This window comes from Budorcas taxicolor, chromosome 25, assembly GCF_023091745.1.
Source record: "Budorcas taxicolor isolate Tak-1 chromosome 25, Takin1.1, whole genome shotgun sequence".
NCBI classification, from domain to species: domain Eukaryota; kingdom Metazoa; phylum Chordata; class Mammalia; order Artiodactyla; family Bovidae; genus Budorcas; species Budorcas taxicolor.
Genome location: NC_068934.1, coordinates 32,869,971 through 32,996,102, shown reverse-complemented (window position 1 = coordinate 32,996,102; position 126,132 = coordinate 32,869,971). Strand labels below are relative to the sequence as shown.

Sequence of the window (126,132 nt, the reverse complement as noted above, 5' to 3'; positions counted from 1 at the left end):
GGAGCTGGGGCTATAACCCGTCTCAGGCTAAGTTTGGGGTGCGTGGTGGGAGGGAAAGAGAAAGGGACTGAGCCGAGTGAAACCAACAGGGGGTGCGGCTGCACATGCACTGATGACCGCCCGCCAGAAGGCCAAGGACAGCTGGCTGATGGACGGCATTCTACACGCCAGTGCCCGGGAGCAGATGGTGCCCAGAGGCCAACCCGTGTGCGCCATGGATGAGCAGGTGAAATTTGGGAAGCTGAGTCAGCTGTGGAAGAATCTTCGCCCTCATTCCTAGACACACACACACACACACACACACATTACGGGGCCTCTTCAGTTCTGGAAGTCTGCTCCTCTTTTGTCAGTTCCTATCAGGTCCTCCTGTTTGCTTAGTCAATAGAATATGCTGGCACTTGACTTGGTTGTACATTTTTGATGCCGTGTACATATGGTGGCCGCTCCTGGGTTCCTCATGTCTATCACTGCACACAATGGTGTCTTGCTCGCCAGTGTGTGAAAGAGGCTGTGGCTCAGTGATATAGGAAGTTCAAGTTAGGACTTAGAGGGTGAAGTAAGAGGCCAGAGTAACTAGGGTTGATAGGAGTGTGCAGCTGTGCTCTAATGGTTGAGGAAGTAACAGAGAACTTCAGGGGGAAAGAAATGGGAGTTTGGGAGGCCTGTGTCAGAACTGAGCACACCTCAGTTGGAGGTGGCTGGTTCTGAATGTGAACGGCTCACGGGTGTCATCCACGGCATCAGAAAGGTTTGTCGAGACCTTGGGAAGTATGCAACTGTCTTCTACTCTGTCTCTGATTCCTATTGACTTATGTCACTTCCCATCATCTATTTCCATTGGCCCCAAAAGCTTGCCAAGGGCACCCTGCTAATTAATTCCCCATTGCCTGTGAGCTCAGGTGTGCTTTGGTGATGATTTCTAGGTTTGGGGAAAAACCAGTTTCGGGCTCTTATGGTATCCCTGCTGGTCGTGATTTCTGCCTCAGACTTCTCTGTGGCATCAGATGACTGTGCCATTATTTCATTTAGCACTTATTGGAGACCTACTTGAGAGCAGGAAATGACTTTGTTGTTGGTTAGTCACTAAGTCGTGTCTGACTCTTTGCAACCCCATGAACTGTAGCCCTCCAGGCTCCTCTGTCCATGGGATTCTCCAGGCAAGAACACTGGCATGGGTTGCCATTTCTTTCTCCAGGAGATCTTCTGGACCCAGGGATGGAACCAGTGTCTCCTGCACTGGCAGGCGGATTCTTTACCATTGAGCCACTCAGCCATCCCCACTTCCTAATAATGATACAAATCAAGGAGCGTGCCAACCAAGCACACAGGGCTTGTGATTGACTGTGGCAACCCAAGTCTAGCTTCCCTCTGAGCCTCACAGTGTTCTAAGGCAGAGAAGCTCACAGCTAGATTTTCATTCTGAACCTCCTCCCACAGCTGGTTTTGACTGGGATGCAGTGCTGATCAATGATAACCGAGGGGCTTCAAGACTGGAACTTTCTCAGAGCTGCCTCATCGTGGGGCCCTGAGAAAGGAGCTGGACCTCTTCGTTAGCAGACCTCGTCATTAGGCCCTGGGGAGCCCAGCAAGCACCCACATGACATTGAACATCTTTTCATGTATTTATGGGCTATTCTCTTTCCTTGCTTCAAAGGTTTTAAAATTAATGAAGAGCTGCAGGCAACTCAGGGTGGTTGACTGGTCACAACTGACTTGAGCTATGGGCATTCAAACACAATGAGCAGTGCCCACCACCCCTCTGGTCAGTTATGGAAGGTGTGGTATGATATGGTGTGGTATGGTGTGTACTGTAGCATGATGGGGTGTGGTATGGTGTGGTGTGTGTGATATGATATGATGTGGTGTGGTATGATATGGATAGTGTGTGGTATGGTGTCAGATGCCTTCCTGCTGTGCTCCCCTAATGCTCGGGAGGCAGTGTCATTTCTCTGGGACTGCCCCCCCTTTTTCTGACAAAGCCCGTTTCAGATGGGCTGACTGCTGCTGTCAGGATCTCCCAGGATGCCGCATTTTGTCACTTGTTTGTCTTTGTCAGGTTTCCAGGATCTGTGTGGCTCTATGTGTTATCTGTCTTAGACTGGAGGAAATAGGCAGATTCCTTTGGAAACAGTTCAGTGATTAGCTGGTCTCAGAATGAACTACTTCCTAAATTAGAACATTTCTGCCTACTGTGCTGGGATGACCAGCTGCCCTGGGGCTGCAGGGAACTGTGCTGGATATACCATACCGCACTACACCCCATCATACCACACCACACCACAGCATATCATACCACACCACACCACACTACACCCCACCATACCACACCACACCACACCATACCACACCACACCACGCCACACTATCCATATCATACCACACCACACCACACTACACCCCACCATACCACACCACACCACGCCATACCACACCACACCACGCCACACTATCCATATCATACCACACCACACCACACTACACCCCACCATACCACACTACACCACACCATATCATACCACACCACACCACACTACATCCAACCATACCACACCACACCACACTATTCATATCATACCACACCACACCACACCATATCATACCACACCACACGACACTACACCCCACCATACCACACCACACCACACCATACCACACCACACCACACCACACTATCCATATCATACCACACCACACCACACCATATCATACCACACCACACCACACTACACCCCACCATACCACACCACACCACAGCATATCACACCACACCACACCACACTATACCCCACCATACCACACCACACCACACCCCATCATACCAAACCACACCACACCACACCACACTATCCATATCATACCATACCACACCACACTACACCCCATCATACCACACCATACCACACCATAGCATACCACACCACACCACACACTATTTATATCATACCTCACTACACCACACCATACCACACCACACCACACCACACTATACTCCATCATAACACACCATACCACACCGTATCATACCATACCACATCACACTACACCCCATCATACCACAGCATATCATACACACCACACCACATTACACCCCATCATACCACACCATACCACACCATAGCATACCACACCACACCACACACTATTTATATCATACCTCACTACACCACACCATACCATACCACACCATACCACACCGTATCATACCACACCACACCACACTATCCATATCATACCACACCATAGCATACCACACCATACCACACACTATCCATATCATACCACACCACATCATATCATATCACACACACCACACCATACCACACCCCATCATGCTACAGTACACACCATACCACACCATATCATACCACACCTTCCATAACTGACCAGAGGGGTGGTGGGCACTGCTCATTGTGTTTGAATGCCCATAGCTCAAGTCAGTTGTGACCAGTCAACCACCCTGAGTTGCCTGCAGCTCTTCATTAATTTTAAAACCTTTGAAGCAAGGAAAGAGAATAGCCCATAAATACATGAAAAGATGTTCAATGTCATTAACCAACAAGAAAATGTAGATCAAAACCACAATGAAACACCACTTCACACCCACCAGGACGCCTAAATTAGATGATAACAAATGTTAGTTAAGATGTGGAAAAAAAAAAAAAAAGATGTGGAGAAACTGGAATTTATATGTTGTTGAGAATGTAAATGGTGAGTGTAAAATAATGCAGCCAGTTTGGAAAACAATCTGGTAGTTCCTCAACATGTTAAATATAGGATTACTATATGACCCTGCATTTTCACCCTGTGTATATAATGCAAAGAAATGAAAACATAATCCCCACAAAAACATGTACACAAATACCCACAGCAATGTTATTGATAATAACAAAAAGGTAGGAAAAAAAAAAACCCTGATATCCAAATGGAATAATAACATGTTCTATATCCATGCAATGGAATATTATTCATCAGTAAAAAGAAATGAAGCATGGAAAAACATCCTATCTTCATAGATTGGAAGACTTAATACTGTTAAGATGGCAGTAATTCCCTAAGTAATCTGTAAATCCAACACATGAAAGTGTTAGTCACTTAGTTATTCATTTCTGACTCTTTAAGACCCCATGGACTATAGCCCACCAGGCTCCTCTGTCCATGGCATTCTCCAGGCAAGAGTACTGGAGTGGGTTGCCATTTCCTCCTCCAGGAGATCTTCCCAACCGAGGGATATTAACCATGTTAATATCTTAATATGCTTATTAATAAGCATATTAACCATGTTGCAACCCACCAGTATTTTTGGATGATTTTTCATGGACTAACAATCACAAAGGACATTCAGGCTAAATCATGTGTGATTCTTCGTCTTGAAGCACACACAGTTTACAGGGAAAACACATTTCCAGGCACAAATGACTAAAGAGTCAGAAAATAGAAAAATGGTTCAGGCAAACGTATTTGCAAAGCAGAAATAGAGACACAGACACAGAGAACAAACAGAGATACCAAGGAGGAGGGTGGGATGAATTGGGAGATTGGGACTGACATATATAGATTGATTGATACTGTACTGTGTATAAAATAGATAACTAATGAGAACCTACCATGTAGCACAGGGAACTCTACTCAGTCCTCTGGGATTACCTAGATGGGAAAGGAAATGTATAAAAGAAATGTATACATATAGCTAATTCACTTTGCTGTCTAGCAGAAAATAACACTATAAAGCAACTATACTCCAATAATTAAAAAAAAGAAAAAGAAAATTCAGAAATGGCTAGCTTCCCTTGAATCGTTTGGTTCAAATAAGTTCCTTTGTTCTTTGCACCCCAGAAGTCCTTACCTGCCCTGTCTTAACACTCCACTTGCCATTTGTTGTTTAATCTGTCTTTCTGCTAGGGCAGGAGCTGGGTCTTCCCTCATGCCCTGTCTCCAGCACCGACTGCAGTTCTGATCAGGTGCTCGCTCAATCCTGCACACATTGAACAGATGGACTGAATCTCAAGTGTGAAGTGCAACCTCTGCTAGACCCTGTGCCAGAGGTGTATAGTTAGAGAATTCAGAGAAGGAAGGGTTGCCCAGAGATGCTGAGATGTCAGAGGGTCTTGTACGATTGGCGATGGAATTGAGAAAGGTGAGGGGTCTTCCCTGGTGGCTCAGAAGGTAAAGAATCTGCCTGCAATGCAGGAGATGCACGTTTGATCCCTGGGTCAGGAAGTCCCCCTGGAGGAGGGCATGGCAACCCACTCCAGTATTCTTGCCTGGAGAATTCTGTGTTCAGAGGAAAATGGCGGGCCACAGTCCATAGGGTCACAAAGAGTCAGACATGTCTTAGTGACTGTAGTTCCACCTCCTCCTGGGGAATGGGGGAGGAAGACATACAGAAGCCAGTGTGATTCTCTCTGTGCTGAAACAGCCATTGCCCAGCACAGGGCTTTGGGCTTAACCTGTGCTTTCTGAGCTCAGCTTGGAAGCATTTCCTTGATGTCATTAAGAGGAGTAGGAAGGAGAAGCATAGAAACAGCAGATGGGGGAACGTGCTCCGTTCAGTCCACTCTCTATCATATCTGACTCCCCCACCCTGCGGCCCCATGCTGGGAGTCCAGCTCCATAGGTAGCTCTTGCCAACAGGGCTTTAACCTGTGACTGGTCTGGAGCAGCAGGGGAAGCTGCAGGAGCCCGTCTGGCAGGCTTGGCATCTTCATCTGCTGGCAAAGAGAGGATTGATACAGCAATTAGTCTCATTCCAGGAAAACCCATGGCAAGAAAGTGGGAAAACCATCAGCTCAGCTAGTGGGGAGTCAGGTCCCACAGAGGAAGCTCCCATTTCTTCAGACTTCCTCCATCTGTGACTTGGCACCTCTGCCTTCCACTGAGAAGCCTGCTCACCTGTGCTTTGTCCATGATAGCCTTGGCTGCCTTGCTCCATGTGAAGCAGCCAACTGAATGCAGCATCACTCCTTGGCTCCACTGCTGGCCAGGTATGTGAACTTGGGCAGATTACAGCCTTTAGTCCTGTGCCTGGAAAAGAGTAAGCATTCAGTAAATGTGGCTGTGAAAGTTATCGATACTGTCTTTTTATTGTGGCCACACCACGAGGCATGCGGGATCTTAAGCTCCCTGACCAGGGATCAAACCCTTCCCCCCTGCAGTGCATGTGCAGAGTCTTAACCACTGGACCACCAGGGTAGTCCCAACAATATGAAAACATTGCTATTGTTGCAGACAACTCTAGAAAAACAGACAATAGGGGTTTAGGGCAGACAAGTTTTGTGAAATTTTTGTATCTGTGTTTATTTATCTACCCTGACCCAAGCTCTCTGGGTGAGAAAAAGGACTTTTTATTTACTTAGAGCATCTCTGAGACAAAATTATGGCCAACTAGAGCACTTTTCCTTCTAGAGTGAAAATGGTGCTAGCAAAACAGCAGAATAGGGTAGTTTGTTTGAGCTGAAAGGCACCTAAGGGTTTGTTTCTTGAGTGTCTACTCCACTAGGACTGGGAAACAGATACTCTCTTCCAGAGGTTCAGTCTACTGAGGAAGATGGACATTAAAACAAGGGCCCCCAGTGAAGGTTGGCAGGATAGCTTCTTATTTCCCCTGGGCCTCCCTTACTCCTAAGAAAGCTCCTATTGCTGATCCAAAGCAGATCCTCTCCATTTCCTGTCTATTGTTTTCCAGAAGTCCGAGAAACTTGTTTCTTGCCATTTGCAGAGTCATGCCCTCAGTACTGATGGGCAGTAGCATCTCCCCCTCAGGGATAATCACAGCCCCTCTGCCCACCCAGTGTTCCACCTTCCACACCAACGTTTAGCTCCAATGCCAGACACAGACACTGCTGCCGTGTCTCCTCTCTCCTTAGACATTTGCAGATAAGAAGACTGCTCCTAGTGCCTTTTTCCTATCACTCTGAGGTTTAAGACTCTTTTCTGGGGGTTCCTGAGTTCCTTAATCCCCACTCCTGTTCTCCTTCCCGCTTGGCTGGGGAAGCCATGGAAAGGTAACCCATCTATCGCAGCCAATCCTTCATTTCCACTTTATTCTCATCTTCTCCTTTATAACATGCTGTTCTAGAAAAGCACAGTTTTGGGGGTCAGACTAGACTTTGAATCCTAACTTTACACTTTACCTGGGAAACTTACCCAATGTTCCTGAGTTCACTTCCTGGATGATGAAATGAAGACAGCACATCCTTGTTACAGGGAATGAATGCTATATAGTCTGTCTGAAGCCCCAAGCCAGAATCAGGTGATTTCCTTCCCTTGCATGTATGGTAAGTCACTACAGTCGTGTCTGACTCTTTGAACCCTAAGGACTGTACCCTGCCACGCTCCTCTGTCCATGGGATTCTCCAGGCAAGAATACTGGAGTAGGTAGCCATTTCCTTCTCCAGGGGATCTTCCTGACCTGGAGCTTAAACCCAGGTCTCCTGTGTCTCCCGCATTGGTAGGTGGATTCTTCACCACTGAGCCACATGGAAAGCCCTACATGTGCTAAAACCCTGTTCATTTTGCCAGTACCCCCTTTCTCCTCCACTTCCTCCTGTGCTTCTTCCTTCCTTCCTTCTGCCCCATTTAGAGTTGGCAGGAAGCACTCTGAGGTTCTAGCCTCATTTCTCTGGGCACCTGGTAGCAGACCCCCTGCTGTCACTGGCCTGTAATGTCTTCATCTCTAAAAGAAGGTGCCGTGGTTCATGACCTCTGAGGTCCCGATCCTCTGAAACCTGCTGAGACAGAAAGTCATTCTGAAATCCCATTTCCTCCACAGAGACTTTCTGACTGTTGAAAATAGTGGCAAGTCTTTCTCCTTTACCTGCATTCCACTGACTTGTTGGAACATGTCCCTTCTGTTTTATTTTTGCTCTTTACACTAAAAATGTTTATCCATAAGGATTTATGTCAGAGTGGCTAGGGGCATGGTGGTGAAATGATTTCTGCATGTTGATTGGGAGAGTCTTGGCGCTGCAGGAACAAAAATGTTGCCCTCAAGGGGGAAAGCTGTCCTTCACAGAGGTTGTGTCCTCTGTTCTCACCCTCACAGGAGCCCGAAGACAATAATTGGCTGAGTTCAAGACACAGGGAGCCATGATCACCCTCCTTCCCTCCTCTCTTCTTTCGCTCCCTCCTCCCTCCTTTCTCTCCTTCCTTCCTTCTTCAGTGTAGACTCACATGAAATATACAAAAGTATTTTTACCAAAATTCATTTGAATCTATCAGTTCAATTCAAACTATCTATATGTTCATGCATTCTTTCTTTAAGACATTGTAATTGAACACGTATTCTGTGTGAGACACTGTCCTAAACTTTCAGGTTGTCGGCATAAGACATAGTTCTGCCTCCCAAATAAGGGCTTCCCAGGTGACTCAGTTGGTAAAGAATCTGCCTGCAATGCAGGAGACCTGGGTTTGAGTCCCTGGGTCGGGAAAATCCCCTAGAGGAGGAAATGGCAATCCACTCCAGTGGTCTTGCCTGGAGAATTCCATGGACAGAGGAGCCTTGTGGGCTACAGTGCATGGTGTCTCAAAGAGTCGGGCTTGACTGAGCACAACATTCCATTCTGCTTGCTTTGCAGGAACTCACTGTCTACTTAATTTACTCATTTAACAAATATCTTAGTATAACATGCTATGCTGAGTTCTCCAGAAACAGTCAGTGAGACCGACTTTGGAGTGTGAGTTGTTTATTAGGGATCAAAATCTGTGAAAGGAGGAAGGAAGAAAGCAGATTGGGCAAAAGAAGAAGCTGCACATGATTCAGGCCTGACAGAACCTCGGGGACCCAGCAGTGAGTTCTGGAGCATGAACCGGTCATCAGCGGCCCAAATGCAGTCCTTTATGCCCATGTGTTGGTTTCTTAGGGATGCATAACCAATGGCAATATCAGAAATGCCTTTCCTTCCAGTTCTGCAGGCCGGAAGTCCAGCATGAGGTGTCAGCAAGGCCGGCGTGCTCCCTCTTAAGGCTCATGGGGAGTAACCTTCTTTGCCTCTTCCAACTTTTAGTGGCTCCAGGTGTCCCTGATCAGCATCCCTCCAGTCTCTGCCTCTTCTTTTGGCTATGCTGGGTCTTCTTGCTGCAAGGGCTTTTCTCTAATTGCAGCAAGCACGGGCTGCTCTCTAGTTGTGGTGTGTGGGCTTCCCATTGCTGTGACTTCTCCTGTTGCAGAGCACAGGCTCTAGAGCCCAGGCTCAGTAGTTGTGGCATCTGGGCTTAGTTGCTCCTTGGCATGTGGGATCTTCCTGGATCAGGGATCGAACCCATGTCTCCTGCGCAGGCAGGCAGATTCTTTTTCACTGAGCCACCAGGGAAGCCCTGCCTTTTTCTTATAAGGACGTCTGTCACTTGATTTAGGTTCCACTCTAAACCCCAAATGCTTTTAATTTTAATTAGATCCCAGTTGTTTATTTTTGCTTTTATTTCCAGAATTCTGGGGGGTGGATCACAGAGGATCCTGCTGTGACTTATGTCGGAGAGTGTTTTGCCTATGTTCTCCTCTAGGAGTTTTATAGTTTCTGGTCTTACATTTAGCTCTTTAATCCATTTTGAGTTTATTTTTGTGTGTGGTGTTAGAAAGTGATCTAGTTTCATTCTTTTACAAGTGGTTGACCGGTTTTCCCAGCACCACTTGTTAAAGAGATTGTCTTTACTCCATTGTATATTCTTGCCTCCTTTGTCAAAGATAAAGTGTCCATATGTGTGTGGATTTATCTCTGGGCTTTCTATTTTGTTCCATTGATCTATATTTCTGTCTTTGTGCCAGTACCATACTGTCTTGATGACTGTGGCTTTGTAGTAGAACCTGAAGTCAGGCAAGTTGATTCTTCCAGTTCCATTCTTCTTTCTCAAGATTGCTTTGGCTATTCGAGGTTTTTTGTATTTCCATACAAATCTTGAAATTATTTGTTCTAGTTCTGTGAAAAATATCGCTGGTAGCTTGATAGGGATTGCATTGAATTTGTAGATTGCTTTGGGTAGTATACTCATTTTCACTATATTGATTCTTCCAATCCAGAACATGGAAAATATAAGCAAGGTGAAAAGACAGCCTTCGGAATGGGAGAAAATAATAGCAAATGAAGCAACTGACAAACAACTAATCTCAAAAATATACAAGCAACTTATGCAGCTCAATTCCAGAAAAATAAACGACCCAATCAAAAAATGGGCCAAAGAACTAAATAGACATTTCTCCAAAGAAGACATACGGATGGCTAACAAACACATGAAAAGATGCTCAACATCACTCATTATTAGAGAAACACAAATCAAAGCCACAATGAGGTACCACTTCACACCAGGCAGAATGTCTGCAATCCAAAAGTCTGCAAGCAATAAATGCTAGAGAGGGTGTGGAGAAAAGGGAACCCTCTTACACTGTTGGTGGGAATGCAATCTAGTACAGCCACTATGGAGAACAGTGTGGAGATTCCTTTAAAATTTGCAAATAGAACTGCCTTATGACCCAGCAATCCCACTTCTGGGCATACATACCGAGGAAATCAGAATTGAAAGAGACACATGTACCCCAATGTTCATCGCAGCACTGTTTATAATAGCCAGGACATGGAAACAACCTAGATGTCCATCAGCAGATGAATGGATAAGAAAGCTGTGGTACATATACACAATGGAGTATCACTCAGCCATTAAAAAGAATACATTTGAATCAGTTCTAATGAGATGGATGAAACTGGAGCCGATTATACAGAGTGAAGTAAGCCAGAAAGAAAAACACCAATACAGTATACTAACACATATATATGGAATTTAGAAAGATGGTAATGATGACCTGTATGCAAGACAGCAAGAGAGACACATATGGGTAGAGCAGACCTTTGGACTCAGAGGGAGAGGGAGAGGGTGGGATGATCTGGGAGAATGGCATTGAAACATGTATACTATCATGTAAGAAACAAATCACCAGTCTATGTCCGATGCAGGATACAGCATGCTTGGGGCTGGTGCACGGGGATGACCCAGAGAGATGTTATGGGGAGGGAGGTGGGAGGGGGGTTCATGTTTGGGAATGCATGTACACCCGTGGTGGATTCATGTCAATGTATGGCAAAACCAATACAGTATTGTAAAGTAAAATAAAGTAAAAATAAAAAAAATTTTTAAATGAAAATAAAGTAATTATGGAGACACTGATTTTGAAAAAATTAAAATTTATTAAATATTTTTACTGTTCCCCCCAAAAAATAAAAATAAAAAAATAAACCCCAAATGACCTCATTTTGAGAACCTTAACTTAAATCCATCTGCAAAGACCCTTTCTCCAAATAAGGCATCATTTACAAGGTGTCTGGGGGTTAGAACACGGATGTATCTTTTGGGGGTCACCATTCAATCCACTATCCCCTGCTCCACTCAGTCACCACTGTGGAGTGCCCACCACCTGGGAGATATGACCTTCAGAGATGCTGTTCTGCAGCTGAACCAGACCCTAAAGATGCTGACAGCAGGAGGCTCTGTGCTGACTGTGTTCCCCACAGGTGGGCAGCAAGTTCTTCCCTGAAGTGGATCTGGGTGGCACCCTGGGTGGCACATCTTAACTATAGCAGAGTGCCAAACTCCATACCAGGCAGCAAAGAAAAGGCCAAGGGTGTTTCTGCCCTGACCACACTTGCAGTCCAGCAAGGGAGGCAGGTGTTACTCAAGTAGCCCCATGACTCCAGGTAGAGTCACCTCAGCGGTAGGTGCTGCCAAGAAGAGGTGCACACCACTGACAGAATACGTAGACCTGAGGATGCTTGACTCAAGAAAAGAGGACAACTGCTAGAATTTCACGGTGTCTTTTATTTTCTTCCTCCTTCATATGGGTTCTCACTCCTGGAAAAATTGAAGAGCTCCAGAGGAAGCAACACACTCTCTTACTGAGAGCCGACAATTTCTCTCCCGCTTTTGGATGCCAGTTTGATTTGGACAGCCCCAGACGTGAGGATTTTGGCTATTCCTCACACTTGTGAAAGTGAAAGTGGCTCAGTCATGTCCAACTCTTTTTGACCTCATGGACTATACAGTCCATGGAATTCCCCAGGCCAGAATACTGGAGTGGATAGCCTTTCTCTTCTCCAGGGGATCTTCCCGGGCCAGGAATTGAACCCAGGTCTCCCCCATTGCAGGCAGATTCTTTACCCGCTGAACCACCAGGGAAGCCCAAGAATACTGGAGTGGGTAGCCTCTCCTTTCTCCAGTGGATCTTCCCCACCCAGGAATCAAAGCAGGGTCTCCCGCATTGCAGGTGGATTCTTTACCAACTGAGCTATTAGGGAAGCCCATTCCTCACACTTGGGCCCTTTTATATTTTTTTGAAATGCACTGGGGGAGGGGAGGAAGGTGTTAGTGGAAATCAGAGATGGGCATTTGATGGTAGTGAACTAGCCCCTAGACCTACATCCTAACACCTTATCTTCTGGCCCTTCTCTTCCCCAAAGTGCTACATTCTCCAGCACCCATGTGGGCTCTTCTTGGACCAGCACACAACTAACTGTAAAAAGATTCAAGTTCTAGTTCAAGTTCTGTCATTGACAAGTTGTGGGATCTTAGGCAATTCACTTAACATTCTTTTTTTTTGTCCCTAATAAGAAAAAATGAGGGGCTTCCCAGGTGGCTCAGCAGTGAAGAATCCACCTGCCAATGTAGGAGATGTAGGTTCAATCCCTGGGTTGGGAAGATCCCCTGGAGAAGGAAATGGCAACCCAGTCTAGTATTCTTGCCTGGCAGATCCCATGGACAGAGGAACTTGGTGGGCTACAGTCCATGGGGTCACAAAGAGTCAGACATGACTTAGCTACTAAACAACAACAAGAGAAATGAGAGGGACTTCCCTGGTAATCCAGTAGTTAAGAATCTGCCTTGCAAGGCAGGGGACGCTGGTTCAATCCTTGTTCAGGAAACTGAGATCCCATATGCCACAGGGCAACAAAGCCTGTGAGCCACAGGTACTGAGTCTCCTGCATGCCACTAGAGTCCATGAGCCACAGCGATGGATCCTGTAAGTCATAACTAAGACCCGACATGCTTTTTTATAGTTTTTTAAAGAAAAATGAGAAATGTGAGTTCCGCTATAAAGTATTCCCTAAGAGAAATAGCTTATGACTTCTATGACTGTAAAATGTCTTGCCTGAAGGACCGTCCACACTCTCCCTCTGTCAGCAGCACATCAGCATCCTTTCTTTCTCCAGTTTGTTTTCCTACCTTCTGACCCTCGTGGTGTTGATCACCTGGCTCCTTCTCATCCCCACCTTCACCACTGGCTTAGCCCCAATTGTAACAGGTAAACTACTCGAGGGTGGAGTAATACGTGTATAGAGTCTGCAGATTAGTAAATGATTATCATTATTAAAGTAATAATGACACCTTTGTTTTTACCCTGATTCTTTGAGCTCAGATTAATCCTGCCCTACCCTCCCAAGATGACAAGTAAATAATTGCTTAGACTCTCCTAACTGAGGGATTTGTATTTTCCAAACGCCTCACATGCCCTGTGACATCTCACTAGTGTCCTCCCTAGTTTGCCAAGGAGATGACAGACACAGATGAGAGAGAGGGCTTTCTCAGAGCCTTGTAGGGTTTCAGTCCCTCTCCCCACTTCCTCTCTGATGGTGACAGGAAGCCATGAATGGCATGGAAGGAGTATTTGACTCGGTTTTTGTGCTTCTGGGATTAGTTTTGCTGGAATATCTTGGTATCCTTGGGCAAAGGCAAGTCACTACATTTTCCAAAGCTTCATTGTCTTCATCTGTTATAAGAAGGGATTAGACCAGATAATTGGTGAGCTTGGACCTTAGAGTCACAGGCATTGCCATACTTTGTTGTTGCTCAGTCACTAGGTCATGTCTAACTCTTTGTGACCCCATGGAGTGCAGCAAGCCAGGCTTCCCTGTCCTTTACCATCTCCCAGAGTTTGCTCAAATTCATGTCCTCGGCGTCGCCATCCAACCATCTTGTACTCTGTCGTCCCCTTCTCCTCCTGCCTTTACTCTTCCCCAGAATCAGGGTCTTTTCTAATGAATTGGCTCTTCGTATCAGGTAACCAAAGTATTGCCATACTTAGGAGTTTGGAAATTATTCTGAAAGCAGTAGGGAGCCATTAGACCAGGAAAGAAATATGATCGAGTTGTGTAGTCGAACGAAATTCTGGTTGTGATTTGCAAGTTAGATTGAAGGACAATAATATATTAGATCAAGAGATCATTAAGACCATTCCAATAACCCAGACAAGAGGTCACAATGGCTTGAATCCCTCACTATGAATGCAGAGGGGGTGGGGGAAGAGACCAGTGATGCTCACCCAAGTGTCTGACCTGAACAATCAAGGGAATGGTGGGCCATTTACTTAGGTTAAGCATGAGAGTAGCTTCCCGGGTTTTCTGATTGGTTCCAAATTACTTTTTGTATTTCCTTTCCAGTCATCCCTTTTCTTCTTCCTTCTGCCCACTTCCAAATGGTGGAGGCCAGGATGGTAAATGCTTTCCTATATTGATTATGTTGGAGCCTAGAGACAAAGACCTTAAAAAGAACCTTTTTAATCCCTAACAAGGTTCCTGGATGGAAGCAGAGAAAAAGTGGAGTGTAATGGGCTACAGAGAAAAACCTGTTGATGGAATAAAGATTTATTTGGAAAGCACTTGAGAAACGATCATAGTCCCTCTTTTCCCCTCAGTAACTCAAGTCCTGACATGCAGTTTTCCTGCAGCTGCCAATCTGTCCAAGTCAAAACTTTCCCGGTGATGGCCATCCATGGAAAGAGAAGGGCCATCCAAGGGCCATCCAAGCTGAGAAGGCCCATTTCACTCCACAGGAGCTTGCCACACAAAGACCCATTGACAAAAGTAAATCTAACAGGTGAGAACCTTAAACATGATGGATTCTTCCTGACCTTCCCTTTTTGTTATGGACCAAGGGGCAGGCATACATCCCACTTCTTAGGATTAAGGGATTACCTTCAGAAAGGGAAAGAAAAATAGTGTTAATTAATTTTTATTTGCAGCCTCCACCCTTTTCCTGTTCTCTATTCCTCCTTTGTCTAGTCCCAGGGAAGGCCTGTGGGAGAGGCCTGGCCTGTCAGCCAGCGGAGTTGGCTTCGCTGTGGCCGGGGACTGACTGCAGCCACCATAAGCCACCCTGCGCCGACCACTCCTCTTTCCCTTGCAGCTCTTACACAACAGTCAGGCAGGCAGATGGAGAGTCCAGATCGTGCTTTTCTTTCTGGGCTCCCAGGATTCTCAAAGGATCCCTTTGTTAGTGAATGCCAACCTCTCCCCAAAGGCCTGAAGTGGGAGCCAAGGAGGCCGAGACCAGATGAAGTGGAGGATGGGGACTTGCCAGTGGCCTCTGCGGTAACCTTGGCATCTGTGTGTTTTCCAGGGTGACTGTGGTCTAGCACATTCAAAGTCCTTGGTAAGACTCACCTCCTAAAGGAAGCCCTCCCAGATTACTCCTATGCTTGCCTGTTAAGTTGCTTCAGTCACGTCTGACTCTTTGCAACCCTCTGGACTATAGCTTCTCTGCCCATGAATTTCCCACGGTGAGAATACTGGAGTGGCTTGGCGTTTCTGTCTCCAAGATTACTCTTACTTCTGCTCTGATTGTGTCTGCACTGGGCCTCCTCTTGGGCTGCTGTGCATGTAATGCCTCTCGACACACTTGGAACCATTGAAAGGGAAACTTGAGACCATTGAAAGGGAGGGGGAAAGACACATGCTTGGGGCAGAAACAAATTCAAAGCCAAGATTCAACTAAACCCTATACTCTTTCTGCCACACCCAGCTCTCTGGTCCACACAATACTCTGGGATCAATTACCTCAGTTTCAGATGCCCCAGGGAGAGCTCAAGCCCAAGTGCAGTGTTCACTCAGAATTCTGTCTTTCTGGAAGCCTGGGGTATTTTGGAATATTTGAATGGAGGCCTTCAGAGTTCTAAGGCTTCCCTGGTAGCTCAGATGGTCAAGAATCTACCTGCAATGCAGGAATCCTCGGTTCGATCCCTGAGTCAGGAAGATCCCCTGGAAAAAGAAATGGCAACCCACTCCAGTATTCTTTCCTGGAGAATTCCATGGACAGAGGAGCCTGGTGGGCTACAGCCCATGGGGTCACAAAAGGTTGGACACAACTGAGCGGCTAACACTGCTTTCCTCATTGCTCTAGGCCATGGCACACTCTGCTTTTCCCAGCAGGCACTGTTGAGGACCTCTGACATAGTAACATTCGGGTTAGGGCACAAAACAGCCAGCCCCAGGAAAGGCATTAAGACAGGACACTTACGTCACCGCATGTGCTCCCCATCACTCAAAGCTCTCACTGTCAGAAGTGACAGAGGGGCAGCTGGGAGAGAGGAGCTGCTCAGAGGGGCGTGTTAGAGCATGAACTGAAATCAGGGGCCATACACAGGGCTACCTTTTCTCCAAATCCTCACCAACACTTTTCTCTTGTCTTTGTGATGACAGCCATTCTAACATGTATGAGGTGATATCTCACTGTGGTTTTGATTTGCACTTCCCTGATGATTACTGATGCTGAGCACCTTTTCATGAACCTGTTGGCCATTTTTATGTGTTCTTTGGGGGAAAATGTCTATTCAGATTCTCTGCCCACTTTTTAACAGGTTGTTCTTTTTTTTCTTTTTTTGCTATTGGGTTGTTTGAATTCTTTCTGCATTTTGGGTATTAACCCCTTATCAGATATATGATTTGAAAATATTTTCATTCCATAGGTTGTCTTCATTTTGTTGGGCAGAAAGTGTTTGGTTTGATATAGTCCTACTTGTTCATGCTTGCTTTCTGATAGTGTTGTCTTTGCTTTTGGTGTCAAATTAAAAAAATCTTTTTTAAAACTGATGTTTAGGAATTTTACTCATTATGTTTTCTTCTAGGAAGAAACATGGCTTTCTTATGGTTTCAGGTTTTACATTAAGGGTTTTAATCTATTTTGAGTTTATTTTTGTGGATAGTGTAAAACAGGAGTCCAGTTTTATTCTTTTGCGTGTGTTTGTCCAGTTTTCCCAACACCATTTATTGAAGAGACTATTCTTTGAACTGTGGTGTTGGAGAAGATTCTTGAGAGTCCCTCGGACTGCAAGGAGATCCATCCAGTCCATTCTGAAGGAGATCAACCTTGGGATTTCTTTGGAAGGAATGATGCTAAAGCTGAAGCTCCAGTACTTTGGCCACCTCATGCAAAGAGTTGACTCATTGGAAAAGACTCTGATGCTGGGAGGGATTGGGGGCAGGAGGAGAGGGGGACGACAGAGGATAAGATGGCTGGATGGCATCACCGACTCGATAGACGTGAGTCTGAGTGAACTCCAGGAGATGGTGATGGACAGGGAGGCCTGGCGTACTGCCATTCATGGGGTTGCAAAGAGTCAGACACAACTGACCGACTGAACTGAACTGAACTGAACGGATTCTTTGCCATTGTATACTTTAGACTGTGTTACTGGCTCAGTCATGTCTGAATCTTTGCGACCCTGTGGACAGAGCTATCTTGTCATAAACTGTTATTCTTCAGTTGCTAAGCCGTGTCTGACTCTGAGACCCCACTGACTGCAAAATGCCAGGCTACTCTGTCCTCTGATATCTCCCAGAGTTTGCTCAAATTCATATCCATTGAGTTGGTGCTATGTAACTATCTCATCCTCAGCTGCCCTTTCTCCGTTTGCCTTCAGTCTTTCCCAGCATGAGAGTCTTTGCCAGTGAGTCGGCCCTTTGCATCAGGCAGCCAAATTGTTGGAGCTTCAGCTTCAGCATCAGTCATTCCAGTGAATATTCAGGCTTGAATTCCTTTAGGATTGACTGGTTGTATCTCCTTGCAGTCCAAGGGACTCTCAAGAGTCTTCTCCAGCACCACAATTCTATAGCATCAGTTCTTCAGCACTCAGCCTTCTTTATGGTCCAACTTTCACATCCGTACATGACTACTGGAAAAACCATAGCTTTGACTATATTACCTTTGTCAGCAAAATGATATCTCTGCTTTTTAATACACTGTCTAGGTTTATCATAGCTTTCCTTCCAAAGAGCAAGATCTTTAATTTCATGGTTGCAGTCACTGTCAGCAGTGATTTTGTCACCCAAGAAAATAAAATCTGTCACTGCTTCTGCTTTTTTCCCTTCTATTTGCTGTGAAGTGATAGGACTGGATGCCATGGTCTTAGTTTTATGAATGTTGCATTTCAAGCCAACTTTTCACTCTCCTCTTTCACCTTCATCAAGAGATTCTTTAGTTCCTCTTCACTTTCTGCCATTACAGTGTATCATCTGTATATCTCAGGTTGTTGGTGTTTCTCCCAGCAAAGAATGTTAGGGAGCTCAGCAAATTTCCAAGAAAGCTGGAAAGACAGAATCTGAACTGGGCAGCAGCCACACTCAACAGCTTCTCTAGCAAAACCATCATGACCAGATGCTCCTTGGCTCCTGTAATCCCGGACACCAAATGCTGGAAAGGTTACAACTGCCCATGTGAAGAATCCCCTGCTTTCACCAAGCTTGCAGTTCAGATGAGCATCCCCTTACATGTAGCTGCCTCCTCATGGGATTCACTTCTGAATTCAAGTCCCAGCAGTGTGCAGCTGGTTGGTAGAATCTGGATTACACTCCTCCAGGCACCTTAGTTGGCTTCTTCCTTAGAAGAGTAGGTCTTAAAATAAAGGAGAGTAGCAAAATAGTGAAAGGATATTTTTCAGTGCTGGCTGCTAAAACAATCTCTCGTCTACACAAACCAAAGTGAAGTCGCTGAAGCCACTCAGTCGTGTCCAATTCTCTGTGAACCCACGGACTGTAGCCTACCAGGCTCCTCTGTCCATGGGATTTTCCAGGCAATAGTACTGGAGTGGATTGCCATTTCCTTCCCCAGGGGATCTTCCCGACCCAGAGATCGAACCTGGGTCTCCCACATTGTAGACAGACGCTTACCCGTCTGAGCAACCAGGGAAGAAGAGCTGAGTTAAATGGGAACATAGGAATCATTGCACCTGCATTTTTAGTCTTTAGAGAGACACAAATTTCTGTGATTTCCTTGGAGCTGAAGAATTGCTTGTGTTTCAAACTTTGAGAACAAGGAATTTGTTAAGGTCCCATAAAACTTTATGGTAATTGCTAAAGACACACCTCTTTTCATCAGACCTAGGATTTGTTTTCTCTTCAGTAGTTCAAATAGAACATGAATGAACTGACTATTTCAGTTGTTGAGACCCTATGGCCAATTAGTCTCTGCTAATGATCATTCTAGTTACTCCTTTAGCCCTGTGTCGACGTAAAAAATATTCACAACCTAAAAGCTGAGTTATGTTTTATTTGGTACAAATTTTTAGGACTTTATGCCCAGGAGACAGCATCTCAAGTAACTCTGAGAGAATGGCTCCAAGGATGTGAGGGGAGGAACCAGGTTATACAGAAGTTTTGCAACAAAGGGGAGGTGTCCGAATGTCAGAAGATTATTGTTAATTAAAGAAAACCAGATATCCCAAGTTAAGGAATTTAGCACTTTTCCATGTATGGGATGCCCAGGTGGCTCAGCGGTAAAAAATCTGCCTGCCACTGCAGGCATCACAGGAGACGCGGGTTTGATCCCTGGGTTGGGAAGATCTCTTGGAGAATGGAACTGTGACCCACTTCAGTATTCTTACCTGAAACATTGCATGGACAGAGGAGCCTGACTGGCTGAAGTCCAGGGGGGTCACAAAGAGTCGGATGTGACTGAGCAACTGAACATGCATGCATTACTTTCCTCCAGAAAAATGGAAATACAGGTGATATAAAGAGGTGAAATAAGACCACAATGCAGTCTTGCCTGAGACAGGAAGTCTAGATGTGAGGCCAAAAATGTCCCTCCTCCAGGAAATTCCATTGCTTTGTCACCATGCCACATGCCTCAGTGGCTCTTCCTCACCGCAGGCTTGCATACTGGTTCTTCTGTTTACAATGCAGAATTTCTGGGTGGAAGAGCCTTGGGGAATATCACTGCCTCTGTGCCAAGCTAGGGTTAAGGTTCTCTATAGCTCCATCACACCAATTGCTCCTAGAGAGACAGAGGCATGCTGTGGCTTAAATGACAGTGTCCAGCCCCACCCGAACAGCCCATTGTGCCCACTTCTGGAACAGCTAATGTTCCCTGCCCCTTCTGAGGATCAGGTGGCTGGAGATGGCAGCCAGGGCTCATCTGTATGGTGATGTGGACTCCAGGGTTTGCAGCAGAAGCAATATCGCCTGGGATTAAAGGATTGCTGCTTCTTTAAATCTGATCTCTTTGAGTTATTAGTTGACTGCTCTCTGGTCCATTTTCTCCTACCCTCATTCACCCAGGACTATACTTTGATCCTGAGAAATACATTTCTGGGTTCAGGAGGGTCTTTTCAAGCCAGAAGCATTATGTGGAATGATCATTGTTAGCAAGATAAATCAAATTACTTATTACTAGTTGGTCTGCCAGAGCTCTGCACACAGAGAAGCATAAGGCACATCTCCTGCCTCAAGGACAAATAGCTTTGTGCAGACATGGAGGTTTGGGCAGGTCTGTAAAGGACAGACATGTGATGAAGAAGAATAGGGAGGAACTTCCCTGCTGGTCCAGTGGAGAAGAGTTCTGCCAGTGCTGGGGGTGTAGGTTCAGTCCCTGGTTGGGGAGATGAGTCCACATGCGCCATGGCCAAAAGGAAACCTTAAAAAAAAAGAAGCAATACTGTAACAAATTAAATAAAAACTAAAAAAAAAAAAAAAAATCCACATCAAAAAAATCTTAAAAAAAAAAAAAGACGAGAGAAGCTGACTCCTAGCCAGGCCACAAGATATGATGCTGTCCTCAAACCCACTGCTGTTCACCTCCTGCGGGTCCTCATTACTTCATTCTGGAGCTGTTTGAGTGGCCTTCTTCCTGGTGTCTCCATCTTCAGTAGTTCCCTTCCTCAGTTCACCCTGAGCCTCCATTAGTCTTCTGCTCAAACTCCCAGGATTGCTTTTTCATATTGTTAGTTGTTTCTGTTGTGCCAAAGCTTTTAAGTTTGATGTCCCATTTGTTGTTTTTCACTTTTCTTGTTTATGCTTTTGGTCTCATCGCCAAAAAATCCTTGCTAAGACCAATGGCAAGGAGTTTCTTCCCTATGTTTCCTTCTAGGAGTTTTAAGTTATTAAGTCTTAGGTTTAAGTCTTTGATCTATTTTAAGTTACTCTTTGTGAGTGGGATAAGATAGGGGTCCAAGTTCAATGCTCTACATGTGGTTATCCAGTTTTCCTAACACGATTTGTTGAAGAGACAATACTTTCCCTACTGGGTATTGGTTCTCTTGGTGAATATTAGCTGACTGTATATATAGAAGTTTAATTTGAGGGCTCTTTCTGTTCCATTGGTCTCTGTCTGTTTTTATGTCAGTACTTACTGTTTTTATTACTATAGCTTTGGTGTATAGTTTGATATCAAGAGATAGGATTCCTCAAGTTTTGTTCTTTTTTCTCAGGGTTTGTTTGGTTATCAAGGAGGTATCTGTACCCTCCATCTTATTTATATTAAATTAATAGCTATATTATTTATAATAGCTAAAACATGGAAACAACCTAAATGTCCTATAAGCATCTTCATTGAGTCCCTTGATTGTGTATTGTATATTGGGGTACATATAACAGAATACTACTCAGTCTGAGAAAGAAAGACATCCTGCCACTTGCAACAACATGAATGGACCTTGAGCACATTATGCTAACTGAGATTAGTTAGAGAAAAACAAAAACTGTATGATATCATTACATGTAGAATCTAAAAAAGCCAAACTTGTAAAGCAGAGAGTAAGATTATGGTTACCAATAGATTGGAGGTGAAGGGATATGATAGAGGTTAAGAGTACAAATCTGCAACAAGTTAGGACGTAAGTCCTAGAGATCAAATGCACAGTATAGTTAACACAGATAATAATAATGTACTATAATCATCAAACTTGCTAAGAGAATAGAACTTAATTATTCCAGCCACCAAAAGAAAGGATAATTATGTAAATTGATAGAGGTGTTAATTATTGCTACAATGGCAATCACATTACAGTGTAAAAATGTATCAAGCTAACATGTTGCACATATTTATATGGAAAACATATTTCAATAGAAAAATTAATAAAAGAATGATGCCACCCAAACAATGGAGAAGGAAATGGCAACCCACTCCAGTATTCTTTCCTGGAAATCCCATGGACAGAGGACCCTGGCGGGCTACAGTCCATGGGGTCACAAAAGAGTCAAACACAACTTACTGACTGAACAACAACCACTACCCAAACAAACAGGGGGTCCCCCTGAGGCAACAAGCCCCTCTCAATCTTTTGGTTAAAATAACTCATAGCATCTCACATCATGAAAATTGTACTCTAAGATCTGCTAAAAAGAACCAAACACTACCTAGAATTCAGGAAAGCTTTTCTATATATTAATATTATGTTGTGTTAATCCAAACAATATCCATTTAAAATGGATAAATCCATAAAAAATAAAATAAAATAATACATGGGACATTATCTGTTCTGCCCAAAGACAATGATTGTTGCATATAAGGAATTCCGTATTTTTTCTTTCTTCTGCCTTGGAGGAGGTTCTAGTATTCTTGGTAAAGGTTCAGTTTGTCACAATTGAACCACCACTTACCTTTTGGCCACCACCTACCTTTTGGATAGCACCTCATCTGCTCCCTTGTACAGGCCATCTATCTGGTCCATATGGTCCACTGGCAACTCCAAAACTTGAGTCTCCTCTTTTCCACCTTTGCTCACACATTCACTCTGGAGGCCTCTTCCTGCCAGTACCCACCTCCAACACCCCATGTCCAAACTCTCCCCAGTGTTTGAGGCCTAATTTAAATACCACCCACATCAGAATAATCTGCTTGTCTTTTTTAAAAACAGCTTTGCTGGGCTCTCATTTTCCAGTTCCTTGGGCCTGGGACAAGGTCCAGGAATCTATTTTTTATTGTCCTAAATGATTCATAAATCCCACAGACTTAGGGTCCATCCACTAGAGCTAAGACTTTTGGATCCAAGACTTATGGATTTCACAGATCAACAAGGTTTACATAGGTACACATGTATATTTTGCTCAATAAAGATATTATAAAACATCAGGAGAAAAGGACACTGTCATTTCTTTCTCTTGGATGAAGCTATCGCACCATCCATCAGTGTTATTTAGTGGAGCCCTGAGTGTGGGCTCAGCCCTAGCCCAGGTCCTAGGGGTGATGGGCACTGCAGGATGATCCCTGTTGAAGAGGCTAATAGCCTGGGAAAGAAGGGGGGCACGGGGTAAGAGTCATTGACTAAAGAACAGCTCATATCTGCTTCACTGACAGAGAAGGTCAGAGCAGGAAGAGGCTCTGCCAGGCCAGGACCACAGAGCAGGACTTCACAGCTGAGGCCCCTGAATGGGAACCCCAGAGCTGAGAGGAGAGGGTGATATAAGGGTGAGGAAGCAGCCTGGACAAGCATCACCAGCCCCAAAAGCCTGTCTCCTCAAGAGTGAACTTAATTAGCTATTTTCCCAAAGAACCAACTCAGTAAGGAGGGAACTAAAGACAGGTATAAGCTGAATTCCAAAGCTGGGCTCTACTTCTGCTGTGTATCTATAATTTCAGTTCAGTTCAGTCACTCAGGCATGTCCGACTCTTTGCGACCCCATGGACCACAAAATGCCAGGCCTCCCTGTCTGTCACCAACCTCCAGACTTTACTCAAACTCATGTCCACTGAGTCAGTGATACCATCCAACTATCTCATCCTCTGTCATCCCCTTCTCCTCCTGGCTTCAGTCTTTACCAGCATCAAGGTCTTTTCCAGTGTGTCAGTTCTTCACATCAGGTGGCCAAAGTATTGGAGTTTCATCCTCAGCATTAGTCCTTCCAATGAAATATTCAGGACTGATTTCCTTTAGGGTGGACTGGTTGGATCTCCTTGCTGTCCAAGAGAGTCTCAAGAGTCTTCTCTAACACCACAGTTCAAAAGCATCAATTCTTCAGTGCTCAGCTTTCCTTATACTCCAACTCTCACATCCATACATGACTACTGGAAAAACCATAGCCTTGACTAGAACAGACCTTTGTTGGCAAAGTAATGTCTCTGCTTTTTAACATGGGTCTAGGTTGGTCATAATTTTTCTTCCAAGGAGCAAGCATCTTTTAATTTAATGGCTGCAGTCACCATCTGCAGTGATTTTGGAGCCCCAAAAAATAAAGTCTCTCACTATTTCTGTTGTTTCCCCATCTATTTGCCATGAAGTGATGGGACCAGATGCCATGATCTTAGTTTTCTGAATATTGAGTTTTAAGCCAACTTTTTCACTCCCCTCTTTCACTTTCATTAAGAGCCTCTTTAGTTCTTCACTTTCTGCCATAAGAGTTGTATCATCTGCATATCTGAGGTTATTGATATTTCTCCTGGCAATTGTAATTCCAGCTTGTGCTTCATCCAGCCCATCAGTTTCTCATGATGTACTCTGCATATAAGTTAAATAAGCAGGGTGACAATATATAGCCTTGATGTACTCCTCTCCCTGTTTGGAACTAGTCTGTTGTTCCACGTCCAGTTCTAACTGTTGCTTCCTGACCTGCATACAGATTTCTCAAGAGGCAGTTCAGGTGGTCTGGCATTCCCATCTCTTTAAGAATTTTCCATAGTTTGTGGTGATCCACAAAGTGCTGCACTCAATATGCCAGCAAATTTGGAAAACTCAGCAGTTGCCACAGGACTGGAAAAGGTCAGTTTTCATTCCAGTCCCAAAGAAAGGCAATGCCAAAGAATGCTCAAACTACCGCACAATTGCACTCATCTCACACACTAGTAAAGTAATGCTCAAAATTCTCCAAGCCAGGCTTCAGCAGTACGTGAACCGTTAACTTCCTGATCTTCAAGCTGGTTTTAGAAAAGGCAGAGGAACCAGAGATCTACTTGCCAACATCCACTGGATCATGGAAAAAGCAAGAGAGTTCCAGAAAAACATCTATTTCTGCTTTATTGACTATGCCAAAGCCTTTGACTGTGTGGATCACAATAAACTGTGGAAAATTCTGAAAGAGATGGGAATACCAGACCACCTGACCTGCCTCTTGAGAAACCTATATGCAGGTCAGGAAGAAACAGTTAGAACTGGACATGGAACAACAGACTGGTTCCAAATAGAAAAAGGAGTACATCAAGGCTGTATATTGTCACCCTGATTATTTAACTTATAGGCAGAGTACATCATGAGAAACACTAGGCTGGAAGAAGCACAAGCTGGGATCAAGATTGCCTGGAGAAATATCAATAACCTCAGATATGCAGATGACACCACCCTTATGGCAGAAAGTGAAGAGGAGCTAAAAAGCCTCTTGTTGAAAGTGAAACAGGAGAGTGAAAAGGTTGGCTTAAAGCTCAACATTCAGAAAATGAAGATCATGGCATCTGGTCCCATCACTTCATGGGAAGTAGATGGGGAAATAGTGGAAGCAGTGTCAGACTTTATTTTTCTGGGCTCCAAAATCACTGCAGATGGTGACTGCAGCCATGAAATTAAAAGACGCTTACTCCGTGGAAGGAAAGTTATGACCAACCTAGATAGCATATTCAAAAGCAGAGACATTACTTTGCCAACAAAGGACCATCTAGTCAAGGCTATGGTTTTTCCAGTGGTCATGTATGGATGTGAGAGTTGGACTGTGAAGAAAGCTGAGCACTGAAGAATTGATGCTTTTGAGCTGTGGTGTTGGAGAAGACTCTTGAGAGTCCCTTGGACTGCAAGGAGATCCAACCAGTCCATTCTAAAGGAGATCAGCCCTGGGTGTTCTTTGGAAGGAAAGATGCTAAAGCTGAAACTCCAGTACTTTGGCCACCTCATGCAAAGAGTTGACTCACTGGAAAAGACCCTGATGCTGGGAGGGATTGGAGGCAGGAGGAGAAGGGGACAACAGAGGATGAGATGGCTCGATGGTATCACCGGCTCGATGGACGTTAGTCTGAGTGAACTCTGGGAGTTGGTGATGGACAGGAAGGCCTGGCGTGCTGCAATTCATGGGGTCGCAAAGAGTCGGACACGACTGAGCGACTGAACTGAACTGAACATATATATGTGTATACATGTATGTATAAAATAGTGAAAGATAGTCTAAACATTAATAAGATAAATAGACAAATAAGAAGTTAGAAATAATGCAGAGGACTAAACATACACACATAGGCATATAGAGGGGAAGAAAGAAGAAAGCATAATGAAAGAGCAAAACTCGATAAAAAAAGGTTTAACTACAGTAAGTAATAGCAGGAATTTTAAAAGTGAAACAAATACAAATAAAATTAGTTTCTTTTTAAATTTAGGAAAATTTTATGGAAACAATAGGCCAACCAGTTTTTTAAAAGGCATAGTCATTCTTGTCATTGGTGAAGACTTTTTGGATCTGACATCAAAACTAAAGACAACAAAAAGAAAGCCTAAACAAATGAAACTACATCAAGCTAAAAGGCAAAGGAAACCACCAATGAAATGAAAAGGCAACCTACTGAATGGGAGACTATGTTTGCAAATCATCTATCTGACAAGGAGTTAATATACAAAATATATAAAGGACAATACAACTCAATAGCAAAAAAAAGGAATCCAAATAAAATATGGACAGAGTATCTAAACAGACATTTTTTTTCCAGAGAAGACATACAGGTGACCTGCAGGTACTCAAAAATATGCTCAGCATCACTAATCATCAGGGAAATGCCAATCAAAGTCTCAATGAAATATCACCTCATACCTGTTACTATCAAAAAGACAAGAAATAACAAGAACTGTTGAGGATGTGGAGAAAAGAGAACCCTTGTGCAGTATTGATGAGAATGTCAATTGGCTCAGCTACTATGGAAAACAGTATGGAGGGTCCTCAAAAAATTAAAAATAGAGCTAACATGTGAACCAGAAGTTCCATTTTTGGATATTTATTGAAAGAAAATGAAAACACTAACTCCAAAAGACATATGCTTTTTAAAGTAAAAAAATAAAGGTAGATTACAGTAGATTACTATGGTAAGGGGAAAAAAAGATATATGTGTCACCCTGCTCATTGCAGCATTCTTTACAATAACCAAGATATGAAAACAACTTAGGTGCCTGTTGATGGATGAACAGATAAATAAGGTGTGGTTTATATATATGCAATGAAATATTGTCCAGCCATCAAACAGAATGAAGTCTTGTCATATGACTTGAGGGCATCAGGCTAAAGTGGAATAAGTCAGACAAAGACAAATGCCGTATGATCTCATAAGTAATAGCCAACAAAACAAAACCACACAACAAACAACCTTATAAATATTGACAGATATGGGAGACAGATGGCTGATTCCCTGTGGGGAGGTGGGGTGAGGGGCAAAATGGGTGAAAATAGTCAAAATGTACAAACTCCCATTTATAAAATAAATAAGTCCTGGGAACATAATGCATAACATGGTGACTATAGTTAACAATACTATATTGCACATTTGAAAGCTGTTAAAAAGTTGATCTTAAAAGTTCTCATCATAAGAAAAAAATCTATTAACTACGTATAGTGATGAATGTTGTTAACAAGACTTATGGGGTGATCATTTGGAAGTGTATACACATATCTAATCATTATGTTGTACACCTGAAAACAATATAATGTATGTCAATTATACCTTAATAAACAAATGAAATAATTTTAAAAGGTTGGCCAAATGGGCAATTTTCCAGGAAAATAATTTTTGAACTAATTCAAGAAAAAAGAGAACATGAATCAACCTAGAGTCATTAAAATTGATTGAGTAGGAAGAAAGGAGATTGAAAAGTATAAAACAAAATTGCTATTATTCTCAGAGGATATAATTATTTAGAATACTTGAGAATGTCTATAATCCTAATATTAGAATTTTAACAATGTTCTACATAAAATCAGTATATAAAATCATCAGTGTTCTTACAGACCAACAGTTATCAAATGGAAAATATAAATTTTGAAAAATGATATCATTTGCAACGGGGCTTCCCTAGTGGCTCAGATAATAAGAAATCTGTCTGCAATTTGGGAGACCTGGGTTTGAACCCTGGGTCAAGAAGATCCCCTGGAGAAGGGAATGGCTACCCACTCCAGTATTCTTGCCTGGAGAATTCCGTGGACAGAGGAGCCTGACAGGCTACAGTCCATGGAATCACAAAGAGTTGGACACGACTGAGTGACTAACACAGACACACCATTTGCAATACCAACAAAAACTATAACGTAACTAGGAATAATTCTAACAATGATGCATAAGACTTTTGTGGAGAAAATTATTTTTTAATTATGAAAAGAAACTTAAAGAACTTAAAAACAACTTCAAATAGACAGTATGTCTTCCAAATTAAAGTACAAATTCAGTGCAAAATATAAAATTACTGGTAGAGTTTTTCCCACCTAATTGATCATCTAATTCTAAATTTAACATTTAAAAATAGGCTAAACAATTGTGAAGAGTCTATGGAGATGAATTAAACTTGCAGTAAGACTCACTGGAAATTAAAGTAACTCACTAGAAAATAAAACAAAGTGAGCATGGTATTATAACATGGATAGACAAAAGGCAAATTGAGAGAGCAGACACCCCCTAGACACAGATCTAAAAATATATCAATATATCCATAAGTTTGGTGTCATTACAAGTCAGTGGAAGATGGCTATTTAAGACATGATACCTGTCCATATGGGAGGAAAAATGTGTCCCTACCCTACAGTGACTCAGCAGTAAAAGAATCTGCCTACAATGCAGAAGACTTGAGTTTAATCCCTGGTCAGGAAGATCTCTTGGAGAAGGAAATGGCAGCCCACTCCAGCATTCTTGTCTGGAGAATCCCATGGACAGAGAAGCCTGGCAGACTACAGTCCCTGGCATCACAAAGAGTCAGACACGACTTAACGACTAAACAAAAATAACAACACCCTACATGATATATAAAAAAGATATAGCCCAAAGATGTTAATTTTTTGAAAAGAAACATTCCAAATTTCTAGAAGAAAACATTAAAAACACAAAGTGAAAAGTACGAAATGGGAAAAGATTTTTGTAACACTTTATAACTGAAAAAGAATTAATATCTATAATACATAAACAACTACTCAAATTAGTAAGAAAAATGAATGAAGGATATTTATACACAATAAACAGAGGAATAGATCTGAACAATAAATATGTGAAAATAAGCCACACCTCTCTAATAAACAGAAAATGCAAATTAAAATAATTAAATACCATTTCACCCTAATTAGATTGCAAAACATTAAGTCTGATCACACTGTCATTCACTGCTTTCAGTTGGGACATGTAGGAGAGTGATTTGGCAACATCTATTATGCTGGCCATGTGCACCCTCGCAGACGCTAGAAGAGTTAGGTGTCCATTCTAGAGATGCTTGCAAACATGCCCCAGGAGATGTATATAAGCATTTTTCTCATATTCCTCATGTTCCAAATTTTCATGACAGTTGCCTTGATGTGGGTCTTTTCTCATTCACACTAAGCATAAAGTAGACTTTCTTCACCTAGAAATGAACACACTCAAATTCTTGGAATTTGAGTATTATCACATTTATTTCTTTGATAAATGCCTTCACTACAAACAACTTACAAACATAGATACCCCCTGCCCCACAAAGAGACCAGGTCCAAGCCTGAAAACCCTATGGTAAATAAAGCCCACCAATTGATAATTCTACCTGCAGTCTCCATCAACTACCTCATGCATCGTTTATATAGTTGGGCAAGGATCATGGATAAGAAAAGCTGCCAATATGAAAGACAGACAAATCAAAGAAAAGAAGGCAGAGGGAAGAGACAGCACAGGGCAGGAAAGAAAGCTCTTCCTCTGCAGCCTCTGAATTAGGAGCTGTACTTGGGACTTGGGGTGGGAGTTACTCAAGGCTCTTCAAAGAAACAGAGCCAGTAGAAGATACAGATCATCTATGGATAGACATGATACAGAAAAAGATAGATATGTATTGGCTTATGCAATTGTGGGACTGGCAAGTCCTAAATCTGTGAGGCACACTGGTGGGCTGAAAATTCCAGCAGGAGTTGATTGCAGTTTTGAGTCTGAAGAAAGCATAGAGGCAGAATTTCTTCCTTTTGGCAGCCTCAATGTTTTTACTTGCAGCTTTCAACTGATTGAAAGAAGCCTACCCATATTATGGAATATTATCTGCCTCACTCAAAGTCTGCTGCTGATTGCAAGAATTTCTTTAGTTTGACAGTTTTTCCAATTTTTTTTCAGATAGAACTGACATGGTGCACAGTATAACGATCTGATATTTGTGTATATTGCAAAATGATAACTATCGAAAGTTTCCTTAACATCTGTCACCATATATATAGTTGCAAACTTTTTTTTTTTGTAATGAGAACCTTTTAGATCAACTCTTTCTCAGTTCAGTTCAGTCGCGCAGTCGCGTCCGACTCTTTGCGACCCCATGAACCGCAGCACCCCAGGCCTCCCTGTCCATCACCAACTCCCAGAGTCCACCCAAACCCATGTCCATTGTGTCAGTGATGCCATCCAACCATCTCATCCTCTGTTGTCCCCTTCTCCTCCTGCCTTCAATCCTTCCCAACATCAAGGTCTTTTCAAATGAGTCAGCTCTTTGCATCAGGTGGCCAAAGTACTGAAGTTTCAGCTTCAACATCAATCCTTCCAATGAACACCCAGGACTGATCTGCTTTAGGATGGACTGGTTGGATCTCCTTGAAGTCCAAGGGACTCTCAAGAGTCTTCTCCAACACCACAGCTCAAAAGCATCAATTCTTTGGCACTCAGCTTTCTTCACAGTCCAACTCTCACATCCATACATGACCACTGGAAAAACCATAACCTTGACTAGATAGACCTTTGTTCACAAAGTAATGTCTCTGCTTTTTAATATGCTGTCTAGGTTGGTCATAACTTTCCTTCCAAGGAGTAAGCGTCTTTTAATTTTATGGCTGCAGTCACCATCTGCAGTGATTTTGGAGCCCAGATAAATAAAGTTAGCCACTGTTTCCACTGTTTCCCCATCTACTTTCCATGAAGTGATAGGACCAGATGCCATGATCTTAGTCTTCTGAATGTTGAGCTTTAAGCCAACTTTTTCACTCTCTTCTTTCACTTTCATCAAGAGGCTCTTTAGTTCTTCTTCACTTTCTGCCATAAGTGTGGTGTCATCTGCATAGCTGAGGTGATTGATATTTTTCTTGGCAATCTTGATTCCAGCTTGTGTTTCCTCCAGCCCAGCGTTTCTCATGATGTACTCTGCATAGAGCAATTTTGAAATATGCAACACAGAATTGTTAACTGTAGTCACCATGCTGCACACTACACCCCCAGGACTTATTTGTCTTATAATTGGATGTTTATACCTTTTGGTCACCTGCACCCACTTTGCTCACTCCTGCCTCTGGAAACCACCAATTTGTTCTTTGTATCCATGAGCTCAGTTTGTTCTTTTTTTTTTTGAGGGGGGTGTATGTGTGGTTTTTTTTTTTTTTAGATTTCATACATAAGTGAGGTTATACGATACTTGATTTTCGTCTGATTTATTTCACTTAATGCAATGCTCTCAAGGTTCATCCATGTTGTCACAAATTGCAATATCTCATTCTTTTTTATAGTTGAATAATATTTTGTTATATATATTATACATGTATATATACATACCATATTTTCTTTATTCATCCATCTATCAGTATTCACTTGGGTTGCTTTCATATCTTGGTTAGCATGTATAATGCTGCAATGAATATGGGGGTGTAGCTATCATTTTTGTTGTTTTGGTTTCTTCAGATAAATACCAGAAGTGGAGTTTCTTGATCCTATGGTAGTTCAATTTTTTTTTTTTTTTTGAGGAAACTTCATACAATTTTCCAGTAATTATAAATGGCAATCATATCTATCTGTGCAGCAGCATTTAAACTGATGTTTGACCAAACAACATAGCCATAGCTTAGCTAATTTTGACACATATGGTTAATCATTACAGGGTCTCACTGTTGTCCACGTCCCACATATCAAACATTATTTAGCACTTTCTTTTTTAGAGGGCGGGTTGGAGGTGTTTGGGGGCTTTAAAAATATATATTGAGAATAATTGATTTACAATGTTGTAATAATTTCTGCTGTACAGCAGTGACTTAGTTATTGAGACTCCTAAATGTGATTGGTTTGAAGAACATCTGAGGTATTTAATGTTATGGTAGATGCCATAGCTAAAAACCTGGAAAATGCGATTTCTCATACAAAATCAAAGAGAGATGCAAGTATAATAATATGGCTTAGGAAATGTGGATACCTAAAACCCCACTTTGGAAATGAAAAGATTTTACCTTGATCTAGAATAAAAGAACAGAATGTAGAATGGAGACTCAGTTTTCACTTTGGTTAAATCTATACAGATGTCAAGTAACTAGATAGTATGAAAACTTCCAGGTTCCTATCTATGTGCACAGTGGAGGGAACCTCCAGGTTCTACCTTGAAGCATCTTTGTATTTTTTCAGCAGCACTGATTTAATGCTGACTTACTCTGGATAAAGGTTTCCATTGATATGCCTTCACTGTTCTCTTGGGAATTAAATTGTTTCCTCCAGGGTTTTGCACTTGACTTGCTGAAAGTAAATGGTGTGTGCCAGAGTAGTTATAGATTGGAAACTACCCCAAATGGAAGATAATCACTAAATCTTGCTTATAAGCCAAAAAGGTTGAAAACTGGGCATTTCCCTTCACATATTCCCATTCACCAAAAGAGTCAGATTCTTTTGCCTGACAGAATATGACCCCAAATAAATTTATTTAAGAATTTTTTGACTATTTTTAAAGACTCTATTGAATTTTTTACAATATTGCTTCTGTTTTATGTCTTTTGGCCCTGAGGCTTGTGGGAGCTTAGCTCCCTGACCAGGAATCAAACCCACACCCCTCGCCCTGAAAGTGAGGTCTTTATCACTGGACCACCAGGGAAATCCCAAATAACTTTAAATTAGTGCCTTTTTTTTCAGTATATGTAAAAATTTAAAACATCCAGTGAGCATTTTTTGTAAATCTTGAGAGAAATTAAAAAAAAAAAACAACACTGAAGTAAATTGAACGTTGGAAACTTACCTGAATTGAGCTCATAAAAATTCTTTTATGCTATTTTTATAAATACTTTTTCCACCTGTATGAATAAGGCTAGTATTGAAGCACACCCTGTCAGCCAGTGTTTTAAATGGTTAGAACCTGATGCCCGGTCTAAAAACAGCTTGATTCTGGAAAGTACGTCTTATACAACTGTCTGTGTGTGCAGACGCCTGTGTTTAGAAATATGCACTTGCCGGGAGCCAGCGTGAGGAATTCCACCCGTGACAAGGTCATGTGGCAGAGCTCTGATGGCAAGGCTAATCAGACCTCAGGTTTTCCCCCTGGAATTTCCTGAGCATCCACCCCCCAAAAATAAGAATCTGCCTGCTTTTCCACTCTTCTGACATTCTCTGGAAAAAGTCAATTCAGGGCTTTAGTCTTCTGCATTTGAAAGAGTGTTTCAATCCAAAAACCCCTCTGATGGCTTTCTAGCCTGCCTGCAGGACTCGTGCAGCTGCGCATGTGATTATTTGAGGCCTCCTGACCGCAGGAGGCACAGGAAGCTTAAAACATCCTAGGAATTTAGGGGCTTCCGGGGAGTCAAAATCATTAGAATTGGACTGATTAAAAGTTTCATTTGTTGAGCCAATACTTGCTGCCAAATTTTCATATCCTTTATTTTTAGATATAGTTGGTATATAGAAAAACAAGTAGTAGACCTGGTATTAGCAACATTAGATCTTTGAGTTAAGCACCTTCTTTGTTATAACCCACTGCACCTTTGTTCTATAGAGATGTAACTTTAATGCTTTAAGGAGATGCAGATTAAAGAAAAACACTTCAGGGAAAACGAAATTCACATTCATTAAGGAAAAGAGCCAAAAGGTGTTAACAAGCCTCTTAGCCAGAAGATCATGTAAATCACCTGAGACTTTTTGTATACAAAAAGATATACAAAAAGAGTCTGGGCTACGAACGCTACATAATTTTGTATTATCCATTGATCTCTATGTATAATCAAAAGTATAAAAGGCCTTGAAGGACAATAGAAGGAGAGCCAGTCGCTGGACTGGTTTCCCCCGTGTCTCCTCTTTACTCTAATTTCAGGCTGAATTCCCATCTGGGACGTCGAGGCTCACCATGTCTACTTACTTGTCCCGGCTTTTAAGATCTGTAAGAGAGAGAGCCCAAGGCAGGGCACTCTCCGATATTCAAACGGGCGCCGTTGGCCTAACGTAGATGGTGCAAGCTCCTTGTCTGGAACTTTATTGGTTTTCCACATAACCCAAGTTAATCAGCCTCTTCTCTCCACTTAATCTTCCTACTACACTATTTCTTCCTAATCTAATCTTATATTAATAAATAAATATGCTTTCCTCGCCGACTCCGTCCACCCTTCGAATTCCCTGGATCCACTGGGGCTGGACCCCGGCATGCACTCATTGAATTCTTTGATTACCACGACGATACTCTGGTGTTCCAGGGTCCAGACAGGCGTATAGCCCTGATAACAAAAGCAAATATTTGCCATTCTTAGAAAACAGTACGAAACAAGCATCTCCAACACATCTCAAGCTTTTGTTTGCCTCATGAATACTCCTTGTTGCTTTCTATTCGTGTGTGGAACATCTGCTTAGACCATCCTTATATCTGTGTAACAATGCTTGGATTCACAGTGACTTTCTCATATTAGGGAATTTGCATTGAACACATACTCAAATAAAGAGAAATAAATGGCTGAGGGAGAAATCAAGAGGAGGAGGACAGGGTGGAGCAGGAAAAGGAACACTAGCTTTGGGACCTCTGGGTCCAGAAGGCAAGCTCCAAGGCTGGCCTAGACCTCAGAGGGCACCAGAGACTGCCAAGAAGGCACAGCATCCACGTCTGAAACCAGAATAGAAGTCTCAGGACTCCACACAGATCCTATTGGGGGTCTTCCAGCTTCTCTGTGCCCCCCCACCACTTTGGGGTGGAAGCTAGTGTCCCCTGGCAAGGTCTGTCACTTGGTAGCGAGGATCTACACTGTCTTTGTGCTTCAGACATTAACCCTCCCATCTAGCTTCCTCCAGATGCCAGCACCCCTTTCCAAGGTCACTGCCAAGGACAATACACCCCCAAACTCTGACTCTTTCCAAGCCTCTGAAAACATAATAGAAGTGGGAGGGGGATCCGGGTGTTCTCCATCACAGGTGGGTAGTTGGAGGACTTGATCATTCACACCCGAGGGGAAGACTGCGCTCTGTTCTCTGTACCCCGTGCTGTAAGCGCATGCCAAGACAGGGACCCCAGTGACAGCTGCGTGGGAGGTGGGTGAGGGCACCTGCAGGATGCTACTGACCTCAGATCAGACTTGGTCACCTCAGCCTTCTTAGAAGTAAGCCCAGGCATGGCTTGTGGGGGAGACAGACCCATAGCTGTGTTGGGGAGACCTCACCATGTTCGGCTTCACTTCCCCATCTCTGAGCTGAGATGCTAATTATGCCGCCAGCGCAGGGCTGCTGAGGTGTTAGGTGTGATGATGTAAGTGGTCCTCGTTGCAGGGCCTGGGTATAGAGAGACACGGACCAGGGTCAGCTACCCTCTATGTGTTTAAGCAGTGGGTGCTTGGGAAGAGATGCCACCTGGATGGAGGAGGGGAGCCCTGGCAGAACCGGCCCATCAACCGAGGACGCCCAAGGGGCACCGACTCACCCAGCAGGCCTTGAGGTTCTCAGAACCACTCAGAGCAGGCGCACGCAGCCGAGACAAAGGAGTGAACTCTAGACCTCGCAGTCCCACAGGCGCAATGACACCTGTCTTGACGGACAGGGTGAGTGTGAGGTGGCTCCAGGCGCTGGCTGCATTCTTGAGCTGAGAGGCTGCGCTCCGGTTTCGGTCCCTCCTGGCCTCCTCATTGACCTGGGGCACTACTTCCTGGTCCTCTCCTCTCCCCCATTCCTCCCCACCCTCTTGGTAAAAAAATGTTTCAAAGGTTTTGTCAGTGAATAATCTTATTCATAAAGCAGGGGCGCTGACAGTTTGCAGAGCTAAATGGGCACTTAACTGCGTATCTAATAAATCGGCACCCAGAGTAAACAGAGGGAAGAGGGTTTGGGAAGGATAGAAGGTCAGTATGAAAGGGGCCTGTCACGGTGACTTACCAGCCCTCAGCAACCACAGCGTCTGCCCGCACCCTCCCAGCCACCACTGACCTGGAGCAGCCAGGGGCCAACAGTGCGCATGGCTAGGTGAGCACACACACCTGGACGGGCACACACACCTGCAGGGGCACACACAGCTGGATGGGGGAGGAGGCGGGGAGGACCACGCATCCCCTGTCCACAGAAGGGGCAAGGGCAAAAGGAGGCAGGGAGGCCGAAGCAGGCTGGTGCAGAGCTCCGTTCTTTTCAGCATCTGCACCTGGATTAGAGGCGGTGTTACCAGGACCTTTCTGCCTCCCAAACCACCCTCCGCCCAGGATTGGGGCAACAATCTGGGATTAGAGGCAGGTTCAGGTGACTTATCGCACACCTGTTGTTCCAGTGTTAATCACCCTCCCAGGTGCACAAGGGTCCAACCTAAGGACTCAGTGCTACCTTAGCGGCCTAGCCTGGTAAGGACATGGTGGGGATGTGCCCTCCATGAATCACCTTCCTTGTCTGCAAAGAACACCAGCTCCTGGGTAGGGGCAGGGTAGAAACACAGAGATCTAGCTGGAATCCCCACCTTTGCTCCAACACTCACTCAGGTGTGTCTCCGGCAAGCTTACTGAGGACAGAGACATGTTCCTTGGCCCCCTCGCGGCTCCCCTGCCCTTGGCACCAGCCCTGGGCAGGCACGGGAAGTGCCTGCTGACTCCAATGGGGCTGACACTGCTGCTGGGCCCAGAGGCCAGGACACCCTGCTTTCTGAGGGCAGAGGTCGCTGATGGCTTCCTGCCTGAGTGTCAGGCCTCTCTCTGCTGTCTCCCTCAGCCCTCCCTCCCCACATCCTGCAAGTGCTGCCAGCCCCTAGGCTTTAGGCTTGAGCCCTAGGTGCAGCTGCCACCTCTCCCTTCCCTGTCCCCCCAGTCCTCCAGGACTGATGCCTTCCCTTCAGCCACCTTCCACATCACCTCAGGAGCCAGATCAGACCGCCTCACCTACCCGCCACCAGCTACAAATAAGATTTGCATCTAAATAGGAGATTTTAAAAATTATTTATTTTTGGCTGTGCTGGGTCTTCTACGCTGCATGGGCTTTTCTCGAGTTGCGGTGAATGCGGGCTACCCTCTAGTTGCAGTGCTTCAGCTTCTCATTGCAGTGGCTTCTCATTGTGGAGGACAGGCTCTAGGGCGTGCGGGCTTCAGTAGTTGGCAGCACGTGGGCTCCATATTTGTGGCGCACGGACTTAGTTGCTTCTCAGCCTGTGTGATCTTCCCCAGCTAGGGATCAAATCTGTGTCTCCAGGACTGGCAGACAGATTCTTTACCACTGAGCCGCCAGGGAAGCCCTGAGTAGGATTTTAATTCTGTTTTAGACAAACACCTCTGTATGCATCTTTTTCCCAGGCTGTCGGCTGCATCCCAGCCTGTGATCTGGAGAATGTTCCAAGGGTTTCTTCTTCAAAGCCGCTTCAATGCCTTTCCCCTCAAAGGGTTAGCCAGATGGAGGTCAGCTGACCCTCGGCCCTGCAGGCCAGCAAGTGGGGGCTCCCCATCACCCTCCCCAGTGCCTCTGTCCCTGGGGAAGCAGCCTGGCACAGCGCCCTTAGCTGATGGGACTCTCTGCAGACAACAGATGTTTTGCTCAGCCTTCTCTCTCGTCTCTGAAAAGTGCTGGCAGCCCCCTGCCCTGCCGCCAGCAAGTGAGGTGCTAACACGGGTCAGTGTTGGGAGAGGCGGTGCATGGCTCAAAGCCAGACCAACCCTCCTGCTGAGAACACAGAACCCCTGGGCCAGGAGCGGTGTCAGCAGGTCCTGATCTTCCAGTGCCTGTGTGTGGTTCTTGGGAACCTCTGTGCAGAAACTCGGAACATATCAACTGGAAAACAGCCTGAAGGAATTCATGCTCTAACAGGGAAACCAAACAAATCCGTGTGCTCTTTGGAAGAATGGCAGGATCACAATGATGATGACAAAAGATGCATTAAGAGGAAGCAGGGAGAAAGGAAGGAACAGGTTAGACTGGCATAGAGGTGAGCCAGAAAGAAGGGGAAGACGTGGCTTCAAATGCATGCTGGAGAAGGGGAAGGGAGAGAGAGCCATTGGGGAGGAGGTCATTGTCTCCTGGGTAGGGAGGGGTGCAGCGTCGTGGAGTAGGACTGGAGGGTCCAAAGAGGAGGAAGAAGCCTCTGGAGAAGCATGGAAGATTCAGCTCCTCCCTCCATGAGGATAGCAGAGAGGGGACCGCCAGGGAGTCTGTGTGGACACAAAGCAGCAGCCCCCGACAAACTTTAGACAAATAGGCATTCAGTGTATAGAAATCCTGAGAAACAGGTGTGGGGTATGTGTGTGTGTGTGTGTGTGTGTGTGTGTGTGTGTATGTGTGTGTAAAGCACATTTCAGCTGTCTAACCCCAGTACTTCCTGGTCTTCAAATAATGGATGGGGTAAGATTTCTGTTGCACCTACAGAAAATTGCCAGGAGCTCAGGCAATTATCCAGCAGGTGACCCAGGTAAGAGTTGTGTTGGGTGAGTCCCCAGGACAGCCTTTAACCCGGTCCTGTTAAGTCGCTGGTCATTTTCTGCTGAGTGGACAACATGCAATCAGGCTGACAGAGCACAGCTTCTTGAGGAAAGAGCTTCCTTCCCTGCTGTCCAGTTCCAGCCCTGGCCCTTCTCAGGCTATGGGGCAAGGCAGGGTGATGAAGTTGAAAGGTGGTGAGAAGTGCAGGGAACTCTATACACAGCTCAAAGGGCAGATCACTGAGGTCCGCAGGCCTCTAAGATGGCTCTAGAACTGATCAATCTCTGAGACTGACTGGAAACCAGCCCAGTTAAGGTTGGTTTCTGATAGATCTGCCTGGGCTAGTGTGAGGGCTCGAAGCTCACAGCGTGACCCATTGGGAGACTGTGAGTCAAGCTGGGTGAGACCTTTGTAGACCGTGGAGAAGTCATTCGGGGGTGCCAAGCCCCAGAACATGAATGCAGAGCTTGGCAAGCAGGCCTGGGCACCCTGGGAGTCTGGGACCTGCCCTGGGAGTCCAAGTGGTGGGAGTGGAGGCAGGGAGGCCACCTCCCAATCCTGATGAAGCTGTGTGCAGGGAGCAGACTGCTGCTGGAAGCAATTTCCCCACCACCACCCCAAGAAGGCGCAGGCGGTTTCCAAGTGGGGAGAGAGGGCAGGCCAATCATGGAGACCTTCTGCAAGGACGAAGGCCACCAGGCTTAGCTCTTGGCGTGGCTCCCCACCAGCTGCATGACCAGGGTTAGATGATCAACCTCACTCCAATGAATAAGCTTCCTATAAAACTGGGGAAAACAGTCCACATTGCAGCCCAAGGGGCAGCATCTGCTATAGTGCTTGTAAGAGACTCCTCCATCCTCACAGGGATGCAGGAATCTCATGTGGTCACCTTCCCTCTGTGGTCAGTTTGCCTCAGCCCTCTTCCGTCCTTTGAAAAACAAGAGGCAGCAGGTGAGCAGATCCCGAAATAAGACCCTGAACCCTCAGGGATCACCACCCTGGATGCTGGAGGAGAGAATGCTTTTGTTCAGCAGGGTCCTCAAAGGTAGACATCTAGTGGCTGCTGATAAAGAGAGGAGATGGTCCCCCTTAGGGACTTGTGGAGCTGGTTTCTGGGTGTTGGTCATGAGGCTTGAGACCTGGAAGGAAAAGGGAAGGATGGAGGTGGAGAAGGAGCTTGACTTGCCCCCTGAATCTGCACCCACCGGCTTTGGAAAGCCCTAGCCCAGACCCACCTCTGAGCCACAGGGCTGAACTCCACAGAGCTGAGTCTGGAGGACAAGCTCAAGGCTGGTCAGTGGAGGTGACATTGAGCTCAGGGCTTCAAAAACAGGAGGCAAGATACCCCAAGCTCTTAAGACTCTCCACTCACCCCTCCAACCAAGTGCTGTGCTAAGTGGCTTCAGTTGTGTCCGACTCTGTGATCCCATGGACTGTAGCCTACCAGGCTGCTCTGTCTATGGGATTCTCCAGGCAAGAATACTGGAGCGGGTTGCCACTTCCTCCTCCAGGGGAACTTCCCAATACAGAGACCATTGTATTGATGATCCTGTCTCTTACATAGGGCCAAGAAACAATACCAAAGACGATGGGCCAAGAACCCAGGGCTGGAAGTCAGAAACAGTGCCCAGAGCCCGGCTGGCGGAAACCCAGATGTGTGCACACACCTCTCCCTGAGGCGTGGTGGCCACTGTCGGACACCTCGGAGAAGGACACCATGAGAGCCCAGACCAGAGGCCGAAAACCAGCCTAAGAAAGCTGCGTCCTAATGAGGGCCTTCCTGGGGCAGGAGAACAGGACAGAAGGGAGACCCAGCTGGCAGGACTCACCTGCTTATTTTGGCCATGGTGACACTGCCCGGCGGGCAGATCCTAAAGCCCTGGGTGGGGTGGGCTCAGCTGAGAGAGGTAGTGGCCAACAGCTGGGTGTGGGCTGCATGAACTGGTTCGCAGAGGCCAAGTCCTTACCTCCGTGTTAAGAGAGAGACTGCTTTCTCTTTGTTGATCTCAACGGCCAAGGGAAGGCACGGCCTTAGCAAAGTTGAAGTGGCAGTCACGATACTTAGTTCTGTCGAAGGAGCTGTATACTACAAGCTCACAGGCTTACGAGCTTTGGTTTTTTTTTTTTCTTAATTTTATCTTTGGCTGTGCTGAGTCTCTGTTGCTGTGTGTGGGCTTTCTCTAGTTGTGGTGCACGGGCTTCTCACTCCAGTGGCTTCTCTTGTTATGGAGCACAGGCTCTAGGGAGCTCAGGCTCAGCACACGGGCACACAGGCTTAGTGGTCCCATGGCATGTGGGATCTTCCCAGACCTGGGGTCGAACCCGAGTCTCTTGTGTCTCCTGCATTGGCAGGCGGTTTCCTTACCACTAGCACCACTCTCTTTCCATAGGATGTATTCAAGAAGATCTAAATATAGTCCGCAGAAGAAACAACACATCCCATCCTTTTCGGAAGATTTATTTTTAATTAAAAAATAAAAGTTATCTTAACATATCTGCATTGCAGCTTCAGGGATGGCAACTGAATCAAGCGAGAAAAACAAGGTTTATCAGTTCCTGGGTCACCTGACTACCTTATAATGGGTACAAAGGCACACGTGTCTTCAAACAAACTTTATTCTATTAACTCAAAACTCCCTTCCCCCAACTCTTACTTGCCCGCCCTCACCGACCACCCCTTCCCCCTCAAAAAAACAACAATCAAAAACATTAAATTCTCTTTTAAAACTACAGAAATAAGTGCTGAGTCAGCAAGGAACCTGGGCATGCTGCCCACTCCTCCATCTCTCTCTGCTTTGATGGCTAGCTGCTCCGAGGCTGGTCGGAGTGTCCCCCATCATGCCAGGGGGAGCTTGGACCCAGACAGCTCCACGGCGTCACCCCAACTGGGGCCGGCAGTTCCAAGGCACTGTGTCCCTTAGTCAAGGGCTTGTGTGGCTTAGGTAGCTTTTCAGGAAGAGCAGGCCAAGGCTAGCAAGTCTTCCTCAAAAGCTGGAGCTGAGAGCCGTGGGCAGGAGGGAGGGAGCCGGCTGTGGTCTTCTCCCCCAGGTCACGGGCTCTCGGCAGCTTTCTTCTCTCTGGTCTCCCTGCCCTCTCTCTTTCCCTTCTTCCCAGTCTCCCCCTTCCCCCCACCAAGAGTTTTATTTTAGCTTGATGGTGGGGGTTCTGGAGGGGTTACTGGCAACTCCTGGGCCTGGCCTGGGGACTCGGCCACCTCCACAGGGACAACGCGTGCCTTTGGTTCCTGCGTATCACAGAGCCCCTCCAGGCCCTGGGAGGGCTCCCGGAGCTCCTGGCTCTGAACCTGACTGTTCAGCTTCTCTTCAGCTTCGATCTCTTCTGATGAGGGGATGGAGTTCTTCTTGGGACGACCTTTGGGTTTGGTGGGTGCTTCCTGTCCACCTTTAAGAACCTACGTGGGAGACAAATGAGATCAAATCTAAGAAATAACTTCTTCCCTCCACTTTCCCATTCCCTCACCTCTGAACCAGCGATCCCCAACATTTTGGCACCAGGGATTGGTTTCATGGAAGACGGTTTTTCCACAGACTGGGGAGGGGATGGTTTCAGGATGATAAAGGCACATTACATCTTATTGTGCACTTTATTCTTATTTTTTTCATTGCATCAGCTCCACTTCAGATCATCAGGCATTATATCACAGAGGTTGGGAACCCCTGCTCTAAACCATTCCTTCCTGGCAGTGAAGTTGCAAAGTTTGGCAAAAAATATTCTCCATGAGTCACCTGCAGTCTACAAAGACAGCTTCATTCATGAAAGGTTCGATGCACTTTTAGTCAATATGATTTCTATTAAATACAATGATCATAAATACATTAAAAATCCAACTTCAAAAACTGGGAAATAAATGAAAATTAAAATATGAGTGTGACAGCAAGTTGATAAGTTAAAAGAAAAAAAACAGTGTTTGTCACAAACAGGAAAATAAACACTCATATGTCTGTGTAAAAGTGTAATTGGTACAGCTTTTTCAAAAGACAACCTGAGGATGCAAATCAAAAGTCTTAAAAAAAATGTGCATAATGTTTGACACAGAAATTCTACTTCTAACAATTTAGCCTAAGGAAGTCATCAAAGATTGGGATAATGATTGATATGCAAAAATGTTCATCACGAAACTGGCAACAACAGCAAAAAAAATACTCTAAAGTTTTCACCATATAATTGAGTTCATAATTATAGTATATGGCAAACAGAGAAAACTGAACAATCATTACAATCATTATATAGAACATATAATAACATGAGAAATATTCATATATTTTTGTGAAAATCGGTTCTAAACCAGCATAATTTAATTTGGTGGCTAGACCACTACACACTACCCTGCTTGTAATCTCAAGATCAAGGATAATTTTAATTCTTTTTCTTTTTTTATGTATTTTTAAATTTTTCAACAATGATCATATATAAGTATTTCTGTAATCAGAAAAGGAAATATGAAACTTATGGTTTTATGTTGTTTGAAGAAGCAGGGATGCATAGGAGAGAGGGTGTTCTTGTTTTGAGAGTAGAATAACTAGATTAAACACCAACTGTGCCCCTTGTCTACGTTGCTTTTGGGAGAGTCCTTTGAAGACTCTGGGCCTCAGTTTCCTATTCTGTAAAACAGCGATGCGTGCATGTGTGGTAAGTCACTTGAGTTGTGTCCAACTCTTTGCAACCCTATGGACTGTAGCCCAGCAGCTCCTCTGTACTTGGGATTCTCCAGGCAAGAATACTGGAGTGGGTTGCCATTACTTTTTCCAGGGGATCTTCCCGACCCAGGGATAGAACCTGGGTCTCCCACATTGCTGGCAGATTCTTTAGCGTCTGAGCCACAGGGGAAGTCCAAGACGGAGGAATTTCCAGACTGTTCTCTTAAAGCAGAAGCTTTGTTATATTCCAATCAGCAGTATGTGAGGGCCCCAGTGCTTCACATCCACTGCAAAACTCATTTTTTTTAAGGGCTGTTTTGATGGGGACCATTTTTAGAGCCTTTATTGAATTTGTTACAATGTTGCTTCTGTTTTATGTTTTGTTTTGTTTTGGCCTCAAAGCATGTAGGATCTTAGTTCCCCAGCCAGGGATCAAACCTGTACTCCTTTGATTGGAAGGTTAAATCTTGACCACTGGACCAGAGGGAAGTCCCAATACTTGTTATTACCTGTCTTTTTCATTCCAGCCACCCTAGCTGTTGTGAAGTTGTTTTTCATTGTGGTTTTGAGTTGTACATTCCTGATAATTATTGAAGTTGAGCATCTTTTCATGTGCTTATGGGCCAGTTGTATATCTACCTTGCAGAAGTGTCTATTCAAATCCTTTGCCCATTTAAAAATGAGGTTGTCCTTTTTAATTACTGAGTTATGAGTTCTCTATTAATACTAATACATTGGATGAAAGCCCCTTATCAGATAGAAGATTGAAAAATATATTCTGTTCTGTGTTGCCTTTTCACATCCTTTCTAAAACTGTTTATTTATTTATTGGCTTCCTTGCTCCTTGGCATGTGGGATATTAGTTCCCTGATCAAGGATTGAACCCATATCCCCTACATTGCATGGCAGATTCTTAACCCCTGGCAAATTAAGAAGGGAAATCCCACCTTTTCACTTTGTTGATGATGTCCTTCAACAGAACAAAGGTTTTTAATTTTCATGAAGTCCAATTTTGTTGCTACTGCTTGTGCTTTTGGTGTCTTATCTAAAAAGGTTTTGCCTAACCTAGGGTCACAAACATTTACTCTAAAAGAAAATGTTTTCTTCTAAGGATTTCATAGTTCTTTTTTCCTTTTTTAATATTTAAATTTAATTGGAGGAAAATTGCTTTAAAATATTGTGTTGTTTCTGCCATATATCAGCATAAATCAGCAACAGGTATATGTATGTCCCCTCCCTCTGAGTTTCATAACTTTTATTTTATTTTTTATTGAAGGATAATTGCTTTATAGAATTTTGTTGTTTTCTGTCAAACCTCATCACGAATCACCCATAGGAGTTTCATAGTTTTAATGTTTACAGTTAGGTTTATAATTCCTTTTGAGTTAACTTTTGCTTGTCGTATAAGGAAAACCATATATTTGCACTAAACACCTCCATTTAGCTGGGCATCTACTCAGCCACTGTACTTTCAACCCAAACAGCTAACACAGAGATATGCAGGGGACTTCTAACAAGATAGAGATGCTGACAGAATCAACCTCTGGGGAAAAGCAGTCTCTATATTCCTTTTCATATGTCAGTATCTGATTTTGGTTTCAATGTGAGCACAGGCTGTTGAAAGCACCCAAATGTGCCAAGATGAAATTGACATGTTGAAAGCAGCTCCACTCAGTATGAAAGAGGTTATACAAAATCGAGTTGCCCCATGTAGTAATCAAGTTATAAAAGAGCAGGTCTAAGGAAGCCACCTAATTGGCAAAAGAAAGTCCAGCCCAGCAATTAGGGAACACCACCCACACAGCTTGGCTAGACCCCACCTGGCTGTTTTCCTACAGCATGAAAAAAAAAAAAAAATCAAAACAATCAGACCATTTTCTAAATGGAATAAAACATTCCAGCACAAGCAATAATTAGGACATAACTACACTCTTGGCTGCTTTCTGCACCTGACCTCTGGCCCCTGCCTCCCAGCACACCTGAGACATGCAATTATCTCGCAACCACCCCACGCTAGGACTACACACTCGCATGCACTCTGCGGCCCTTCTCTCAGGACCCCTCCTCCCTAGGCATCTCTGGACCCAATTTACTTTCCTTCGTCCAGAGAGGCCAGGCAACCCATTGCACGTGAGGTCACATGCCTCTGGGAAAAACACCCAGCACACCATCTACTTTTATTAACCTGGCCTGCTGGCAGCCTTCCTCCAAACTCTAAAACTAGATTCTCCTGTGCCCTCCTGCTGGGGATGTCAGGACCTTCCTTCTTGACCTGCATAGGTGGGCGGGGGATGGGCACATTGATGGGAGGGCCCGGCTGTCAGCACAGAGAGAAACTTTCTACCTCCCTCACTTTTCAGGCCGAAGTGGTTTGTCATGGTGGAAAAGCAACCAAAGGCAGAGCTGGGATTTGAATACAAAACCTCAATTGCCTGAACCAAACACTCTTATTGGTATTTCATTGCACGTAATGTACAAGGGAAGGATTCAACTGATATTTCTACCACATTTATCTTACCGACCTCCTAATCTCCCAGCAGATCCTAGGCCACGGACTCATTATCCCACGGTCTTTTTGTTCCCTTCTCTACCTGCTGCTCTATGGGAATGATGAGAGCCATGTTGTTGTCTAGCTGCTTCAGTCATGTCTGATTCTTTGCAACCCCATGGATTGTAGCCCACCAGGCTCCTCTGTCCATGGGATTTCCCAGGCAAGAATACTGGTGTGGGTTGCCATTTCCTTCTCCAGGGGATCTTCCTGAACCAGGGATTGAACCTGCATCTCCTGCATTGGCAGGTAAATTCTTCACCATGGAGCCACCAGGGACGTCTGGAGAGCCATGTAACTGATGCTATTTCTCTGAAGCTGAGACGTTCACCATCTCCAGCACAGATGTTTCCCCAGCTCACTGTTTAGCAGATTTTCTGGCCGAAGATGGGATGTTCCACTCAACTCAAGCCTGAATGTTAAAGCACTAACTAACTGGGGAAGGCCTGCAGGTGGGGAGGATGCAGAAAAACACCTGACTGTCTTAACCAGCATCCCGGAAACTTGCAGAATTCATTTTCAGGTTATCTCTCCTGGCCTCCAAAAGTTTAGATTTTCTGGAGACATGAATTTTGTGGATGGGTAAAGAATTAAACAAAAAAACAAACCAAAAAAAAAAAAAAACCACACACTGAGACACACAGCAGCTAACACTTCCTGATTGTATCCTATGGGGCAGACGCTGTTCTGAGTCCTACAGGGATTGGCTCAGATTACCTCACTGACCTCATCTGTATCCCTGTAAGGTGGACATCAAGCATTTACTGATGAGGAAACAGGTGCTTGCCCACGATTACATAGGTAGAAACCGGTAGCAGTTTCACAGAATTGCTGACCAGCTGGAGACTTTTGGTGCATAAGATGACCGCTGTGGGTGCTATGTGGCCCACCCAGTTCTGTGACTGGGAGAGGAAGGTACCACCCATCTGGACCCTCTCACAGGACAGAACCCTACTTTGGAGATGAAAAGTACCCCTGAATGATGAGGTACTTCTGGCCCGCTACGAAGCCTGCTGGGCCCTACTGGAACCCAAGCCAAGCAGACACGAAGGGAGGGTGCACATCCCACCAAATGTGGGAGACCACATTTACCCAACCCGCCACAGGTTCTACATGCTGACCGGTAAAAACTAGTCAGAGATGCTATCTCGGTTCTGGCAGCATGCGAGTAAATCTGAAGAGCGAATGCTAATCTTTTTCCAGTTCCAATGAGATTACTTGCCTTGAGACATCTTTATTACTCAATTATTCTTTTCTTCCCCAGTCCCTGAAGAGACAGCCTTGAAAGTTTTACCAGGGGAAACTATGAAGCAATCAGGATCTCAACAATGCCTTGCTGTTTTGAGAGAGTTAGAACGTGACCCACACCTGAGCCACCTTGCTCTCCTCTTCACTCCAGCTGTTCTGAGGTCTTTGCAGCGTCCCGCATACTTCTGTTCCTTCCTTCAGCCTGTGGCACCCTTTCAACTTCATCTTGCAGGTGTCTATTCATCCACTAAACCCAACTTAGATGGCACCTCTTCCAGGAAGCCCTCCCTTTTCCTACTGATGCTGAACCTTTTATTTCCTCCCACTGTTGCCCTGATCACTCTGACTTACAGGTCAGCTACCCCCACTGACTGAGTACCTTTTTTGAATTTTCTTTAATGATGGCCTGGTATCTTACTCATTGGAAAAGACCTTGATGCTGGGAACGATTGAGGGTAGGAGGAGAAGGCGGCAACAGAGGATGATATGGTTGAATGGTATCACCAACATAATGGGCATGAATTTGAGCAAACTATGGGAGATTGTGAAGGACAGGGAAGCCTGGTATGCTGCAGTCCACAGGGTCGCAAATAGTAGGACACAACTTAGCAACTGAACAACAACAACAAGTGGCGTCTTATAGCCACATCTCTACTGCCTGGTGAAAAGTAACTGCTCATAAGGTGAAATGAAGTGGACTCTAATTTCTGGAAGGGGCCTGCGTTCGGTTGGCTTGTGGACTGCTCGGAGATTTAAATCTGTGCAGTTACTTCCATTTTGTTTTCTACGACGTTGATAACCATTGACACGCGGCCTGCGGCTGTGCCAGCAGTGCGGAGGCCAGTAGAAAACAGCTGACGTCAGTGGCAGGGGCACACGTGTTCCCCATGGGCACTGGGCGGTGCTGGCAGAGCCGGCGGGCTGTCAGTGCCTCCATCGTCTGACTCACGAAAAGATCACTGATAACCAATTCAAACAATGCCTCTGCCACTCAGGAGACATCAATTTTGATGACGACGATGGGACAGGGAAGGAGGTGGGTGGTGGAACTTGTACAGAAAGCAGTGAAGAGACTTGCCCAAAGCCAACCAGGGAGAGGCACGCCTGGAAACACAGCCCAGTGTTTCCAGGTCCCAGATCTGGTTCCCCAGTCCCCTAAAAGGCTCCATGAGTGTCTGAGCATTCTAGAAGCTGGGGAGCAACAACATGTTTAATTGAATCTTATTTATCTTTCCATTTCAACTTCTCCCTGCAAGCTGTCCCAATATTTCACTTCTCCTCTGGACTCTTGCTTGTGTGTGCTCAGTTGTGTCTGACTCTTTGCAACCCCATGGACCGTAGCCCACCAGGCTCCTCTGTCCATGGAATTTTCCAGGCAAGAATACTGGACTTGGTTGCCATTTCTTCCTCCAGGGAATCTTCCTGACCCTGGGATCAAACCTACATCTCTTATGTCTCCTGCACTGGCAGGCTGGTTCTTAACCACTAGCGTCATTTGGAAGCCTGTTAGCAGGCAATAGCAAGAACCAAAGTTTTCAGAGAAAAAAAATACATATATTGGATAAAAACACAAAATGGAGAAAACTCAAAATCTGTTACCCATTATCAAAAAGTGCCTATTAACTTTTTTTGTTTCTGAAAACTAGGTGGTTGGTGCAGGGAAGGGGGTCTTAGTTATTTGGTCATTGTAGAAAATTCATACTCCAGCCCTTGAGACACCAAGCCTTGTGACCAGATGGCTTAGCAATTAGGACATTATGCAGGCAGGCCTGAGATGCTCAGTCCACAGGACAGGAGAGGGGCCCAGAGACCCAGCGAGAACATGGAGAGGCCTGCGTCAGAGGTTTCTTCCCACTGTCTTACCAACTCTCCTGTTTGCTCTGGGCTTTGACTTTGACCCTTGGAGTTTTCAAAACTGGAAGTGAGACAACTGCTTTGGAAATCTGGATTTAACTGTTGCTTTTTTTTGAATAAGAAAAAGAAGGAAAGAGAGAGCTAAACCATTATGAAATGAGTTCCTTAAAATGTAGAGATGTTTTTTAAAGAGCTGTTTACACTAATTTGTTGTTGTTCAGTCACTAAGTTGTGTCCAACTTTGTGCAACCCCATAGATTGCAGCATTCCAGGCTTCCCATTCCTTCAGCATCTCCCAGAGTTTGATCAAATTCATATCCATTGAGTCAGTGATGCTATGTAACTATGTCTTCTTCAGCTGCCCTTTCTCCATTTGCCCTCAGTCTTTCCCAGCATCAGGTTTTTTTCCAAAGAGCTGGCTCTTCACATCAGGTGGCCAAAGTATTAGAGTTTCAGCGTCAGCATCAGTCATTCCAGTGAATATTCAAGACTGATTTCCTTTAGGGCTGACTGGTTTGATCCCCTTGCAGTCCAAGGGACTCTCAAGAGTCTTCTCCAGCACCACAATTCTAAAGCATCAGTTCTTTGGTGCTCTGCCTTATTTATGGTCCAGCTCTTATATCCGTACATGACTACTGAAAAAACCATAGCTTTGACTATATGGACCTTTATCAGCAAAGTGTTATCTCTGCTTTTTAATATGCTGTCTAGGTTTTTCATAGCTTTCCTTCCAAGGAGCCAGCATCTTTTAATTTCATGGCTACAGCCACTGTCCACAGTGATTTTGGAGCCCAAGAAAATAAAATCTGTCATTGCTTCCACATTTTCACCTTCTATTGCTATATAAGTTCATTTAAAAACCAAATAGGGAACGACTCATCTGTTAGGCACTAGAGTAGTATTTGAGAAACCAGAGTCACTATACCATATGCATTGGAGGAACCTGGGTGCTAGTTAACACTCCCTGCCTTGGGCCAGCAAAGCAGAATCTTAGGAAGGGCCTTGAGTTCTGCATTCACACCTGCCACCCAGGCTCCTATGATGCCCCCTGGAGTCAAGAATCCCTGTGTCAGAAGACTCACAGCTACAAGAGCAGGTGCACCCTACATGTCCTCTAGAAACACAGAGGACTGACTTCTATTCTTAGCTATTGGTGGGAGTGGGAAGGAAGTTCTTTGAAAAGGCTAGCAGGTAGGGTTAAAAGCAGCAACTGACAAATCTGGAGGCTTTCTTTTTCTGTTATTTCCAATAAAACTGTGAAACGAATATCCGTCTGGTCAGGAAATCCGGGTCAGAAAGAACTGCTTATCCTTTTGTTCAAACGGCCTCCCTCCCAGCCAGCATCGTAAAAGGCCTTCCAATCTCTGGAGCTCAGTCCACCAAAGGGTCCTTCCTACCTTCTTGCCAGCCCTGTAGTGAGAATTCTTCCCATCATGATGGGCCCATGGTTAGGACTTACTCTCTTTCTTACCATTTTTTTCCATTTCATCCTGCGGTTCTGGTACCAGGTCTTCACCTGCAGTTGAGTGAGTCCTAGAGACTGGGCCAAGTCCAACCTAGAAGGCACGAGAGACAGGGGGAGGATGAGGAAGAGGGGAACGGGCAGCAGAGGTGGGCGCCTGTTACCAACACGTGGACCTCCCCATTAAACCAGTTCGCTCTGCTTTCCTTCCCAGAATCCTATGGAGGAAACTGTGGAACTAAAAGATAGATGCCCAAGCCTAAGAACTGTCTACATGGAACCTGAAAGGAATTTCTGAACCTTCACTGCAAAGTCCTCCCCCTGACCCGACAGACTCTTTACTCTGATCCTGTATAAAATGAAGGCTCTGACCCCAAATCCAAAATGGGGAAGAAAGATAAAGTCCCATCTTTCCAGGCGGTAAGCCTCCCGCCACCCCCACCCCCGACCCCTGCTATCTCTACACACTCCCTTGAAGGTTGCTTTCTCTGAACAGGTCAACTCTCACCCAGGGGGCTCTGAGTTCTCACTGGTCTCTGCTTATGAGTTATTTCTGCCTCCCTAACTCCACTGCTTCCTTCACAATCACAAATGTGCTTACAGCATTCTAAATCAAGGACAAGGCCTCAAAAATACGTTTTGACAGGTTGACTCATCCTCCATCCCTGCCCTCAACTGTTCCAGATTCCAAAAGGAACATTACATCCGTACCCTTCCTGCTCCCCATTCCATGGCCAAGCATGGTCCTACATTTCTCTGTAGCCTGCAGAGCCACCAGCCTGGGCCACAGGGACTTGGGTACACATCCTCAGCTGCACCCAAGCTTCCCTGGGGCTTCCCTGGTAGCTCATCTGGTAAAGAATCCACCTGCAGTGTGGGAGACCTGGGTTCAATCCCTGGGTTGGAAGATGCCATGGAGGAGGGCATGGCAATCCACTCCAGTATTCTTGCCTGGAGAATCCCCAAGGACAGAGGAGCCTGGCCAGCTACAGTCCTGCTTCTGTTAAGTCACTTCAGTCGTGTCCGACTCTGCAACCCCACAGACGGCAGCCCATCAGGCTCCCCCGTCCCTGGGATTCTCCAGGCAAGAACACTGGAATGGGTTGCCATTTCCTTCTCCAATGCATGAAAGTGAAAAGTGAAAGTGAAGTCGCTCAGTCGTGTCCGACTCCTAGCGACCCCATGGACTGCAGTCTACCAGGCTCCTCCGTCCATGAGATTTTCCAGGCAAGAGTACTGGAGTGGGTTACCATTGCTTTCTCCGAGCTACAGTTCATGGGGTCACAAAGCCTCAGACACGACTGAGCAACTAAGCATAGCACCTCAGCTTCAACTTTCTCTGCCTGAGGAGTAACAAGCAACACCTCACCATCAGGACAGTGGTACAGGAGTGAAGGCTCCAGGTGTGGCTCCTGGCATGCCAGGTATACTTCTCAGACCCCCTGCTTGGACCAGAGTGCCCAATTCAATCTCCAATAAGAAAAACCATTTTCCTTCAAGGACTTCAGCTCCTGGCTTCAATCCCCATTCACACCTATCTGCTTGCCCAGTAAAAGGGCTACTGTAAGCTGACAGTTTTATTGAAAGTCATTAACAGACTAAAGCCAATAAATTCCTTGTGCTAGCAGTCCTTAGCCTCCCCACTAATGAAGCCCTGCATCCCAGGGGTGTGTGCGTTCAGTCGTGTCCGACTCAGTGACCCCATGGACTATAGCCCACCAAGCTCCTCTGTCCATACAGTTTTCCAGGCAAGAAGTACTGGAGTGGGTTGCCATTTCCTTCTCCAGGGGATCTTCCTGATCCAGGGATGGAATCTGCGCCCTTTGCATCTCCTGCATTAGCAGGTGGATTCATTACCACTGGCACCACTTGGGAAGCCCAAGAAGCACATATGAGAATCTAAACTTTTTTTATTAAGGTAGACATAAATTTGCATAAGTGAAAACAAGATCAGTTTTTCTCACTTTTTTGGAAAATTTTTAAATTTAAAAATTATTATTTATGTTAATGTGATAGGTCTAATATTGTTATCCTGTAATGAATAACTAATATTTTTAAACTTTCTCAACTTTAATACTTAATTTGGTAAATATCAATAGTTTAACCAACAAAAGTTTTCTGGGGAGTGGGGCTCAAAAATTTTTAGGAATGTAAAAGGGTCCCAAGACCAAACCCTTTGAGAACTGCTAATGTAAGGTACCTAACAATGCCTGTCACCCAGTGGGTACACTATAAGCAATAGTGTTATTAACAACCATATAGCAGTTCATGGTATTTCTGGATAGCTCTTTGAGGGGCATAGGTAAATTTTGCATCATAGCCTTTCTGGCCACAATTTGGCATCCCAGGTAGCTATTCATTTAAACACCAAGAGCCCAAGGGGGCATGGGAGACCCCGTGGAGGCAGAGGGCTTCCCTCCTCCCCACAGCCTTCCTGGCCAGTTCACCTAAGGCCGTCAGGTGCATCAGCGAATGGAAGGATCAGTTCACAGCTCTGCCACGGCATTGACAAACCAGGATGAGCTCACTTGGGAAAAATGCACTCCTGACTCATGCTGGCCCCAGAAACACACTTCGCTGTCATCAGCTCTCTCATTACCTGCCGCCGTTACAGATTCTCACTTCCCTGCGCAAATTCGCTTCAATGGGGTCACCTAGGAGACTGGAGAAACAAACACAGGGGAAGAGGGTGTGCAGCGTGGGAGGAGGCGTGCTCATGGCCCCGGTCACGTATGAGGTGAGGAACAGCTGGCGGGGCAGCTCGGGCGGCAGCCTCCATGCCAGCCAGATGGTCCTCCTCTGCAGGCAAGTGAATCAAGCTCACCTGAGAGGTGCCTGGGCAGGTAGCAGGAAGCCCCAGGAGGTTGATTTGGAACTAACGTTTCTGCTTAAAAAAAAAATCTGACTTCTAAAATAAGCCTAGAATGTCATCTTGAGTGTGCTGATTCATAAATCCAGATGCCCACTCCACCTCCTGTACGCCACGTGTGTTGAGTCCAGGAGGTGCTTTGTTACACCAGGGAGCATCAGAATAGCAGAAGACTGTGTGTATGTGCGCACGCACATGTGCTTAGTTACTTAATTGTATTCAACTCTTTGCGACCCTGTGGACTGTAGCCCACCAGGCTCCCCTGCCCATGGGACTTTCCAGGCAAGAATACTGGAGTGGGTACCCATTCCCTTCTCCAGGGCATCTTCTCGACCCAGGGATCTAACCCAGGTCTCCTTCATTGCAGGCAGATTCTTTACCATCTGAGCCACCAGGGAAGCCCAGAGATCTCATCTATTAATCCCCAAATCACAGACCTGCCTCCATCTTCTGCCTGAAGGTGCCCCAAATTGCACATGTCCAAAACAGAACGCACTCTTTCCTCACCAAACTCACTCTGCCTTCTGCCTTCCAGCTTCAGTTAATGCTTGCCCCTCTTCCCCTGGTGGCCCATGCAGGAGCCACAGAATTCTCAGCTCTCTGCCCCTTGCCAGTGGAAATTCTGTCGTTCTGGCTTCAAAACAGGTCTCCGATCTATTCTCTCGTCTCTGTTCCCACTGTCTCCACCTTAATTCAACTCTTCAACGACCCTCCCTGGACTCTGTCCACCTGCTTTCCCTGCTCGATCTCTTCTCACTCTTCCCTCTCTGTTACTTATGGTGCTACCAATATGAGGATTCCGAGATGTAAATCTCAGGACTTCCCTGCTAGTCCAGTGGTTAAGACTCCATGCTCCCAATGCAGGGGGCCCAAGTTTGATTCCTGATCAAGGAACTAAAATCCCTCATGCTATAGGGCATGGCCTAAATTTTTTTAATAAATAAAAAATTAAAAAAATAAAACGTAAATCTGGCCACAGCACTCGCAGCTCTTCACAGCTACCAACACACAGCCTGCACAACAAAGTCCACATCTTTTGGTCAGACATACAGTGTCCTTCTCATCTCTGCAGCCTCATCTCTCCCACACACCCCCCCACAACTCCTGAAGCTGGAGACATCCGACCACCTGCAGGCACTCAGCAGGCCCAGCAGCACATCTGTGCCTTTTGCACATTGTTCCCTCTGTGGGATGCCCTCTCCCTCCTGGGATCAAAGTGCTTCTGAAGTGCTGCCTCCTCTGAGAAGGCTTCCCAGCTGCCACCAGATACACTCAGCAATACCTTTGTGCTCCTGGAGCCCTCGGGAACATGTTGGCATCCACACCCCAAGTCATGATGTGGTTACTGCAGCCACATCCTTCCCCATGACCTCCTCTAGAGCAGGACTCTTGTCTGCTATCTTCTGGACCCATAATCCCCGCCACAGGGCCTTGCACACAGCTGCTAGGAGCTCAACTAACTGAATCAGTAAACAAATGCCCTTTTAATCAATGACTTGCAGGCTCCTCTCTCAAATTTTTATCGAGCAGCTAATAAACAGCTTGAAATGCATTTAAGTTTCCTTTCCTTCTCTCTGATAGGGTCAGACCTGAAATAAGTAAGTAAGCAAAGCAACAGTAATAATAAGTAAGCAAAGAAAGAGTAAGCAAATAATAAGTAAGCAAAGAAAGAGCAAAAGTACCTGGAAAATCCTTCCAATAAACAGGGTCACACGTTAGCCCAGTCATTCCAGAGTGAGTTTGAAAGAACAAGGTAGAACACACACTCTTGCAGCATATTTCTTTGCTAAGATGCTAAATTAAAGAAAGTGGGGAGGTACTGAAGCCTCTGAGTAAAGCAGCGGTCATAGCCACCCTCACTGAGATCTCAAAACGGTTTATAGAAGAGACCTTCATCCAGGTCCTCCTTGGTCTCAGCCAAATGGTTCTGACTTGCTACCTGTCAAGTCCATCAGGACATCTGACAGCTCCGCAGCCCCATTAATCCAGGCTGGCATGCAGAAGCCAGGTGTGCCTGCTAAGCCAGTCGGGGGTTAGAGGGTGGGCAGAAGCCTGGGAAGATCATGGACCTCAACTCCAGGTCTAGTCCCAGTGCATCTGATCCTAAGCGTCAGTGGTTTTAAACGCCAAACCTGTTTCCCAGCTGAGTGCCTGGGCAACCATTTGCTAAGCTTTTCCAAGCTTGTTGTATGGTAAACAAGCTGGCTCAGCTGGTAAAAAATCTGCCTGCAATGTGGAAGACCTGGGTTCGGTCCCTGGGTTGGGAAGATCCTCTGGAGAAGGGAAGGACTACCCACTCCAGTATTCTGGCCTGGAGAATTCCATGGACTGTATAGTCCAGGGGGTCACAAAGAGTCAGACGCAACTGAGCGACTTTCACTTTCCCCATGCTTGCTGTACTGCAGTAGTTAACATACAGAGACGCAGTGAGCAGTAAAAATTCAGCATCAGGCAGGCTTCTGGGACTAAGTATGATGAATTCAGGTGAGCTATGTGTGTGCTTAGTGGCTCATTCGTGTCTGACTCTTCTGCGACCCCATGGACTATAAGTAGCCCACCAGGCTCCTCTGTCTGTGGAACCTTCCAGGCAACAATACTGGAGTGAGTTGACCATTTCCTACTCCAGGGGATTTTCCCCACCCAGGGATCAAACCTGGGTCTCTTGCATCTCCTGCACTGGCAGGCAGATTCTTTACCACGGCACCACCTAGGAAGCACTCAGGTGGGCTGGCTTTTGTTTAACCAAGGCTGAGATTACTTGAGTCGAGGCATGGACAGACTCCTGCCCTAGTGTCCTGCACAAACCCTAGAACAGTCCTTGTGGCTCTCTGTGCCACATTGAGAGCAAAAGGAGCCTCACTTCTCAAGGGCCTTACCTGGAACAGTCCCTTCCCTGTGTCCTCACCTGTCTGGGGTGGACAAGTACTTCTGCTTCTGGAACTTCTTCTCCAGGCCCATGAGCTGTAGCTCGGTGAAGATGGTGCGGCTCCGGCGGGGCTTTTTCTGCCGGGGCGTGGGCTGCTCCGTCTCAGACTCGCTGCTGCCGTGGTTCTCGCCTGGGGCCTCCGCAGAGGAAGCTTCCGTGGCCGGGTGGCGGGACAGAGCTTGGGCGATTCCCGGGGTGGTGGGGACCAGATGGGAGATGACCGTGGGCTGTCGGGTGATCACCGAGAGGAGAGGATATGCCCGGAGGGAAGTGGGTCCTGGAAGACAAACAGGGAGGTGGGTCACATAGGGGTGGGGCAGGGGTGGGGAGAGGAAGGGGGCCAGAGATCCCAGAGGACCCCACAGTGAGACCCGTCTGCCCAGCAGGGCCTCCTGTTCACAAGCGGGTATAAACGGGGAAGGCTGGGTGGGCAGGACACACACAGGTTAGATCAGCCAAATGGGTGAGAACATTCAAGTCTTCCACGACAAAGAAGAGGGTCCCGAATTCCCTCTGGTTTTAAATGACTCTTTCCTCATCTCTTCCTTTTGAATCTATTAATTCTGGTTTCACAGATATGGGTCAATGACACAGCAGATGGAAGGAAGTAGTCAGATAAAGCAAGGAATTGAAGGCTTAAGGAAACCAAAATAGATTCGTAACATACAAAGTACCTGAGACCCACCTCCAGTCTTTATAAAAAATACATGGTTGCAAGCATAAATTCTTCCTGGGAAGTCTACAAACCTTGAATCAGAACATTTTTCAGAGGTAGAAAGATGCTTAAAAGTTACTTCAACTCCCTCATTTCAGAGATAAGAAAACAGTTCCGGCCAGAAAGGCTAAAGGACTTAGATGGTGTCACAGAGCTAGAAACAAGTACTTTCAGGAGTCAAACTAGGTTCTTCTGGCTTGAACTACATGGGGCAGTTACCATACCATGAATCACACAGATGCATCATTTAGAAGAGGGGCCCAAAAGATTTTAAGTCACATGAAAATTCAGATCTGTTATAGTGGCTGCCTCCAGCACTATGTTAAGGAGGATTCTCAGGATGGGTCAGAGTCCAGCTGATGGAAGTCAGCTGAGGTTGACGTCTCCTCCAGTGTGTGCTGGGGTAGGGGGCGGGGTAGTTCCCAGACAGTTCTGTGCCTGTTCTGAATTTTAAGAGAGGAGACCCTTCCTGTCCAAAAATATGTTCTCTCTTTTGTTGACTGAAAAGAATTGCACAACCTAAAAGTTGAGAGTTATGTTTTATATTTAGGGACTTTCTTAAGACATGAAGCCCAGGAGCATCCTTGCAGATAGCTCCAAGGGACTGCTCTGAAGAGGTAAGGGAGGAGCCAGGATATATAGGAATTTTTGCAACAAAGACTAGGTGGTCACAACATCAAAGGATTACTATTAACTAAAGAAAGCCATGGACAGACCTAGAGATTGTCGTATAGTGTGAAGTAAGTCAGAAAGAGAGAAATAAATATCCTATAAGATCACTTATGTGTGGAATCTTGAAAAATGGTACAGATGAACTTAAATTTCCAGAGTATGAATAGAGACACAGACATAGAGAATAAATGTATGGACAACAAGGGGAAAGGCTTGGTGGGATGAACTTGGATATTGGGATTGATGTACATACACTACTCTGGATAAAATACATAACTAATGAGAACTGGCTGTGTAGTACAGGGAACTCCACTCGGTCCTTTATGATGACCTAAATGGGAAGGAAATCCATAGAAGGGTGGATATATGTATACGTATGGGTGATTCTTTTTGCTGTACAGCCAAAATTAACACAACATTGTAAAGCAAATATACTCCAATAAAAGTTTTAAAAAGAGAGAGAGAGAGAAAACACAGACAACTCAAGTTAATGGATTTAGCACGTCTCCACATGAGAGAAGAGCAAATCTGGACTCACTAAAGTCATTCCTTTGATATGCACCTCAGCTATCTGGGGCCAGTATCCGGTTCCTTCTTCTCCTGAGTCCCCTCAGGGTGCACCGCTGGGGGCAGCTGCAGTGGTCGAGGGTAGTTGCCTGTAGGTCTCCCTCCTGAGTTCCCTCAGGCTCACCAAGGGGCAGGGGTAAGTGGCTGAGGGCTGAGTGGCTTGAGGGCTGCACCTTTTTTTGTTTGCTGATACTTTTAAGCTCAAGTGAAAAAGTCCTTCCTTTCCATTATTCCATAGAATTGTGTTTTAAATGTCACTATCATTACCTATGGAAATCATTTTATCTCTCTGGGCCTCAGTTTTATCAGCTGTACAAGTGAGTGAAAGGACATAATTTCAAAGAAGTCTTCAAATTCTTATATGGGACTTCCTCGATGGCTCAGATGGTAAAAAAAAAAAAAAAGTCTGCCTGCAATGCTGGAGACCCAGGTTCGATCCCTGGGTTGAGAAGGTCCGCTGGAGAAGGGAATGGTTACCCACTCCAGTACTCTTGCTTGGAGAATCCCATGGACAGAGGATACAAGACTGAGCCACTAACACTTTCACTTGTTCACTTTCATACTAATGTCATGAAAGCACCTTTCATCCCAAGCCCATATTGATATATAATGAAAACAGGAAGTTCTGGGGTGCCCTTTGGGACTCAGCCCAGCCCCGACAACTCACTACAAGAGCAAGGCAAATATCTGAGCCAGATAACACTCACACTCGTTTAGGGTTAAAACCAACTTCACAACTTCCTGGGTGCTATGTGTATGCTCCTCTAGGCTGGCATTTCTCTTCTTACTCATTTCCATGCTTCTGTTTTTGGACCCCAGTCACAGCTATGAAAACAGGTAACTTCTCCTGCTCTTTGACCACATGTCTGACACGACCCAGTAGAAACCACAAAGTTGTTAAACAATAAATCATCAAGGGCTACTACTTCCAATAACTATCCAGACAAGGCTTACACTTAAGGTTTTCTTCTTTCTTTTAATGAAAAAAAAAAAAAAAAGAATCTTGGAATGATATTTTATAATAAGAAAAGTAGGATACCTAGTACAGTGGTTTTGCATCTGTATACATTATGAAATGCTGCTTCTTCTAAAAGAAACGATCTAAACGCTTCTTATACTACTATTTTTTTAAAAATTGTTTATTTTATTTATTTATGGCTGCACTGAGTCTTTGTTACTGTGAAGACTTTCTCGTTGCAGTGAGCAGGGGCTACTTTTCCTGGTAGCGGGCAGGCTTCTCATTGCAGCGGCTTCTCCTACTGCTAAGCAAAAGCTCTAGACGCATGGGCTTCAAGAGCTGTGGCACATGGGCTTAGCTGCTTCGAGGCATGTGGAATCTTCCTGGACCAGGGATCAAATCTGTGTCCCCTGCATTGGCAAGACGATTGTTAACCACTGGACCACCAGCAAAATCCACTACTTATTTTCTCATTACCAATGTAACACAATTTGTTATAAAACAACTTTAAAATAATCAGAAATATATAAACTAGAAGTCTCCCCTCTCAGTTTTCAACCCCAAATCTTAGAGGTAAACTTCCATAACTGCCCCTGTGTATATACAAACATGGACTTCCCAGGTGGTACTGGTGGTAAAGACCCGCCTGCCAATGCAGGAGACTTAAGAGACACGGGTTCCATACCTGAGTCAGGAAGATCCCCTGAAGGAAGGCCTGGCACTCCATTATTCTTGCCCACTCCATTATTCTTGCCTGGAGAAGTCCATGGACAGAGAAGCCTGGCAGGCTACAGTCCATAGATAGGGCTGCACAGAGTCAGTCATGACTGAAGCGACTTAGCACGCACATATTTACAAATATACATAAGTTCTAAATCTAATAATGTATATGCTAATCTACTGAAACCCATAGTTACAAAGTGTTTATTTGGTAAAATATAGACATGTCACTTTATTTTTTCTAAACAGATAGCCAACAATTCCCCAAATCTGACTAGTCCATTACTTAAAATATCAGCTTTGAGACATTAAGTTCCTAAAGAAATGAAGCTGGGAATTTCTGTTTATCAGAATTCTGAGAGTCTACTGGGGAATTTTAGTCACCGTAAGTATGAGAACTTCCTGCTTTGTAGAAAAGCAGCCAAACTAGGACAAGAACCACCCTTCTCAAGGGCTGCCCTCTATTAGTAAGGTTATAAACAGGTGTAGAGCTGCTACATGAGGGCAGTGGGTATGCAGGAGGAGGTGGGGTTGGGGAGGCTAAAGTTAGGAAACCAGGTGGAACACAAAGGGGCAGATTTTGAGAGGGCTGCCAAGAGTCTGCACTTTGGGGAGAGTGAAGACTACTTTGAGAGGATTTCTGAAAAACATTTTAGGGGTGTACTGGGTAAAATCCTTGAATATATTCCTTAAAAAAAAAAAACAAAAAACTAAAGATCTTCATGCTCAAGGCTTCTGTAGTCAGATTTTAGTTGTCATTGAGAAGAATTTTACAGATATACTGGGTCATATGGAACCTTAGAAATAGATGGATTACTTTATATATACATGTATCTGTTTCTGGACTCTATCTACTGAACTAATATATGATCCTGTTGTAAGACCGTTCCACTTTTATTATTGTGGGGTGTTGGGGAGTTTTATTATAGAACAAATTTCCCCTTTTTATTCTTTCTACAAAACTCTTTTGGCTATTGTCATTAATTAATTTTTTCAGTTGAATTTTAGAATCAACTTGTTAGTCTCTAAAAAAGCAAATCCTACTAAAAATGTATTAGACTTCCACTGACCTTATAGATTACTATAGGGAAAAATGATTCTTTTGACAATCCTGGTCTCTGGTAGGCTGAAAGCAATTGTGGGTATTTAAAAATCGCTTTTGGAGATTTATAATATTTGGTTCCACAAAGTTTAAAACCAATGAAAACCTCACATTAAAAAACACAAACAAAATAACAAACTTGGGAAGAACGGTAGTGATTTAAGGCAACGTTCTAATCACCGAAGTTTATAATTTCAGGAATCTTTACCCAATACTCTGATGCAGGTTCAGTGACAAAATTGTACTTGCCCAGTAGGTTTCCCTGGTGGCTCAGACAGTAAAGAACCCTCCTGCCAATGCAGGAGACACAGGAGATGCAGGTTCAATCCCTAGATTGGGAAGATCTCCTGGAGAAGGGAATGGCTACCCACTCCAGGATTCTTGCCTGGAGAATCCCATGGACAAAGGAGCCTGGAGGGGCTAGAGTACGTGAGGTTGCAAAGAGTCAGACATGACTGAGCGACTAACAGTTTCACTCAGTGAAAATAGCACCTTCTGATATTGGAGATACCCACGAGGCCTCTGGGATGCTGATGAATGTTTGGAGGGTTCAGGGAGGCCATCATTGTAAATAAACATAATCGCAGTGAGACACCATATTGTGTTTTTAGTATTTGATGTGTGTCCCCAAGGAAAGAAAGCATGGCTGCACCAGGACACAGGGTGGGTTCTGTGTGTGCAGCAAAGCGGGGCATCTCCTCAGAGGCAAACCAATGGGAGCAGAAAAGTGAGACCAAATATACTCCAGCCAGCTGCTCCCTGTCTTTCCTTGTTTTAATATATGACCTGATTTCCAACAAAACAGTACCCAGAGCTTTCATTCCATCATGCACTTACACACTCCCATTTCACTTTCTCACAGAAGTTCTGTGAAATAATCTAGCCCCCTATTTATATTTTGGCTAAAAAATCAAATTTAGGTTTTAAAAATAGAGGGGAAATGATAAATGAGCACATACAATGGAGGGGGGCCACTTGGGTTACTGAGAAGGCAGATACTGTATAACACTATGTATTAAGTATGCTTTCTCTTTTCCTGAGAATTATCACTATGTGAAAATGTTGACTGAAGACAGCTGCCCAGCCACCCTGGATCATTTATATACACTTGTGAAATTCGAGCACATTATCTGCTACTGAGAGGGAGTAATGACTGTCATAAACCAAAGACTTTGTTTAAACAAACACATTTTAGTTGACAAAAGGAGTATAAACATGACCCCAGTGAATGCATCTTCTAATAGCTGTTTTCTGCAACCCAGCCCCCAGACCAATAAGGCTGTAAGATGGGTATCACGTAACTGCGGGTACCGTCGACCTAGAAATAGCTGACTGCCAAATGTTGGACTGTCTTGAGAATCTGTTTTGGGATTAGAAAACCTGAGCACATTTGTGATAGGCTGATGCTCAGGGACATCCCCGGCAGCCTGGGAAGAAGTGGAACATTCAGGAGGCTAAACAGAATATTCCATCTCATGGATTCAACAAGTTGTTGTTTAGCTGCTCAGTCTTCTCCAACTCTCTTGTGACCCTACAGTCTGTAGCTGGCCAGGCTTCTCTGTCTGTGGGATTGCCCAGGCAAGAATACTGCAGTGGGTTGCCATTTCCTCCTCCAAGGGATCTTCTCCACCCAGGGATGAAACCCTCGTCTCCTGCATTGGCAGTTGGATTCTTTACTGCTGAGCCACCTGGGAAGCCCAAGAGGATTCTGCAAACTGAGTGGAAGTGACGCATGTGAATGCAGCTGGGCCAAGTATGGGCACAGTCCAGCATGGCCAATTCTGGGCACAGCTCCCCAACATAATTCCTCCTTCCCCACAAACACCAGTCTACTCCTAGCTACAGCAGGACTTGAACCCCAGAGCACCGTGCCGGCACCCATGCACCTCCTGGGGGCTCCTCTTCCATTCCTCCAAGACACCAAGTCCCTAAATTAGCTCTCTACACCCACCATCTGGTTGACACAAGCGAAGGTCAAAGGTCTGAGTAGATAAGGATCTCTAAGCTGCCTGCTTGACTGATTTATGTCCTGTGAATGTGTGACCTATACACCCGCAGAAAGCTTCCGAAGAACAGAGGCAGCATACACAGAGGCATGGGTAGAGATGTATTCAGTTAACCTAAAAGACAGACTTGGTGGAACAACTGGGGAGCTCTGGCTGAGTTTCCTGGGAAAAATCATAAAACCACCCACACCAAATGGCTCCCATGGACTCACATCCCTACACATTGGCTGGTAAGCTTGGACAATGGAAAGAATGGGACCTCACTGACTCCTGGAGGGACCTAGAGCAGGTTAACAAAACTTTCTTAGTTTCAATTTTCTCTTCTGTAAAGCAGGACTAATAATAATTTCCCTGTGTAGATTACTGTAAAGATGAAATGCATTTAATTGCCATTAGCTCTCTTTCTTTCCTCTTTTTACTTCAGTAGTTTGATGCTCCTTGAATGAGCTCAGTGGAAGTTGGAATTAGCAAGAAAGCGGACTTGTGAGCTACGCATGCGTTCTCTTCTTATCCTCTGCACATATGCATGAAAAGCAAGATTCAGCAACACTAGAATATGCCAGCTTCTCTTTGCCAAATGATGGTCTTTAAATGCCCTAACAGCAAAACAAGACAGCTTGAGTAAATCAGTGAGAGGGCTAACCTAGCCAGTGCATGCGTGCTAAGTCGCTTCAGTCATGTCCGACTCTTTGAGACCCCATGGACGGCAGCCTGTGAGGCTCCTCTGCCCATGCGATCTCCAAGCAAGGATGCTGGAGCAGGTTGCCATGCCCTCCTCCAGGGTATCTTCCCAACCCAGGGACTGAACCCACATCTCTTATGTCTCGTTCATTGGCAGGCGGGTTCTTTACCACTAGTGCCACTGATGTCCCCCTAAAACCATCAAAAAATAACTACTGTGGTTTTGCACACCTGGATAAACAATTCACAATCCTTCCCAAGTTAGTTGCAGGCAAAGAAGGATGAAGGTGGTGACACACAGGACCGTACCAAAGTCAATTTCTAAAAATTGCAGGGAAAACAGAGATGCATGGTTAAAATTAACGTGCCTCATCTTATGTTGAAGGTGGACTAAGAAAAGGCTAAACTGAGGGTAAGTGGCAACCAGACATGAAAGTTCAGTTCTTGTTTGTCTATAAGAATAATCCTTTTTTTAGATTCCTTTTAATGTGGACCATATTTAAAGTCTTCATTGAATTTGTTACAATATTGCTTCTGTTTCATGCTTTAGCTTTTTGGCCCTGAGGCATATGGAATCTTAGCTCCCTGACCAGGGATCAAAGCCGAATCCCCTGTGTTGGAAGGTAAAGTCTTAACCACTGGACCACCAGGGAAGCCTCCTCCCTTACCATTCTTGAAGATTATCCATATAGGGACTTCCTTGGTGTTCCAGCGGTTATGAGTCTGCCTGACAACACAGGGCACACCGGTTAGATCCCTGGTCTGAGAGGATCCCACATGCTGTGGGGCAACTGAGCCCATGCTCCACAACTACCAAAGCCCGTAGAGCCTGTGCTCCACAAGAGAAGCCACTGCAATAAACTAAAGAGTAGCCCCTGCTCACTGCATCCAGAGAAAAGCCCGTGCAGCCAATAAATAAGTAATTTTTAAATTAATTTTTTAAATAAAAAAAACAAGAAGACTTTCATATTGTTTACAGCAGGTGAAAGTAAGTTTATATGTATTAAAATTGTATCATATGTTAAAAATTGTTCTCTGTTTCTGTTGATAATTGATGTAATTCATCCCAGTACCTAAAGATATATTTACGTAAACATTTTAAGTATAGCAGTCTACACTGTGATTGCACCTGATGCTTATTCAGTCATTCCTCCCTTTGTGAACATTCAAGATAGTTATGTTTTTGCTACTACATGTAATGCTGCAATGAACATCTATCCCTGCTGGGTACATTTTTAAATGTAAGTTTCTGGACCAAATGGCATGTGAATTTTATTTAAATATTTGCTTATCTATTTCTTTGGCTGTAGAGAAAGAAAGGCAAGGAAGGGAGGAAAGGGGATATAATGAGGCTGAATGGCCATTTAACTCTGTGACACACTAAGTTTCAAGCCCAGGAAGAGTTAATGGAATATAAGCTCCCTTTACAGGTTATGGCTTTGTATTACTAAAGAAAAAAGAAAATGTTTTAAGAGGCCAACTCAAAGACTAACAAAACATCTTAGCCATTAACTACCTCATAAAAAAAAAAAAGCGGGTGGGCATTTTGATGAGTTAAGTATAAATGAATTAGAAACATGTGGAATAAATTTATTTCACCATCCATATGCGACTGCCATAATGTCGATTCTGGAATAAGCATTTAGTGAAATTAAAAACTGAAGAAGGGTCACAAAAGGATGGAGTAGGGAGAAGACATTTTGGGTATTTAGAGCAACGAAGATTTGGGAAACAAAGAGAAGACATGAGAGCAACCCCAGCAGGCTGGACTGCATCACGCCATCTTTTCAGATTCTTGATTTCGCAAAGAGACAAGCTCGGTCTTACCACATTCAACCTGCAGCATCATCAAAACGACAGACGCCCACAAAAATGCAGGGCTTCACAGGGAGCTCCGTGAAATCAATTAAGCTGGAAGAGAGGTGTGTGGACCTTCCCATCCTGCCTAAAGTGACCCATCCAGATGTGGTCATCAACCACCCTCTAGCTGTCACTGCTCCAAGTCCTCTGGCACCAAAGCACACATAAGAAATGACGTTGTCTTTCTCCTCCTGGCCATTCTGCTGTCTCCATACACTCACACCTGCTTTCAGCCACTCCTTGTAACCACTCATGGATGGAAAGCTTCCCAGAGCAGCTGTTGTTTAGTACAGAGATTGAATTCATCACTCCTACCTCCAGGCACCCCCACCCCAGCTTTTTGTATGTGTCCTTATTCACCCTTACTTAATTCAAACCTTGCAGCAAGAGTTAATGTGTTTACCCACCTATTGCTCACTAGATTGCAAACTTCTCCAGGACAGAATTAAAAAGTGCATCGTTTTATGGACACAGGTTGGGGCGGGGGAAGGAGAGGGCGAGATGAATGGAGCCAGCAGCAGGGAAGCATACTACTATATGTAAAATAGACAGCCAATGGAAACGCACTCAGGGAATTCAAACCGAGGTTCTGTAACAACCGAGCGGGGTGGGAAAGGGTGAGAGGTAGGAGGGAGGATCAAGAGGGTGGGGACATAGCTATACCTATGGCTAATTCAGGTTGATGCATGGCAAAAACCAAAGCAATGTTGTACAGAAATTATCCTTCAAAAAAAAATAAAAAAAATTTTTAAGTGCATCTTCCCAGTGTAAATGCCAGGCCTGACTTGAACTGATTTTACCTGATATCAGAAGACTGGGGCTGGAGACATTGTTCTGACACGTTTGGGGTCTGCGGTCTTGGTCAAACCATTCTTCCAACCTTCGGCTTTCTTTCCTAAAAATGACACTAATAATACTTCTCCCAGGCTTGTTGAAAGATAGCAATGGATAATGAGTATAAAACAATTTTTTAAAATATAAATTTATTTATTTTAATTGGAGGTTAATTACTTTACAATATTGTATTGGTTTTGCCATACATCAACATGAATCCACCACAGGTATACACATGTTCCCCATCCTGAACCCCTCTCCCTCCTCTCTCCCCCTACCATCCCTCTGGGTCATCCCAGTGCACCAGCCCCAAGCATCCAGTATCATGCATCAAACCTGGACCGGCGAATCATTTCATATACGATATTATACATGTTTCAACGCCATTCTCCCAAATCATCCCACCCTCTCCCTCTCCCTCTCCTACAGAGTCCAAAAGACTATTCTATACATCTGTGTCTCTTTTGCTGTCTCGCATACAGGGTTATCATTACCATCTTTCTAAATTCCATATATATGCGTTAGTATACTGTATTGGTGTTTTTCTTTCTGGCTTACTTCACTCTGTATAATAGGCTCCAGTTTCATCCACCTCATTAGAACTGATTCAAATGTATTCCTTTTAACGGCTGAGTAACACTTCATTGTGTATATGTACCACAGCTTTCTTATCCATTCATCTGCTGATGGACATCTAGGTTGCTTCCATGTCCTGGCTATTGTAAGCAGTGCTGTGATGAACACTGGGGTACACATGTCTCTTTCAATAAAACAATTTTGTAAACAATGAAGAACTATACCACAAAAAGGTTCTTTTTTTTTTCCAGCAGTCAAAAAAGTACTAGCTTTCCAAATTTCAGAGATGCTTCTATTTCCAAAGAAATCATAATCCTGGGACTTCACAGGCAGTCCAGTGGTTAAGACTCCGTGCTTCCACTGCAGGGAGCATGGGTTTAATCCCTGGTAAAGGAACTAGAATCCTACAGGCCTTGTGACACGGCCAGGAAAACAATCGAAAAAACAAACATTAATCCTGCTTTCTGTGCTAACCTAATCCCCCTTTGTCTTGTCTTTTGTACGCTGTCATTTCCAGTTAAGGTTCTATTGTCACAGGGATAGAGGCTACACAAAACTGACCAGGAAGGGCCCTCCGGTTCACTGTCACCATCATCTGTGAAGTCTACTGAATAGCTCTGCCTTCAGAAGCTAATTATCTCACTGGAGACATGAGGCATTACAACAAAAGTTAATAAGTAGACAAAGAAGCGTATGGCAAATGCTGGATGGCAGAAGACTCATGGGAATTCAGGATGGATTTCTGCACTCTAGAGTGTACAGTGGCTGGTCATGAAAAAGGGAGGAGCTAGGGTTCTGAGAGGGAAGGAAGGAACAGATTCCAGAATCACTGTCTAGGAGAACCCACAGGACCTGGAGAAACACTAGACTGGGAAGAGATAGGAGGGCAAACAGAGAAGATACTGGAAGATTCAATACTGCAGCAGAACTGGTGGGAGCAGACAGCCTTTGCCTCTGTCACGTGACAGTGTTTCATTAGAAGAGATATGGCTTGCAGAGGCTTATTCAGTTTGAGGTACAATCATACACTGATTTTGACATATGATTCCTGGTACGCAGGCATGGTCACAAACTCCTTTTTGCTGAAGGACTCGGTGGAGATGAGTCTGTGGATTTTACATAGAATAAGAGTTGAAGAGCTGACTGACTCATTGGAAAAGACCCTGATGCTGGGAAAAATGAAGGCAAAAGGAGAACGGAGTGGCAGAGGATGGAATGGTTTAGACAGCATCATCAACACAACGGACATGAATCTGAGCAAACTCCAGGAGACAGTGAAGGACAGGGAAGCCTGGCGGGTTGCAGTCCATGGGGTCACAAAGAGTCAGACATGACTTAGCAAGTGAATGACAGCAACTCTATCCACCTCTGTTATTACCAAGCTATCACTCAAGCTGCTGTACCTGCCATTGTGATAGCAACTGCCAGAATGAGGTAATATGCAAATTTAAACATGTTGCTTTCATGGTTAAAACTGTTCCGCAGATTACCACTGAATTTAAAACTAAACCCAAACTATTCACCAAGGGCCATGAGGGACCTGCAGGATCTGGATCTTGCCTGCTTTTTGAATCGTCGGACAGTCTTCTTACTCCTGTGCTTTGGTCTCACTAGCTTTCAGTCAGTTCCTCAAAGACCCTGAGTTTTTTCCTCAACAAGGCATTGACCTTTGGTCAGCACATAACTGAAGGGTTGGAAGTATAATTCATCTCCCAAGAAGAAAGATTTAAGACCATCAGGGGATGAAGGACTGGGCCTTGGGGTACATCTTCATCAATGGAGCTGGAAAGGAAATAGGACCAATCAACCAGAAAGACATTGCAGCGTAAGAGGCAAGCAGCACAAGTAGGAGTACAGGGTCAGTGGAAATGACCAGAGAATTTCAAGAAGGATCCACTTTCAATAATGTTGCTGCTGCTGCTGCTGCTGCTAAGTTGCTTCAGTCGTGTCCGACTCTGTGTGACCCCATAGACGGCAGCCCACCAGGCTCCCCTGTCCCTGGGATTCTTCAAGCAAGAACACTGGAGTGGGTTGCCATTTCTTTCTCCAATGCATGAAAGGGAAAAGTGAAAGTGAAGTCGCTCAGTCATGTCCGACTCTTAGCGACCCCATGGACTGCAGCCTACCAGGCTCCTCCATCCATGGGATTTTCCAGGCAAGAGTATTGGAGTGGGATGCCATTGCCTTCTCCGTTCAATAAGGTTACTCACTAGGAAATCTCCTAAGTTTTGAAAATTTCTCCCTTTTTCTGATATTCCAGACCTATCTTCATGGTATAGGAATCTCCACCAGGCAGACTGGGAAAATACATATTGTGCTAGGACCCTGGGCAGGAGGAGAAGCCACTGAAGATTACTTTCTATCAGTGGTCCCGTGGGGCCCAGGCAAGCTCTTGATTCCCCAGGAGGAGAAGCAGCTGCCAAACACTGAGCACCTCATGCCAAAATGTAATTTTCTAAGTCCAATTTAGTTTTCCTCCTCTCCCTATACATTCTCTGTGTGTGTACTCAGTCATGTCTGACTCTTCGACCCCCTGGACTGTAGCCTACCAGGCTCCACTATCCATGGGATCCTCCAGGCAAGAATATTGGAGCAGGTTGCCATTTCCTACTCCAAGGGATCTTCCTGACCCAGGGATCGAACTCACATCTCCTGTATTGGCAGGTGAATGCTTTACCACTGTGTCACCTGGGAAACCCTGGAACATGAAGGCAAAACATTAAACTGAAGGCCTCTCAAACCAGTGCCCAGTAAGCCCCCAGTACAGTCAATGACTAGCACATCTCTCTCTGCTGTGATAGCCAGCATAACGCAGGCATTTCCAGCAAGATTCCTTGATGTCATGCAGATAGTCATGTGATTTCAATGGTTAAATCTCCTCTTCCTGGTGCCCCATTATTTTCTGATAGAAGTATACTTTTGAAGCTTATGCAGATACAGAACTGTGTTGCAGAATGCACTCAAACTTTGGAGGAATCTATTAATTGAAAAGAGAGGGATAGAACTCTGTTACTTAGTGGCAGGCTCTTGTTAGAATGAAACAATTCCTCTCCTTTTCTCTTTTGTTCAAGGAGTTAAGATCAAATGACAGCCAGCGTACCCCCAGTGAAGAGTGAAGTCGCTCAGTCGTGTCCGACTCTTTGGGACCCCGTGGACTGTAGCCCACCACGCTCCTCCATCCATGGGATTCTCCAGGCAAGAATACTGGAGTGGGTTGCCATTTCCTTCTCCAGGGGATCTTCCCAACCCAGGGATCGAACCCAGGTCTTCTGCATTGCAGGCAGATGCTTTAACCCTGAGCCACCAGGGAAGCCCTATGCCCAAACAGTAGTGAGAAAATTATACAACAGATATCAATATTTACTCATGCTTGAGTCTTGCTCTTGTAGGTAATAAGAGAAAACAGCAATAAAATTCTGCAACACACTGAATGTGAATCATGTGGACCATGGTAACTAACTGGTCAACGGGGACCAAAGAGAGTTGTTTCCTACAGCAAGATGCTCCCTGCACTGAGCCCCATCCTGTCTAAGATCCAACTCTCCTCTCAACAATGCCATTCCCCTTGTCTTAGCCTCAGTCCACTATGAGGTCTCTCTTTCTCTGAGTTTTCCTCATCAGTAGTTGGGGGAGCTGGTTGGTTTCTAGGGTCCTTTTCAGTACCAAGATACAATGACTTTACGAGCAATAACCACCCTCTGACATACGGAGTCTCTTACATTTTTCAACTCGATTGTAAAGTCTTTGTCTTATACTTCCTTTCCCACGATGTACTTCCCATGCTTTGCAAATGGCATCAACTAAATAAATATTAGCTGCAGTTAATGAGTGAGCTAAGAGCAAGAGTATTAACGCCTGCACGTAAACTTCCCCAGAACCACTAAATCTTGTCAATTCACAAGGGAGTGGAGTGATGAACTATTTACTCATCTGATATCCTCATAGGTGATCCAGATTTTAACTGTAAAGGCAAAAGACTATCTTTGAATAAATCTCACCACACACAATTAAGACTTCGACGCTATTTGATTTATAGGGAATGACACACTGAATAAAAAAACACAGAGAGTAGTTTTTCCTAACCCGGACTTTGACGGGATAAAGTCACACAAAGTCGATGTCTGAACTAGGACCAGAGCCCAGACCTCCAGTTTGTTATTGTTGTCTAGTCGCTAAGTCGTGTCTGACTCTGTGTGAGTCCGTGGACTGTAGCACGCCAGGCTTCCCTGTCCTTCACTATCTTCCAGAGTTTGCTCAGACTCACGTCCATTGAAGAGATAAATGTTCTTTTAACGTCACTTTTTTCACGTCACGTATTGCCTTTCTAGGCAAGAGCCTGCCAAAGTGTTGAGTACTGTTTGGCCTCAGATACTAATTCTTCCTCATTCATGTAATCTATTTATTTTAATGGTTAACGCTTTTATTCTGCAATCTAGTGTTAAAACCACTATGGTTTTAATTATCTGAGAAGACATGGTAAATATTACCTTGGAAGTTACTAAGGTTTTTTGCAATTTCACTTCTTTTTTTCAAGCTTTACTGAATCATGATTGACAGATAAAAGCTGTATCTACTGAAAGCATATGACATGATGATTTTATGTATTTTTGTATATATATACATTAGGAAATGATCACTGCAATCTAGCTAATTAACACATCCATCACCTCATACTGTTTTATTTCGGGTGTGTGGTAAGAACCCTTAAGAGCTACTCTCTTAACAAATGTCAAATATATAATACATTATTATTACCTTAGTAACCTTGCTGCACATTAGGTCTTCAGAAGGTATTCATCTCATAACTGAAGTCTGTACCCTTGGACCAACATCTCCCCATTTCCCCTACCCATTAGCTCCCTACAACCACTCTCTTCTCTGTTTCTATGAGTTATACAGGTTTTTTTTTTAATTTTTTTGCCACACAGTGCAGCATGTGAGTGGGATCTTAGCTCCCAGACCAGGGATGGAAACTGTACCCCTGCGGTGGAAACTAACCACTGGACCATCAGGGAATTCCCAGTCCTACTAGTTTAGACTTCACCTATAAAGGAGATCATGTTGTATTTGTCTTTGACCTTTCACTTAGCATGATGTCCTCCAGGTTCATCTATGTTGTCACAGTGGCAGGATTTCCTGCTTTTTCAAGACTGAGTAATATTTCACTGCATAGAGAATGTTTATCTCCTATTTTCTTTATTTATATGTCAACGAATACTTAGGCTGTCTCCATGTCTTGGCTGTCATGAATAACATGCATTGAACATGAGGGCACAGTTGTCTCTTTAAGACAGTGATTTTACTTTCTTTGGATACATATCCAGAAGTGAAATTATCACATCATAGGACCTATCTTTCATTTTTCAGGAAATTTCATAACTGTTTTCTGTAATGGCTGTAATCATGTGGTCGAGTTTTTAGGAAGTTTGAACATATTAAAGATTAACAGCTAATAATCTGGTATTTTTATCAGCCAGTCTGAAAGACTTTCTGCTTGGAAATTTTCCCTAAATTGGGCCAGTAGATGTTTAGGAGAAAGGTGGAGATAAGTGTAGATCTCTGACTGTATTACAGCTCAATGGCCAGAAACATTGACATCGATTTGTTCATAAGAAAAAAATAATAACCTAGTCTCTCCAAAAGAAGAGAGGCTTAACAGATGCTAAGTCAACCTCACATCCCTTAAATTCCACCCATAACCTCAAGGTGATGGACAGATGGAGGGGACAAAGGGAGGAGAGTTTATTGGTACCACTACCAGGGGCTAAACTTCACACATACATATCTCTTTTACTCCTCACAAAGATTATCTGATGATGAGGGCAAATATCTGGAATCTGTACAGAAATCTGATGCATGGCCATGCTCGTTATTATATCATGCTACCTTTCAAAATCCTAAAATACACTTTACCAGGGACTTTCCCTTATGGCATTGTATTGTTCCAGACAGTTGATGCACAGTCAAGCGCAGTTAAATCTCTGCCTCATCCAGGGTGTGCTTGTGAATTAGGCACTAATATTGACTCACATGGGCTTCCCAGGTAACACTATGGGAAAGAACACACCTCCCAATGCAGAAGACGTAAGAGATGTGGGTTCAATTCCTGGATGGGGAAAATCCCCTGGAGAAGGACACGGCCACCCACTCCAGTATTCTTGCCTAGAGAATTGCATGGTCAGAGGAGCCTGGAGGGCTACAGTCCATTAGGTCTCAAAGGGTCAGAAACAACTGAAGCAACTTAGCATGGGGCATGCATGTTGGCTCACATGACATCCAAATAGTTAATTCTTATCTCAAGGCTCCATAATTTTCATGACTCAGTGCCCTATTCCCCCTCTCCAAAAGAAACAGGCAAAGGATATCATCTTTTTTGTTTCTTCTTAAATCACATTAATTTTTTCCCAGTAGGAAGCAACATGTTTCAGTGTAGAAAATTTAAATCTACAGAAACACAGACACCAATAAAAAGCTGTGTATATTCCCACATACAGAAAAACCAGCAAAGCTCACAGATTTCTGAAAGACATAGGAGGTCCTATTTGGATAGACTCTGGTCTGCCTGGAAGAAAGATGGTGCCATGGTTTTAGTCCAACAAGAAAAAGAGGACAAACAGTTGTGTTTCCTGGGGAACAGCTTGGATGGAAACAAATTATGACATTCTGAAATCCATCTAACATAGCAATAATGAGCCTATTACCAAGACCAAAGAACTGAGCCAAGCCACACACATGGCAAGGAACTCAGATTTGTAGCCAGATGCCCAGGTATTTTCTCATTTTCCATGAGCCACTTCCCCACTGACCATGTGAGAAGCAGAGAGGCATTTTTATAGAACTTGCAACTCTTATTCCTAGAGATATACATCAACACTGCTTCTCCCAATTAGTCAAATTTATTTCCAGAGCTGGGAACGAGTTAACAATTGCTGTAGAAAAGTTGTACAAGCACAGATAAACAATACTTCTCACTAGATTCTAAGCTCAGGACTACTGGTTCAAAAATTGTCAATTATTAACAGAAAAAAATTAGGTCAATAAACTGCAGTGTAGAATTCTACCAAGATATCTCAAAGCACATAATTTTTTCAATTGAAGTAGAGTTGATTTACAAAGGGACAAATTTTTTAAATAAAGATATATAATTCAATACCCTGAGATAAACCATATTGGAAAAGAATATTTTTTTAAAAAATAGATATATATATAACTGAATCACTTTGTTGTATAGCAGAAATTAATACAACATTGCAAATCCACTATATTTCAACAAAATAAATTACTAAATAAAATAAGGCAATATATATATATACTAATTTAGGGTCTCTTCTGCCTATAAGATGAAAATTAGAATAAGATTTTGAAATTTAATCAGAAAATGGAAAATTATACAAACGTCAATGTAATAATTGATGTACTTCAGTTACATATACTATTTTATACTACTATACTACTATATATATCCTATTCTAAACTGAAAAGGGCAATACACCTATAGACTAAGAATTATCATCTGACAGGGATCCCCAGACAGGCACAGTCCTTCCCAGAACTTCTCCCTTCCTGCCATCAACATGATAGAAACCAGTTCCCACATGAAGCATAACTAACTACTAGCTCAGACTCAACGGGACTCTGCAGTAGGTTCAACAGTCAAAATTGGAGATTCATCTCCACTCTTTAGATCAGCACAGAAAAGAGAGTTTTTGACCAAAGCAACTCAGGCCGCAGTGAGAAGAGCTGAACACACAGTGTGTCCTGTAGGCACGAGCTCTCTTCCAAAGGTCCAACACCGCAGGCCCTGCGCCCAGCATCCCTGGGTCCTTATTTCAGGCCAGAACCCGCCTTCCCTCTCTCATCACACATCTGAGAGCTAAGCTGAGAGCTGCCCCAGGAAGCATCTTCTCAGTCCTGGGAGCGGAGCTGAGAGAGTCAGAACACAGCGGGGTCTCTCGCTGGTCTGTTGTATCCACATCATTACCCCACAGCTCATTAGAGGGCTGGCAGAGGCAGGAATGTGGTCGTGTCATCTAAAGTACAGATAAAGACCCTGGTTGGATGAACTCTTTGGACTCTGCAAAAGCCTCCCCAAATAGCCTCATGCCAATCTACACCCTACCAGGATCTCAGTGGCAAACATCCATTCACAGAGAAGATGAAGAACCGCAGTTAGTCTTTTATATTTTTAGGCCTATAGTGAAGTTATTAGAGTCATGCTCAGGCTGTCACTTTTCTAAGGTAGCAATTAAATACAGACTCGTGGTGACACCTGTTATCCTGCTTACGTAACTGATGAGGGCACTTGGCTCGTCAGAGTTCAAAGGGGAAATAATCAGCACAAACACACCAACTCCAAGTACAGGTCATGGGCACCACAGGTGTTCTTATTCTTAACCACAAGGATCTCTATAATCCTGAGTTTCAAAACTCTTTGGGCATTACAGCCAAAGATATACAGCCATTATAGCTTCCTTCAGAAGCACCAAGCCAGCTCGTTTCTGCTAAGGAATTTCTGAGAAAGTTCACATAAGAAGAGCCTGTCCTGCCAAACTTTTCCATCCCCCACGTGGTTCCTCCCACTGTCCACACTAATGTTTGCTAGTCTTTCATAACCAGAATCCCCACCCCAGCCACACCCTACTCTCCCCACAGCCACCATTAGCGTCACCTCTTGTCAAGGCCGGTAAGCAATCTCAGAATCCACACACAGCATGGATCCCAAGCATGAGACACAAGAGACCCAACTCAGAGTCAGGCATAAGAATCAAAAAAGCACCTCTAGGACTTTCCTGATGGTCCAGCAGTTAAGGCTCTTCACTTCCAACACAGGGGACAAGGGTTTGATCCCTGACTTAGCAGCAGCAGCAGCAGCAGCAGGGGAACAAAGATTCCCACATGATGAGAGGTATGACCAAAAAATAAAAACAAATTAAATTTCAAAAAAGCATGCCCTACCCTTATCCTCCATGCCAGCCTCAGCCCTGAACCCACCTGCAGACCAAACAGAGTGTCTACATGGAAGTCAGCCAGCCCATCTAATCCAACCTTTCCCACACAAGACAAAGATGAAACAAAGGACAGGAGATTTCTGGGCTTCCCTGGGGACTCAGTGGTAAAGAATCTGCCTGCCAATGCAGGGGACACACGTTCAATCCCTGGGTCCAGGAAGATCCCACATGCCTTGGGAACTAAGCCCATGAGCCACAGTTATTGAGCCTGTGCTCTAGAGCCTGGGAGCCTCAGCTACTGAAGCCCACATGCCCTAAAGCCCATGCTATGCAATGAAAGAAACCACCACAATGAGAAGCCCGCAAACCACAACTAGAGAGTAGCCCCTACTATCCACAACTAGAGGAAAGCCTGCACAGCAACGAAGACCCAACACAGCCAATAAATAAGTAGATGTGTGTGCGCTTAGTCACTCAATGGTGTCCAGTTCTTTGCAGCCCCATGGACTATAGCCCACCAGACTCTTCTTTCCATTGGATTCTCTAGGCAAGAATACTGGAGTGAGTTGTCATGCCCTCCTCCAGGGGATCTAGCTAAATAAATAAATCTTTTTTTAAAGAGGGAGGGACAGAGATTTCTAAAAAATCCACATCTCTGAAATCGATGGGTCTCTCTGGGTGTGAACTCTGAGAAGCCAAAAAAGGGAGAGATGAGCCCACGGGAGGTTGGACCTTGGAAGAAGGGGCCTCCAGAAACAGAATCTTTGAAAGATTCAGGGAAATTAGTGGGTCTTCTGGAGAAGGAAATGGCAACCCGCTCCAGTGTTCTTGCCTGGAGAATCCCAGGGATGGGGGAGCCTGGTGGGCTGCCGTCTGTGGGGTCACACAGAGTCAGACACAACTGAAGCGACTTAGCAGTAGCAGTAGCAGTGGGTCTTCAGCCACACTTTTACTTCAGAACCAGCAAGGGTCAGCTAAGGCTTCAGAGAAGACCTAAACTGGCCTATTGACCTCTTTTCTTCAGAAGGAGGAGAACAAAAAGAGTTAGGGTTGGGGGAGAGGAATTTGTTCAACCAAATCTTGATAAATGTCTTGTGCAAACATAACTTGTGCAATAAAGGACAGGATCAGTCCTCGCTTACAACGCTTTGAACACTTTAGTTATGGAAATAAGCCCAAAGTTGCCAGGACTCAGCATTCTGCAGTCTGAGAAATGGATTGCAAGCAATCTGGTCTTTCTTGAGGAGAAAGGAGAAACGCCGAAGGTGATGCGAGAGGCACTTAATATACAGATAAGGAGAAATGGGCTCCAGGGAGCAACCAGCATTGCTTGTCTGGAATCTCTGGGCAGGCAGTTGTAGGAGGGGAAGCTTGCTGCCTGGGTCAGCTGGGTGCCGGCAGTTCCCATGACATCCTGGAAGCCTGGCTATGAAAGTAAGGTGCAAGGCGTTCCCCGATACTTCTGGATCTAAAAGGAGGAGGAGATGGATATCTAAAGGGAGGTCCAGTGTACAGCATGCTCAGTTGCTCAGTCGTGCCTGACTCGTTTGCGACTCCATGGACTGTAGCCCACCAGGCTTCTCTGCCCGTGGGATCTCTTGCCCAGGCAAGAATACTGGAGTGGATCATCATCAACACACCAAAACACTTATTGGGACCTTTATTATGGGGCCTATCACAGGGAAAGAAATCAGAAAGTTACAAAGCACCAAAAGCATTCTTGCTCATAAGGTTTATGATGGGGTGGGTATAGGGGATGGAATCTAATTTTTTAATTAAAATAAAAGACTTGGGACTTCCCTGGTAGTCCAGTGATTAAGACTGCACACTCCCACTGCAGGGGGCCTGGGTTCAACCCCTGGTCAGGGAACTCAATCCCACATGGTCCAAGTAAGAGTCCGAATACTGCGACTAAGACTCGATGCAGCCAAATAAATTAATAAAATAAAAGATTTGATATTAAATTAAGATTAAAACTAAAAGAAAAGTAAAATAACTATCAAATCAAGGTATACAATAACTATTAAATAAAGGTATAAATGAACAATATTACTACTAGTCATCATGACAAAATGAAAGGCTTAATGCCCTGGAGCCAAAAAGAACAATGAGCTGGTTCATTAATTGCCATCTCATTATTTGGTTGCTTTCCTGGTAGCTCTATTGTTCACTCTAATTATTTTTGGCCCAAACACTTCGGACCTTGTAAAAATCATTAGTAATAATGCTCCTGGCTCACCTAGTATTTTCTCACAACCAGGATCCCAGTAATCAAGGCACAGAGTCTTTCTTAACGCTAGCACAGGACAGCAATAGCAGAGAGCTCCAGGCAGATTCTGAACTGTCCCCTGCTTCTCCTTGCTGTCACCCCAGGCAGTGTGAGCACAGCACTTGAAGACACAGGTGTCAGTACAGCATTAGAGAAGCCCAAGATAAGATCTGGAAAGGCTTCCCATCCAAGACTTGGAGAAGATCTCATTTGGTAAAGTCTTGGGTTATTAAGGAAAGATCTGTACACAACCCAGGAGCTGTAATTAATACTAAAGAAAGCAGGGGAAATGAGAACTAAGGCTTATTGGCTCGCTGAGAAAATATTACCAGTTCTACATCAGAAGGAAAGGTTGAACTTACGTAATTCCTTTATCTCAGAAGCTCTAAGATAAGCCATGTGAAGTAGCTTAGTCCTTAGTCTCAGGGCCTAAATTAAATAATATCCAAGACTTAACTGAATCAAAGGTCATTCAATCCTTACAAGCCTAGGGCTAATTTAGATAAAAGTTAAACAATTTCAGAAAAATTGCATTGGCCTTTTTCTTTAAAAGAAGGGGAGACATGCTCAACTCCAAAATCTCCCTATCTTTCCTTAATGTAATGTAAGGAAATTCAAACTCAAATCAAACCAAAATAAGCCTCAAGTACTTACTGTCCACTCCCACATGCCCTGCCATCTTTGGACATGAAGAACAGATATTCCTCTCCAATGTGCCCAAAATTGAATGCTTCCTTGTCCTTCTGTCATTGACCTTGTTTAGGCCCTTCGGCCTTCATGCCTTGACTACTAAGACATGTTTTAAATTTTATTTTATTGAAGTATGTATCTGTGTGTGTGCTCAGTAGCTCAGTCATGTCCAACTCTTTTGCAACCCCATGGACTGTAGATTACCAGGCTCCTCTGTCCACAGGATTTCCCAGATAAGAATATTGGCATAGGTTGCCATTTCCTACTCTAGGGAATATTCTCAATCCAGGAATTGAACCAGCATCTCTGGTGTCTCCTGCATTGGCAGGCAGATTCTTTACCACTGTGTCACCTGGGAAGCCCTTACTGAAGTATGCTGCTGCTAAGTCGCTTCAGTCGTGTCTGACTCTGTGCGATCCCATAGGCGGCAGCCCACCAGGCTCCCCTGTCCCTGGGATTCTCCAGGCAAGAACACTGGAGTGGGTTGCCATTTCCTTCTCTAATGCACGAAAGTGAAAAGTGAAAGTGAAGTCGCTCAGTCGTGTCCGACTCCTGGCGGCCCCATGGACTGCAGCCTAACAGGCTTCTCTGACCATGGGATTTTCCAGGCAAGAATATTGAAGTATAGTTGATTTAAAATGTTGTGTTAATTTCTGTTGTACAGCAAAGTGATTCAGATATATATATATGAAAATAGTTATATATATATATATAAAATATATAAAATACTGAAAATAGTTCCCTGTGTTGTATAGTAGGACCTTGTTTTTTATCCATCCTGTATATAATAGTTGCATCTGCTGATCTCAAGTTCCCAATCCAACCTTCTCCTGCCCCCTTCTCCCAGGCAACCACAAGTCAGTTTCATACGTCTGTGAGTCAGTTTCTGTTTTGTAAAACAGTTCATCTGTATCGTATTTTAGATTCTACATGTAAGTTTTATCATGTGGTATTTGCCTTTCTCCTTCTGACTTACTTCACTTAGTATGATAATCTCTAGGTTCAACCATGTTGTTGCAAATGGAATTATTTCATTCTATTTTTTTCAAGATATTTTTTGACGCGGACCATTTTAAAAATCTTTATTGAATTTGTTACGATACTGCTTCTGATTTATGGTTTTGGTTTTTTGGCCATGAGGCATGTGGCTCCCCAATCAGGGCTTGAACACACACACCTTATATTGGGAGGCAGAGTCTTAACCACTGGCTTGCCAGGGAAATTCCTATTTCATTCTTTTTTATGACTGAGTAGTACACCATTGTGGAAATGTACCTCATCTTCTTTATCCATTCACCTGCTGAGAGATCTATATAAAGTTACATTCCATGAAATGGACATCAAAATCCCTGATAAACTGAACTGGGCCCCAACTCACTTTTTCAATCAAAGGTCTACTCAACCTCACCTGCTACTTACGCAACATGCAAGAAATGTACTTTGCCTCCCCTGGCCTCCCCTCTCTGCTCATGCTGGTCCTATAGACATGAGTTCAAGCTCAGTCCAAGGGCCACACAGCCCTGGTTTTGAATTTAACTCTACCACTTTATATCTTGTATGGCCTTTGACAAATGTCTTCCTCAATAAGCCTTAGTTTTGCCACCCGCAAAAGAGAAATAATAATAACATAGTTCATAAGTATACTGTGATCACTGAATGAGATAATTCCTGCAAAGTGCTTAGTATGCTGCCTGGGAAGAAGTATGTCCTCCTTGTTTGCTCTTTAGGCAAAACTCTAGGGACTTCCCTGGTGGCTCAGACAGTAAAGTGCCTGTCTACAATGCGGGAAACCCGGGTTTGATCCCTGGGTCGGGAAGATCCTCTGGAGAAGGAAATGACAATCCACTCCAGTACTATTGCCTGGAAAATCCCATGGACAGAGGAGCTTGGTAGGCTACAGTCCATAGGGTCTCAAAGAGTTGGACATGACTGAGCGACTTTACTTTCAAGGCAAAACTCAAATTCTACTTCCAACTAGAAACTCTTTCCAAATATATTTAATTGTATCTCTTCAATACTTTTCTTGGTTGAGGGTGGGGGAGGTGCAGCAGGGTACAGTGCACAGCTTGCAGGATCTTAGTTCCCTGACCAGGGATTGAACCTGCATCACACAGTGAAGGCACCAAGTCCTAACCGCTGAACCACCAGGGAATTCCTTTTCAATATCTTAATGCACTTAAATTCCCAATCACAATTTAGCATAGCAAATAACATTCTGGTTTTTTAAAAGTTGTTAATTCTGTTTTCCTCTATATGAAACAGATGTTTCTTGTGTGTTATTCTCCCCTGTATCTCCTCAGAATTTATTCCAAGGCTGGTACATAACTGACTTTTAATTAATTGTTCCTAAGTATCCCAAGTTCAAAAATATGTCCCTACTCTAACCTTATCTACACATGTTACAAACTACTCACTTGGCACAGGCTTTATGTTATCACTTGAGTTGTCATTGTTAAATTTCAAGCTCCAATCAAGCCCCTTAAGGACAGGAGTCCTATTACACATCTGATTATCTTCCAAAGAGACTCCATGCCTGTAAGTCTCAATCCCAGTTGCAAATTAAAATGATTTTGGGAGCTTTTAAAAATACTTATTCCCAGGCCCCACCCCAGAGGTTCTGATTTAAATGGCCTGAGGTGGGCCCTGAGGAGCCTGTTGTACACCCAGGGTTGAAAAGCAACTGATCACCAAGTTCAAACTGTAAGTCAACAAATGCTTGTTGATTTACCTATTGACATGCTTAGAAACTATCATGAAGCCTCCCAGTCTTCCTGTCTCTAAGTTAATAAACCTCTTTTTTCTGAACTGTACCTTATAGGAGCCTCATGGCAATTCCACTCCTGATTTCATGTAGCTCATCATCCCACGATTCCATTACTGAATCTCCATGTAAACACAGCTCTGCCATGTTTAAAAGGCAAGTTATTGAGCATAACTCCGTCATGTCCATAGTATTCTCATTTATATCTACTTGCTGCCTTTTTTAAAATCGTATTTATTTATTTTGGCTGCACTGGCTTTGCACTGGCTTTCTGCTTTGCACTGGCTTTCTCTAGCTGCAGTGAGCAGCTGCTATTCTCTAGTTGTGGCATGTGGGCTTACTGCAGTGGTTTCTCTTTGTTATGAAGCATGGGCTTTAGGGTGCACAGGCTTCCGTAGTTGCAATTCATGTACTCCAGAACACAGGCTCAATAGTTGTAGCGCACGGGCTTAGTTGTTTAAGCAGCATGTGGGATCTTCCCAAACCAGGGATTGTACCCTTGTCTCCTGCACTGGCAGAAGGATTCTTTACCACTGAACCACTAGGGAAGTCCCCCTGCCTTTCTTTATAGACTCACTTTTAAGGGAGGGTCACCATAGCATAAGCAGAAAGGTTGTGACATCCCCTGAATCACAGACCTACTTCAAGACCATCCAAGAATATACTTGGAAAGAATCTTGCTATAATTTAGCCTCATCTATAATATGGCCTCATCTATAATATGGCCATCACTTTGGATTTTGGATAGTGATTAGACTCCCCTTTGGGCAGCCTGAGGTCAGCAACGCTCACTGCCCATATCCTAGGGTTCATGTTCCACCATATCTGATGGGTGTTCACGTAGAAACCTCCACATTTAACAGCATCTAAATATTTCCTGAGCACCTGTGGTAGACAGAGACCTGGTCTCTCCTCTCAGAAAGATTACAGCCTATTTGCTGTATGACTCAGGGAACTCAAACTGGGGCTGTGTAACAACCTAGAGGGGTGGGAAGGCGTGGGAGGTGGGAAGGAGGTTCAAGAGGGAGGGGACACATGTATACCTACGTCTGATTCATGTTGATGAGTGGCAGAAACCAACACAATATTGTAAAGCAATTAAAAAAGAAAGCTTAGAGTCTAGAGGAAGCGACAGAAGATGAATAAACAATACGATAGAAAGTTAACAAATATATAAGCATACTTGTAATAAGTATATGCAAGAAGTATTCAGGTGGAATGATGGAAAATATCCATGTGGGGTTTGGGATTAATAAGTCTGAGATACAGTTTCTGAAAAGACCTTTTAGAAGAAATCTCAAGGTTAAGGAGAACCGGCCATAGAAAGAATGAGTGTATCAGGATGCGGAATGACTGAGGCAAAGGACCAGAAACAGGGAAAAGCTTAGCGCATCCCAGGGACAGCTAAGAGGATGTGCATGAAGCAGAGCAGGTGTCTGGGGAGACAGGAAGGGCCAGGTCAGGAGAGTGAGCAGGTTTTGTAAGACCTGCAGCTGTTTTCTCACCACCCATATTCAATGCTGTTGAACGGCTACCTTCATGTCAGGGGCCTCTGTCTATGTTTTATTATCCCTTTTCCAATATTTTTACCCAAAATTTATCTGGAAACAGAAAAAGTATTCTTACCAAACTGTCCTCTCATGCCACAAAAAAGTAACGCGCTGCATGATGTTATCAGAATTTGTAAAACTTGGCATGGGCTAGATTCCACAGACATAAATAAATCCTTCAGTAGCTTTTCAGACAAAATCCAACCTCTCTAGCAAGGCATGCAAAACCTGCCCACCTCTGCAGCTTCCTCACTCATCACAGAACCTGTTCTGGTCAGTCCTCCAAACACCCTCAGGTGTTCTCAGCCACCCCCCCACCCCCGCCCCACCCACACTCTTACAAAGGCTGTCCTATTTGCCCTGTTCTCCTCCTTCCCCTGGTTAAGTTACTTTTTTTTTCTTTTTTACTGCTGCAAGCTTTCACAGAATTACCAAATCCCCAGGAATCCTTCTCTGCCCTCTCCCCACCTTTTTCCCTTCCAGGGAATATCCCTCCTCTGTGACCATATGTGTGTGTGTTAGTCACTCAGTTGTGTCTGACTCTTTGTGACCCCATGGACTGTAGCCTGCCAGGCTGCCCTGTCCATGGAATTCTCCAGGCAAAAATACTGGAATGGGTCGCCATGACTTCCTCCAGGGGACGTGCCCAACTCAGGGATCGAACCCAAGATTCCTGCACTGCAGGCAGAGTCTTTACCACTGAGCCACCAGGGAAGAGGCTTGTGACTATATAACACCTTGCAAACACATTTCTGTCACAGCACTGTCACACTCTGTGGGTAATTTCTATTTATGTATGTCTTTCCTACTAGACTGAGTTCAATTTCTTTTTAAAGAAATTTTATTTATTTATTAATATTTTTATTTTGTATTTTTGGCTGCTCTGGGTCTTCATTGCTGCAGCAGGCTTTCTTTCCCTAGCTGTGGTGAAGGGGGGCTACTCTCTAGTTGCAATGCACAGGCTTCTCATTGCAGTGGTTTCCCCTGTTGCAAAGCACGGGATCCAGAGCAAGGGCTTCAGTAGTTGTGGCACATGGGCTTAATGTCTTGCAGCATGTGAGCTCTTCTCAGACCAGGGATCGAACCTGTGTCCCCTGCACTGGGAGGTGGATTCTTCACCTCTGGACCACACAGGGAAGTCCCTGAGCTCAATTTCAAAACTGCATCTTAGTCCAGAATTAAATCTTAGAGACAGCATCTGGTAGAGAACTGAGCATTTAATAGATACTCAAAGTTCACTTGGCTTCCCGGTGGCTCAGCGGGTAAAGAATCCACCTGCCAGCGCAGGAGACACAGAGTTGACGATCCCTGGGTCGGGAAGATCTCCTGGAGGAGGGCATGGCAACCCACTCCAATATTCTTGCCTGGAGAATCCCATGGACAGAGGAACCTGGTAGGCTATAGTCCATGGGATCGCAAAGAGTTGGACACGACTGAGGCAACTGAGCAGGAGCAAAGTCTACTGAGTGAATAAATGAATTAAACGGCTATAACATGGAAAACATGATTTAACAGCTGTCTGTGGAGCAGGTTATGGGTGAAAGGGGGATGTGAGTTGATTACAGTTTGAATCGCTAAAGACCAGTCTCACAGAGCACTGGGCCCAATGGTTGAAAGCATCCTTTAAATGAGACTTGACTCTCCAGGAGAGGGTAATGGGATCAGGGTAATTAGAAATAATGTTCTGTCAAGAATTGCTAATTGAGTCAGGCTACGAGTTCCTGGAAAAAAAGCCTGGTCTCAATAAGGTTAGGAAAAGAAATCATGGGCACAAAGGCACAAAGGCACAAAATGATGGGCATAAAAATATTATTTTTTATTTTAATTTTAAATTAATTCTTATTGGATTATAATTGGTTTACAACTTTGTGTTAGTTTCTGCTGTACAGAAACGTGAATCAGTTATACATATACATACAACCATTCTTTTTTAGATTCTTTTCCCACATAGGTCATTACAGAATACTGAGCAGAGTTTTCTGTGAATACAGTAGGTCCTATTATTAACAGTTATCTATTTTATATATAGTACCGTGTATGTCAACCCCAGTCTCCTAATTTATCCCTTCCCCCCTCCCAAGGAATATTAGATAAATGTGTGGATATCATGGTTGGTACCATCCATCTGCTTTTTAAAGTATTTGTTTAGGTGTTACCTTATGCAGGGCACCACACTATGCTCTGCAGGTAACAAATATGTTTAAGGGGAAAAAACATCCAACAACAGATGACTAGTTTAAGGTATGGTACATATATACAATGGGATATTACTGAGCCATAGAAAGAATGAAGTAATGCCACCCGCAGCAACATGGATGGACCTAGAGATTATCACACTAAGTGAAGTAAGTCAGAAAGAGAAAGATAAACATTATATAATATCACTTACATGTGGGATCTTAAAAAATAATATAAATGACCCTATACATTATATATTATATGGACATCCCTGGTGGCTCAGATGGTAAAAGCATCTGCCTACAATGTGGGAGACCGGGTTCGATCCCTGGGTCGGGCAGATCCCCCTGGAGAAGGAAATGGCAACCCACTCCAGTACTCTTGCCTGGTAAATCCCATCAATGGATGGAGGAGCCTGGTAGGCTATAGTCCATGGGGTCCCAAAGAGTTGGACACGACTGAGAGACTTCACTCACTTCCATACATTATATGAAACAGAAAGGGACTCACAGACATACAAAACAAACATAGTTACCAAAGGGAAAAGGGAGGGAGAGGAGGTGTATATTAGGAATATGGAATACCACTACACACTGCTATACATAAAACAGATAAGCAAAAAGGATATACTATATAGCACAGGGAACTATATTCAGTAGCCTATAATGGAAAATAAATTGAAAAAATATCAAATTACTTTGCCCTGCACCTGAAACTAACCCAATATTGCAAATCAACTAAACTTCAATTAAGAAAAAACACAGTAAATAAAATAAACCCCTCTCTGGTCCAGGAATCCATAATCTAGTAAGGAGACAGGAAAGAAATATACACAGGAAACTAGAAAGCAAGGTATTCAATTAAATGTGGAATTAAGCATATAAGAGTTCTGGAAATTCAGTCAAGGGAGTGAAGATTCCTGCCTGGAATGTTCAGGAAGGACATAGCTATGAGCCACTCTGATTAACAGAGAGGAGTTTGATCGGCAGAAGGAACAAATGAATGCCAGAATTCTAGGCAGAGGGAGCATTGTGACACAGGTATAAAGACAAAAACTTGCAGGACTGGTCAGGGAGGAATAAGCCATGGAAAATAACTAGAGACCAGCATTAAACAGTGAAACGTTTCTAAACATTTAACCACTGCCGTCTTTTAAATGTCATTGTCTCTTCTCTGTTCTCCCAAGCATCTGAAGTGTATGAGCTATCCACATCTTATCATATTATTATCCAAAATATTTTATGTATGTCGTTAAATGTAAAGTTATACTATCAGTTAGGAAACTATTGCATTAGTTCTGATCAGGTCAATGACCTGAACCCTGTCAATGAAGAGACAGACTAATAGAGAATATTTATGGAGACGGATTGGAGGTTGAGAGCAAAGGAGACTAGGTCACTGCAGGGTTTTGTGCCTGTGAGCAGGCAAATGGTGGTCCCATTTAATAAGTGATAAGTGTCAGAAGAAAGACCTCCTTGGGAGGGAGGGGCACAGAAAAGAAGATGAGTTTGGCCTCAGACTTGCAGACTCTGTTGTCTAAGTGTAAACTCGTCGCCTCTACTACATAGTCAAGTTACCTGCCGTCTACAGTGTGAGTAGCCTGCTTTGGGCATGTTAAGGAGGGCTGTCTTATTACACTGGAAATAATTACAGTTGGAATGTCTCAGAACTGCTGCATGTCCAAGGGAGAGAAATGCTTCTGCTCAAGTGCTCTGAGTCCTTAAACTCCTCGAAACATTAAGGGACTGGATTTTACTGCATCCGATGGAAATCTCTTTCAGATCCAGCAATGGTCACAAGGATGCAAGACCAGATCAAGAGGATATGTGTACGAATGTATATATAACCCACATATTTTTTGCATACTTCCAAACTGCATTGTTTATGCAGCTGTCCACAAACTCAGCTCCTCTGTTTATTTTTGTCCTTAGAGGAAACAGAGAAGAGGGTTCTGCCTATTAGGCGAAGCGAGATCAAAGAGTCCCCTTCCTAGCCCAAGAGGGGATCCCACTAAAGCCTCCCATCTGAGTGAAGATCAAAACAAGCCTGGTGCCCCCCGAATGGACCAGAATGCTCCCCCAATGGCACCTGTTGGCCTCCTCCCTCCACTGCTCGCACCAAATGGACAGACTCTGTGTGCTCCTGGGAAGGAAGCATGCAATAATAGTAGGCTCTCCAAAGAGAAAAGCATTTCCCACCAGATTCTTTAAGACTAAAAGACTCTCACTGAGCAGGTAGCAGCTCTGCTGTTTCAGAAACCAAGCGGGAGAAGAGCCCGGAAAGGTCAGCGGACAAGCTAAAGGTGTCCAACAGTTTACAAGGGCACTGGTGAAGTGGGAAGATGCAAATGTTTGCTCTCTCTCTTGGGCCAAGAGAAACCAACTGACACCCTCTGTGTTGTCCTTCTCCATCTCTGCTATGTGTCACCCTCTTAATTGGTTCTAATCACCTGAAGCAAGATTAGAAGAGTGACATCTATCCTGGGCACCATTTTGCTTGGCGCAGGAGACAGGCCCGCCCTTGTAACCTGTGAATGGGGGCATTGTTCCCCCATGGCAGCCTGCAGCCTCCCACCATGACCTCTTCGATCTGGGTTTACTTAAGGATGTGGCAATAGCAGCCAGAACTGTAACAAAAAATGGCTGTGTCGGCAGGCGTGCCTGTGGGTCTCAATAATGCTCCTTCTGGAAAATCTCAGGGTGAAATGGGCACTGGATTCTCTCTCATGGAAGTTTTGATCAAATCTTTATTTAGAATGGGTTCCTGCTGATATGTAGCTGCCAATGATGGAGTGGGAGTTTGGTATTAGCAGGTACAAACTAGTATACATAGGATGGATAAACAACAAAGTCCTACTATATAATACAGGGAACTATATTCAATATCTTATGATAAGTCATAATGGAAAAGAATTTGAAAAATAATATATATATATGTGCATAACTGAGTCACTTTGCTGTACAGCAGAAATTAACACATTGTAAATCAGTGTTTGTCACTTAGTCATGTCCGACTCTTTGCAACTCCATGGACTGCAGCCTGCCAGGCTCTCTGTCCATGGGATTTCCCTGGCAAGAATACTGGAGTGGGTTACCATTCCCTTCTCCAAGGGATCTTCGGAACCCAGGGGTCGAACCCGGGTCTCCAGCATTGCAGATGAATTCTTTACCACTCAGGCACCAGGGAAACCTCCAAAAAAGAAATGATCCTTGGTTCAGCATCCCATCGCTTGTTCTGATGCAGTCCTTACTCCTACTGACCTTTCTTTGCCTACAGAAAAGTACAAATTTTCCACTGGATCCAAATCCACTTGCAATGGAAGCAATTGAGATAGAGCTCAGCAAGAAATGGGTGGAGCCTCTATTACTGCTTTTACATTCTGGCGCCCACCACTCCACATCAGCTCTGCAACACAACGTGCCAGTTGGTCACACAGGAAACATAAGATGGAACCTCAAATGGTGGTAGTACTGTGCCCTTCACAGTCACCAGCAGCTTGGGAAATACTCATTCTGAGTGAGCACTGTGACCAAAAGTGCAGGGTAGGGAGTATACTGAGAAATGGTGGTCCAAGAGTAGAGGCTGCCACCGGGAAGCCAAAGCTTGAGAAACCAGGAGTAGCCTCACAGATGAACTGGGCATAACATCTCCAGGCAGATGCAAATTTCACACAGCCTTCAAGGATATCCAAGAAGACAAAGCAGCAGTCACCCAATTTCCATGATGAAAATGTTTACAACTCTGCCCGGTTACATCCTCTTCTATTTTTCCCACCACCTAGTCTGTATATAAAAAGCAGTGGACAGGAAGAAATTTTAGGGTAATCAGCGACCACCATTCCAAACAAGCTTGTTCCTGAGTAAGAAACATAGAGAGGCTGAGGAAGCCGCTGGGGTCAGAGCTCCTTGAAGTCTCAAAGCTGCCAGGGAGACTACTGCAGCTCAAGGAATGAGATTATTCCAAGGGCACCACTGGTCTTAGCAGCTGCCATTTCTCCAAACATAGTGCATCCGCAAAAAGAAGTGACTTGCAAATGCTCTCCTCCTCTTCTGAACAAGTTCCTGACCGCGAACTGTTTGAGCTCCTGACACGGCTAGAATCACTTCTACCCTGGAACATCATGTCTTTTGTTAGACTTGAAGCTCCTCGTGGACTTCTGTTGTTGTTTGTTTATTGTGGCTCTCCTTAACTGTCTAGAATGTTCTCTTACATACATTAGACATTCAATGAGTCATTGCTGCCTGGAGAAGGAAATGCCAACCCACTCCAGTATTTCTGCCTGGAGGACAGGGGAGACTGGCGGGCTACAGTCCATGGGGCTGCAAAGAGTCAGACACGACTTAGCGACTATGCACATACACGTGAATAATCACTGATTGACTGATTACTTGACTAATTTCTCCTTTAGAGGATTTACAAGGAAACTGACACAGAAAAAGACAGCCAACCACTTAATCGTCAGTACTGTGAAATGTTTCCTTTAACTTCTGAAGCATTAAATTTCATACGACTGTTTCATAAATGGCTCCTTTTTCTCTTAATAAAATTCTATAAATGAAAGGATGCTATTATTAGCCCTTTTCCACAGATGGGGAAATTGCAACATTCCAATATTAAACAGCCTGCCTAGTCACGTGCTAATTTTTACATCAATTCTCTTAGTCATTCCTTCAAACAGTTGTTGAGTGCTTATCCTGTCTATGCTAATATGGGACACCCTAGAGTTTACATACACACTTTCTCATTTAATCACCACATTAACTCACTACAGCAGATATTATTATGCCTTTTCTAGAAACAAGGAAACAAACGCTAAGAGTGTTTAGATGATTTGCTCATGTTTACACACTTAATGGTAAGGGACTTGGAATTCAGACCAGGTCTGTGGGCTTGAAAAATAGTACAATGTACTATATTTTAAACATATGGTATTTTTAAATATTTATTTTTATCTATTTATCCCTTTGACTGCTCCAGGTCTTAGTTGCAGCATTTGAACTCTTAGCTGCAGCATGTGGGATCTAGTTCCCTGACCAGGGATTGAACCCAGGCCCCACAAATTGGGAGCTCACAGTCTTAGCCACTAGACTGCCAGGGAGGCTCCTACAATGTATTATTATTATTCATATACAAGATTTCTCAAAGAAACCTTGAAAAACAGAGCCAGAATTAAACCCCATGCCTCACAACCCCAAGGCAACAGCCATTTCTCTCCATTTCACTGTACAGTAATTTACATTTGTTCTTACACTGCTATGAAAGGATATGTAAGTCTTCTACATATTTTTTTTCTTTAGCCACCTCCTTATCATAAACCTCAATCTTCCTACTTTCCTTTAGACCAAAAAAAAAACAAAACAAAACAAAACGGTGCTCAAGTCTTAGCCACGCTAAGAAATGTGTCTTTTTTTTAACATATAATTTTTATTTTATTTTGGCCATGCTGTGTGGCATGCAGGATCTTAGTTCCCTGACTGTGTATCAAACCCGTTCCGCCTGCACTGAAAGCACAGAGTCTTAACCGCTGGACCACTAGGGAAGCGCCAGAAATGTGACTTGGTGACTTACACCTGTCTCTAACAAATTCACTTTTCTGTCTAGGTCAAGTTTCTTTCAAGACAATATTAGCTCCACTTTCTCATTTTATAGTAACTCCCAAATTGTCTGCAGTGTTGATCCTGTCCCAGCCACTCCGATAAAGATGATCTGTCCAGATCGTCAACAGCCATCTCTACATCCATACTATGTCTCTCAAGTGTGGGTCACAAGTTTGCTCTTGTAGCCAGCCCCAAGATACCACTGGCACACCACTTTGGACACTTCTCAGTCTTTAGCCAACTGGATCCCTCAGCTACATTTAATACCTCCAATCATGCATTCCTTCTGAAATCCTCTTCCTGGCACTCTTTGCTGATTTTTTCTTTTCTCTCTTTGGGGTTTTGCTTAGGTTCCTAATTTTCTCCCGCCCGTTAAGGCTCCATCCTTGGCCCAATCCTACCACTGTCCTGTGTGCGTTCATGCATGCTCAGTCGTGTCCGACTCTCTGCGACCCCATGGACTGCAGCCCACAAGGCTCCTTTGCCCATGGAATTCTCCAGGCACGAATACTAGTGGGTTGTGATTTCCTCCTCCAGGGGATCTTTCCAACCAAGGAATTGAACCTGCGTCTCCTGCATTGGCAGGCAGATTTCTTACCACTCGAGCCACCTGACAATGGGAACTGTCCTAGTTCGTCATCTTTTCCCTGGATGATGGCAAGAGCCTCCTAACTGGTCCTCCTGTGTTCAGTCTTGTTCCTGCAAAGTCATCGCCCATAGTGATTCTCCACAAACCCAAACTCAATTGCTCTTCTCCTGCTTAGAGCCAGGTAGGGACTCTCCAGAATCTACAGAACAAAACCTCTATGGTGTGGTCCTTTCCCACCCCACCTCTCAGCACTTGCTCTCTGCACTTCACCTCCTATTACTGTTGAGCTGCCTGCAGCTCCCAGACACACGCTATCTCAAGCCGCCTCATCTTTGGTTCTATTTCCCCTCTTCCCGGGATGCTGTTAGCCTCACCCAAGGACTCTCATTCCCCTGGCTAATTCTTTTCATCCTTTAAGATTCAGCTTAGGTTTTCTCATCCATAAAGCTCCTAGCCCTTCCCGCTACCTCCTACACAGACAGGGCTGAATCTCTTCCTTTGTGCTCCCACGGTGCCTCCACGGAGCATTTAAATTGACTTATGTTTGCAGCCCTTTACTGCTCAGTAAGCTCTTTGAGGGGATAATTCATCATTGTACCTGCTCCCTCAACCTGGCAAAGAGTGGGCACTCCAAGAATGTTTTCGGAGCGGACACACACCTGTTTCTCCTACGCCAAACAAAGGTCCTTAAGATTAGCAGCCTCAGTGCCTTTCAGGTCTATAGGTCTACAGTTCTAATCAAAGACTCTCCAGGCTTGGGACAAGCAGCAGCTGGCTTACAGTCTAATCTCTTCTCCTGGCTTTCTAGAACCACTGGTCCTCCCACTCTGCCCCTCTGGTCGATCTGCAAGTGTTCCCATGAGAACGGTAATCTCAAAAATAAGCTGCTTGATTAACTCTATTTTAGGAGCGCCTACAGCGCCAAATCCCTATGTGTTATGAATGCAATCAAGAAAAAGGAGAAAGTGTCAGTCACTCAGTCATGTCCAACTCTTTTGTGACTCCATGGATGGTAGCCCATCAGGCTCTTCTGTCCCTGGAATTCTCCAGGCATGAATATTAGAGTGGGCAATCATTCCCTTCTCCAGGGGATCTTTGATGCTGGGATCGAACCTAAGTCTCCCGAATTGCAGGCAGATTCTTTACTGTCTGCGCTGCCAGGGAAGCCCCTATAAATGCAATACTGATGGACTACTCTACTAGGTGGACATGAGCTGATCCACGGACTGTCAAGTGGTCTGCATGAAGTTCCTTGAAGAGCTACTGAACATTGTAAAGCAACTATACTTCAATTAAAGATAAAATTTTTTAAGAGGACAGAATAGAAAGAGAAAGAAGTTGGTAATAGCTTGGAATGAGTATGAGGAAATGTAACTATACTTTCAAAATTAGTTAAAAAAAAAAAAAAAGAAGAACTATGGAAAAAAGTGGCTATATTTTTTTCTCTTTCTGAAAATATCCCTAGAGTTGAACTGTAATCCCAAAATAAGTTAAGGAGGTAAAGTAGTCAGGAATGGTTTTCTCCGAGCCACTATATTACCAAGGAACAAAACACAGTTATCCTAAGCCTCTGAGGATAAGGAAACTCACAGCTACACAGCCCCTTCTCTCACAAACCCCAGCATGGTCACTGGGCTCTCTTGAGGTTCCGTAAAGCAAGTACTAGAACTCAAACTCAGCTTTTGCAAATGGCGCTGAGCTGTATCCTACACAAACTGAGCTAACATATTTCCTGACCGCCCATGCAGATTCTGATGAACTGAGCTAACCAAATGATGAATGGACCAGAATCAAAAATATTCACACACCTATGCTTTCACTGCCGAGGGCTAGGGTTCATTCCCTGCTCGGGGAACTAAGATCCCACAGGCTGTATGGTATACCCAAGAAATACTCTCACACAATGCTCTCAAAGTCCAATAGAATTATCAGTGAGGTTGTTTTTTTTTTTTCACCTGCTGCAACTAGGATTCCAATGCTTTACAATGAACTATGAATGGTTAAATTCTCAATCAGACTTACTTCAGGACACATTTATCATACATCTGCCTGGAATAGGCAAACCCATTTGTATGAAGAGAATCATACTTTACATTTTCCTAAGTTTCCTATTTGATATTTAAGAACCTCCAAGCACTTGACTAATGAGCATACTGTGTCTGTTCTAAAGGAAAAAGAGTTCAAAAGAAGTGTCACTCCAGGGGCTCATTATAAAATTAAAAGTAAACCCAGTACATCAATGAACCTCCATTCCTGGTAAAACACGAAGTCCTTACTTCATCAAGAGACTTGAAAAATATTCTGACCTTCCAAGGGGAAAACGATGAAAAGGCGGGGAAGGAAATAGATTTATGAAGCAACAATAAGTCATGATTCAAAAACACACAATTCACCCTAATGGTTTTCATTGTCTTACCATACTAGTATTGAGTTTTATTTTTAAAATACAACTTCTAAAGATGCATTTCAGACCATGCTGTCATTAATATTACTACATTTGATACAATTTCATCTGCAATATTATATACTGATGATAAAAATATTATTCTTGGGTTTAGCAGATGCAAACAAGTATATTTAGACAGATAAACAACAAGGTCCTAATGTACAACACAGGAAATTATATTCAATATCATGTGATAAACTGTAACAAAAAGGAACATAAAAAAGAACATATAAACATGTGTAACTGAATCACTTTACTATACAGCAGAAATTAACACAGCACTATAAATCAACTATACTTCAATTTTTAAAATACCAAAAAAAAATTACCCTGAAGGTCATAAGATCTTCAACCATCAAAGAAAAAAAAGTTCAATTACATTCATTACAGCTTTCAGGAACATGAACTCAGTTTAGCAATGTTCTGCCTCCGTTGGGGCACTGTTTTCAGCCTGCTTCTTCATCCTGCGGTTTCATCTTAATGCTGCCTTCCATAACTGCTACGCCATCCCAGCCTGGGTTAGATGCCCCTCCGCCCACCGACCTTCCCCATCACGGAACGTGTCCTGTCTTGTTGCGCTGGTGACTCCACATTTATTCCTCCGCATATTTCTCCCACAACCACAAGGGCAGAGCTCTGAGGCTCTGTCCCCATCATAACCACAGTCTTAGCACAACACCTGTTTTGTTTTTAATGAACTTTAGCTGAAACAACAAGCGCTATTAGATTTTCTTTGTTTTAGCCAGAAAGTTAAGTATGGATCACTCCATCAATTAAGGATTAGATTGAATTCACTAAGGTTTTCAGTGTAGACACTAAGTTTTTGATAAACTTGTTTAGAATCTAAGTTTGTATAAAATCCAAAAAATAACAGCCATCGACAAAATTTCCTGTGCACAGAAAAAAAGGCAAGAGAGCTTATTAATAATTTTTATTTCCAAATGGATCCACACTCTTTATTTAAATTTATTTTTAAATTGGAGTATAACTGCTTTACAATGCTGTTAGTTTCTGCTGTACAACAATGTGAATCAGCTATAAGTATACATATATCCCCTCCCTCTTGGGTCTCCCTCCCACCCACCTAGGGTGTCCACACTCTTAAAATGATACTTTCAACTAGGGCATTTTTTGATAGCAACTGAGACTAGATTCTTTCATGAAAAAAATGTTGAATGCCAATTACATGCACTTGGTGACTTCTTTCCATTTCTTACCACTTTTCATCTCTGAAAGTTTTAAAAGGTTTTGCAATTGGTTTGATCATCAGCCTTACGGTTTCATGAAGGGGGCAAGTCTGTATGTCTCTATCACAGGGAACTTGAAGGAAGAAAGGAACGGGTCGGTGTGTGACCACAGAGTGTAACGGTCCAGGGAGCTACCCCGGAAACTTGCTGGTAACCCCAGCAGCCCTTCTTGGGGGCACCATGGGCTGAAGGGCTCAGGAGCTCTCGCTTTGGAAGCATGGTAATTGTCTGCAACTGCAAGTTCACGTCCCCTGTCCTGTAGCATTCAGTGTCCTCATCAAATTCCAGCATATTCTATTACTCCGATTCCTTTATCATGTTTAAGCCCTGCTGAGGAGTTGCTATGCACTGCTTAACAGCTGCCATTTCACTCCGGCCTACCATCAAATAGGCCACACTTTAGTCTCGTAGATTAACTTGAAATGAACCGTTATCCCTCATGGTAAAGTACAATTAGGGTGAACTAAGAGAATGTAAAAAACAGCAGACACAGTAAAATAGACAAATAAAGCCTTCACCTTAAGGATTCTCACGCTGAAGCAGACCATTCCAGATAATAAAGCCTATTAGCTAAGTGTGGCAAGCTACATATTATAAATTTTTAGACCCCACCCCCAAAAAAGGGGGTGTACGGAGGAGCAGCAATGTGTGAAAACTGCATGGGTAGGATCTGGGTGGTCCCCAGACTGGGTAAAAAAGTCAACTGTGTGGAGGAAGCAGGGAAGGCTGAGTGAGAGAGAAACCCATTACATACAGTAAGAAAGATTTCTGTAGGGGCTTCCCTGGCAGCTCAGTGGTTAAGACTTCTGCACTTCCAACACAGTGGATGTGGGTTCGATCCCTGGCCAGGGAACTAAGATCTCACATGCCCAAAAGTGTGGACAAGAAAATGATAAGGAAAAAAACAAGTTCCTGTAAAGAAACACCAGGGACAGACAATTCTCAAACAGTTTGTTGCTGTTGTTCAGCTGCCCCAGTCGTGTCCGACTCTTTGCGACCCTATGGTCCAGCTCCTCTGTTCATGGGATTTCCCAAGCAAGAATACTGGAATGGGTGGCTATTTCCTTCTCCAGGGGATTTTCCCAACCCAGGGATCTAACCCTCGACTCTTGCATCTCCTGCACTGGCAGGCTAATTCTTTTTTACTAGCTGGGAAGCTTAGTACCTACCATGCACCACTAATATGTTAGATTCCAGAAGCACAAACCGTGCCTGATGGAAGCTCAGAGCCCCACAGGAGGGACAGTCTGACAGTTTCAGTATAATATCCCCACTGAGTCAGTGCTGCTGGAGTGCAAGAGGAGGGCACTGGTGTGTGACTGGGCTGGACAGGTCGTGAGCCAGCAACCAACCACTAGCACTCTAGCCTCTTGCAAATATGTTCCTGGTTTTGATGTAGAAAAATAACGAAATATGTAGGGTTGTGGGTTTTTTCCCTCAAATGTATTTCAGAGGTGAAATTATTTGTATAAAATGATGGCGATTCAGCTCCAAAAAGCAGTATTGGTGCTATTATACCTGCTTCACAATCGAAAAGGAGAGACCCAGGAAAGGACAGTGGCTGGTCCAGAGTCACCAAAAGAGGAGCCGGGCTGGACCTTTAGTCTCCACGGTGGGCCGCCAGGCTCTGTTACATTCCTATCAGGTCTTTAAACAGATTTTAAGCTTTCAGATTCTCCTGAAAGGAAAAGAAAGTCAAAAGCTACCCCAGGGCAAATGCAGGGCTCACCAGCGATTCCTGCCCCCCTTCCGCTGAATTACGGCTATTTCAGGATAGGGCAGAAGGTGGAGCTCCGTGGGGCGCTGGGGAGTGACAGGAGGGCAGGGGCAAGTCCAGAAACACAAAAAGCCTCACATCCAGCCCCAAACACCCGGTATCCACTGCCTGTGATCGCAGCCTGATCTTGCTGCCAATCCAGGTGGCGCAGGTTCAATCCCTGATGAGGGAAGTAAGATCCCGCATGCCATGTTGCATAGCCAAAAGTTTAAAAAAAAAAAAAAAGCACAGAAGATGGTCAATAAATTTAAAAAGAAAAGAAAAGAAGCTGTGGCTTCTAATTTAGAAATGAAATTATAGCTCACAATGCTGTTTTAGAGAAATTGTATCTAAAAAGCTAGAAGGCCTTGCTGGGATGGTGGTGAAGTCATCTAATTATTCGGAGCTTTGGTTTTCCTTCCAGTCAAACAAAAAAGCAGAGTGAACTCTAAATCCTTCTCCAGTTAAATCTCTGTGCCTGTGCAAAATTCTACCAGTGATTTCACGAGTTTTTTCAGTCCTATCTTTTTAAGTTGGAAAATGTTAAAAATTTCTTTTTTAGTCTCCAAATAAAAGAAGGGGGCAATGACCCTCTGAGCTACATAATAGAACATTGTTTGTTGCTCTGGATGACAAAAGTTTATTTCATGTTTAATTTAGAGAAGAAAGTCCTTCACATTCTAATTTAACTACTATTTTCAAACTTGTTTATCAAAATATTTACAAAGCCTTTCCTGTAAAATTGGGCAGAGTTTTTTACAATCAATGCTTCGATTTGTTTATCAAATAAAATACACAGATCATTGTCAATTCGGGAAAAATATTAACCCAAAAAGCAACTAAAAATAAACCCATGTAATATGTAATATGTGCTCCCAAATGAAAACTACATTTATCTGTGCAAAGAACAGACATTATAATTTTCATTAAGCTCTAAGACTATTTTTTTAATTAAAAAAAATTAAATGAGTCCTCCTCATCATTGTTTTTTAAAAAAGACTTTAGCAAAAATATTCAAGCAGCAATACTGGTAATAAGAACTGGAAACAATGCAAAAGTCAATGGAGTGGATAAACATATTATATAATATTTATATACTCGATTCTATACAGTAATGAACACGAGTGAACTGCAGCTACATACAGCATAGGTGAATCTTGGAATCTACATGATTCCAAATCTTGGATGTTATGTGAGAAAACAAGTCACAAAAATACATTTATAACAAATTCAAAAGCCAGCAGAGCTAAATAATATGTGATTAAGAGATGATGGACTCTTTGTGCAATCAGTTCATTCACATTTTAATTGCACTGTGGTTTAACTGTAAAACTTGTAATTTGAAAGGGAATGGTGGGTATGAAACCCAACAGTATTTCTCTTAACAATTTTATTTTATTCTTTCCATGAACCATTCTCTCACAATTAAAATGATAAGTAATTGATTTCTTGACCTGTCACAAGTCTCTGATGAATAATCAATCAACTGACTCGGTGATTTTATTTTGCAGTTTACATTTAAATAAAAAGGGAAGAGGAAATTCTTCCAAGAAAAAAAAAAGATAAATATACAGTAAAACTAAAGGGATTAAGAGATATAAATATATGATGTGCATGTGTGCACACTCAATTGTGTCCAACTCTTGAGATCCCATGGTCTGTAACCCACCAGGCTCCTCTGTCTATGGGATTTCCCAGGCAAGAATACTGGATCAAGTTGCCATTTCCATGTCCAGATAGATGGTAAAGTGTCTGCCTACAATGCGGGAGACCTGGGTTCAATCCCTGAGTTGGGAAGATCTCCTGGAGAAGGCAATGACAACCCACTCCAGTATTCTTGCCTGGAAAATCCCATGGACGGAGGAGCCTGGTGGGCTACAATCCATGGGGTTGCAAAGAGTCTGCCACGACTGAGTGACTTCACTTTCACTTTGTCCAGATCCAGAAATCGAACTTGCATCTCTTGCATCTCCTGCATTGGCAGGCTGGTTCTTTACTAGCTGAGCCATCAAATACATGGTAAAACTACAGAAAACCACAAGGTGTGCATAGTGAGCTGAGATACGGGTTCCTTAATGGGCAAAGGCCTGAGGATAGTGTCAGGCCAGAGCATACGCAGCCTGAGACAAAATGCCCTTTTTCTTAAACTGAGTGGCAGGTACACAGCTATTCACTGTTACTCTTTTTTATAGAAGTGTAGTTGATTTAAATGTTGTATTAATTTATGCTGTGCAGCAGTGATTCAGTTATGTGTGTGTGTGTGTGTGTGTGTGTGTGTATATATATATATATATATATATATATAATTTTTCATCTTCTTTTCCAGGATGGTTTACCACAAAATACTAAATAGAGTTTCTTATGCTATACAGTAGGCCCTTGTTTATCCATTCTCTATATAATAATTTGCATCTGTTAATCCCAAGTTTGCAGTCCCTCCCTCTTCTACCCCTCTGTATTGTTATTTTTTCTATCCTATATATCTTTTATAAATATTTTTATCTGATGTTTATATTAACAATATTTATAATCAGGTGACATTTATTTATTTAAAAATTTTATTGGAGTATAGTCACTTTACAATGTTGTGTTATTTTCTGCTGTACAGTAAAGTGAATCAGCTATACATACACATATATCCCCCTTTTTTGGGATTTCCTTCCCATTTAGGTCACCACAGAGCACTGAGTAGAGCTCCTTGTGCTATATAGTGTGGGTTCTCATTAGTTATCTGCTTTATACACAGTGGTGTATATATCTCCCAATACATCCCACCCCTCCTTTCCCACCTGGGTGTCCAACAATCAGGTGAAATTTACTTAAATCGTACTCACCCTGGAACAATACCTAAGGAAGTGAGGCATAATGGATAAAATAGTGAACTTCATCCATCACTAGCACACCTGGCATATTTGGGCATCCAGACATTCCCTAGACTTTACTCCTCCTTGAGGGCAAAAAAACATGTCCTCATCACTCTAGGGGTGTTTTTATTGCCTACAAATAAAGAACTAGGTAAGGGAAAGTCAAATTAGTTGTAATAAAAGAAAAATAAATTTAAATATTGCTGATGACCTACTTTGTACCCAGCAGCATGCTTTTGAAATTAAGTTCTTCAGGTGTTTAAGCTTCAAATGAGGCAACACAGTTCCCTATGCGTGACAGGTTTTGATTTCTCCTCTGCCTTCCCTCACATATTTTTTTAGTAGAGTTTTTGTCTTTCTATATTAGCATCATAGAGCTCAGAGATTATCCCTTAATGTAGTCAATCTCTATACAACCTAGAATCCTGCTGTCTCTCCACTTCTCTCCCATAATCTCCCACCCAAGAAGAGGTCTATCTCCCTACTTCTTTCTATCTGCTTCCTCCTCTATTAGGTGCTTTCCTGGTGGCTCAGTTGGTAAAGAATCTGCCTGCGATGCAGGAGACAAGGGATCTATCCCCAGGTTGGGAAGATCCCCTGGAGAAGGAAATGGCAGCCCACTTCAGTACTCTTGCCTAGAAAATCCCATGCATACAGTAGCCTGCTGGGCTACAGTCCATGGGGTCCCAAGAGTCGGACACGACTATTAAATAGGAAGAATAATAGTGTCTCAAATGCAATGAGGCTGGAAAACAGCAATTTGGAGGGAGAGTCATGATTCTACCCTTCCCGCATTCTAGGCTTCATTTCTCAACTGCAAGTGAAACAGGGATTATAAGAAAACTAGTCTGCGCAGGAAATAACATCCAATATCCTGTGATAAACCATAATGTAAAAGACTATGAAAAACAGCATACGTATGACTGATCACTTTGCTGTACAGCAGTAGTTAAAACAACACTGTAATTCAACTTTACTTCCAAAAAAAAGAAAAAAAAATAGTCTCATGATTGCATTAGGAATTAAATAAGTTAATTCACGTAAGTCATCAGAGCAGTGCCTGGTTTATAGGAACAATTACGTAAGTGTCTGCTATCATGTGTATTTGTTTTTACAGTTCTTTTGTTTATTATTGTTATTATTGTTGCTTTGTGACTTCACCTCTGATTTGGTGTAAGAAAGTCAGATGAAGTGTGTCCCACACATACTTCTCTTCCAGGTAGAATTTTACCTGCAACATCAACCACTTCCTCCTCTGAAGTTACTCTGCCTTCCACTTGCCCTCACACTCTCCATGCCATCCCAGTGGCAAGGGTTAAACCTAAATGATTCTCTGGCTGGTGGCTGGAGCAACCCAACACAAATAGGAAGTTAGGTTAATTTCAGTCTCCCACTTCCCCTAACACTTCATGGCTGCTTTGGAACCCAGTAGCCTCACTGGAATTCAAATGCCCAGACAAAAGCAAGGATGAGAGAATCCTTAAGAGAGAATCACGCTTGGTCCCTCCAGAGAGGCCTGGCAGCCCTGACCCTGGTGAGCTGATGGTTCCGATGGACACACACAGATGTGTGTGGAAACCACAGCAGAAAGGACCATAGCAATTAAGCACTTCATTCAGTGATACACACCCTTCCAGGTGGGGTTGCGCTACCGTGATTGCACAATGTTTATCATTATTACTATTACTTCAAGGGCCAGGCAACAAATTAAAGTCAGAAAAGCAGCATATAAAAGTCACCCAAACCTCAAACGGAAAAAGGCCAGTAATTTTGCTGCTCCCAGCCTCTCATCAGTCATTTTCATATTTCCTCTGGGAAATCTAAAGATTTCCTCTTTAGAACTATAAAGAAAAGTACCCCCCCCCAGTTCAGAGGAATCCCAACCACTTTCCTGTAAATATTTTTGACCCCTGCCTCTGTGCAGAAAATAATCTAGTGTTATTTCTAGAAAGGCATGGAAATGTCTCCATAGAGAGAAGAGCCTGATCCCAACTTCAGAGAGTCTGTGTAAAATTCCCCACTAAGCTCCCACTTTCTGGCCTCCACACATTTCAAGATGACTACACAAGCCTGGTGTGTAAGGCATCAGATTGTAGCCTAGAAGGACATCCCACGTGTGGATCGGTAACAACCTTATTTCACAACCGAGGGACCCTGTTTCCAACAGTCTCATTCAAGGGTCTGCAAACTCTTCCCACAAAGGGCCAGGATAGTAAATATTTTAGATACTTTCTCCGTCGAAAGGACTCCGTATGTACACAAAGGGGAATGGCTGTCCCCAGTAAAATTTCATAGACACCGATACCTGGACCTGATATAACTTTCACACGTCATGGAATATTGTTCTTCTGACTTCTGTGCACAGATGTAAAAGCCATTGTGAGCGCATGGCAACAGGAAGACAGGTGTTGGTCCAGGTTTGGCCTCCTGGGGTCCAGCCATTTAGAAAAACAGAATGATCCTGACACTGAACAGCTGCCCTCATGTGGAGACAGTGCTTGTTCACTGCATCTTGATCTTCTCAGGGCATTAAGTTAATAATCCTTAATCAACCGCTCTTGCCCACATACCAGAGAGGCAGGTCTGTCTTATCAATGCAGAAACTGAGGCACTGAGCCGATCCAGAATGAGCCTGGGGAAAGGGGGCCCCAGAGGAGGTTCTCTTTTTTTAAAAAAATTTATGTTTATTGGGTCTTAGTTATGGCACGCAGGCTCTTTGGTCTTTGTTGCAGCATGCAGGATCTTATAGTTGCAGCACGTGAACTCTTGGTTTCTGCATTTGGGATCTAGTTTCCTGAGCAGGGATCAAACCCCAGCCTCCTGCATTGGGAGCGCGGCAGCTTAGCCACTCAACCACCAGGGAAGTCCCAGGGGAGGCTTTCTGAGAGCAATTCCACCTTGAACTCTGTGCCCTCATTGCCTGCTCATCTCAAGTACACACATTCTCCTGCAGAGCACTGCAAGAGCACTATTACTGCATCCTAATGGGATAATAGTATCTTCCATGACCCAGGATGGTGAAACTCTTTAATGCATCATTAATATATATTATCATAATATATATGATAATGAGGCAACCTATGTGGCTGAGCAAGTCCTGGCCCAACCCCAAGTCATCGCTGCTGTCAGTTCTGAGTTACGCCTCTGAGAAGCAGCACGTACTCACAGGGCAATTTCCCAAATGAAATGTCCCATTCTCATTTTCAAATCTGGACAACAAGTGCTGAACAAGCACATAAGGATCCACGCGTCAGGAGAATAATAGCCTGTTTAAGCCTTCTGCTGACTCCACTCTCCCCAGCCCCCTCATTCTTTCTCACCCCCCACCCATCCCTGCCTGCTCCCCTCCCACCAGAGTAGAAACACTTTGCTTCTCTGAATTCACCGGGAACAGAGCATTCTCAACAGGCTGCCACAGATCCATATCTCTTTGTTGTCCATCTGAAACTATCACAATATTGTTGAACGGCTATCCTCCAATATAAAATAAAAGGTTTAAAAAAATCATGAAAATAGGGACTTCCCTGGTAGTCCAAATGGTTAAGACTCCTCGTTCCCAAAGCAGGGGGCATAGGTTCGATCCCTGGTTGGGGAACTACGTCCCACTTGCCACAACTAAGGCACAGCGCAGCCAAATAAATAAATAAATAATGGTCTTAAAAAGTAAACATAAAGAGAGGGGAGAAAGATCCATATCTCCAACTGAGTCCTATTTCTACAATGGTTCTGAGGAGCTTAAGGGACCACTTTGGCATTCTCTCTACAAATTAATACCACCCCAAGGCACCTCCTCCTTCCTATCCCACCTGCTTCCAGCCAGCCCCCATCCCCTCTGAACCTGGATGACATCACTAGAAACTGCCTGCAGAAATCGCCACTATAAACAGTTGGAAAGAGCTGCTGCCCTGGTCACTGTGACTTCCTTCAGCCCACGGGAGAATTTCATTCACTCTTCTTAATCTAAAGGATTTTTCTCACGCTATGAAGGGGATCCACCAGTTAGTTTCATTGGCAGATACTTGGCTTCCTAAGATACCAGTGAGTAGTTAAGAAACAGCATTCCAGGAAAAATCCACGCAGAACCCTGTGCATTGAGCCCCTTCTATACAATGGTCATCATTACTGATCAGAAGCCAATCATAAAAGATCCCCATGAGCAACTGAAAGCTGTAATACAGAGGTTTTCTTTAGAACTCCCTCGGAATCACAGACTCAATAATATAGGAAGACAAGGATTACCCCCCAACCTGCCACCTCTTTCCACACCACCAATTAGAATATCAATTGCATTTCTTTCCCTCTCTTAGTACTTTGAGATAAGAAAATAAAAACACTCATATTCTCTTTCAGAAGAAAAGACTTTTCCTAACTCTGTTCTTCAAAGGAAAAAAAAATGCTGAGAAATTCTACCACTTTTCTAAAACAGTTCTTGAGATGCACAGCTGTATGATGAAACATTTCCTAGGGGTAAAAGAGTCCCGAGCAATTCTTGTAAAAAGTAAAGTAACAAAGCACATTTTGTGATGCCGTAGTGTTTGACTTGTTTGTGCCACTCATGTATGAATTCACAAAATTCTGAATTCACACTATAAACCGGAATGGTGGAGAGAATGAAACATACCTACACATGAAGACTTTCAACAGCTCACAGACCACCCAGGTTGCAGAGGCCTTCCAAGGCAGCCAGTGCAATGACATAACCCACAAGAATGCCCTAGAGTGAAGTGGTTTTTAAAGGATATTTAATTTTTCTTGAGTTTCATTCACCAGGAATAGTAATCATTCTCTAAAGGGCTGTGCTTCAGCCAACCAAGATGAGGTTATTATTATAAGATAATTAGTTGTAATAGAAGCTATCAATTACCAAGTACTTACGTGCCAGGAACTAATGCTAAGTGCTTTATACACATTATCTCATTTAACCTATATGACTAACCCTATTAGGTAGCTATTACTATCTTCCTTTTACAGATGAGGAAATTGAGTGTCAGAAAGACTAAATGACTTGCCTAAGGTCACACCAATGATAAAACACAAACAAATCCAGGACCATCTGACTCAAAATCCATCCAGTAGGATCATTCTGCTCAACAGCTTCATATATTTGAGTCATGGATATAAATTACCTCAATCTCATCCTTAAGCTGCCATCTACTACAGTGTTTCCCAAACTTGACTTTTCATTACAATCTCTTTTTCAAAATAGAGATTCCCAGAACTCACCCCAACCCGACAGGGGAGAATATGAAAGAAATTAATCTCTTATTCTTTTGTTTTAAACAATGCCAAAAAAACAGCCAGATTTTTTTCTCTCACTTTGAATTTCTCTTGGCTCAGTAATACTGCCCAGGCTCAGTTGCCCCTCGGCATGTGGGATGTTAGTTCCCCAACCAGGGATCAAACCCAGGTCTGCATTCCAAGGCAGATGCCATTGGACCACCAGGGAAGTCCCAGATTTTTATTTTTTTCCCCATTGAACTTAATAATGAGTATTTCACACACAAAAAATATTCAAAATCTTAACTCTCAAGGCAATTGGCTAGCATTCCATTGTTCAGTACTTTCTCTCTGGCTCAGAAGAATGAATAAATGAATGAACACAGGCATGCCTGGGAATTCCACTCTGGACTCCCACAGAAAAGCTTTATCCAGAAGAAGAAGCTTCCAGGGGCTTCCCTGGTGTCCAGTGGTTAAGATTCTGCACTTCTGATGCAGGGGTGTCAGTTTGATCCCTGGTCAGGGAACACTGATGTCCAGAAACGGTGACATGAGCTCAGAGTGACCCAGCCAGACGACTGCTGCTGCTGCTAAGTCGCTTCAGTCGTGTCCGACTCTGTGCGACCCCAGAGACGGCAGCCCACCAGGCTCCCCCGTCCCTGGGATTCTCCAGGCAAGAACACTGGAGTGGGATGCCATTTCCTTCTCCAATGCATGAAAGTGAAAAGTGAAAGTGAAGGCCCTCAGTCATGTCCAACTCTTAGCGACGCCATGGACTGCAGCCTACCAGGCTCCTCCATCCATGGGATTTTCCAGGCAAGAGTACCGGAGTGGAGTGCCATTGCAGCAGGCCCAAAGTCTGCCCACCACTCACTTCCTCCAAAGAAGACACTGCTGCTTATGATTCATCTGGAATTGTTCAGAAACATGTGAAATGATCATAAATACATTTGTATAATACATGTGTAAAGGAGTTAATACATTCAAAATCCTTAGGGAGCTGGCATTCACTGGACCTTTCCTTACACAGAGCATGGTGCCTCCACGCAAGAAGACATACTTGACTCCTAATTGACACACCTTCGTATGATCACAAAAAAGGTGATGGGTTTTATTTTCTTGGGCTCCAAAATCACTGCAGACGGTGACTGCAGCCAAGAAATTAAAAGAAGCTGATTCCTTGGAAAGAAAGCTATGACACACCTAGACAGCATATTAAAAAGCAGAGACATCATTATGCTGACAAACGTCTATATAATCAAAGCTACGATTTTTCCAGTAGTCATGTATGGATGTGAGAGTTGGACCATAAAGAAGGCAGAGTGCCAAAGAACTGATGCTTTTGAATTGTGGTGCTGGAGAAGACTCTTGAGAGTCCCTTGGACAGCAAGGAGATCAAACTGGTCAGTTCTAAAGGAAATCAACCCTGAATATTCATTGGAAGGACTGATGCTGAAGCTGGCCACCTGATACAAAGAGCAGACTCATTGGAAAAGACCCTGATGCTGAGAGAGATTGAAGGCTAAAGGGGAAGGGGGCAACAGACAATGAGATGGTTAGATAGCATCACCGACTCAGTGGACACGAGTCTGAGCAAACTCCAGGAAATAGTGAAGGACAGGCAAGCCTGGCCATGCTGCAGTCCATGGGGTCTCAAAGAGTCAGACACGACTTACTGATTGAACAACAACAACATATGATCACAGGATGGAACTTGATATTGAAAGAGACAGACCTGAGTTCCAGTCTCAACTCTGCCACTTCCTCACGGGATCGTGTTACGATTTTCTTAACCTCTCTGAGTTTTATTAATACTGTCCTCCTCTGAAAAACAGTGATAAACATAACTACTTTCTATAGAGTCTCCACCTAAGTGTAAATTACTCAGTTTAGAGGAGCACCGTTGGCTCCTCTAAAAATGGCTCACAGTTACCATTTATAATAGTTATTATTTTTACTTTCCCATTCTCTGAAAAGTGAAACACATTTTGTTTATGCAGCTAACTGCCCAGGCTCAATGTCCCAGTTTAAAAAAAAAGTAAAAATCCAGCCCTCCAGTAGGACATTCCTTTCTGCCGTCCTCCAAACTGAGGATTGAGAGCATGCTTCCGAGACCCACAGCTGTCTAACATGCTAAAAGCAATAATGAGTTGCCATGATATCCAGGGATAACAAAATTAACAACATTCTCTCCCCAAAAAAAATCTCCTCTGGGGAGAGTTAGCAATTATTTCAATCAAATGTTCAGTGGTGACAAAGAAAGGATTTGGGTTGGAACCTTAGTAAGATATATCCCCTTCTGTCAGTGAAACTTGTTCAAAGTTACCATAATACACCAAATCATTGCTCGTCCTTTCCCAAGTCGTTCCAAAGACAAGATCAAAGGTGGAGCGGCCAGATTTGCTGCCAGTAAATGGGCAGTCAGGGCAGCAGGAGCAAGACTGGCATTTTATCTTGCTTGGATAGCCGCACACACCCCATGGAGTGTGTTTCTCGATAGTGTTACTCCGTTCAGAGCCTCAAGCCTGGTAAGTCCATCTTGAAGGAATAAGATTTCACTGGAGAGACCCAGGAAAGGGACAGAGTGTGGCACAAATGAAGTTTCAATCTATTCTTCTCACCGTGGCCATTCTGTCCTTCCATACAGATAAGATCAAATGCAGAAGGCCTCACTCCCGTAGCCCTGAAAGTCTGTCCACTGGCAGCAGGTCTGCTAGATCCACCAGCCTTTCAGTCATGTCCAGTTTGGCCACCACCCTCCAGATGCAGTCATTAATTCCTGCAGACCTCGCCACACTGCCAAGTACCGAAGACAGCACAGCAACCCTGGCTATGGGCGGTAGGGATGGGATGTGGGCTCTGGATGCTTTGATCTATTTGCTTCTCCATTTATATATGGATTCTGGAGAGAGGCTTCCCAGCTGGTGCAGTTGGTAAAGAATCTCCCTGCCAATGGAGGATATGTAGGGAAACCCAGGTACGATCCCTGGGGCTGGAAGATCTCCTGGAGGAGGAAATGGCAACCCACTCCAGTATTATTGCCTGGAGAATCCCATGGACAGAGGAGCCTGGTCGGGGTCCAGGAGGACCCCAGTTCACAGGGTCACAAAGAGTCAAACATGACTTAGCACTCAAGCACCCTGTACCTTACTTTGGACAGAGGGGTGGTTTTGGAAGGAGAAATGCTTTGGCAAACTCTTGACTGTACAGACTGTTTCATTCATACCAAGGAGTACGTTCCCTCTGAAGGGACATAGAAAGATAGAGCTCCCAAAGTGTCAGGTTTTTGTCACAGTACCTTAAAGCAACATTTATACATTGCAACTATTCTGCAGAGAAAAGAAGAATGTGTGGGCTGTTAAGAGAGGCTGAACAAAGCACCTGCCACCACAGTTGTCATTGGAGAGTAATGTGGTCCAGGTTAACCTCTCCAAACCAACAGGACGACCATCCATCACCCCTAACAGACAGCTCTCTGTGTGATTACCATGGTAACAGTTCTCATTCCTTCCTAACAATCCCTGACACCACACATCAAAGTTTTAAAATCAAATCATGGTTACAGACTATAAAGAGAACTCAACCGCTTATGTGCCAACATCCACATGATTCTTCCCAGCTAAGGAGCTATGTTTTTTTTAACAGTTTTTGATTCTTTGGTATTCACCAATGTCCCTAGACAAATTTTAAGTTAAACTGTTAATAGCAATGACCACTGGTCAAAAGCCAAGGGTGGCATATCATTTGAGCAGATAAATAGCAAAGCAGGATGCAATCAAAGGCAATTTACTGGGATTTTGAAACACCATTAAGAAAGAGAGGAAAGAATCTCATGACTCTTGCTTGCATGATCACTGAGGGGTATTTAGAGAAAACAAACACACAGTTTATCAGCAATTCCCTCCTGCCTCCAAGCCCAACTCAGAGCCCATTTATTCAGATGCCAAAGCATTACTTGGGGGAACAGCAGTTATCTTGGTGATAAACAACATCCCCATCCAACCAGGGTAGGTAAGTGAGATCCAAAACCCAATTTCAGAAGCCTCTTTGGTTGTTTCAGGGTGAGCGTACACACATGTGTAATTATAAAGTTCTTTCCCTACTATGAGTATGAATACAGGAAGCTTATATTTAAAAGTTTCTGTTTCAGGATAGAAAGCTATTAAGAAAGCCATCAAAAGTCCCCAAGACCAAGAGGTGTATGAATATGTGGAGTCTCCTGTACTATCATTTTCAAAGTTTATACTATAAAAAATTTCAAACATGCAGAAAAGTCCAAAAAATAATGTAAGGAACTTTTTTGTGCCCGTGACCAAACTTTGTCCAATATTTATGCCTGGATATATTGACATTAGGCCTTTTCTTTTCCTTAATAAATAAATTACTACACAGGAAAATAAAAAATCTGTGTGTAGCCCTCCCAATTCCATGCACCTGCTTTCCTAAACAATATAACAGTATCAGTCTGCACGTTTTCCAGCATTATATACATGGTATCACTCTACAGCTTGTTTTTCCTCAGCCTTGTATTTCTAAATCTTATCTGTCTTAATACAGTTAGGTCTGGGTCATCCATTTTCGGGTTTCCTTAGTGGGGCAGTAGGAAAGAATCTGCCCAGCAATGTTAGGAGACAGGAGACGAGGTTTCGATTCCTAGGTCGAGAAGATACCCTGGAGAAGGAAATGGCAACCCACTCCAGTATTCTTGCCTGGAAAATTCCATGGACAGAGGAGCCTGGTGGGCCACAGTCCAGGGGGTCGCAAAGAGTTGGACACAACTGAGCATGCGCAAACACACACACACACACACACACACACACACACACACTCATTTTCTTATTGCATGAATTTAACTGCATGAATATAATACATATGATTTTTTCCTCTGAAGGCAGTTAGACTGTTTGAGACTTTTCATTAGCATAAACAACAGAGACATGAACATTCCTCTCCCACTGTCCCGTTGCCCACACGCAGTGATTTCTCAGGGTGTGAACACAGGTGGAAGTACCGGATCGAGGGCTTCTGTGTGTATGTGCAGTTTCAGGTCCTGCCACATGGCTTCCAAAGTAATTGTACCAAACGACACTCCCACCATCAGGGGATGAGGGTGCCTATTGTTCCGCACCCTTGTCATCAAGCAATAGCATCAGACTCTTTCATGCTTTCCTGTCCGATGGGTATGAAACGGTACCTCATTTTCGTTTGTGTTTTCTTGATTACCAGGAAAGTCCTTTTCATGTTCACTGGACATAGATCTTCATTTCTATGAATTGCCAATTTTTCTACTTGCATTTTTTCCGTTTTTCAAGCTGTCTTTTTACATTTATTCTGGGCTGAGCTGGGTCTTTGTGGCTTTTCGTGGGCTTTTCTCTAGCCGCAGTGAGCAGGGGCTACTCTCTAGCTGTGCAAGGGCTTCTCACTGCGGCGGCTCCTCTTGTTGCGGAGCACGGGCTCTAGAACTCGGGCTTCAGTAGTCGTGGCACATGGGCTTAGTTGTTCCCTGGCATGTGGGATCTTCCCAGACCAGGGATCGAACCCAGTCCCCAGCATTGGTAGGCAGATTCTTATCCACTGTGCCACCAGGGAAGTCCTACTTGCAGGTTTCTTTCTTAATTGGTCTGGAAGAGATGTTTATACATTCTGTGACTTTGGGAAAGTTACTTAATTTCTCAGCTTCCCATTAGAAAAGTAGAGATAACATCTCTTAGGAATAATCGGAAACAGATCAAAAAGCACTGAATCCAGTGCCTGTTACACATAGAGCCTCAAAACAAGTCACTATTTCCATTATTGTGATGAAGATGAAGAATGAGGTTTAGAGTATGCATTTGTAGCCTTCCTCCCCAGTTCACAGCTCCTTTGGGATAAATGCTGCAGGACTCAGGAAGGGGACTCCGAGCATCTCTTACTCCGACTTCCCCTAGATACAAGAACATAATAGGATTCTGTTGTTTACAAGTCTCTATGAGGAACGTGTGCAGTGCTGATTCTCCCAGACAGCTTAAACGAAACATCAAAGTGACACATCCTCCAATCGACAAGCGACCGTGATCTTGTCTGCAAAAGGACCATGACCCTGAATTTCAAGTACCTGCATGAAAAGGGAGGGGGGCAGGAGATGGTAGAAACTGGCAGTTAAGTCAGTGCTAGAGACCTGTTGGTGTTCCTGGGATGGAAGCACAGCCTTGACTTCATGAGATGCCACCAAGCCCAAGACCTCTGCATGTCCCTCACAGAAGAATTGCAAAAAGACAATCATCCTCTCACATATCAAACACAGAAGTGTTTTTTTTAATAGTGACCAAAAGTACATTGACATCACCTCGGTAGCAAGCACTCTGTGAAAATACTTACGTATCCCTACTATCCAGAAGCACATGTTTCTAAGGGCATGGTGGTGCACTAGAGAGATGTAATAAAAAGGAATCACGTAAGCCTCTCTGCTCAGACTCTTAACATATTTAATTTTGTGCCAAGAGCCTCCCAGGTTGGCTTCGACTCAGCTGCATCTTGGCTTCTCCTTGGAGAAAAGCCACGTTCATCCTCATGAACTCTGCCAGGGGAGTCGGGAGCGTTTACAGCTGACCTCCAGGCCGATCAAGAAGTCCTGACATCAGCTTCAACAGGTGACTGGCACCTCATCTCTCCCTCCAGATTCAGTTTCCACCAGCACTCAAGAAACCAGAGACTTTCCTCAGTGACCCTCCTCCTGCTTTCTGCAGAGCAATCATGTGTAAGCGTCAACTCCAGCCCAAATATAATTAGACCCTCTTCTGATATCTATCTGGGTGTACTGCTTTCTTCCTTAAATGTGTGCCAAGTTTCCGCTTCCAAGAAGTTAAATCGCCATATAAAAATGCCCTGGTGATGATAAGTAATTAGACACTGTAATGGAAAATTAACTTTGTTTTTATTTAGAGCATTCATTTTAACAAGACATTTCTTTTTCTAACTGTTATTAAACTGCAATAAAAATAAATTAAATTCTGAGGGTTTGCAAGGCATTTCTGGTGAAAAACAAACAGCTCTCCTCCTGGACAAGAGTATTTCTGATTTTATTAATATCACTAAGTTGGTGCATGGTCCTGGTCTAAACCCCATTCTTGATCAGTCCTAAGGCCAATTCTAATCCTGTCGTCTGTGTTATGGAAGGAGAAACAACCATTCCAACATCACAGCAGCTGAAATGGAGGCAGGCATGCCGGGTGAGACGGAGGGCCTTTGCCTCACATGGGAAGTCTATACCCGAAGGTTCTCTATTTTTCTTTCTCTCCTTCCTCCTCTTTGTCGTACTGTTCCCAAAAGACCTGCAGCCCAGTGATTTGCAACAGGCCAGAGAGCACCTGTTGGTTTTGGCAAGTTCTGGGTTAGAAGGGGGTGAAGCTAGCAGAGTCGGGGGTCCATGAGAAAAACGCCACCATCTCAAAATCAGAATGGACACTGACACTCCCCAAGAGAACGCAGAATGAGACCTCTATCTATCCATCTAACCAAAGCCCCACGGCCTCTAATCATATTCCAGCTAGGAGGTCAGCAATGGTGTCGCCAAGGGACCCAAAGTATCTTCACTCTGGATAGATAGAGATGATGTAGGCTCCAACACCAAAGTCCCCAGAAAGCAGGGCGCTTCTGGTCCTGCCCTGCCGAACTTCCACCCCTGATCCTCTTCCTTCTGACCTCAAAACAAAGTGCAAACAGCACCTAAAAATGCTCTGAGTTCACACAGGCTCAGTCCTGCACCGTGAGGCCTAAATGTCAGGCAGGGCACTGGTGCCAGGCTCTTCCCTGAGGGGTCCCCAGGGAGGTGTCTAAGTAAAATCAACGTTGGTCATTTCCTCTCCACTCAGGGACAGAAGAATCTTAGAAGCCACCTTTGTGTCACCCCTACAGTCACCCTGAAGGGCGCTGTGCTACATATAAGGTGGAATCAAGTGGCTTCAAGAGTTTCAAAGAAACCTACTCTTTTTCTTTTTCCCTATTCCGTCTCTTTTCTCATTTTCATCTCTCTTTACAATCTCAACAAAGTCTTACCATCGTTACTACTTTTCACATAGATTTCTTGGATGTAAAAATGTAACAGTCTTTTCATTTAGATTTCCGAGGGATGTTAAAACTAGCAACTGTATACGGGCTATGCTGGGATCACAAATTCTATTTTCAACCCAGAGGTACAACTGACACTGTAGGAAACCGGTTTCATAAAAGATTTATTATATATACAGTGTCAGTTGAGTTGCATTTAAGGAGGTTAATATGACAATTTAGGTGCTGATAATACCCTTCAGGTGGAGCTCAAAGAGAAAATTCCAGATGGTTAGCAAAAGGATTTAATTGTTATGCGTGCGTGCTCAGTCGCTTCAGTCATGAAGTTCAGTCGTCTCCGACTCTCTGCAACCCTGCCAGGCTCCCCTGTCCACGAGATTCTCCAGGCAAGAATACTGGAGTGGGTTGCTATGTCCTTAATGTCCACAATTCTAAATTGCCCAAACAGACTTCAGAGGACCACAAAGAAAACTAGGCAGTGGCTCTACAGGTACTTCAGAGAAAGGTTTAAAATATCCCCACTGTTAGTTAAGACTTTAAATAAACTTAAAAATAATGAGACTGCCGTCACCAACCAAGTGCAAATATTTATTGAATTAAATTACTGAGTTAAATGATACTGAAGATTATAGACTTTTGGAAAGGCATTTTTAACTTGCTAAATTTGGAATCACTTTCCCATTTCCCATTAGAAAAAGCAGAACCAGAGAAGAAACTGCTAATAAACTCCTTAAAACTGACTCCAAAGGAATCCCCTTAGCCTCTCTATTTTGCAGAGGCGTTATAAAATTTAAGGAGGAAAGAGACGACAGCTGAGGATCCCAAAAGAGCTCAGTATCCCAAAAGAACTCCACTCCAAATATATTCTGACCCTGAGTCCTCTACCCCATGCATTCCTCAGTTTATTTACCCTGAGAATGGGAACAGGAAAGACAGAGATGAGTAATTGCTAATAAAAGCCCATTTGCCTCTGGCAGAAATACAAATGCCTGTTGATAAAGACCATTTTCCAAACCCAGAGTTTATATTTCTCCATCAACATTTCAGGGCCCAGGAGCCAGGCTCCCAAGATCCAATGGGTTTTGGGCTCTAATTTTAAAAAACTGAGCTACAATCTGGGGACTCACTGGAGCCAACTCATGAAGCAGCAGCCAGCTCCCTAACTCCCAAAGAAGTCATCACACATGTCCACACCTCATTTCATTCTTAACCAGGATGACACTCAATCTTTATGATAAAAATTGAACCTGAGGACACCACCCAAAAGAACTTGTTTCTCTTAGACCCACCAAAGAATAAAAGGTTCTCAAAGCCACCTCCTATGATAAACACCCTTCCCCACATGCCCCTTTTAATTGACTGGCTGACTGTCTCCTGGGTGTGACTGTTCAGATTTATCCCAGGTGTGTAACTGAGTTGGAAAAATCTTCCTGAGTTCTGAGTACCCTAATATGAAAGGCAGCAGTGTACAGTGTGGGCTGAAAGTACATCTAAGCTGTCATATTGCACTGATGTGACCACAGCACTTTTTTTTTAACTTTTAATTTTGTACTGGGTATAGTCAATTAACAGACAATGTTGTGATAGCTTCAGGTGAAGTGAAGGGTCTCAGCCATACATTACATGAAACTCTTCTCCATACTGTGGCAGCCTGGATGGGAGGGGAGTTTGGGGACTTTGCAAAAAATAAAAGTATGTCTACTTGGGAAGCTTGGTCTATGATTGATATGTTTCCTTCCAGCTCTAAAACTCACCAGTCAGCTCTACAATACTGGCTACTGGAGGTCCCAGAGACAGTCAACAGAACCCAGAGAAGAGAAAAGGAATTAAACTATAGGTTTCAGTAAGATCACTGAAAATCATGTAGTGGTCACGGGTTGTAAAATGTTCAAATATCACAGTCAGCTCCCCCTAAACATGCATGTCAAAGACCTAGGGTAATTCTAGGTTATAAGTGTCAATAATTATAATGCTATATGTAATTATGCACAGTGCATTGGTTTCTCAGTATCCTCATATGAAAACTCATAGGGTAAATCGTAACAACTCATTTTTGTGATTCAAATTCCTCATTTTTTCCAAACACTCCTCAAATTTAGAAACCCTGCCCATTTCTAAAGATCAAACTGAAAGAGAGATTCTTCCAAAGGAACTGTGACGATACCTCTGCAATGTTCTGTCCTGAGAAGCCAGTTCAAGCGACTCTCCCACCAAGAAACAGTCATCACAACCAGAAAAATAAAACAATGCACCAAAGAGTTAAATATGATATCATACACTGCAAGTCGTATTTCACTTCAATCACTGTCAACATTCTAATATTTATGAGAGATCATCACTGGCTTCTAAACGGCAATATCGTTCCCCTCTGAATAAAGATTACTGTTATCAGATTTTAAAATATGAACAACATGTTATAAACTCAATTCTAAACATGTTCCACATTCATCAATGCTTGGAATAACAATTTTTTTTTCAAATGGAGACTCTCTTTAAGTTATTTCATTTTAAATTTAATGACAAATGTTCCTTTAGTTTGGCTTTAAGAAAAGGATTGCTTCACTCAATATCTATTATATGATGTAAGAGATCTATTAGGAAACTTAAATCCATTTAGAGATTGCATCCTAAAACTAAAATTACTATATTTTAATAAGAAAAGACCTGTTCAAACAAATAGTTTTTTTTTGAAGATAAGTATTCCATCAAGGTTAGAGTATCTAATAATAAATTACTGTCAAGCGATTATCTGCCTGATGAAAAACGTTTCCATTTCTCAGTTTACTTGAATACATGCTCTTCTGCCTGAGGAGATCGCTATCATAAATTGACATTTGGATTGCTAAATCTAAACAACACAGATTGCTTAATTATGTAGAGGCTTCTAAAACACTGTAGCTTTTTCTCTACAATTTTATGTACTTATTGTGGAGGGTGGTCACTTTACTATCTTAGTTTTCATTATTTTATCTGACAAAGTTGACTTCTCTTAGTTATTTAACCTTAAAACAGCAAAACCAAAGGATGAGACAGTTCAGTAACTTTAATTCCAATTATGCCTTTCACTTGATTTGAATATTTTATTCATTGGTTCCACCAAAAGTGCTAAGGTATTTATTTCTATCCTTATATACATATATATGTATATATAGTTTCCTTACGGATGCCAGCAACTTATTGCTGTTTTTTTCAATTAATAAAAATTAAGTTAAAAAAAAACTAAGTTCATCCAATCTAAGATTTGTGAACCTGAATATTACTGTTGAAAGCAAAACCTTCAAAGCGTGGTATTTGCAAAGCCTTTGAGAAGTCGTTAATGGTATTCCCATGATCTAATACATGTAAGGCTTTAACTGTAATCGTAAACCCACTGAAAGCTTATGATCTGAAAGGATGGACTATTGTAGCCAGTTTTCTTGGGTTTAATTCCACTGGCCAATCCCAGTTTCTATATTTTAAATCTCAACTAAAGCAAAATCATAACACACTTTTCAAAAGAACAACCTAAAGAAATCAAGCGCGGGAATGATAGGGAAAGAATGTCAGTGCCAACAACCATGCTTCCCAACAAACCATCAAAGAACTTCAAGAGTACAAGACTGAGCAAAATGTTTAGTTTGTGAAATATGTGCAATTCACTCTTAACACTCACAAAAGTACATATGAATCATTGTATTTTCCTCTGATTTATGTCCCGCACAAGATTCAATAAAACATAGAACTTACTCAGCTTTGACTGATGACTGGATCATTGTTTTTGGAGGCTATTTATTACTCTTTTTCTGGCATGATTTCTTCTATGATCCAACTCTGTGACTGCTAAAAGCCAGGAAAAGCTGCCTTCAAGTCAACGCATGGTACAAAGTCACTAAAAAGTTTGCAGGCATCAGCCTATGCCAAGGTGCTTAGGAAAAGTTGTTCTTCTTTGTCCTAGGGACCCCCAGGTATGCAATGTCTTTGCAGGGTTCATGGAGATTTATGATTAAAACAGATCCTCTCTTTTTCCTTTAAGGGATTTGAGTTTTTTCGGGAAATAATTCTTCATACTCAATACAAGGTTCAGCCTACCTTCTCTCTTCAAGATCTATGTGGACGAGTCATCCCAGGGCTAACGCACAGCAGATACACAAAAGTAAAAACATCAACATCAACCATATCTGTCTTGTTTCTAAAATTTCTTCTTCATTTCCTGTTTCGTAAATTTCTTGGCTTTTGAAATTCAGTATTTCAAGTCTTGCTCTAGGCTATCAGATCTAACTTCACCTTACAGACAAATTGTATTTTACAAAGGAGTAACTGAATAGAATATTCATTTATTACCAAACACATGTAGCAACAACTTGGTTGTGAAAGAACTACTGTATCTATTCATACACTTATTTACTGATTTCCCTAAAGAGCCTGTCAATGGAGCCAACAGAAAATGTAGTATTCCAAGCATTGTGTATCAGCAGTTGGCCCAAGATTACAAAATCGTCTTTGAAAACCATTGCTAACACTTCCCTTTACTTTTTCAATGTTAGTACAATTAAATTCATTTATTTCATATCACTCATGCAACAAACATAACTTCAAAGGGTCTTTCAGTTTGGAAATACTAAACTTTTTACCCTCAGTTAAAGCACAGTCAACAGGTTTTTTTGATAAAAAAAAATTTTTTTTTGCTACACCCACGTTTGGATAGTCTAAATCCAAATTATAATGATTTTATAATTATAATACCAGGGCACTATGAAACTTGGAGCTTCTCTTAATGTAAAGTTTTTTTTTTAATACCTTTGGATTTATTTTCTACATAAACCTACGACTTTTAAAATATATTTATTAAGTGCTCTTTATCTTTCCCAAGGGTCTTAGCTCTTATGGAGAAAGGAAACCAGACCTGAGGACCGTTTTTATTGTGAGCATTGTTTCTCACTCGCTTAGAACTCAGGGGGTTGTGCTTGCCGCACAACGCCACACTTCCCAGTACTACTTCCTCAGAAGGCGAGCCTTTAAAGTAAACTTCAGCGGACTCAAGATTTTTCTGGGAGCCTCAGGATACTACTGATTCACATGTAAAATTCTCACTGGAGACAGGAGGGGGTTGGACGAGTTAACTCAGGTGAGAAACAATGATATAGGCGCTGAACCAGGTCAGGGGGTGCCTTTTGTGCCCGAAAACAAGCCTTTTCTGCCGGAAAACCACAGCGGCGCTGGGAAGAAGGAAGGTTCTCCTGCCGGCGGATCCCAAGGCGCTGCGGAGCCGCAGTTTCTTGGGGGCGCGCTGCTGTGACTGCGTTTCCAAACTGGCCATCGACACCTTGCAGGGCCTTTCCCCAAGTTGCAGAGGCCTCTGCCATGCTAGCCGCGGAGAATCCTAGTTCCCTTGCAGGGGCCCAGAATTCCCGGGTTCTTTCCTCTCGCCCTCGGGTGCGAGAACAGAGGTGGTCAAGCGCCCGACCCCGGTGCCAAAGCTGCCGCACCCCACTGCGCCCCCGCGGGCCGTCTTACCGGTACAGGAATGCAGGGGCTTGGGTCGCACGACCAGCGACGGGCACACGGAGTAGAGGGAAAGTTTCTCAAAGTAATCGCAGGTCTCCTTGGAGAGGATCTCGTCGATCATGAAAGTCTTGTAGCGCCGCCTGGCTGCTTTGAGTTGGCCGGGCGAGCTCAGCCTCAGCTCCGCGTGGCAGTGCATGGTGAGCCCGGGCGAGCTCCCGCCAGCCGGGGCCGTGGGGCTGGCGCGCCGGCGGGGGCCTCGGCCCGGCTCCTCCGCGGCCAGGAGGCGGCGGGGCTCAGGAGGCGTGCGGAGGGGAGGCGGCACCAGGCGCGCCGGCCGCGCGTCTAGACCCACCCGCGGATCAGCATCTTCGCGGAGCCTTTTGGGGACATCGCAGCTGTCAATCAGCGCGCGCTTCCTGCGGGGCCGGGTGCGGAGCTGCGCCTAGGGCTGGCCGCCGAGGGGCGTCGGCGCCCACCCCGCCCAGCCCGCCTGTACAACCCGGCGCGGACCTGCGCGCCTAGTGCCTGCCGCTCGCGATCGCCTCCTCCCGCCTCTCAGCGTCTAGCGCTCTTCTGCCTGCCTATTTTAAGACACTTGCTTTGGCTCTCCTCCCCGCCCCCCTCCCGGGACGAGCTCCAGGTGTGTGTGCAGTGTGCGCGCCCATGTGTGCGCGCGGTGAGGGGAGCGCGCGCCGCCCCCGCCTGCCGGCCAGGCCTCAGCTGGCCGCTGCCCGCGTCTAGCCGGACGCTCTGGGCATGATGCGCTCCCGGTCCCGCTCCCATCGCCAGCACCCAGCCGGCCGGCACGTCCTGATCTGTTACTAGAAAGAAGTGGAGACCTCGCCGTGGCTCCCGAGACTGCGGACCCCAGAATTGGCGACCCCCAGCATCTGGTTTGCCTTCTTCCCTCTCCACCTGGACTTCCGGAGGCCGTTTCCCGAGGACCACGGCATCCCCTCGTGTTCCTTAGGCTCGCAGCCCACGCCCAGCCCGCGCGCTCCAGCACCCGGAGTGTGCGCTGGAATCGCGAACTTAATGGTTCCACGGAGATAAGCCATCAATGACCCTAGCGCTGTCCGTTATCCCACCAGTAAACTAAAAAAAAAAAGAGAGAGAGTAGAGAGAGGAGTCAGTAAAAACGTGTTTTTAATTCTTGAACTCTGTTTATAAAACTTTTTTCGTCTCCAGGAGGACCAGCGGAGCGTGACTGCCGGTGCGGCCGGTCCTCGGGCAGCCGACCGGTTGGTGGCTCCTGGCGCCGAATACTCGGGCACCGCGGCGTTCCTTCCCCAGGTCCCTGGCGACGCGCAGGGTTCGGGGACTCTTTGAGGACACGCGTTCATGAAGTGTTTTGTCTTTTGCCTCCTGGGTGCCTAACTTCTGAGTCTTCTCCAATTAGTAGCTGAACGAACTTTTGTTTTCAGTTGAAACTGTTGGGCGAGGGGACCCCACCCAGCCTAAGCACCCGGACTGACAGTCCTGCCTGCACGCTCCCCGCGCGCCCGAGCTCGGCAGAAACTGTCGGTGCTGCCAGTTCCTCGCGATTTTGTCTGGAAATGGGTTTGCGCGGGGCCGTAAGGAGTATTAAGAATTATAGCTGCGGATGGCCTTCGCCGAGACCGAGTTTGTGGCTGGTGACATCTCACGGTCTCGATCGCGGCGGGCTCCCCGCGGAGCTGCTTGTCCTGGAGCCGGAGTCGCCGCGAAGCAAGTGAACGCGCGCGCCTGGGCGAGTGGTTCGACTCCAAGGGAAGAGCCACGCCTGGAGAACTAATAACGAGGCACTTAGAAAAAAAGTAATAATAAACCGAATTATAGCCTTACATTAGACGTGACCCGCCTCGCGCCTTTGAGGAACTTCATTCCCAAAGTGTTCGCGTGCACCCTGCCTCCCCTCCGCCCCTCTCCTGCATTTAGTACGATTTTCGTTTATTCTCGTATCTCCTTATGCTCGTCATTCTTCTCCCCTCGGAGAGAGAGCTCGAGGGCCCGTGGGAGCTGCGGCCATGTGTCTGGGTGACGGCGCGCGTCCCGCCACAAGGCCTGGAGGTCGCCCTGCTGAGCCCCGGTGCGCCCCCAGCCGTGGTTGCGGGTTCCAAGGCCTGTCCTCTGCCCCGAGCCTGGCCAAGGGTGCTTCGGGCTCAGTCCGGGCAGCGCCACCCGGCGCCTTCAGAACACGCTGCGCCACGAACTGAGGACAGACAGTCCCAGGGGTGCGGCGTTGAAGCAGAGGACGTTGTTGAGTGCGGAGCTAAATTTACTGCTGGAAAGTGCCGCGCTGTCTGCAGCGACGAGAAACAATGTTTGGTGGGAGCCGAGGGCGCGGCGTGCTGGGGGTGGGCCTCTGCATCGCACCTAGCGACCCTGGCGAGGGATCGAGCGTTAACGGCTTGAACCCTCTGTCCGGCCTTCACGGAACGCGCGCGCCCTTTGGTCCGTCTTTTCCTCCACCTCTTGCCCGGTCCTCCCCACGCCGGCTCTTCCTGGCCCTTCCACCGCCACCGTCCCTTTCCCTCGCTTGCGCCCATTTCTCCTTCCCCCACTGTTCCCAGCCCTTTGGGCCTCCTCTGCTCGATCGAACTCCCGCTTTTCCCCTTCTCCCCATCTGCCAGCCTGATTTCTTTTTCTTTCTTTCCTCTCTTCCTTTCCTTGCTCTTTTTTGTCCTCTCCCTCCCCTCTCTTTAGACACGCATGTGAAGCCGCGCTCCTGTGCCCCTGCATCGCCGCTCTGCCACCCGGACGGCTGCGGGTGGCTCTCGGGACTGGACTGCGCCAAAGCCCCAGCCGCCCGTTCTGGGGGGAACCGGTCTCGCCTCTGCCCGCCGCGCCCTGCAGCCCGCGTTCCTCCCAGAGTGCACACGAGCACTGCACAACGTTCGCTCAGACTCTCCCGCAACTGGTCCTGCGATTGGAAATCTGCAGCGTGTTCAAATAGCTACACAATAAATTAAGTAATAATTCCTGGACTTTCCGTCTTTTCTACTTTCTACCACAGACGCAAGAAATCTCAGAAGGGGTCTGAGAGCCCAAGTCTCCAGGTAGAGTGGACAGGGATGCCTGATCTTGGAGTCTGGAGCCTCCAGCTCTGTGTTGCTTATAATCAAAGACAAGCCTGTTTTCTCATTTGTACCTGACCATCATAATACCTGTTTCACAAGGTTGGCGTTTCATGATCCATGCCTTTTTACAGCTCTTGCCCTCAATGAGCATGCCCAAGGCACCCCATCCCCTCCCTCGATCTCTGCCTGGAAAAGTAATTCAGGGCCCATCTCATATGTTACCTCCTCTGGAAAAATACCCCCCACTTCTCAAGACTGGGGTTGGTGTTCCTATCTTAGGGGTTTCTTTACCTAATTACTGTCTACTCTGTGTTAGTGTCACCCACTGAACAATTCATCTTGTATCACCAAGACCAGCATAGCACCTGGCACAATGTAGGTTCTCAGTACATGTCATGAATAAATTAATGCATGAAAGTTTGGATCATTGTATAATGTGTGTAAGACTCGAGAACTTGGTGGGACTTCAGAATCTTCACTAATTCTACTGAATTTGTCTTTCTCCTTAAATCCATCTCTCCTTCCTTTGTAGTTTTGATTTTTCAGCAATGGCATTTAGCCCAGCTCCCATTTTGCTCTCATCTCTCTCTTTTCACTCCCCTTCTCCTGATCTCAGACTGTAAAGGGCTTCCGTAGAAGGAAGCACACCCCAGCTGTCAATCACAAACTGGGGCTTTGGTCAGGAATAGTCCGGGGTTTAGTTTCCAACATTAATGAAGTGGCTGGAACAGCAAACATCTGCCAAAGAGCCTCAAACCTTTTCCAGCTGCTGGAGACCCACAGACACTTCCCAGCCTCCTGTGACGACGGTGCCCCGGCAGTGTCTGCCCCTCTACCGGGAGGAACACACACGGAGAGAAACAGACCCGTCTGTACCCAGCCATTCTTGCTCAGGCAGGCAGGAAAGGGGATAAAAATGCACACCCCCAGGAGGCTTCAGGAGCTCAGCTCCCCTCCCCCATCTGGCGTCTCATTCCTGGGGATAGGGCCAGCCAGAAAGAAGGGGCAAAGACACCTGTGTAAAGTTTAAGGTTTTGACAACTAGAAACCAAAGACCTGCTCTTTCCCATTTCATCTGACACCCCAGTGTCTCTACTCAACTAGAATACATGAAAATTTAATAAAACAAAATGGTATTTAAAAATCCTAGGGTGGCACTTTAATTGCCTCTAGGAGCTAACCCTAGGTAAATAAGCTCAGCTTCATTTTTTGTGTAACTATCGTTTTATAACCTTGGGCAATGTGTCAAGGTAGATACAGAAGTGGCCAGTGCATAAATAAGTCTTCTGAGTAAACGAATTCATTCCCCATCATCTTTTCTCCAAGTAGGAGGGGAGCGAAAGCACTCCTTACACTCCAGTAAAGTGTGTTTAATAACTTGTATTTCAGTCGCTAAGTTTTGAAATAGTTTCAGACATGTAAAAGCAAAATAGGGAAAGCCTTGTAAGTTAATATTCCCCTGGGCTCCAGGGCCATGCCAAAACTGCTGCCTGCAGAGCCCGGCCCAGCAGTCTTGCACAAGAAGTCAAAGGAGGCAGACAAGAAAGCCAGCTTATTTTTAATGATGATATTAATTTACAAAAACTGCTCTCATACTCTGTAAAGCATCTTTTTAAGAGAGGGTACAAATGCAGTGCACTTGACAAATGGGCTTGGAAATGTCTGAATAGGTCCTTCTTTCTAGAAACATCTTTCTGTTGGAAAAGTTTTTAAACTGGAAAAAAAAAAAAAGACGATTGCTGTATCTACAGGGCACCTAACATTTATGTGAAAAGTGAAAATGCAGTGAATCATCCAAATGTTTCCAAATTTTTAGAAGCTTGGTATATGGATTTAAAAATTACAACACACACACACACATTTGTTTTGAGGACCTACTGTATAGCACTCGGCTCAATGTTATGTGGGAGCCTGGATGGGAAGGAAGTTTGGGGGAGAATGGATACACGTATGTGTATGGCTGGGTCCGTACGCTGTCCACCTGAAACAATCACAACATTGTGAATCAGCTATACTTCAGTATAAAATAAAAAGTTCAAAAAACATTTGTTTTGTTGATTATTTCCTTTTTAAAAGTGCTCTATCCTAACATTAAACAGTCTTCTTTCTTTTTCTTTTTTTTAAACTTTTTATTTTATATTGGAGTATATCCACCTAGCAATGTTGTTATAATTTTAGGTGGACAGCAAAGGGACCCAGTCATACATATACGTTTATCCATTCTCCCCCAACCTTCCTTCCATCCAGGCTAAATAGTCTTGTTTCTGCCTATTTTCTCAATTATCCCATTGGATATAGCCAGGAAAATAAAATTTAAGCACTCCTATGTTTTTCATAATGTTGTAGAAATGGATTTTGATGTTTGGGACACCACTGGTTTTGATCTGTTCTCTTTTTGTAAATGATATCCCTCACTGATGAGGAAGCTGCCACAAGAGAGGAGAATCATTTTCAATATGTCAGAGAGCAGTGCTCTGAGCCTGGGGTAAGTGGAAAGAACTTTTGAGTCAGGCAAATGTGTGTTCCATTCACAGCCCAATCAGTTAGTAATCTCCCTGACCTCTGGTCTTCACTCACAACATGGGATGATGATAGCCAGCTCGGGTTTGCTGGAGGGCTCCACGGAGGACTGTATGCACTGTACCAATTTATGAGAAGCCGGTGTTCCCACTGCCTTTACTATGAGTTCAATAAAATAAGCTATTCACTTTAAAAACCATCACACATACATCTGCATTTTTCAAAAAGCATCTGAGCCACTGCTGTTTCATGTGTGTGGGGAGTTGGTTGGTTTTTTGTTCAATGTTCAGCACCTAGGAAGCGTTTGCTTTCAAAAACCATCACAGGGCTTCCCTGGAAGCTCAGTGAGTGGTAAAGAATTCTCCTGCTGATATAGGAGATGTGGGTTTGATCCCTGATCTGGGAAGATCCCACAGGCCTTGGGGCAACTAAGTCCATGTGCCATAAATATTGAACCTGTGCTCTAGAGCCTGGGAGTTGCAACTACTGAAGCCCACGCACCCTACAGCTTGTGGCTGGCAAAAGAGAAGCCACTGCAATGAGCAGCCTGCTCACCTCAGTAGAAAGCAGCCCCCACTCACTGCAACTAGATTAAAGCTGTTGTGCATCAGTGAAGACCCAATGCAACCAAAAATAAATAAATGAACTAATATATATATATATTTATATATTTTTAAAAATCACAAAGGGATTTCCCTGGCAGTCGAGTGGTTAAGACTCCAAACTTCCAATGCAGGGGAAGTGGAAGTTAGATCCCTGGTCAGGGAACTAAGATCCCACAAGCCTTGTGAAGTAGCCAGAAAAAAAAATTTTTTTTTAATAGATAAACAACAAAGATTAGGCTAAAAAACCATCACAAAATACAACTGCATATTTTAAAAAGAGTCAGAGCCACTGCAGTTTCATATACGTCTGGTTTGGGCTTTTGTTCAATGTTCAGAACCTAGGATCAACCAAGAAATGAAGAGGGGAGGAACCGGTCTAAGAGTAAGGGACTATCGTTAACTGAGGGGAATGGCGCTGGCCACCAAGCGTCCCTGAGTGCTACTCAACATCTGGCACCTGCAGCCCAGACTCAGCACATCTGTAGGTGTCAATCATCCTAACCAGCACTTCACAAGAGACTGGCTCATTTATCATTGCTGTTTTCTCTCTGCAAAAGACAATGCTAGGATCCTGCACCCATTGGGTGACAGCTCAGCCAAGTCATCTCATAACATATTTTTATTCTCTCCTCTGCCTCAAGCAGGCCTCAGTTAGGTTTCATGTGAATTCTCGGTAATCTGCCCTAATATAGGGCCAGCCAACAACCCACCCAGAGAGGCCAGATTTCAAAGAGAGCGATCAGTCATTTGGTTGTTGGCATGGGCTGTTGTTACCAAGGACAGGAAGGTTCCTGTGTCAGCCAGCGCAGGGAAAGACTTGTGGAGCTGGTCTGCCTCTGACCACATGAAGGGAAAACAACACTCGAATGATTAACTTGCTGGCGGGTTTGTTATTATGCTCTTACAGAACAATATTTACCAAGAACACTGGGTGCAGAGCATCAATCAGAACATAATGGCCTCTGCTCTCCAAGCTGGTAAGGAAGAGGAAGTTTGCTTGGACTCCTGGACACAGGTGCTAATCACCCACTTAGTTCCAAGTGTAGAGGAGGTGAGTGTGCACACTTGCCAGAGCCCAGGTTCTACACATTTTTTAAAACATAGGAGTGAATGAGTAGGAAACAACAGGAAAAGGGGGAAATAAGAGATATTCAAAAACCTTGTTTCCTAAACAAATTCAAGAAGAACCTTTAATCTTAGAGGAGAGGGAATAAACAGGCTTAAAAAAAAGAAACCGAGGCCAAGTGAACTGTCCAGCCCAAAGTTTGACGTTTGTTTTCCTTCTCCCCTGCGCTCTTCCTAGGTTGGCAGGCTTTTAGACACAGAAAGACATGTACACTGTTT

At 44.1% G+C, this 126,132-nt stretch overlaps 1 protein-coding gene across 1 annotated transcript; it reads right to left on the bottom strand.

Moving 5' to 3' along the window:
* Positions 1–41,150: 41,150 nt before the first annotated feature.
* On the bottom strand, positions 41,151–118,859 carry BARX2 (BARX homeobox 2). The gene is made up of 4 exons (XM_052662199.1): positions 118,614–118,859; positions 56,251–56,548; positions 50,486–50,570; positions 41,151–42,118 (listed from the first exon to the last, which is right to left on the bottom strand). Exons 1-4 carry the CDS (start codon positions 118,798–118,800, stop codon positions 41,852–41,854), a joined length of 837 nt encoding a protein of 278 aa, XP_052518159.1. The 5' UTR covers positions 118,801–118,859; the 3' UTR covers positions 41,151–41,851.
* Between the last annotated feature and the right edge of the window lie 7,273 nt (positions 118,860–126,132).

What these genes read in the sequence shown, in the direction of transcription:
- BARX2 (XM_052662199.1), bottom strand. Translation starts at nt 118,800, where the DNA reads ATGCACTGCCACGCGGAGCTGAGGCTGAGCTCGCCCGGCCAACTCAAA. An exon ending in GCCCCTGCATTCCTGTACCG is followed by an intron (nt 56,549 to 118,613) that starts GTAAGACGGCCC and finishes TTTGTCTTCCAG; the next exon opens with GACCCACTTCCCTCCGGGCA. An exon ending in TACTTGTCCACCCCAGACAG is followed by an intron (nt 50,571 to 56,250) that starts GTGAGGACACAG and finishes CGTGCCTTCTAG; the next exon opens with GTTGGACTTGGCCCAGTCTC.